The sequence below is a fragment of the Drosophila mauritiana genome, unplaced genomic scaffold (genome assembly GCF_004382145.1).
Source record: "Drosophila mauritiana strain mau12 unplaced genomic scaffold, ASM438214v1 Y_27, whole genome shotgun sequence".
Taxonomy (NCBI): Eukaryota; Metazoa; Arthropoda; class Insecta; order Diptera; family Drosophilidae; genus Drosophila; species Drosophila mauritiana.
In genome coordinates, this window is record NW_022881573.1 from 3,156 (window position 1) to 147,334 (window position 144,179).

At 40.5% G+C, this 144,179-nt stretch overlaps 3 protein-coding genes and 7 long non-coding RNA genes across 13 annotated transcripts; all 10 read right to left on the minus strand.

Moving 5' to 3' along the window:
* Nucleotides 1-35,986: 35,986 nt before the first annotated feature.
* LOC117150070 lies at nt 35,987-36,670 on the minus strand. Its single transcript, XR_004460656.1, has 3 exons — nt 36,544-36,670; nt 36,208-36,473; nt 35,987-36,147 (listed from the first exon to the last, which is right to left on the minus strand). It is a non-coding gene; the product is annotated as an uncharacterized LOC117150070 (long non-coding RNA).
* A 3,220-nt stretch (nt 36,671-39,890) lies between these two features.
* On the minus strand, nt 39,891-41,564 carry LOC117150064. 2 transcript variants are annotated; one of them, XR_004460649.1, is made up of 7 exons: nt 40,944-41,564; nt 40,857-40,882; nt 40,745-40,773; nt 40,608-40,691; nt 40,304-40,554; nt 40,116-40,194; nt 39,891-40,058 (listed from the first exon to the last, which is right to left on the minus strand). It is a non-coding gene; the product is annotated as an uncharacterized LOC117150064 (long non-coding RNA). The 2 variants fall into 2 exon arrangements; XR_004460650.1 differs by lacking the exon at nt 40,944-41,564 and having other exon boundaries at nt 40,761-40,773; nt 40,857-40,873.
* A 680-nt stretch (nt 41,565-42,244) lies between these two features.
* Nucleotides 42,245-43,217, minus strand: LOC117150063. The gene is made up of 3 exons (XM_033316919.1): nt 43,130-43,217; nt 42,721-42,900; nt 42,245-42,663 (listed from the first exon to the last, which is right to left on the minus strand). The coding sequence occupies exons 1-3, from the start codon at nt 43,186-43,188 to the stop codon at nt 42,591-42,593; spliced, it is 312 nt and encodes a 103-aa protein (XP_033172810.1). The 5' UTR covers nt 43,189-43,217; the 3' UTR covers nt 42,245-42,590.
* A 9,353-nt stretch (nt 43,218-52,570) lies between these two features.
* Nucleotides 52,571-54,058, minus strand: LOC117150065. 2 transcript variants are annotated; one of them, XR_004460651.1, is made up of 7 exons: nt 53,624-54,058; nt 53,537-53,562; nt 53,425-53,453; nt 53,288-53,371; nt 52,984-53,234; nt 52,796-52,874; nt 52,571-52,738 (listed from the first exon to the last, which is right to left on the minus strand). It is a non-coding gene; the product is annotated as an uncharacterized LOC117150065 (long non-coding RNA). The 2 variants fall into 2 exon arrangements; XR_004460652.1 differs by lacking the exon at nt 53,624-54,058 and having other exon boundaries at nt 53,441-53,453; nt 53,537-53,553.
* Nucleotides 54,059-54,397: 339 nt separating this feature from the next.
* LOC117150066 lies at nt 54,398-55,564 on the minus strand. The gene is made up of 3 exons (XR_004460653.1): nt 54,955-55,564; nt 54,619-54,884; nt 54,398-54,558 (listed from the first exon to the last, which is right to left on the minus strand). It is a non-coding gene; the product is annotated as an uncharacterized LOC117150066 (long non-coding RNA).
* A 2,361-nt stretch (nt 55,565-57,925) lies between these two features.
* LOC117150069 lies at nt 57,926-59,023 on the minus strand. Of its 2 annotated transcripts, XR_004460654.1 has the most exons (7): nt 58,979-59,023; nt 58,892-58,917; nt 58,780-58,808; nt 58,643-58,726; nt 58,339-58,589; nt 58,151-58,229; nt 57,926-58,093 (listed from the first exon to the last, which is right to left on the minus strand). It is a non-coding gene; the product is annotated as an uncharacterized LOC117150069 (long non-coding RNA). The 2 variants fall into 2 exon arrangements; XR_004460655.1 differs by lacking the exon at nt 58,979-59,023 and having other exon boundaries at nt 58,796-58,808; nt 58,892-58,908.
* A 33,540-nt stretch (nt 59,024-92,563) lies between these two features.
* LOC117150074 lies at nt 92,564-92,834 on the minus strand. Its single transcript, XR_004460660.1, has 2 exons — nt 92,789-92,834; nt 92,564-92,731 (listed from the first exon to the last, which is right to left on the minus strand). It is a non-coding gene; the product is annotated as an uncharacterized LOC117150074 (long non-coding RNA).
* A 1,120-nt stretch (nt 92,835-93,954) lies between these two features.
* On the minus strand, nt 93,955-94,272 carry LOC117150073. Its single transcript, XR_004460659.1, has 3 exons — nt 94,156-94,272; nt 94,069-94,094; nt 93,955-93,985 (listed from the first exon to the last, which is right to left on the minus strand). It is a non-coding gene; the product is annotated as an uncharacterized LOC117150073 (long non-coding RNA).
* A 10,148-nt stretch (nt 94,273-104,420) lies between these two features.
* On the minus strand, nt 104,421-105,633 carry LOC117150061 (SRSF protein kinase 1-like). Its single transcript, XM_033316918.1, is given in 3 exon segments — nt 104,421-104,967; nt 104,969-105,467; nt 105,570-105,633. Coding segments are annotated over 3 exon segments (1,077 nt in total). The 5' UTR covers nt 105,601-105,633.
* A 32,586-nt stretch (nt 105,634-138,219) lies between these two features.
* LOC117150072 (stellate orphon protein at 12D-like) lies at nt 138,220-138,615 on the minus strand (the record flags this gene model as incomplete). The annotated part of the gene is made up of 1 exon (XM_033316922.1): nt 138,220-138,615. A coding segment is annotated over one exon (396 nt), but the record flags the coding sequence as incomplete, so codon positions are not given.
* Between the last annotated feature and the right edge of the window lie 5,564 nt (nt 138,616-144,179).

The window sequence follows — 144,179 nt, forward strand, 5'->3', positions numbered from 1 at the left end:
TACACAATAAAATCTGAGCAACATATTTATAATCTGTTAAAAATGAACACACTCAATTACCAAGACAAAATAATTTTCAGTGTCAAAATTCCTATTTTTCTAAATCCTAACTACGAAATGGCAAGATTAATTCCACTCCCAATAAATTCCACACAATTTGTAATAGCACCTAAGTACTTAATATATAAAAACAAAAATAATAGTATGTTTTCAACTATGTATAAATGCCCTGTAATAGAAGAACAATTCGTCTGTGAAATCGATTCTATCAATTATCTTAAAAATAATACTTGCCTGGGACACCTTATCCATAATAAGACCAGCTACTGCGACATAAAGGAAACGGGACTCACGACCGATGTGTTCGAGCCGGAAAAAAGGGTTCATAGGAGTTACCGACCCATCGGTACAATACACCACCCCTCCCTCTAAACCACCACGCCTTCACAAGTGAAGACAACGAACCGGGAAGCGTTGCGATACAAAGTCGCAACATAAACATCAACGACGAGTCAGCCGCCGACATCCGCCAAAAAGCTGACACCGCATTCCCTTCGCACAGACAACGCAGCGCATACAATCCCATATACATACTTGTTAACATACTTTCTGCTGCGTCAGATACTTTATTTCTAAGAACTCCAACATTGTAATACACATATACATATTCACTGTTAGCTTATTTAAGACCAAAAAATAAAGACGACGGATAGTCGATATCTAGCAGCAAACACTTGTAGACGTATCCAATATTAAATCCGATCGAATTCCCTGACAGCCGTAGCTACTTTCAAGACCGGCTCCTCTCTTCTCTGCACCTGAATATCCCACGAAGCTCTCCGGAGTTCACTGTGGCTACCTTCTGGATCAGCTCCTCTCTTTTCTGCATTTGAATACCCCGCGAAGCTCCCCCGGAGGTAACTCGCGCCTTAGTTACAAGTATTAATTTATGATTAAAATTTGCGGAAGTCATTTTTGAATTACTTGGCGGAAGTTTTGCGCGCCATGGTTCGAGTGTGGAATTTAAATTTAAATATTACGTTACTTAGGAAATAGCTTATGGAATAGGAAAAAATAGTTTTGGTAATTTTAGAGTATAGTTAAGCGATGACGTGGTATCCAGCGATGAGACTATTATTGATGGCGGCGAGGATGAGCAGTTGCCATCGTCCGATGAGATGGATAACACCGATGCCCATCCTCCACTTTGGTTCACGTTCTGGCCGTCCATAAGTTGTTGTTGCTTCTGGCTTCACTTTTTGCTACTGTTGCGCGCGCGTCTCTGTCGGTTTTATAATCTCAACTGACTTGCAGCTTTGGGCTAGGCGGGCTTCTTCGATAGCTCAAAGGCACGGCGGATGATCGATATGCTAGCAATCGCATTTTCCCGCCAGCCTTTTTGGTGGGCTTATCGGCTAGTATCTTTTTTCTCCGCCAGCTGACTATCGGGCAAAAATACTAGAATTGTTCAAGTTAGTATTTTTGGGATTCTAGTATTTTTCCCGCCAGTTACTCGCGTTTGTCAGTGTCAATGGCATTTAGGGAAACTGGTCTCTCCTCTCCCAAGCGGAAACGAAGCAGAAAACTCGCGTGTTATTTCTTATTGTAATAATTGTGCTTACTGTTCCTGCGCATTGCTTATAGTTATCTTGTTTCTGCTTTCAGTGGTGCTGGTAACGTCGTTGCTGCGGAGATGCCACGCATCCTTCCCTTTTTGTGAAGGGAAGGAAAAACGTGCGCCGCAGTCCGCGTCGTCAATAGAAAATGCTTAGGTTTGTCTGCTAGCGTGAGTACAAGCTGACTGATATATAGGACAAACATTTCTGCTCTCCCTCGTGTGTAGTTAATTCAGATCATTCAGATCATTCATTGGGACTTGTTGACCGAGGATCCGATATTCTTGGGCGAGGACTCGGGCGATTCGAGCTTCATCAAGGCCGCCGCTGCGCGAAGAAGTTGTGCGAGAAGCTGGTCCCGAACATTGCTCCGTCCAGCCAAAGACACTAGAATAACAAGATGCGTAACGGCCATAAATTGGTTTGACAGCGTAGAAAAGCTACGCAGTGATAGCTAACAACTGTATGTGTGCACACGTTTGCTCATGCATTGTAAATTTGACAAAATATGCCCTTCACCATAGAAGTTCTTAGACTTTAAATCTATATTATTATTGATCAATTGGCACCATGTGAAAAATTCTTGTTTTGCATTGCCTTACATTGTTATTATTACATATAGATTAGAAATAGTAATAGCCGAATCATAATATCACAAAATAAATTTTAAAAATTACTTTATAGTAGAATAATAGTCATTAGAGTATTCAGCGTGGGGCGTGTGAAAAATTAATAAGGCAATGATTGTTGAGTGCTTGTGTCCGCACTTCGTGCCTCCAGATATGACTTTTGCAACAAACCTTTTTTCAAATTTTTATTTATTTTATATATTTTTATTACTTAAATTTTTAATACTTCGGAAAACTAAAAGTACAGTGCGAAATGACAATCTATGTGTCAGTTGGGCCGTAACCCTTAATCGGCCGAGTACTGAATGGCCTTTACAAAAATCTCAAACTCGTCAAAGCGGCAAGCACAGCGTTTTTATATTATTTTATAAATAGTATCCAAAGGAAAATGTTTAACATTAAATTCATTAATAAACTTATAACTCAGTTATATTAAATAAAATACAATTTATTTATTAATATTTTTTCAAATTTTTCTTAGTCTAGTAATGACAAAATATTAGATCTTTCATCAACTATACATAACATTCTGAATTTTTATCATTTCAAAAAATTCTGATCAAAATACCGATTATTTTTTTACAGAAAATGGTTTTTATTATATCATTCAAAAATCATTATCAATCAAATTAGTTAGGTCATGTCTCTGCTAAGAGTGCTAGCTAATCGTAGTTGGGCTGGTAACTCTCAAAAATTTCCACACCTCCGGGCCGGACTAAGGTGTCATTCGACTCATGCCGAAAGTCTGCCAGGCTGGGGGCCCGTGTAATAACTAGCCCAGTCGATGACGGAGAGTCCGGGCAAGTGGCGTCCGCCCGGTCTAGTTAGCCTTACCCGGGTACTACGGATCTCTGCCCGGGCGGACCTTTTATTTCTCTGCAACTCGTGGGTACTATGAGCAATAGACCAAATAATTTTAAAATACCGTGCAGAAAGTTGTAAAGTTGTAAATAAAAAGTTGTGAAATTTCGCAAGTTTGTTGGCGTCGGTCGGAAATTTCTAGAAGCGCGCGAATACGAAATTCGAAATACGAACTCTGGAGTCAGAGTTGGTAAGCACATATGAGCAACTTAAAAATGCCCTAATTGGCGAATTTAAGCTCGCGTCGAAATGTGCCGATGTACATGTACAAAGTTGACGCGCAGGAAGAAGAAGAGCGATGAAAGCATGCACGAATACATGCTAACAATAAAAAAATTGCAGCGCTTGGACAAATCGATGTTGAGTCTATTATCGCTTATATAGTTGACGGGCTGGATGTTAAAAGCGAGTTCAAATTTGCATTGTACGGCAGCAAATCAACTGTTGGAAAAATATGAGTTGTACGAGAGCAAGTGTGTTATCGAAAAACCGCAAAAGCAATACAGTGGCAGAAAAAATATAACCAATGCTACAACTGCGGCTCTAATGAACACATCAGAAAAGTCTGCAAGGCAGAAACAAAATGTTTTAAATGTGCAGGCAGCGGTCATATATCTTCAAAATGTCCCTTTACAAATGCGTCAGCGTAGCCGGAATGCGCTGAATCAAAAGAGCTAAGTATGTACAATATTGTTGAGACTGGTAGTAACATAGATGCTTCTCCACAGTACAAGCCGATGATGGAGTCAATGATAGCTGAGTACAAGCCAGCAGAAAACAACGCTGAATGCCCGGTGTCGATGAAGATCCTCCTCGCTAGAGGAGCGTACAAAACCATTTCGTCATCAACAAAACCGTCACTCAGCTATGGAATCCGAGTCGATTACAAAACAAGTTGACGCCTGGTTGCAGGATGGCATTGTGCGCAAATCTTCATCGAACTTTGCCAGTCGAGTCGTCGTGGTGAAAGAGCTGCAAGCGCAAGTCAAAGACGCGCTGCGAGACGCCGAGGAAGCAAAGGCCGCCATGGAGGAACTACTGGCGTTGAGCAAGGAGGCCGAGCGCAAGGTCAAGGCCCTGGAGGCAGAAGTATTACAGCTGACTGAAGATCTGGCCATCTCAGAGAGAGCGCTACGTGCTGCTGAAACGCAGCGTTACGCTTTAACTCTTCGCGTCGCCGACCTCACTGAACGTATCAGCAGCGCGGAAAAGGAACTGCAACAAGGTACTGACATCGATGATCGAGGAGATTAATGTGGAGAAAACCTCGCTCCGCACCGAGGCAATCAAGTGGCAGCAACCCAGAGGAGTTCAAGCGTCTGCAGGCTAAGCGAGAGCACCTGGCCAAGTTGCTGACCGCCGAGAGAGCTGAATTACGCAAGGAGGTAAAAACACATATTCAGCAGGCACAGCATAAGTATAAAGACGGCTATGATCGCAAACGCAAGGGCGAGCGTACATATAAAGAAGGGGATCTTGTGGCTATTAAACGAAATCAGTTTGTGACTGTCAAAAAACTAGCTAGCAGTTTTCTCGGGCCATATGAAGTAACTAAGGTAAAAAGAAACGGCCGATACGATGTACGGAAAGCAGCTCAGATGGAAGGCCCTACAATAACTGCAACATGTGTAGAAAATATGAAGCTATGGAAGTACGCGTCTACAAAGCAAGATCTATGGTCGTCTGGGTCAGACGACAGTGATCAGGATGGCCGAATGTAACAATAGTTATCGATAGGCGATGATCGAAAATCATCGCAAAGGGTAGCGTCGTGAGCGCAAGTAGATATAAGAAAATAGAAGAAGCATAGAGAGAGCCGAAGTAGAACAAAGCGAGTTGAAAGTGGTGTATTTAAAAGATCTTAAAGCCGAAAGTTGTCGTGTCCCAACCCATAAATTTTGTGTGCCTCTAGTCTTGATAATGTGCCAAATTTGGTGTGCCTGTGTCTTGAACATTTATCTATTTCATAAAGCTGCAATTATTTTGCGCTTGCGCTACTATTTAATGTTGAAAAATACGATTTTTTTGTGGCTGATGCTTTAATTATATTTATACGCTTATTAGTTCCGATTAGGGGTTAAGGATACTTTCACTTGTGGTTGTAACGTTATAGAAAAGCATTCGCTTTTCTATTTCAGGTTACGTTTTTAAGAGTTACTAATGCCATTTCAAATTGTTCATGTCGATCACTAAGCCGAGGATAAACTAATTAACTACGTTATCATTATTGTTATGTTCAGCTCAAGTTTCTGCATCCATGTACATATACATATGCTTATAAAAATCCAGACGCGTTGCCCTACTGCCCTATTCCATCGAATCGACGATGACGCGTGTGAGACACCCATCGATGGATCGACTCCATTTCATTTAACTACATACGCTTATAAATGTAGATTTGCCGATTCGCATCTCGGATAAATGTACATTGCTCATGCTCTACCATCGCACTCTTATGCGTCGCCTTAATTAAAATGAATAATGGTATCGAGAACTGTCGAGCCTATGTACAGGATTCGTGGGGACGTGTTTGTGTAGGCGGTAATACAATATTATAATTTCATATGTAGCAACAAAGATGGTCTAATTGTCGATCTAAAACACAGGAAATAAGTTAAGCGCTGGCATGTGTAAAACTAAATCGAATGGTAATTCAGTTAACTGGATCACGGAGATTAGCGACTGCTGGTTGGCTGGCTGGCTGCTGATGCTTTAGTGGTTGCTCAAGTAAAAGTTATTGTTGCGTATGTTGCCAGGGCTCGCCAGCGGATGCAGCGGATGCAGCGGATACAGCTGAGCAGGGCCACGCGGGCTGCACGCAGTGGATCTGGCCGTAGGCACAGCAGGCGCAGATGCGTCTTATCCAGGTTGCGACGACGACAGCGACGGGCGGGACAATGCCAGCGGGGCAAGTCCTGCCGGCGACGCCGTCACTTACGACGCTGGAAGACACGTCGCAGTGCCTTGCGCCAGAAAAAGCGATGCGATTTGTTCTTGGTGGGTGTCTGCGGGTCCTCTATTTGAGCAAGTGCCACACCCAAGTCCTCAACCAAGTGCAAATCGTTTTCGGGAGCGATGCGACGACGTGTAGGTGTGGCTGGCGATGTGCGGGCCGTGTTTGTCGAAATGGATACGTGGGGTTTTTACATCCATTTCCATGCCCATATCGTTGCGACGGCCCTCTGCAACAAATCTCGAACCGGCGGCCCCAAGCTGCCAATCCTGACGCTATGGCCACAAGACGCGGCGCACCTGGCTTCTCTCGGTGATAGACCGAGCTACAATCCTCACTGATGACTTCTCTGCCACGAGACGAACTCCACCACCATAATGCCACCAGCTCTATAAAAATGCAAAGACAGCTGCGTGGGACAACTCTTCGCAACTCCTCTTCCTGACGAACGGCAAATTGTATCTGCAATATAACCAATATCATCAAACAATTTCATAAAACTGCCACCGACGATACAACCGATCTTCACCAAATGACGGCGGCGAGGGATGCTGAAACCGAGAACAAATAACCTGCAACGCCGGCCGGACATACTTGTTGCAAGTGGCCCACTCCAAGAGGCCGCAACAGACCACAGCCAACATACAACAAAACTTACCTGTGATAACTCCTGAGGCTCTCAGCGACTCGGTGCTCCTGTCCTTCTGGCGGGGGTACCTGAAAAGAAGTAAATCAAACAATGTTAGTCTAAAATTTTAATGTTTATTGTAAAATAATTTCATTTTAAAAATGTTGAATTCGACCGCCGCAGTGTGAAGACGTTTTTTATCGAGCTCCGAACAAAATCGTTTGTTTTTGAGTGAAGTGAACGCCAAATAAAGTAAATTAAATAAAAAATCCGAAAGCGAAAGAGACGCTCTATGCGATGCAAGATCGCTTAAATATATATTGATTTGTTATCTTAAATTATAAAACTATGAGTCAGAACGACACTCGCGCTCAGCGACAGCGCGAGCAAGACGAACGCCGGCCCTCAATTCAACGCAACAACGCGTACTTCTCCTACGTCTCACCGACAATCCCAAACGCAGACATCGAGCGGTCAATAAACCTTCTTCTACCAACAAATCAAGAAAGAGCGCGCTCCTGCTCTCCCGCTCTCTTAGCTCCGACAGAAGCCCCGCTACCTCCAACAACAACAGCTGGAGATAGACCGAAAGCCCGCTCTACCTCGTCATCGGCTGCACCCGCTCACGCTCTGACTGAGTCAGCGAAAGCAAAACCGCAAGCAATAAACGGTACTGCTGCACTACCAGCAAAACAAAACGAAAACGTAAACAAAAAAGCTGGGTCGACCTGGCAGACTGGAATGGACCGCTACATTACAATAAAGCGAAAGCTCAGCCCGGAAAATTCAGATTTGGAAAACAAGCCGAAAAATACACGCGACAACTCTACCTTGATCAAAAATGTAGCCCCTGCAAATACCAACAGATTTGCCTTGCTGGTAGACACCGCTGAGGACGTGCCGCTGGGATCCGTTGATATCGAACCGAAGAAAACAAAACCTCCGCCAATATACATCCGCGAGAAGAGCACAAGCGGTTTTGTAAATACTTTGATTGGCCTTATTGGAAAAGATAGCTTTCATATAATTCCCCTCGTAAGAGGTACTATCAACGAAATCAAACTTCAGACGAAAACGGAGGACAACTACAGAAAAGTCACAAACTATTTTACCGCACAAAAAATAGGCTTCTACACCTACCAGCTTAAAAGCAGCAAGGGCCTGCAAGTAGTCCTGAAGGGCATTGAGTCTGATGTTACGCCCGAAGAGATAACTGAGGCGCTAAAGGAAAAGGGATTTTACGCCAAAAGCGTGTTCAATATCAAAAACAGAAACAGGCAGCCCCAACCACTCTTCAAGATTGAGCTTGAACCAGAAAACAAGCCTCCTAGAAAAAACGAGGTTCACCCAATTTACAAACTCCAGCTCCTTCTGCACCGTAGGATCACGGTAGAAGAGCCGCACAAACGTAACGCTCCTGTACAAACTGCCAAGAGTATGGCCACACGAGGTCGTATTGTACACTTCGCCCGGTATGCGGTATTCAATAACTGTAGGGGCAACCACACAGCAAACTACAGAGGCTGTCCAATCTACAAAGAGCTGAAAATCCGTCTTCACAAAAGAATGAACACGGCGCGGGCACACCAAGGAACAGCTACGCTGATACCATCAGAGACAAATCCTGAAGTAATTTTCTCGAAAGCAGCAAGTTTCGCTCCCTGGCCTACATCCAACACTAACAAGACAACATTTGCAAACGTTTTAAAATCAGGTATGACGCCTCCAACCCAAAATTCCCGAACTCCACATGAAGTGCACACAAACTTAGACACACAACAAAACTATAACCCAGCTGCGCAGCAGGAAACAAAAACTGAAGCTATGATGCAAGCCTTACAACAGAGCATGATGGAATTTATGACATTTATGAAGACCACCATTCAAGACATGATGCGTAATCAAAACCTTTTGATACAAATGCTTGTAGCCCAACAATCAAATAAATAATGGCTACCTTACGCATAGCTACGTGGAACGCCAATGGCGTCTCACAGCGCAAACTTGAGCTAGCTCAATTCCTACATGAGAAGCATATCGACGTAATGCTTCTTTCGGAGACTCATCTCACAAGCAAATACAATTTTCAAATAAGAGACTACCATTTCTACGGTACAAATCACCCCGACGGAAAAGCACACGGTGGCACCGCCATACTCATAAGGAACCGTATGAAGCACCACTTTTACAAAGAATTTGCGGAAAATCATCTTCAGGCCACATCCATCAGCATTCAGCTGGATGACAACACTCTCCTTACACTAGCGGCCGTATACTGCCCCCCCCCCCCGTTTCACAGTATTAGAAGCTCAATTCCTGGATTTCTTCCAAGCACTAGGGTCACACTTCATTGCAGCAGGCGACTACAACGCTAAACATACTCACTGGGGATCGCGACTTGTGAACCCAAAAGGAAAACAGCTTTATAAGACTATAATAAAAGCCACTAATAAACTTGACCATGTTTCCCCCGGGAGTCCTACATACTGGCCATCAGACCTCAATAAGCTGCCTGACCTGATCGACTTCGCAGTTACGAAAAATATTTCCCGCAGTTTGGTTAAAGCTGAATGTCTGCCGGATCTGTCATCTGATCACTCGCCTGTACTAATTCACCTCCGCCGGTACGCAGAAAACGTGAAACCACCATTCAGATTGACTTCTCACAAAACAAACTGGCTCAGGTATAAAAAATATATAAGTTCACATATGAGCTAAGCCCAAAACTCAATACTGAATCTGATATAGAGAGCTGCACGTGTACATTGCAATCCATCCTTACTGCAGCAGCTCTTACTGGAACACCCAAAATAACAAATAATACAATTAATTCAAAAAAGACCAACGTACAAATCGAGCAACTCGTCCACGTAAAACGACGCTTACGCAGAGAATGGCAATCTTCCAGATCCCCAACTGCAAAACAAAAGCTAAAAGTAGCCACACGGAAACTGGCCAACGCTCTGAAACAAGAAGAGGACGACGATCAGCGCCGATACATAGAGCAACTCACACCGACAGGCACAAAACAAAAGTCACTGTGGCGAGCCCACTCAACTCTTCGCCCACCGACTGAAACCGTTTTGCCGATAAGGAATTCCTCAGGTGGCTGGGCCCGTAGTGATGAAGACAGAGCCACCACATTTGCCGCTCACCTACAAAATGTGTTCACGCCAAACCAAGCTACTAGCACATTCGCGCTACCGTCCTATCCCGTAAACCGCCACCAGCAACACACCCCAATTGTGTTTCGTCCTAAAGAAGTAACTAAAATAATCAAAGACAATCTCAGCCCGAAAAAATCCCCCGGCTGCGACCTTATAACACCGGAAATGATCATCCAGCTGCCACATTCTACAGTTCGCTACATAACCAAGCTCTTTAATGCCATCACCAAACTTGGTTACTTTCCACAACGATGGAAGAGGTCGATTATCATAATGATTCCAAAGCCTGGTAAGAACCACACAGTCGCTTCATCATACAGACCAATAAGTCTACTCTCATGTATTTCGAAACTATTCGAAAAATGCCTGCTGATCCGACTTAATCAACATCTGATATACCACAATATAATCCCAGCCCACCAATTTGGATTTCGCGAAAGCCATGGAACCATTGAACAGGTGAATCGTATTACAACGGAAATAAGAACTGCATTTGAATATCGCGAATACTGTACAGCAGTATTTTTAGACGTATCCCAAGCATTCGACAGAGTCTGGCTCGACGGCCTAATGTTTAAAATTAAAACATCCCTACCCGAAAGCACACACAAACTTCTAAAGTCTTACCTCTATGACAGAAAGTTTGCAGTGCGGTGCAACACTGCCACTTCCACTGATCATACAATTGAGGCTGGAGTCCCCCAAGGCAGCGTTCTTGGGCCAACCTTATACCTCATCTATACAGCCGACATCCCTACAAATAGTCGCTTAACGGTATCCACATTTGCCGACGATACAGCTATCCTTAGCCGTTCAAGGTCCCCTATCCAAGCTACAGCACAGTTGGCACAGTTGCGAATAAAAGTAAACGAGCAAAAATGCAAGCACGTGACGTTTACGCTAAACAGACAAGACTGTCCTCCGCTCTTGTTGAACAACATACCACTCCCGAAAGCAGATGAGGTAGCGTACCTAGCAGTACACCTTGACAGAAGACTCACATGGCCAGGCACATTGAAGCCAAAAAAACCCAACTTAAACTCAAAGCCAACAACTTACACTGGCTCATCAACTCTGGTTCTCCGCTCAGCCTAGATCACAAGGTCTTGATCTACAATTCTATATTGAAACCTATCTGGACCTATGGCTCACAGTTATGGGGCAATGCCAGCAACAGCAATATTGACATCATACAGCGAGCACAATCAAAGATTCTGAGAACCATCACTGGGGCACCGTGGTACGTTCGGAGTGAAAACATCCAAAGAGACCTAAATATCCCATCAGTTACCAACGCAATCACGGAACTTAAGGAAAAATACCATAGCAAGCTTTACACGCACCCCAACCACCTAGCGCGAGGTCTAATCCAACTCAGCAGCCGTTCCCGTCTCCGGCGAAAGGACCTACCAACCCAGCGAATAAATTATTAGGGCCGTTTAATCATAGAACAGTTGGAAAAATAATACAACTGTTCAAAAAATACTTGTTATAGTTAAGATTTTTAAACTTATTAAAAAAAAAAAAAAAAAAAATTCTAAAAAAAAAAAAAACAAATGTTAACAAAACATGGAAGACGATAATGTTACCATTCCATGTCACTGTCTGTAATCTAAGCCTACAAAAAATACTAACTACATATTAATACTAACTATGTCCAAGCCCCAAACTCACCCCATGCAATGTTAAACTCTAAAATTCAAATAATTGTACCTACATATTGCATAAATTGTAATCAAAGGCAAAATAAAATAAAATAAAATAATTCTGTGCGGCACAGAATTCATTCTGTTTCCGTACCTCCACCAGCAACATACCTCCCTCGGTTTTATCCATCTCATCGGACTATGGTAACTGCCCATCCTCGCCGACATCAGCTACAGTCTCATCACTGGATACCAAGTCATCGCTCTACTATATTTTAAAATTACTTACCAAAACTATTTTCTCCTATTCTATAAGCTATTTCCTAAGTAACGTAATATCCAAATTTAAATTCCACAGTCGAACCATGGCGCGCAGTAAGTAATTTCAAAAATGTCTCCCGTAAATTGAAATCATAATTTAATTTATACTTGTAACTATGGCACGCATATCTGCAGCCAAAAAAAAAATGCGAAAATGTAATTTGCCACAAAGTGTCACTATATATTTTTAAGCAAAAATCAGAGGACAATAAAAGGTCATCGTCACTAGACGTTGAAAATATCTTAAAAAAAAACAAAAAAAGAAAGCAACAACAACAACTAATGGACGGCCGGAACGTGATCCAAATCGGAGAATGGGAATCGGTTTCATCCATCTCATCGGACGATAGTAACTGCTCATCCTCGCCGCCATCAGCTACAGTCTCATCACTGGATACCAAGTCATCGCTAAACTATATTTTAAAATTACTTACCAAAACTATTTTCTCCTATTCCATAAGCTATTTCCTCAGTAACGTAATATCTAAATTTAAATTCCAAACTCGAACCATGGCGCGCAAAACTGCCGCCAAGTAATTCAAAAATGTCTCCCGCAAATTTAAATCATAAATTAATACTTGTAATTATGGCACGCATATCTGCAGCCAAGAAATCCGAAAATGTAATTTGCCACAAATTGTCACTATATATTTTTAAGCAAAAATCAGAGGACAATAAAATGTCATCGTCACAAGACGTTGAAAATATCTTAAAAAACAAAAGCGCTCCCAACGGGCGCAACAGACCACAGTCAACATACAACAAACACCTCCTACTAGCGACTTGGTGCTTCCGTCCTTCCGGCGGGGGTACCTGAAAAGAATTAAAATAAACAATGTTAATTTTGATGTAAAATAATTTTATTTTAAAAATGTAAACAAAACATGCAAGACGATAATGTTACCAGTTCATGTCTCTGTCTTAGATGCCTACAAAAAAAATACTAACTACACATTAAATACTAACTATGTCCAAGCCCCAAACTCACCCCATGCAATGTTAAACTCTAAATTCAAATAATTGTACCTACATATAGCATAAATTGTAATCAAAGGCAAAGTAAATATGTGGATGCGGAACAGAATTCATTCTGTCTCAGTACCTCCACCAGCAAAGTTAAATTATTTGATTTTCTTTATACTGTAGTAGTAGTAGTAGTAGTAGCAGACTCCGAGCTGAGCTAGTACTTTTCCTTTGACCAGTAAACATAACTTGTTTTCGTCTTTATCACAAGTACCGTATGGTCGTCCATTTACCGCTTCATTCGAATATCAACCGCGGATGTCTCTTGTAATAATATTCTTTATTTGATCAATTTTTAGGAGCAGGGAAGGTTCCGAGCTTTTCTGATATGGACTTTGGACTTAAGGGATCTGATCAAGTGAAGAGAAAGAGCTTTGGAGTTGCTGACTTTAATAGTGTTTGGATTTCTCTTGGATTCAAGTGCATTCGCTCTTGGATACAAGTGCTTTTAGATTCTTATAGTTTTGTTTATTGAAATTTAATACTTTTGTTTTCGTGATTGCGAGTCCGAGCTTTGAACGTGGGGACATGACGATTGGGTGAGGGCTTAGGCAAGGAAAGTTTAAATTACGGGACGGATGTTTAGTCTACCAGTGGGTGACTTATTTGGAGTTGGGAATTTTCCAAGCAACCCAATCTTGAGGATCACATTATTCTTATCTGGAATCCATTAGGTACATCCGGAGTAGTGTAGGGTGTATTTGGGTGTGCTGTGTAGGCGTGTGCTTAAGTCTTAGGGACTTATGGATATGTCACTATATATATGCTTGGGCTTGACTGTATATGTACACATTGTAACGGAGTGCTACAATGTGCTTGTATGTTATGAATATACAGTACAGTGATTAACCGATATGTGTGCATATTTTTTATTTTATTGTAAAATAATTTCATTTTAAAAATGTTAACAAAACATGCAAGACGATAATGTTACCAGTCCATGTCACTGTCTGTAATCTAAGCCTACAAAAAATACTAACTACATATTAATACTAACTATGTCCAAGCCCCAAACTCACCCCATGCAATGTTAAATTCTAAAATTCAAATTATTGTACCTACATATTGCATATATTGTTATCAAAGGCAAAATAAATTGTGGATGGGAACAGAATTCATTCTGTCTTCGTACCTCCACCAGCAAAGTTAAAAAAAAGGGTCTCCTAATTAGTTACAAAACGTACCTAAAAAACAAAATAATAATGCAATCATAAAAACAATTATATTACTCACCACCAGATTAGCTCCCACCTAATGTACCTGAAAAACAAAAACAAAAATTAATGCAATAATTATAAAAACAAATAAATTATAAATATAATACTTACCTCCCACCATATGTCCCTGACAAAACACAAAATTACACAATCATAAAATCAAATAACAAATGTAATACTCACCCAATCTCTAATTTTACATCCATTTCCATGGCCCCAATCGTTGCGACGGCCCTCGGCAATTAATCACGTTCCTGATTTTACGTGGCGAAATGGCCACAAGACGCGGCGCACCTAGCTAGTCTCGATGAACGACCGAGCCGCAACCTTCACTGACGACTCCTCTGCCAAAACGAGACAGATCCCACCACAATAATGGCAGCAGCTCCAAAACAACGCGACGACCGCTGTGCGAGACCTTTCTTCAGGCTTCCTCTTTTCGACGACCGGCGAAGCTGACCTGCAATTTAACAAGCTAAATAAATAATTGCAAACATCTACCACTGAGGGTGGAAGAGAAAACCACCAAATGACAGCGGCGCGGGATAAACTTATCACCAATAAACTACCTGCAACGCTTTCCGGACATACATGTTGCAAGTGGCGCGCAGCCAGCGTCCGCAGAAAATTCCCTGCCAGAACACAACTAATACTCACGTCCAATGACTCTTGAGGCCTCCAGCGACTCGATGCTTCCGTCCTTCTGGCGGGGGTACCCGAAAAGAAATAAATTGTACAATGTTAGTTCTAAATTTCAATGTTTTTTGTAAAATCACTACAATTTATAAATGTAAACAAAACATGCAAGATGATAATGTTACCAGTCCATGTCTCTGTCTATAATCAAAGCCTAAAAAAAAAATACTAACTAAATATTAAATACTAACTATGTCCAAGCCCCAAACTCACCTCATGCAATGTTAAACTCTAAATTCAAATAATTGTACCTACATATTGCATAAAATGTAATCAAAGGCAAAATAAATTGTTGATGCGGAACAGAATTCTTTCTGTCTCCGAATCTCCACCTGCAAAGTAAAAAATCAAATCCTTAGATGCGATCGGCGAATCCGCTAACAGCACCTTCAAGCCAGTCACACTGGCTGAACTAAATGAGCTAATAAACTCACTGGAATTAAAAAAAGCCCCAGGAACTGACAATCTTAACAATAAAACCATAAAAAACCTACCCACAAAAGCCAGAATATAACTAATACTTATTTATAATAACATCCTGAAAACTGGACATTTCCCAAACAAATACCCGCAAGCATTTCCCAAACCAGGGAAATCACCATTTGCTCTAAACTCATACCGACCAATTAGCTTACTCTCTGGTCTTTCTAAACTACTCGAAAGAATACTACTGAAACGACTGTACGACATTGACTCCTTTGCCAAAGCAATCCCATCTCACCAATTCGGTTTCAGAAAGGACCACGGGACGGAAAATCAGCTAGCCAGGGTGACTCAATTTATCCTAAAAGCCTTTTAAGAGAAAGATGTCTGTTCTGTCACTTTCCTTGACATTACGGAAGCCTTTGACAGAGTATGGCACGATGGCCTACTATATAAATTATCCAGACTCATCCCCAGATACCTATTTGACCTACTCGAAAACTATTTATCTAATAGAACCTTCTCTGTCAGGATCGACGGTGAAACGACGTCTAGGATAGGAAAAATTAGAGCAGGAGTTCCCCAGGGCAGCATACAACCAAACAAAAAATATCTTAGCTACATATGCAGACGATACCATAATTCTTAGCCGGTCCAAATATTCCAACTTTGCGATCAACCTAAATCAAAATTATCTTAACGTTTTCTGTAGATGGTCAAAAAAATGGGACATAGCAATTAACGCAAAAAAACAACCGGACACATTCTCTTCTCCCTAAAAAGAGAAGAAACTAATGCATACACTCCTCCAACAATCAATGGACAAAGAGCCGCCAAATTAAACAAGCAACGCTACCTCGGACTTATGCTAGATAGAAAACTGACCGTTGGAGCACACATAACGCTGCTAAAAGGAAAGACTATAGCTGCGTACAAAAAACTAGAATGGCTAATAGGAAAAAATAGCCACCTACCTAAAAACGCAAAGATTCTCCTCTGGAAACAAATTGTCTCCCCAATCTGGCATTACGCCATAGCAATATGGGGCTCGCTGGTATCGAACACACAAGCTAAGAAAATTCAAACAATGGAAAACAAATATATCAGACGAATCATTAACGCTAGCAGATATACGAGACAAGCAACCATAAGGACAAATTACAACATTAAATCATTCGATGAAATTTTTGACAAAGCAAGCCAACGCTACGCCAACTCCCTTACTGACCATGAAAACCCTCTAATAAATGACCTCCTAATCAACGCCTACAAGCCTATCAGACTTGAACTAAGCAGAAGCAGATACGTCAAGCAATTATCAAAATATTTCCTGCCTCTTCAACAACACCGACCAAAACCACCTGCGGAACCCACCTACAGCTCAATACATGATTATACAAACAACAAGGAAGCTGAAATATATAAATATATAGTGACATATCCATAAGTCCCTAAGACTTAAGCATATGCCTACACACCACTACACATACAGTATGTACACCCAAATACACCCCCTATGTACCCAACAAATATCATATAAGAACAAATTGTCATAAGATCCTCAAAACCAAGGTTGAATGGAAAAAACCCCAAACCATAATGGACGGTCATAAGATCCTCAAAACCAAGGTTGAGTGGAAAAATCCCAACACCAATAATCACCCACAAGTAGACTAAACATCACGTCCCCACGTTCAAACTTCGGACTCGCAGTCTCGAAAACAAAAGTGTCAAATTATAAAGCCAAAGCCCTTGTATCCAAGAGCAAGTGTACTTGATCCAAGAGAAGCATAAAACAATTAAAGTCAGAAGCTTTCTCTCTTCACTTGATCATATCCCTTAAGTCCAAAGTCCATATTAGAAAAGCTCGATACCGAGGCTTGAACGTCAACCAAATCAGAATAAGCAGATGAGTTCAGTTTGAGACCTAATTGTAATCGGTCGGTGTTCTTCAACAAAAATTGTAATCATTCAGTGAAATAAAATTATATTTTTTTCACATATGAGTATTACGAGTATTTAATTGGCGCAGTCGGTAGGATCCAATAAATAAAAGAGTCCTTTTAGTACGGTACTAATCCATTAAAAAGATACGTTATATGACTAGCGAATTAAAAACAGTGATTCTAACATTATTTTGAGATCCGCAAAAGAATCTACGTGAAAGTAGAATTTAAACAAAAATCCCGTGCGGTCGGAACCAAAGTTAATTAAAAGACTTTCAATTCCGTAATCTAAAAACCCAAACACTTAAAAAATTTAAAAACTAAAACCGAAGAAAACAAATACATCATGTCGGTTCCACAACTATCAGAAATCCATCTAAGCCAACTATTGAACCAGATAAAAGAATTAAATCACTTCGATGGCACACCTGGAAAACTATCTGGATTTGTAAATCAAATAGAACAACTACTTAATTTATACCCAACACAAGACCCGAGACAAGCACATGTCGTATATGGAACAGTGAAGCGAGTATTAGTGGATGCAGCACTAGAAGTCGTAACCCAAGAAAGAGCGACAAAATGGATGGAAATGAAGGAAGCATTAGCAATGGCATTCAAGGATAACAGGCCATATACAACCATTATGAGACAACTAGAGGAAACACCATACCCAGGAAGCATCAGTAAGTTTATAGAGAGACTAGAGATACAATATTGGATTATATTTGATAAGTTAGAGTTAGAAAATGATCCCGTTGTTAAATCAAACTATACAGATATGTTGAACAGGACTGTTAAAACTGTAATAGATCGAAAACTGCCGGATAGAATTTACATGACATTAGCACGCAAAGATATTGATACTATTTACAAATTAAAACAAGCATCAATGGAGGTAGGACTTTATGATGCTAATCCAGAAAATTACCGTCCAAGTATATCAGAAGTGAACAAACATAGGAACAGGGGAAACAATAATCAAAATAATTACCAGAAATACTACAATAACAGAAATCAGAATTATTATCATTCTGGCATGAATCCGAATAATAATACCCAGCCACCTCAAAATTCAAACCAATTTATACCAAAACAAAATCAGTATTCACCCCGTCCTATACCAGATCATTTAAGAGGAAATTATCACGCATATAGAAGGGATTTGAATCAAGCCCAACAAAATAATCCTCTTAACTTCCAACCCTCGACTTCGAATAATTTTAATAATCAAAAACCAATAAAAAGACAACGCGAGAGTGAGAGTGACCAGTACAGAATGGATGTAAATTTTCATCAAGCTGCCTCGGACACTCAAGTGAAAGAGAAGGACACACCAGTCCCTATGTAGAGATATCCTATCATAATAAAACGTACAAAGGAATGATCGACACAGGATCATCAATAAATATTATAAAGGAAAATTTTGAAAACATAAAAGAAAACGAAGAAAATCTAACAGTATACACTATTAAAGGTCCAATTATACTAAAGAAAAGTATAATAATAAAACCCACTTCAGTCTGTCCGTCTGTTCAAAAATTCTATATCCATAAATTTTCCGACAATTATGATTTCCTGTTAGGTCGAAAATATTTAGAAGATACAAAAGCAAAAATAAACTACGATAATAATACAGTAATTTTAGGGTCAAAAACATTCAAGTTTTTGTATGATGAAAAGAAGGGCGAGACCGCATCCAAATGCCTCGACCAACAGCAAAAGATTGACTCTGCTCCTATGGAGAAAATCAATCCAAAGATGCAAAAGGCTAAGACCACATCTAACGGCTTTAAGCCAAAGCGTCAACAACAAAAGAAAGAGACCGCATCATCTAAATGCCTCATTTCAAATGTTGTTAATGACACAGTGGACAATGATGTAACACATCTCGATTCCATTGACGACAATATAGTCAACTTCGCGATTAACAATGAGTTACGCGAATGTAACGAGTATAGACTCGAACATTTAAATGTAGAGGAAGTTGAATGTTTAAAGAAGGTCCTATATGAATATAGAGACATTCAGTACAAAGAGGGCGAAAATTTGACCTTCACAAGTACAATTAAACATGTCATCCAAACTCAACATGAAGATCCAGTATACCGTAAACCCTACAAGTACCCCCAAAGCGTTGACCAAGAAGTCAACAAACAAATTAAAGAAATTATTGAACAAGGGATTATTCGCAAATCAAAATCTCCTTATTGTTCTCCTATCTGGGTGGTCCCCAAAAAGGCAGACGCCCCTGGGAAACAAAAATTCAGGTTAGTAGTCGATTACAGGAATCTAAATGAGATAACTGTTAATGACAAATTTCCCATTCCCCGAATGGACGAAATATTGGACAAATTGGGTAGATGCCAATATTTTACGACAATAGATCTAGCTAAAGGTTTTCACCAAATACAGATGGATGAAAATTCTATTGCAAAAACTGCTTTTTCCACAAAGCATGGGCATTATGAATATACTCGTATGCCCTATGGTTTAAAAAATGCTCCAGCTACTTTTCAGAGATGTATGAATAATCTTCTGGAAGATTTGATCTACAAAGATTGTTTAGTTTATTTAGACGATATTATTATTTATTCCACTTCATTGGAAGAACATATTATATCTCTAAAGAAAGTCTTTGCTAGATAAATGTGAATTCATGAAGAAAGAAACTGAATTCCTAGGACATATCGTCACAACAAATGGCATCAAACCTAACCCAAACAAAACCAAAGCGATCACAAACTTTCCATTACCTAAGACACCTATGGTAAACAAATAAAGTCATTTTTGGGATTATGTGGATTCTATCGCAAGTTTATTCCTAACTTTGCAAAAATAGTTAAACCCATGACCCTTAAGCTAAAGAAAGGTGCTGTAATAGATACGAAATGCAAAGACTACATCGAATCATTTGAAAGACTAAAGGTTTTGATAACATCAGATCCGATATTAATCTACCCTGATTTTTCAAAGCCCTTTTCTCTAACAACTGATGCAAGTAATGTAGCTATTGGTGCAGTATTATCACAGAATCATAAGCCCGTTTGTAATGCTAGCAGAACATTAAACGAACACGAAATTAACTATGCTACTATCGAAAAAGAATTGTTAGCTATAGTTTGGGCAACAAAATATTTTAGGTCATACTTATTTGGAAGGCCATTTGAAATAATGAGTGATCACAAGCCACTGGTATGGCTCAATAATATCAAAGAACCAAACATGAAACTACAAAGATGGAAAATCAAACTTAATGAATTTGATTATAAAATAAAATATCTTCCAGGCAAAGAAAATCATGTCGCGGATGCTCTTTCCCGCACAAAGATAGAAGAAGTCATGGTTGGCGAAGTCGCAAACAGCGCAAACGCAACTATACATAGTGCCAATGAAGATAATTTGAATTATATATCCATAACAGAAAGACCAATCAACTTCTTCTCTAGACAAATAGAGATAGAAAAACGCGACAATGAAACAACAAGTGTAACTCACTTCTTTCAAAAATTAAAGATTAAAATAATCTATAAAGAAATGACACTTGAATTCGCCAAAAACCTCATTAAGGAATATGTGTGCACCAAGAAAAGTGCAATTTACTTCCCTAATGATGAAGATTTTCTGATTTTTCAGAGGGCATTTACCGAAATCATAAGCTTTAACAATTTCACAAAATTATTGAGATGTACAACCAAGCTAATTGACAAACTAACTTATGCGGAATTTAAGGACTTAATCCTAAAGAAACATAAGGAACTTTTACATCCAGGTATTGAAAAAAACGTTAATTGGTTTAAAGAAGAATACTATTACCCTGATAGTCAAAAGCTAATCCAAAACATTATCAATGAATGTGAAATCTGTAATCTGGCAAAAACAGAACATCGAGACACAAAACTGACATACGAAACAACACCTGAAATATTTAACACAAGGGAAAAATACGTGATAGATTTTTATCTCACAGGAAACCAGATCTCTTGTATTGATATTTATTCGAAATTTGCCTCCCTAGTAGAAGTAAAAAGTAGAGATTGGCTAGAAGCAAAAAGAGCCATTACCAAAATATTCAATGACATGGGAAAGCCACAGGAAATTAAAGCGGACAAAGACTCAGCTTTTATGTGCATAGCTTTGCAAAACTGGTTAAGATCCGAAGGTGTTGAAATGTCTGTAACAACAAGTAAAAATGGGGTATCCGATATAGAAAGATTCCATAAAACCGTAAATGAAAAACTAAGAATCATTGGAAACGAACAAAACATTAAAGATAGGTGCACAAAATTCGAAACAATATTATACGTATACAAAGACAAAACTAAACATAATAGTACCAAACGATATCCAGCAGACATTTTTCTATATGCAGGTAGTCCAGACTTTAACGCACAACAAAACAAAATTGATAAGATAGAATACCTTAATAAGAATAGGCATAATTTTGAAGTTGACACAAAATATAGACAGGCTCCACTTGTAAAGAGTAAAATTACTAACCCATTTAATAAGACATTTTGAAGAGACAAATCGCGGTAAGAAAATCGTACATTATAAATCAAAGTTTAAGAAAAAGAAAAAATTCAATAAAAGTAAATACGATAATTCCAGAACAACCAATGAAGAGCAAAACACACAGCCCATTCCTAGTAATGCTTAGTTGCATCTTATCATTTATCACCATGGTTAAATGCAGCAATATCGAAGTAAACCCAATAAGCGCGAAAAATGGATATCTTATATTCCAAACTGGAACAATGGAAATTCCAACCAGCTACGAATACCACTATTTGAGTATAAACATAACAAAGACAATGCTAATTTTCGAAAACCTAGTTACTGAAGCAAAAGATTATCCCAATGTACCACAGATACAATATTTAGTCGATAAACTAAAACGGGAAATAAATGGTATAAGAATAATTCAGCGAAGTAAAAGAGGTCTTTTAAATGTAGTAGGAAAAGCTTATAAATACTTATTCGGTACATTAGATGAAGATGATAGGGAAGAGCTAGAGAACAAAATTAATAATATGTCAGAAGACTCCGTAAAAACCCACGATTTAAATATGATTGTCGACATAATCAACAGCGGAATTGACATAATTAATAGGCTCAAATTAGAAAAAGAACTAGGCCAACAAATTGCAATACTTATATTCAACCTTCAACAATTCACAGAATACATAGACGATATAGAATTAGGTATGTGTCGCAGATCATTTAAATGAGACGCAATTTCGTGTTTCTGCTTGGCACGCGCCATGCAGGCGTCTCTTTTTATTTTTCTGATGCGCGGCAGACAACCGTTAGAGTTTCTGCCGAACGTAGTCTGGTCGCGGGTAGGAGCGGGGGGAAGTAGATGTCTGTACGAAAACGAGAAGCATACAGAAAAATGCGGTGTGCATAAGTATTGGTGAATGCGGACTAGAACAACTGTTATAATTGTGTTGGTATTGCATGTAAAGTCAAGAACTACGCATAATTCTGATTTTGTGAAGAAGAGATCAGTCAGTCAGTTTTCGATCGTTGCGCATAACAGACATGCTTCGTTCAAGCGCCACAAAACGTCGCGCGAACCGTAACGAGAGTAGTGAAGAGGAAGAAGGGCATCCTGATGACTCTTCGACATCAGAAGTGGGATCGCCTATACCTACTTTGGACAATAAAAATAGTTTGCTGACAATTTTGGAGTCGCAAAATCGCCATTTTTCCGAACTTTTGAAACAAGTGCAACACTCGCAAAGAGAGTCAAGAGAATCGTTTGCTGTGGTATTGCCCAGGTTTAATCCTGAAAGTGCGGGATCAGATGCGCAATCCTGGTGTTCAACGGTGGACTACATCTTGTCCGAAAACCAACTGGAAGGCAGCGCTCTTGTGATGACCCTTAGCAAATCACTGGAAGGAAGCGCGTCTCATTGGCTTTCACAGACTTGCTTTCCTGGTATATCATGGCCACAGTTCCGAGAATTGTTTTTGCAACATTTTGCGGGAACAGAAACATTAGCGGCAGCAGTTATGAATCTGCTAAATGGACGCCCTGCAGAAGGCGAGTGCCTGTCGTTATACGGAAGTCGAATGGTTACTTCGCTTATGGCCAAATGGAAGACGCTGAGCGTGGAGCAAATCGCAGTCTCCGTTACACTGGCGCATGCAGCTGGAATTGACAGGCGTTTGCGGCGTTTAGTTTTCACTTCCGACATCAACACTCGGAACGAGCTGCACCAAGAACTAAAGGCCTATTCATTCGACGCTAGACCGAGCCACCTTCCAAACGATGGTACATCAGAGCCGCCAGGAAAACGAGCTAAGCCCTACTTCAAGTGTCACAACTGCGGAAAGCCTGGTCATAAAAAGGCGGATTGTCGATCAAAAACAGTGGCAGTGCACGTTCAGCAACCCGGCAGGCAACCATCAGGGAAAGACCGGTCTACTTTGACTTGTTTCAACTGCGGAAAAGCTGGACACATCTCTACCGTATGTCCTGATCGTCGGGAGCGTTCATCGTCTAGCAAAAATAACATTGTTAAAGATGTCAACATCTGTACCGTTTTTGAGCCCGTAGAAACGTTTTCGCAATCTGGTGAGTCGTTCCAATTTTGTTTTGATTCTGGAGCCGAGTGTTCACTCATCAAGGAGGCTACTTCGCAGAGACTATCTGGATCCAGAATGGGCAACGTAGTTATTTTAAGGGGTCTGGGTAGCAATACTATTTGTAGCACTTTGCAGGTATTGGCTAATGTTTTGATAAGTGAACGCTCATATGAAATATTGTTTCATGTAGTATTAGACAATTATATTAAGTATGACGCTCTGATTGGTCGAGATATTTTGAGCCAGGGAGTCGGTGTGACAATAACATCAAAATCTCTTACTATGTTTAACGAAAAATCTATATTGTCTGTTGAAGTTTCCGAAAAGAATCCCGATTTGGCTAATGTTGACACCGATTTGCGTGGACCTGATAGAGACCAATTGTTGTCAATACTACAAGAATATTCAGGGTCATTCATAAATGGAATTCCACTAAGCCGTGTGACTACGGGCCAGTTAGAAATTCGCTTGATTGATCAGAATAAGACGGTTCAAAGGCGCCCATATAGGTTGAGTGTAGAGGAGAAGGAAAAGTTCGGCATTTAATTCAACAGTTGTTAGAATCAAACATTATTAGACCCAGTTCCTCCCCCTTTGCGAGCCCAATGTTACTTGTCCGAAAAAAAAATGGTACTGACCGCCTCTGCGTGGATTATAGAGAGCTAAATGCAAATACCGTTTCAGACAGGTACCCTTTGCCGCTAATTTCTGATCAAATAGCCAGGCTGAGTGGTGCTAGGTTTTTCAGCTGTATAGACATGGCAAGCGGATTTCACCAGATCCCAATTCACCCGAATTCAGTCGAGCGAACGGCATTTGTTACCCCAGAAGGCCAGTACGAATACTTGACTATGCCATTCGGGCTTAAGAATGCACCTTCTGTATTCCAAAGAGCTATTAATCGTGCCTTAGGTGATCTTACCCATTCGTATGCCATTGTTTATATGGATGACGTAATGATAATTGGACGTACAAAAGAAGAAGCTTTTGATAGATTGCGAGTAGTACTGCAAGCACTTACGCATGCTGGATTTTCTTTTAATATTACAAAATGTTCCTTTCTCAAGTCTTGTGTTGAATATTTGGGTTTCGAGGTTAAGTCAGGTGAGATTCGGCCAAATCCCAGGAAAATTCGAGCCCTTTCGAATTTGCCACCTCCGCAGTCCGTCACTCAGTTGAGACAATTTATTGGGCTAGTCTCGTATTTTCGACAATTTGTACCCAAGTTTTCACAACTGATGAAACCTCTTTACGCCTTTACTTCAAAGAGCAGGTCATTTTTGTGGGAATTGGAGCATGAACAAATACGGCAAAAAGTAATATCTATTTTAACTAACGAACTTGTCCTTACTATATTCGACCCACAATTTTCTATCGAGCTCCACACAGACGCGAGTTCTGTCGGCTACGGCGCTATTTTGCTGCACCGGATTGAACAGAAGCCTCGAGTTATCGAATATTTTAGCAAGATGACATCTTCAGCAGAATCGCGTTACCATTCATATGAACTGGAGACACTTGCTGTCTACAATTCTATAAAACACTTTCGCCATTACTTGCATGGCCGTCATTTTGTTGTGTTTACTGATTGCAATTCGCTTAAAGCCTCTCGTACAAAGATAGAACTGACCCCTAGAGTTCATAGGTGGTGGTCGTACATGCAATCTTTCGAATTTGATATTCAGTATAGACCAGGTGAGCGTATGGCTCATGTTGACTTTCTGTCTCGGAATCCGGTTCCAAAAATTGTCAAAAATTCCATAGGCGTAGTCGAAAGGCATATCAATCTGACAGAAATATCCGACAACTGGTTATTGGCTGAACAGCAAAGGGACGAAGAAACTTCTTCCATTATCTCTAAATTGCGTAATAATGAATTGTCCGAGGATTTGGCCAAGACTTATGAACTACGGTCTGGAACTCTGTACCGAAAAATTCAAAGAAATGGAAAGACTCGATGTCTGCCCATAATCCCAAAGCAGTTTAGGTGGTCCGCTGTCAACAACGTACACGAGTCAGTTATGCATCTCGGGTGGGAGAAAACTCTTGAGAAAATGTACGAGTTCTATTGGTTCGATAAAATGTCTAAGTATGTTCGCCAATTTTTGCACAACTGTATCACTTGTAGATTATCAAAACCTCCGTCTGGCAAAATACAATCCGAATTCCATCCCATTCCTAAAATTGACATCCCGTGGCATACGGTTCATGTGGATATTACAGGTAAACTTAGCGGAAAAAGCGACCAGAAGGAGTATATAATTGTGATGATAGACGCATTTACCAAATTTGTCTATCTCTCTCATACTACGAAGCTAGACACCGATAGTTGCATTAAGGCAGTGAGGTCTGTTATATCATTATTCGGTGTCCCCTCCCGACTTATTGCTGATCAAGGTCGTAGTTTTGCTAGTTCAGCTTTCCGTGATTTCTGCTCAGCACAGAAAATGGATTTACATTTAATTGCCACAGGTGCTAGTCGTGCCAACGGCCAAGTGGAGCGAGTCATGAGTACTCTAAAGTCCATGCTGACTGCGGTTGAAACTGGCCCAGGATCGTGGCAGGATTCTTTATATGAGATTCAGCTGGCTCTTAATAGCACGCCCAATAGAGTTACTAAAGTCAGTCCATTAGAGATACTTATTGGCAGAGAAGCGGGGCCATTTGGGCTTACACCTGTTGTAAAAGAACAAAATATTGTCGATGTTGGCTTAGTTAGAGAAATAGCAAAACGCAACATGGAAAAGAATGCCAAAACTGATAAAGCTAGATTCGATAAAAACAAAGCCACTATTGTAAGACACAAGCTAGGAGACCATGTTTTACTTAAAAATGAAGAGCGTCACCAGACCAAATTAGATCCTAAGTTTAAAGGTCCATTTGTAGTGGCCGAAGTATTACCAGGAGATCGATATAAACTCAAAGCATTAAATAATAACCGAACTTATAAATATTCTCATGAATCTTTGCGATGTATGCCTGAGAAGAGGATTACCACAGTGTTTGAAGATGAAGGCACAGAAGATGCCAGTGATCAAGCCAGTGAGGGCTGTGATCTTGAGAATGACTAAAAATTTGTAGACCTCCGGACCTATTCCAAATGCGACTTTCTCTACCTCATGGGTGCCCGAGTTAAGTGGTTCGCCATTTTGTTGGAGTTAAGCTTAAATTTGGTAACGGTTGGTGGTGTGAGTTAGTTGGCCGGCTTATAGACTGCGTCATCTGGGTGCCACTTATGTTGGCCGGATTGTCGAGTTGTAAGCTGTGAGCTAGGCTAACAAAAGATGGACTGGCCGGTTTGAAAAACTGTGCGCTAGTAGAAAAATGTATTGAAAATCAAGAACGGTAACGATTTATGTTTGAAGAAGACAAAATTATGATTGTTTGATTGAAAGCTGATGGTAGTCCTCATGGTTCTCATGGCTTAAATGTAATAAATGAAATGTTCTAAATATTTGTATTGGTTTGATTTAAAGTAATAAAGAATGAAGAATAACTTTATATTTTGAAAGAAAAAAAAAAAGGCTTTGAAAGATTCTGTTTAATTATTGAGAGACCGTTAGCACACGAGGACGTGTGATAGGTCAGGAAGGCCGTGTCGCAGATCATTTAAATGAGACGCAATTTCGTGTTTCTGCTTGGCACGCGCCATGCAGGCGTCTCTTTATATTTTTCTGATGCGCGGCAGACAACCGTTAGAGTTTCTGCCGAACGTAGTCTGGTCGCGGGTAGGAGCGGGGGGAAGTAGATGTCTGTACGAAAACGAGAAGCATACAGAAAAATGCGGTGTGCATAAGTATTGGTGAATGCGGACTAGAACAACTGTTATAATTGTGTTGGTATTGCATGTAAAGTCAAGAACTACGCATAATTCTGATTTTGTGAAGAAGAGATCAGTCAGTCAGTTTTCGATCGTTGCGCATAACAGACATGCTTCGCTCAAGCGCCAGGAAACGTCGCGCGAACCGTAACGAGAGTAGTGAAGAGGAAGAAGGGCATCCTGATGACTCTTCGACATATGCAATTAACCAGACTAGGAATCTTCAACCCAAAATTATTAAAACACGATTATTTGAGACACGCAAATTCGGAGAAAATGCTAAAGATAAAAACATCAACTTGGCTCAAGACAGATACGAACGAAATTTTGATTATTTCCCACGTTCCTAACGAAGTCACTAAAGTTCCGATATTCCAAATAGTTCCGTACTCAGATGAAAATAACTATATTCTAACCGAGCAAATATTCGATAAGTTTTATATATTCGATAACCAAGTATTTCATAAGGATACAGATAAAATAATATTTGACAAATGTATCATTGGACTTATAAAACAAGAGCAGACTCAATGCAAATACACTAAAACCCATAGAAACTTTCAGATAAATTACATAGAACCAAATATACTTTTAACATGGAATATTCCTGAAACAATTGTCAACCAGGATTGTACAAATAACCAAATAATAATCTCAGGAAACAACATTGTTAAAATTAAAAATTGTACCATGCAAATAGATGAGTTTCTAATTTCAAACAACCTAGCAGATTTTACACAAACAATTTATATCACCAATAATGTTACACGTTTAGAACCAATAAATCATTTACAAACAAAAGAAATGATAAGAGCCCATGTAAAACACTATAACTTCTATCAAATTATATGCATTACAACATTTATCATCATGATAATTAGTTTGACTCTGTATTTAGCATATAAGTTTAAAAATATACCTAAGAAAATTATTGTCAAATACCGTAAACAAAAAGAAGAACATCCGCACCTAGAAACTAATGTCAATGAATATATTCAGCTAGGAAACAATATTATGATATACCCAAATCTAACGACCTGAGGACAGGCCAAATTCAAAGGTTGGGGGAGTGACATATCCATAAGTCCCTAATACTTAAGCATATGCCTACACACCACTACACATACAGTATGTACACCCAAATACACCCCCTATGTACCCAACAAATATCATATAAGAACAAATTGTCATAAGATCCTCAAAACCAAGGTTGAATGGAAAAAACCCCAAACCATAATGGACGGTCATAAGATCCTCAAAACCAAGGTTGAGTGGAAAAATCCCAACTCCAATAATCACCCACAAGTAGACTAAACATCACGTCCCCACGTTCAAACTTCGGACTCGCAGTCTTGAAAACAAAAGTGTCAAATTATAAAGCCAAAGCCCTTGTATCCAAGAGCAAGTGCACTTGATCCAAGAGAAGCATAAAACAATTAAAGTCAGAAGCTTTCTCTCTTCACTTGATCATATCCCTTAAGTCCAAAGTCCATATTAGAAAAGCTCGATACCGAGGCTTGAACGTCAACCAAATCAGAATAAGCAGATGAGTTCAGTTTGAGACCTAATTGTAATCGGTCGGTGTTCTTCAACAAAAATTGTAATCATTCAGTGAAATAAAATTATATTTTTTTCACATATGAGTATTACGAGTATTTAATTATATATATATATGAAACACTTTATTTATAAAAATTTGCAATATTACACAAGTGTGAGTGATTATGATACATGAGCATTAAGAGTACAGGCCTTTTTCAACCTTTTCTACTTAGAAATATGTTTTATACAGAAGATAAATTGGGATTAATCATTGATTATAATGAGGGGAAAATTTTAGTACAAAAATCCCCCATAAAGAAACATTAATATATAAACTTAAAACTAATAATTTCAAACTATCTTAAAAACTAGATTTATAACTTACAATAATATTAAACATTTTTAAGGTGTAAATAATTAGAATTAATGTTTCTATTTACAAAGTTGGTGAGTAATTTGTCCAATCTCTCTCATTTTTAATATTTTGATTTGTGCCACCTGGATTTTATAAATATGAACATTAGCAACATCGGCCCAAACCGGTGCCCCGTAAAAAATTGTTGACTGAAAAATAGATCTAAATAAGTACATTTTATTTTCTATGCTTAGTCGAGAATTTCTATTTATAAAAGGGTATAAAATGCGAACTAATATATTTGTTTTCTTTATAATATGTTGAATGTGATCTGAAAAATTAAGCTTTTTATCTAATATGACTCCTAAATATCGGACATTGTTTTCCCAATTTATGTCCATTTGGTTGAGAAATATACTGTTCGTTGGGATATAAATATTTTTCCGTTTTCTTGTATAAAATATAGCTTGAGTTTTTTCTGAATTTACAAGAATTTTCCATTTATTGAAATATGCCACAAGGGTATTAAAAGCTACTTGAAGAGAATTTGTAATTGCAAGGGTTCCAGTGCAAAGAATTGCAGTATCATCATGCAGTACATCCATTTAAGGCAGGGAAATCAGAGGTGATTATATTGTACAAAAGTGGGGAAAGACAAGATCCTTGCGGACAGCCTGCACTTAAGTTATATATTCGAGATTGATAATCACATATATATACAGCAAAGGAGCGGTTACTAAGGAAACTTCTTATTATTTTAATAATTTTAGGCGGAAAATGTAAAAGATTCAATTTGTAAACAAGACCTTCATGCCTAACAGAATCGAAGGCCTCTTTAATATCTAGTAAGACCATGCCTGTGGATTTGGATCTACTAAAGTTCGGCTTAACAATTTTTTTAATTCTATAAAGAGGGTGTGCAGTATTGTGTTCAGGACGAAAACCAAACTGCTGGGAAGGAAGTATATCATTGCTTTCAGTAAAGTCGAAAATCTTTTTTTTGATAACTTTCTCAAGAACTTTACTAATCGAAGAGAGCAGACTTATGGGTCTATAAGATGTGGGACACTCTGGGGGCTTGTTCGTTTTTAAAATGGGGATAACCTTGGAGTGTTTCCATTTCTGTGGAAAATAACCTAAGCGAAGGCAACCATTAATAATCAAGGTTAAATACTTTACCCCTTTTTTAGGGAGAGCTTTCAAACACATGTTGTCAATGTTGTCAAGACCAGGAGATTTTCTTAATTTAAGGCTATTAAGGACCGAATAAATTTCTTGATAGTCCGACAAGTACAACTCCTCATTTACAGACGACGAGTCAAATGATGTCATAAAGTTAGTGACCTCAGATATTGTTATAGGATCACTTAGATTGTTTGAATGGCAATGATTCAAGGCGAATATTGATGCCAATAGTTCGGCTTTTTGTTTAGCTGTTGCAAAATTTTGTTGGTTTTGTCTTAAAATTGGAATGCTGATATTTTTCTTCTTTATAACTTTTGATAGTTTCCAAAAGGAGGAAGAATTTTTTTCGAGCGAGGATAAAAGGTTATTCCAATGCTCATTTCTAAGTTTGGATAACTTGCAATTGATAAGTTGGCTGGGCCATCTAACTAGAACCAGATCAGCTCTGTTTCTGTACCTTAGCCAATTTCGACGGTGTCGATTTCTCCGCATAATTAGTGATAATATGTTGAGTGGAATAGCTTTTTGGGCAAATCGAATTTCTTTTTTCGGAATGGAGCGTTCTTTGCTGTAATGATGACTGAGTTGAAATGTGTTATTAACCTGTCTATGTCAGCTTGTGTTTGAATGGAAATGGATTCGCATTCTGGAATTAATTGGTTGATAACTCTACCAAAAAGAATCCAATTTGCGTTTGTAATATCAAAAAAATATTTTTTGATTCTGGTGAAGTTTGATTGAAGAGAAGTTTGGACTGGGAGGTGATCTGAGCCCAGATCATTGACTGCTATAGTATAGTTTAATGATTGGAAGCTATTTGTTATAAAAATATCAAGTGTAGAGGATTGACTTCTACTACTCGCTGGCAAATAGGAGTGTTGGTCAGGAAAATGGACTGACAAGCCATTAAACCATTAAAAACTCATTTAGTATTGAACCCCAAGCGTTGGCTCGGTTACAACCCCAAAGTCTATGCCTGCAATTAAAGTCGAATGTGTACACAATAGTCGAATATCATTTGAAAATATTTGCTTATTTGCAGAATCTGCTATCCCTCCGGGGAAATAACAGCAATAGATTGGAGTACTTATTCCATTATTATTAATAAAATTTATGCCAATTGATTCTATAGTTTTAGTGTTGGGAAGGGGTAGCAAGGTATGGCGGATAGATTTTTTAATGACTATAGCTACCCCTCCCCCTCTTCTACAATATTTGTCATACCTGTAGCAATAGTAATTATTGTGTTTGATTGAAATTGAACTATTTAGCCAAGTTTCGGTTAATAAACAAATATCTGTGTTTTTTCTTTTAAGAAAATCAAAAAGCTCATCTTTTTTGTTCTTAACGCCTTAACGTTCCAAGTTAATATTGAAAGATTGTTTAACATTATGTTAAAAAGTGTTTGGAAAATTTTTAGTATAGTCCAGCTGCGGAGGCTTAGAAATAAAGTTAGCCTTTGGTATTACTCGATTTGACTGGAATTGAGATCTTACATTAACATAACTTAACCTGCTAGGGCAGCCGTGGTCGTTAGATTTGTGCGGGCCATTACAAGTGGCACATTTGACAGCAGCTCCTTCCGGGCATTCAGTAGTTTTGTGGTTTCCTGCACAGATTGAACAGTATGATTTGACTGCGCATTGGCTTGATCCATGTCCAAACACCTGACAATTGTAGCATTGGGTGATTTGGTTGCTATTTCTCCTTTGATATTCCCATTTTAATTTAACATAATTTATGACGGAGTATGATTTTCTGAGCTCATTAAGCGAAACTGATTTTTTTGTGAAATAGATCACATAAAAGATTACAACTGACTTATTGGGTCGCGTTCGCTTTACGCGCTTAACATCGAGGCATTGCAGGCCTAAACCAATGATATCAGTTTTTAGAGAACTAGGGTCCATTTCATCAAGTCGAAAAAGTAGCACCTTGTAGGGTTTAACATTTTTATCAGCGTAGGAGAAGAATTCGAATTTCCCCTTTAATGAAGCACACGCGGATTCATAGTCTTTTATGTCCATACAGAAAAGTTTAATTCCAATAGACATTTTTTAATAAAGTATTTGGAGCAATTAATTGATTTGCAAAAGTTATGCAGTTGCTCCACTGAACATTTAAGCACAGTTATTGGAGGAATGTAAACTTTGTTTTTGGTGATGATTTGTTCACAGTCAATATCGTTCTTATCAGTGTTTTCATCTTCTTCTTTGCTCAACTGAGTTTGAAGCGGAGAATAATAGTTTGCATTGACATAGGACTGCTTCCCAGTGTCTTGTTTTTTCAACTTCTTTCTGACAGCTTTAGGTGACATAACGGTGTCAACAGATAACGATCTCTTTATTCTTGTAATTTTGATTTTTTTGTTTTGTTTTGCTTTGTCTTTATTTTTATTTTTATTTTTCGTTGCTTAGAATTTGATGCGTACGTGGGTGCCTTCAGGCTGAGAGCTTACACAAGACTGATAAATAAAATTTAATAAAAAGAATATATAAATTAAATAAACAGAACCTAAAATTCGGAATTTTTTTGAATTGTTTGAAATTTATTTTATCTGTATATTCCAGAATTTTGAATGTACTGATTACAGTGTGGATATTGATATTGGAGGTTAGTTTTTTGATGTGCTGGTTTGACACCATGGAGTATGGTGATTGGAAAACATATAGCAAGGAAGATCCGTGAGTCATCTTGCTTATGTAGTCGACTGGCTTCCCGAGGCTTCTAGTAGAAAATTTGCATCATCGTTGATGTTACATAGGGGAGCGCCTATTGTCGAATGGGTTCCTGCCCAGAGTTTCTCTATCTTGTCGACCATTATTACTTTATGGGAATTATTTTGATGGGATTGTTGTTAAAATTTTGTTGTCTCTGTATAAAGCGGCTATTATTGATATTGTTGCTGTTATCATACCGTGGTACGTGACGAGCGTTGTTGCCATTATTCTGTTGTTCTGTTATCGTGGTATGTAGAGACTGTTGTAGTCACTATTGGTTGGTTGTCCTTTCGCGTATGGGTGGTTCCTGTAAATTGGGATGTCGCGTCATCGGTTTTCTTGGTCTTTCTTCAGGCTTCTAGAGAAGTTTAATTCAATCTGTCCGTACTCGTATGCTTTCTCGATTGTCTCTGGCATTTGATTCCTAATGGCTGACCTAAGTGGGTCCTTAAATCCTGCCTAAATGACAGAATCTATCGTATTGGAAGCTGAAATAGTCGCCAAAATGAGAACCAAATACAGACAGACCCTTCCAACCCTCTTCCGGATAGCTGAACAAGAATTGGATATAGGACAATCTATAGCTGAGGAAAAGAGAGTGGAAAAGGAAAAAGCCGAAAGGAGAAAAGGGATATTATTCAGAAAAGGACTGAGGACGAGAGACGAAATTCTTGAATTAATGATCGGACACCCACCACTGTAATCAAAATAGTAATCCCAGACTACGAACCCGAAGCAGACCAAACTAAATAGTATTCACAAATTAATAAAAGCAATTAAAACCAAAAATACATGTATATTAATTAATTCCTAATTAATTAATATACAAACTACAAACTGTGACAGACGGAAAGACGCACGTCGACCTGCTTCTCTCTTGACAACAGTGATACATATCTTCTTCTCCATAGTTAGCATCCCTCCTTCATGCTAAACGTAAAATCCTAAGGAAAAACAAACCAATTAGACGGATGGCACAAAAACCTAAATAATACCATCTATTATCGGGCCATCGGGCCATCTAAGCTGCCTCCGCGTCGATCAGGATACTTTGCTGCTCTTACAAACTTCCAGCCTGACGAGCGCCAACAGTAATTTGATACTAAAACCAAAAAAAAAAAACAAACAATTTATTAACAACAAACCAAATACAAATAAATAAAACAAAACCAAATAAAGCACTTACCTCACTGACCGCAGCCAATTACTGACCCACATCCAACGCAACAGACAAGAGGAGACGGGCCCTTCAAACGTAAAACAAAATCGCGAACTTTCGCGTTAATAAGCACAAAATCTGACAAAACTACGATGCCATCTCCACTACCTGGTGCCACTGCCTTAATATGGATCACTGGCGCTGAGCCGACTCCACACCAAAAGGCTACAAAATTTGTCCTCAAAATGAATACTTTCAACGGATTTTCCACTAACCTGTAATAAAAGGAATATGAATAAGAATGTGATACAAAACTAACCAAGAACACATAGAAAACAGCAAACCGGACACGCAAAGCAACTGATACCAATATCACCACTCCATCCTGCTGAAAACACGCATGCATCCTTCTTCCAAGACTTCAAATACTGAAAGAGGGAATCACAAGCTATTCTGGGAAATATATGTGTAAACTTAATACTTATCTAATTGCCAACTTGAAGAACTCAAAACCACGGCATCCCAGCTACGACGGCCTTAATATTAGCTGCTACAAATGTATCTGAAAACAAAAACAAATATTAATGCAATTATAACAAACAATTATGCAAACATAATACTTACCTCCAAATATCGTCCAGCCTAGGCACCTGAAAAATACAAAAAAAATCTAGTGAAACCACAAAAACAATTAACAAATGTAATGCTTACCTAAAATTTAACTTTACATCCATTTCCATGGCCCCAATCGTTGCGACGGTCCTCGGCAACAATTCCGGACCCGGAACATCCTGAAATACCATGACCTCTCTCGTTGCGGCGGTCCTCGGCAACAATTCCTGATCTAGAGGCTCCTAGCTGCCAATCCCGACGCAGTGGCCACAAGACGCGGCGCTCCGTGCAACCTTCGATTCCACCACCATGTTGCCAGCAGCTCCAAGACATTTCAATGACGGCTGCGCGGGATCTAGCTTCTTCAAAACTCATGCAATTGCTTGCAACACCGGCCGGGACAAGCATGTTGCAAGCGGCGCTCTTCCAGCGGCCACAACAAATCACAGCGAACACACTACATGCGCTTACCCGTGATGACTCCTGAGGATTCCAACGACTCGGCGCTCCCGTCCTTCCTGCGGGGGTACCTGAAAAGAACTAAATCAAACAACAATGTTAGTCAAAATTGCAAAATCTATTGTAAAATAATACAATTGTTAAATGTAAACAAACCATGCAAATTTTTAATGTTACCAGTCCATGTTACTGTTGAAATCTAAACTAACAAAAATACTACATTAATACTAACTATGTCCAAGCCCCAAACTCACCCCATGCAATGTTAAACTCTAAATTCAAATAATTGTACCTACATATTACACACATTGTAATCAAAGGCAAAATAATTTGTGTATGCGGAACAGAATTCATTCTGTCTCCGTACCTCCACCTACAAAGTTAAAAAAAAAAAAACTGATAGTATCCCTTATCACCGATGCAATCTACTTGCAGTGCTGCGCTGCAATAGACGGGCCATATAAGCTGCCTACGCTTCGATCAGGGCACCTAGCGCGGAGCTGCAAAATCTATCCTTCCTGCTACTCTCATAATTTCCCAGATCGAAGAGCGCCTACATTAGTTGACGCTAAAACCTAAAAACAAAACAATTAACCATTAACAAATTAAACAAAACAATCAAATAATGCACTTACCTCCTTGAGCACAGCCAACTGCTGATCCACATCTAACGCAACCGACAAGAGGAGGCGAGCTCCGCAAAAATAAAACGAAATCGCCAACTTTTTCAATTTTAAACACAAAAAGTTGACAATTTTATGATGCCGTCTCCTTCTCCTGACGCCACTGATTAATAAGGATAATTAGCTCGGCGCTGATGCCACATTAATTAGCTGCAAAATTTGCCCTTAAAACGAATATTTCACCTCAGTATCGTATCTTCAACGAATTCTCCGCTAACCTGCAATTAAAGGAAAATAAATAAGAATTTGATACAAAAATTAATCAAGAGCATATAGACAATAACAAACCGGACAGACAAAGTAGCAGATGCTAATAGGCGCTCCATCCTGCTGATGACAAGCACGCAGATCCAGCTTCCAAGACTACAACTATTGAAACAAGGGAACACAAGCTGGGAAATATATATTTAAAATATAATACTTATCTAATTGCCAACTTGATGACTCTAAAACCGCGGCATCCCAGCATCCCAGCAATAGCACAATAACAAAGGTCCTCCAAATTATCTCTCACAAAACGTACCTGAAAAGCAAAAAATCAACGCAATTATAAAAGCAAACACAATACTCACCTGTAAACTGTAACCTGTACCTGTAAAAATATAATAAACGCAGTAATATAAAGTAATATACACAAGTATAATACTTACCTTAAATTAAATTCCACTCAATGTACCTGAAACAACAAAAATTACCAAATACTACTTTTACATCCATTTCCATGCCTATATCGTTTTGGCGGCCTCTGCAAAAAATCTCGAACCGGCGGCCCCAAGCTTCCAATCCTGACGCTATGGCCACAAGACGCGGCGCACCTGGCTTCTCTCGGTGATAGACCGAGCTACAATCCTCACTGATGACTTCTCTGCCACGAGACGAACTCCACCACCATAATGCCACCAGCTCTATAAAAATGCAATAACAGCTGCGTGGGACAACTCTTCGCAACTCCTCTTCCTGACGAACGGCAAATTGTATCTGCAATATAACCAATATCATCAAACAATTGCATAAAACTGCCACCGACGATACAACCGATCTTCACCAAATGACGGCGGCGAGGGATGCTGAAACCGAGAACAAATAACCTGCAACGCCGGCCGGACATACTTGTTGCAAGTGGCCCACTCCAAGAGGCCGCAACAGACCACAGTCAACATACAACAAACACCTCCTCCTAGCGACTTGGTGCTTCCGTCCTTCCGGCGGGGGTACCTGAAAAGAATTAAAATAAACAATGTTAGTCTGAAATTTTGATGTAAAATAATTTTATTTTAAAAATGTAAACAAAACATGCAAGACGATAATGTTACCAGTCCATGTCTCTGTCTTAGATGCCTACAAAAAAAAAAATACTAACTACACATTAAATACTAACTATGTCCAAGCCCCAAACTCACCCCATGCAATGTTAAACTCTAAATTCAAATAATTGTACCTACATATTGCATAAATTGTAATCAAAGGCAAAATAAATATGTGGATGCGGAACAGAATTCATTCTGTCTCAGTACCTCCACCAGCAAAGTTAAATTATTTGATTTTCTTTATACTGTAGTAGTAGTAGTAGTAGCAGACTCCGAGCTGAGCTAGTACTTTTCCTTTGACCAGTAAACGGTAACTTGTTTTCGTCTTTATCACAAGTACCGTATGGTCGTCCATTTACCGCTTCATTCGAATATCAACCGCGGATGTCTCTTGTAATAATATTCTTTATTTGATCAATTTTTAGGAGCAGGGAAGGTTCCGAGCTTTTCTGATATGGACTTTGGACTTAAGGGATCTGATCAAGTGAAGAGAAAGAGCTTTGGAGTTGCTGACTTTAATAGTGTTTGGATTTCTCTTGGATTCAAGTGCATTCGCTCTTGCTCCATTTTACTTTAACATAATTTATGACGGAGTATGATTTTCTGAGCTCATTAAGCGAAACTGATTTTTTTGTGAAATAGATCACATAAAATATTACAACTGAGTTCGCGTTCGCTTTACGCGCTTAACATCGAGGCATTGCAGGCCTAAACCAATGATATCAGTTTTTAGAGAACTAGGGTCCATTTCATCAAGTCGAAAAAGTAGCACCTTGTAGGGTTTAACATTTTTATCAGCGTAGGAGAAGAATTCGAATTTCCCCTTTAATGAAGCACACGCGGATTCATAGTCTTTTATGTCCATACAGAAAAGTTTAATTCCAATAGACATTTTTTAATAAAGTATTTGGAGCAATTAATTGATTTGCAAAAGTTATGCAGTTGCTCCACTGAACATTTAAGCACAGTTATTGGAGGAATGTAAACTTTGTTTTTGGTGATGATTTGTTCACAGTCAATATCGTTCTTATCAGTGTTTTCATCTTCTTCTTTGCTCAACTGAGTTTGAAGCGGAGAATAATAGTTTGCATTGACATAGGACTGCTTCCCAGTGTCTTGTTTTTTCAACTTCTTTCTGTCTGCTTTAGGTGACATAACGGTGTCAACAGATAACGATCTCTTTATTCTTGTAATTTTGATTTTTTTGTTTTGTTTTGCTTTGTCTTTATTTTTATTTTTCGTTGCTTAGAATTTGATGCGTACGTGGGTGCCTTCAGGCTGAGAGCTTACACAAGACTGATAAATAAAATTTAATAAAAAGAATATATAAATTAAATAAACAGAACCTAAAATTCGGAATTTTTTTGAATTGTTTGAAATTTATTTTATCTGTATATTCCAGAATTTTGAATGTACTGATTACAGTGTGGATATTGATATTGGAGGTTAGTTTTTTGATTTGCTGGTTTGACACCATGGAGTATGGTGATTAGAAAACATATAGCAAGGAAGATCCGTGAGTCATCTTGCTTATGTAGTCGACTGGCTTCCCGAGACTTCTAGTAGAAAATTTGCATCATCGTTGATGTTACATAGGGGAGCGCCTATTGTCGAATGGGTTCCTGCCCAGAGTTTCTCTATCTTGTCGACCATTATTACTTTATGGGAATTATTTTGATGGGATTGTTGTTAAAATTTTGTTGTCTCTGTATAAAGCGGCTATTATTGATATTGTTGCTGTTATCATACCGTGGTACGTGACGAGCGTTGTTGCCATTATTCTGTTGTTCTGTTATCGTGGTATGTAGAGACTGTTGTAGTCACTATTGGTTGGTTGTCCTTTCGCGTATGGGTGGTTCCTGTAAATTGGGCTGTCGCGTCATCGGTTTTCTTGGTCTTTCTTCAGGCTTCTAGAGAAGTTTAATTCAATCTGTCCGTACTCGTATGCTTTCTCGATTGTCTCTGGCATTTGATTCCTAATGGCTGACCTAAGTGGGTCCTTAAATCCTGCCTAAATGACAGAATCTATCGTATTGGAAGCTGAAATAGTCGCCAAAATGAGAACCAAATACAGACAGACCCTTCCAACCCTCTTCCGGATAGCTGAACAAGAATTGGATATAGGACAATCTATAGCTGAGGAAAAGAGAGTGGAAAAGGAAAAAGCCGAAAGGAGAAAAGGGATATTATTCAGAAAAGTACTGAGGACGAGAGACGAAATTCTTGAATTAATGATCGGACACCCACCACTGTAATCAAAATAGTAATCCCAGACTACGAACCCGAAGCAGACCAAACTAAATAGTATTCACAAATTAATAAAAGCAATTAAAACCAAAAATACATGTATATTAATTAATTCCTAATTAATTAATATACAAACTACAAACTGTGACAGACGGAAAGACGCACGTCGACCTGCTTCTCTCTTGACAACAGTGATACATATCTTCTTCTCCATAGTTAGCATCCCTCCTTCATGCTAAACGTAAAATCCTAAGGAAAAACAAACCAATTAGACGGATGGCACAAAAACCTAAATAATACCCTCACCTCAACGCATCCGGATTAAAAAGCCAACGACAATGCACTCCAGCTGACCCTGACGATGCGATGCGAATAAAATCAAATCCTTGACATAAGAGAGGAACCGGAGGATGGATACGAAAAGGATTAGTGCGGCAAAAACATGATGAATATAAGGCAACTCGCTGCAGCAATATATGCACAACGTCACCTACCTGAATTTTCTTGCCGCACAGTCCTTTGAATAATCCTTCAACACCGCTGCAATCTTCACACATCGCTGCACCGCAAAATACGGGCCATCTAAGCTGCCTCCGCGTCGATCAGGATACTTTGCTGCTCTTACAAACTTCCTTCCAGGGAAATATATGTGTAAACTTAATACTTATCTAATTGTCAACTTGAAGAACTCAAAACCACGGCATCCCAGCTACGACGGCCTTAATATTAGCTGCTACAAATGTATCTGAAAACAAAAACAAATATTAATGCAATTATAACAACAAACATAATACTTACCTCAAGATTAATCGCAAACTTGAAGAACCCAAAACCACGGCATCCCAGCTACGACGGCCTTAATATTAGCTGCTACAAATGTACCTGATAACAAAAAACAAAAATTTAATGCAATTTAAAACAAACATAATACCCACCTTCAGAATAGCCTACCTGAAAAACATATCTGAAAAACAATAATAAGTTGCATTTATTATAATATTATAATATATATTTATATAAATAAACAAATGCAAACATAATACTTACCTCCAAATATCGTCCAGCCTAGGCACCTGAAAAATACAAAAAAAATCTAGTGAAACCACAAAAACAATTAACAAATGTAATGCTTACCTAAAATTTAACTTTACATCCATTTCCATGGCCCCAATCGTTGCGACGGTCCTCGGCAACAATTCCGGACCCGGAACATCCTGAAATACCATGACCTCTCTCGTTGCGGCGGTCCTCGGCAACAATTCCTGATCTAGAGGCTCCTAGCTGCCAATCCCGACGCAGTGGCCACAAGACGCGGCGCTCCGTGCAACCTTCGATTCCACCACCATGTTGCCAGCAGCTCCAAGACATTTCAATGACGGCTGCGCGGGATCTAGCTTCTTCAAAACTCATGCAATTGCTTGCAACACCGGCCGGGACAAGCATGTTGCAAGCGGCGCTCTTCCAGCGGCCACAACAAATCACAGCGAACACACTACATGCGCTTACCCGTGATGACTCCTGAGGATTCCAACGACTCGGCGCTCCCGTCCTTCCTGCGGGGGTACCTGAAAAGAACTAAATCAAACAACAATGTTAGTCAAAATTGCAAAATCTATTGTAAAATAATACAATTGTTAAATGTAAACAAACCATGCAAATTTTTAATGTTACCAGTCCATGTTACTGTTGAAATCTAAACTAACAAAAATACTACATTAATACTAACTATGTCCAAGCCCCAAACTCACCCCATGCAATGTTAAACTCTAAATTCAAATAATTGTACCTACATATTACACACATTGTAATCAAAGGCAAAATAATTTGTGTATGCGGAACAGAATTCATTCTGTCTCCGTACCTCCACCTACAAAGTTAAAAAAAAAAAAACTGATAGTATCCCTTATCACCGATGCAATCTACTTGCAGTGCTGCGCTGCAATAGACGGGCCATATAAGCTGCCTACGCTTCGATCAGGGCACCTAGCGCGGAGCTGCAAAATCTATCCTTCCTGCTACTCTCATAATTTCCCAGATCGAAGAGCGCCTACATTAGTTGACGCTAAAACCTAAAAACAAAACAATTAACCATTAACAAATTAAACAAAACAATCAAATAATGCACTTACCTCCTTGAGCACAGCCAACTGCTGATCCACATCTAACGCAACCGACAAGAGGAGGCGAGCTCCGCAAAAATAAAACGAAATCGCCAACTTTTTCAATTTTAAACACAAAAAGTTGACAATTTTATGATGCCGTCTCCTTCTCCTGACGCCACTGATTAATAAGGATAATTAGCTCGGCGCTGATGCCACATTAATTAGCTGCAAAATTTGCCCTTAAAACGAATATTTCACCTCAGTATCGTATCTTCAACGAATTCTCCGCTAACCTGCAATTAAAGGAAAATAAATAAGAATTTGATACAAAAATTAATCAAGAGCATATAGACAATAACAAACCGGACAGACAAAGTAGCAGATGCTAATAGGCGCTCCATCCTGCTGATGACAAGCACGCAGATCCAGCTTCCAAGACTACAACTATTGAAACAAGGGAACACAAGCTGGGAAATATATATTTAAAATATAATACTTATCTAATTGCCAACTTGATGACTCTAAAAAATCTCGAACCGGCGGCCCCAAGCTGCCAATCCTGACGCTATGGCCACAAGACGCGGCGCACCTGGCTTCTCTCGGTGATAGACCGAGCTACAATCCTCACTGATGACTTCTCTGCCACGAGACGAACTCCACCACCATAATGCCACCAGCTCTATAAAAATGCAATAACAGCTGCGTGGGACAACTCTTCGCAACTCCTCTTCCTGACGAACGGCAAATTGTATCTGCAATATAACCAATATCATCAAACAATTGCATAAAACTGCCACCGACGATACAACCGATCTTCACCAAATGACGGCGGCGAGGTATGCTGAAACCGAGAACAAATAACCTGCAACGCCGGCCGGACATACTTGTTGCAAGTGGCCCACTCCAAGAGGCCGCAACAGACCACAGTCAACATACAACAAACACCTCCTCCTAGCGACTTGGTGCTTCCGTCCTTCCGGCGGGGGTACCTGAAAAGAATTAAAATAAACAATGTTAGTCTGAAATTTTGATGTAAAATAATTTTATTTTAAAAATGTAAACAAAACATGCAAGACGATAATGTTACCAGTCCATGTCTCTGTCTTAGATGCCTACAAAAAAAAAAAAATACTAACTACACATTAAATACTAACTATGTCCAAGCCCCAAACTCACCCCATGCAATGTTAAACTCTAAATTCAAATAATTGTACCTACATATTGCATAAATTGTAATCAAAGGCAAAATAAATATGTGGATGCGGAACAGAATTCATTCTGTCTCAGTACCTCCACCAGCAAAGTTAAATTATTTGATTTTCTTTATACTGTAGTAGTAGTAGTAGTAGCAGACTCCGAGCTGAGCTAGTACTTTTCCTTTGACCAGTAAACGGTAACTTGTTTTCGTCTTTATCACAAGTACCGTATGGTCGTCCATTTACCGCTTCATTCGAATATCAACCGCGGATGTCTCTTGTAATAATATTCTTTATTTGATCAATTTTTAGGAGCAGGGAAGGTTCCGAGCTTTTCTGATATGGACTTTGGACTTAAGGGATCTGATCAAGTGAAGAGAAAGAGCTTTGGAGTTGCTGACTTTAATAGTGTTTGGATTTCTCTTGGATTCAAGTGCATTCGCTCTTGCTCCATTTTACTTTAACATAATTTATGACGGAGTATGATTTTCTGAGCTCATTAAGCGAAACTGATTTTTTTGTGAAATAGATCACATAAAAGATTACAACTGAGTTCGCGTTCGCTTTACGCGCTTAACATCGAGGCATTGCAGGCCTAAACCAATGATATCAGTTTTTAGAGAACTAGGGTCCATTTCATCAAGTCGAAAAAGTAGCACCTTGTAGGGTTTAACATTTTTATCAGCGTAGGAGAAGAATTCGAATTTCCCCTTTAATGAAGCACACGCGGATTCATAGTCCAATAATTCCAATAGACATTTTTTAATAAAGTATTTGGAGCAATTAATTGATTTGCAAAAGTTATGCAGTTGCTCCACTGAACATTTAAGCACAGTTATTGGAGGAATGTAAACTTTGTTTTTGGTGATGATTTGTTCACAGTCAATATCGTTCTTATCAGTGTTTTCATCTTCTTCTTTGCTCAACTGAGTTTGAAGCGGAGAATAATAGTTTGCATTGACATAGGACTGCTTCCCAGTGTCTTGTTTTTTCAACTTCTTTCTGTCTGCTTTAGGTGACATAACGGTGTCAACAGATAACGATCTCTTTATTCTTGTAATTTTGATTTTTTTGTTTTGTTTTGCTTTGTCTTTATTTTTATTTTTCGTTGCTTAGAATTTGATGCGTTGTAGTTAATTAAAATTCCAATACTTCTGATGTAGTTAATTAAGTTTCAAAACGCAATCGGTCATTTTATCTTTATTTGGTTTTTATTCAGCAAGTGTACAATCCAGATCTATTCCTGACTTATGACTGATTTTAGTGTGGTCTACAGGCAGATCTCTTGTGACAGCCAAGTGCTGACACTAGCAAATTCTGCAATATGTATGTATGAAGTCCATACTCGATAACCAATGGGAGTCGAGTGCGACCCCTAAAGGCGTACATGCTGAATTCGCATATTTAGGATTAGGGTGTACGTAAAGATCTACTAGGGTGGTCCTAAGGAATTAGGGTGGTCCTAAGTTTACTTATTAGTCGACTTATTATTATGATTCATATTATAATTATTATTAATATTATTATTATTATTGTTATTATGTTCGTATATACTACATCTCCCTCCTTTTGAAAAATAACGTAATAATATGAAGTTATTTTCAAGTATATAAATTTTTTTTTTTTTTGTATATTAATATTTGAAATGAATGATTAAAGAGATATTAAAAAAAAAAAAATATATATATTTTCATTTTATTTTGCAAAGTAAAAGTTTTTTATTATAATGTTTTTATTAGTTTTTTATTTGTGGTTGGCCAACCAAACAAAATGTATTATGAATTAAAAATTTTTAACCTATCTTTATGGACTATCTGTTTTTTGTTTTTATTTCCTATAATTGTAATGTTGTCATTATCTCCTATTTCTGAAACTAAATATGGTCCTAAATAATTATTGTCAAGTTTATGACCCGTTTCGTTTTTAAGTAATATCTTATCTCCTATCTTTAATTCAAAGTTACTAATATTTCTATCATATTTTATCTTTCTATCGGCTTTTGCCTTGTCTAACATATTTTTAGCTCTTCTATATGCTATTTCTAATCGTAGCTTAACTTCTTTTGAATAGTCATCCATGTTGTAAATAGGATCTATTCTGTCTATCCTGTTAAAATCTATGAACTGTCTGGGTAATCTTCCAAATACTAATTCATATGGACAATATTCATGAACTACCGATGGTGTTGTATTGAAACAATAAGTAAAATATTGTATCCATATATCCCAATCGGTTTTGTCAACAGATATATATGAGCGAACATACTCATTGAAAGTTCTGTGACTTCGTTCTATTGTTCCTAATGTCTGGTGATGGTGTGCTGTTGAAGTAATGTTTTTTATCTTCATATATTTGCACAGGTCGTCTATAATTTGGTTTTTATATTCCGTTCCCATGTCCGTTATGATTGTTTTCATTGGACCGTACTTTAGAATAAAATTTTCGAATATAGCCTTAGCAACTGATTTTGCACTTTTATTTGGAATAGGTACCGTTACCAAATATTTTGTTAAATCGCAAATGATAGTAACAGCATACTCATTTCCGTTTTCTGATCTTGGCAGTGGACCAATGGTATCTATCAAAACTATATCAAATGCTGTTGCTGGCGTTTCTGTTATTGTCAACGGTGTTTTAGTATGTTTGGTTGTCTTTGCTTGTTGGCATTTTAAACATGTTTTAACATATTTACTTATTGCCTTTGTCATTTGTGGCCAATAATAATAGTTTTTTATTTTCCTCAGGGTTCTAGAAATTCCTGAATGGCCTCCTTCTGATGGATCATCATGATATTTAGACAGTATTGCTTTTATTTGAACCTTATCATTTTTATCTATCTTAGTCACCTTGTTTAATAGCGCTATTTTTAAGTTTTTTAGTATTTTATTGCCCTTTTCTTTAAAATTCTTTATAGTGACAAATTCGAAGATTTGTTCACTTGGTGACAATTGTGTTTGAATGATACTATTTATTCTTGCTTCTTCATTAAGCCTTTGAAAGAATTGATCTAAATCGATTATTTCATTAGAATAAAAATTAGTCATATCAAAACGTGTTATAATGTGTTTTCCTCTTTTCAACAAACACTTATGCTTGTCTATTTTGAGTATAACATATTTTTTGGCATCAATGTTATTGATTACCTGATAGATATTGGGCATTTTTATATTTTCTTTCTCATTTGGTTCATGCAATTTTTCACCTGCGCAGGTATTTTTCTGTCTTGTTGTTGATCTTGTTGTTACCTTTAGTATCTGTCTATTTATTGCTTTAAGTTCTCCGATAGTTATTCGGGACAATGCGTCTGCAACATGATTATCTTTCCCCTTGAGATATTCTACTGTGAATTCAAACTCCTCCAAGTCTAGTCTCATTCTGGTTAATTTTGAACTGGGGTTTCTCATTGAAAAAAGATATGATAGTGGCCTATGGTCACTTTGTACTAAGAAATGTCTACCATATACGTATGGTCTGAAGTGATTTATTGCCCAGTGAATAGCTGCTAGCTCCTGCTCTGTAGTGGACTTATTACTTTCGCCTTTTGTAAAGCTTCTTGAAGCGTATGCCACTGGTAGCTGTTGACCGTTATGGTCTTGAGATAGTACCGCTCCACATGCTTGTTTACTAGCATCTGTGGTTATGCAAAATTGTTTGCTGAAATCTGGATACTGAAGGAGTGTTGGTTTCATTAATTCCCTTTTGAGATATTCGAATGCATCATTGCATTCGCTTGTCCATTCAAATGGAACATTCTTTTTACAAAGCCTCGTTAAGTGGCGTGATTTCTCAGAAAAGTTCTTAATAAATCTTCTGTAATAATTGCAAAATGCCACGAAGCGTCTAGCTTCGTCTGAGTTTACTGGTTTGGGGTAATTCTTTATTACCTCATATTTAGAGTCATCTGGCAATATACCTTTGTCAGTACACTTGTGACCTAAATAAGTAACCTCTTTCATAAAGAAAGTGCATTTTTCTGGATGTAATTTTAAATTATGTTGCCTACATAATTTGAAAACGTCGGTTAGATTTTTAAGCATGTGCTTTTCAGAACAGCCTATGACTACTAAATCATCCATATACAGAAATGCTTGCGAAGGCGTTAAGCCTGAAAATGCAAGGGTCATCATTCTTTGGAAAGAATTTGGGGCTATTTTTAAACCAAATGGTAATCGCGTGTAGCGGTATGCTCCCGTTGAAGTTGAGAATGATGTTATATTTCGTGACCTTTCGTCTAATTCTATTTGATGAAATCCTGACATCAGGTCTAGGCACGAGAAATATTTTGCTCGACCTAATTGATCAAGAATATCTTCTATTCTTGGAAGTGGGAATTTATCTGCTAGCAGTTTCTTGTTGATTTGGCGATAATCGACTACTAATCGCCATCTCTTTTCCGCCGAGTTAGGCAGTGATTTCTTGGGTACCAAGAGAAGAGGGCTATTATATTCTGAAATAGATGGTTCGACAATGCCATCTTTTATTAATTTGTCAACTTGCCTTTGAATTTCTGGTTTTTGACTTTCTGGCATTCTATAGTTTTTGATATAGACTGGAGTTTTGTCATTTAATCTCAATTTTTGCTTATAAAAATTATTAGCTGATATGGTTTCTGTTTCAAGACCAAAAATATCGCTATATTCGGTGCATAATTTTGTTAAATCGCTTTTGAATAACGATGGAAATTTAAGAAGTTTTAATACTTCTGAAGTTCTTTGTGCACTATTTTCTATATTTGCATTGTATACATCATAATCATCCAATGATTCGCTTTTTATATTTGCGCTACTAACTATAGCGTCTTTTTCAGTTGTATTAATAATTCGAATCAAGACGTTCTGAGTGTTTACGAGTGCACTTGCTATTATTATGCCAGGTTGCAATTCCTGGTTGGGGATGAGGACATGTGTGTCAGTAGATGTTAGTTGAATCTTTCGAATCACTTCTGATCTAGCTGGCAAAATTATTTCGTTATCTAGTGAATGTATAATAGGAATGTTTATGTTCCTGAAATTTTTGGGCCTCAAAGTGAACCAATCTTCTTGGTCGTGGAATTCCAAAATACAATTGTATTTCTTAATGAAATCCAAGCCAATTATACCATCCCCTGGTATAGGAAAATTGTCAGGTACGATATGGAATTCATATGGTATTGCTGCATTAGCAATACACATTTCTAAATGTAGTGTACCTAGAGACTGAATTGTCCCTTGCCCTATTCCTGATATATTTGTTGTATTTTTTGGATTTAAATCGTTAAGATTATTGTTTCTGCATTTAAGCAGGGAAATTTCTGCACCTGTATCTATTAAAAGAGTTACCCATGAACTGGTACTCATATTCTTCAATCGTATAAAAATGCTTAAATTGAGATTAATTTTGTATAATTTTACTGTAGATTGTCGCTCAAGGGGGCATGTTCGTTTTCCGATTGTATGTTACGGACATTGTGGGTATGACTTGTTTTATAGTTATGGTTTTGGTTACCTCTTGAGTAACCTCCACCTCTATTATAATTTTGGTTACCACCTCGTCCTCTGTTTCCACTATGGTAACCACCTCGGCCTCTATAATTGTTATTGTAGGAGTTATAATTTCCTCGGCCATTACCTCTGTTTTGGTAATTTCCTCGGTAATTATTACCTCGATAGTGTCCTCTATTATTATAGAATAATACACTATTTGAATTGCCGGTCATTTCTGTACTGCAGTGTATGTATTTTTCAATCACGCTATTCATCGTGTTGAAATTTCCAGCTTCCAATATGGTTTTGAGCTTATCGTGCCCACAATTCTTGGTCATTGCAGAAATGGCTTCCTTTGTAGCGAATTTGTCTGCATTGTTTGAATCTAAACCATCATCTATATAGGCTGCTTCGAGCACCCCACGTAGGTTTTCCATCTCTGTGGTATATTGCGCTGCAGTTTTGCCGCGCTGTTGTGTACTAAGCATTTTTGCTTTGATGACATCGGGCGATTCGCCTTTAACTGATGCTTTTAATAGATTTATTATACCGATAATGGTCTTTTCATTTTCAACTTTGTGTGATAATGGACCAAGTATCTTTGTCTTGATTACCTCTACCGCTAGCATCTCCTGATTTCCTTTTGTCAGATCTGTTAGCCGGAGGGCCGTGAGGAATCTATTTAAGTTTAACTTTTTGCCGTCGAACTCAGGTATTGTGGACGAAATTTGTCGCACATATTCCCTTGATGTTGCGGCAGAGTCTGTCATTTTGTCTGTTTCCTGTATTCTTGAAGTATTTGAATCTGAAAGATCTTCTTCAAGTAATTCGGGTAATGTTATTACCGCTGGAATTGCAAGATCGTGGAGATCCTCTTCTTTTATTTCTATTTCTGATTCTCCTACACTTTCGATATCCTCACCGATCTCAGCCACTATAGGTGTGCTTAAAATAGTTGGGATTGTAATATTTAAGTTATGTCTGTACTTGACGTTTAACAAATTCTCACGGAACCTGTTTAGAAATTTTACTGCTTGGGATAAATGATTTTTTGTTAATCTTTTCCTTTCTCTGTAAATTAATTGGCGTGCTTCATTAAAGCATCTTACCAATATCTGCGCATGCTTGTTGAGAGTGTCTTGTTGCACTTCTCTATTTGGTGTCATGCATTTATAAGACTTGTCAAAAGTTGTTTTAATTTCTTTAAGCTCGTTTTTTATTTCTTGCCAGTCCATTTAAGGAATAATATAGATTTATTTGTGCAATCGAACTTTATAAATTGTGGCTTCTCCTAAAAAAGGTTTCTTCAATAATCTTTTTTTTTTTCATTCTAGTTTTCTGATATTAAAAATAAAAATTTTAGATCATCTTAATTCAAAATACATTTTGGGTGTGTTTTTTTTTTTTATTTTAAATTTTATCCAAACTATTCTCTGTTTTGCCCATATAACGCTTCTTTATTATTTTGTTATGCTTAACATATAGCGTTAACATAAACTGAGCGACTGTTACGATCGTCATGATCAAAAGGAGTAACCACAGTGACTGAATGTCTTCTGTATGGTCGACTATTTTTAAGTTATTGACCACATTGGCCGTATTATCTTTTGACTGACTATCGTCAGATCCAAACCAACCCATTTTGTATATTTTTTTTTTTATTTTTGGGTTTTGGTTTATTTTACTTTAAAAATATGTTGTTTTGATTTTTTTTTTTTCAATATAGTTACATTTTCCTACCTAATTGGTGTATGGCTTTACGGGCCATTCTTCTCATCGGGCAGAAAAAGTTCCGCTCAATGTTACAATATTTTGTGTAATATTAATATGCAGCGCAGTGCATCGAGGGTGGTGTGCCACGCAGGGCAACAAAAAAAAAAAAAATATATTTTATTTTTCAGCTCCTATTTGCTTCACTCTGACCCTCCTTGCGTCAGCTGGACGTCGCCGGGGTTGGCACGCTGACACTCCTTCGATGACGTAGTGAGCGGGCTGCTCACCACGTTGATGATTATTTCCTCATTTAGGGGTTATGTGCTGGGGCTGCAATGTCTGCACGTATATTCACAATGTGGTGTGAACAGTGGTCCCTCGCAGTCGTTCGGGCATCTTTTTTTAAAAACAGGCAGGCTTTTCGGATTGGGAGTTGGAGTTTTGTTAATTGTTAACGATTTTATTTGTTTTTCTGAGTGAGCGGGTGTGGTGGGGATTTTTTTCTTAAGATATTCGACACAGTGGTCTAGCTCAGCTTGTAGTTTTTGAGCTTTCGACCATTGGGGTGGTGGAGTGTTCGTATATAATAGCCACTTTATGTGCGCTATTCTCTTTTTTACATTATTTCGAACTCCGCCCCTGTTTTTTCCCATCACACTAACGCTCTACTCACTCAGATCGCTTTTTTTCTTCACAATTGCCGCCGTCTTGGTGGATAAGCATCGAATTCCGGGCATGCTGATCCTCTCACGTTCAGTGCTTGTTGATGGAAGTTGAAAATTATCACAAGCGGTTTCCTTTAGCTTCTGCTACAACTTATAACGATCCTTTGTCACGGTCGCCATGTAGTTAATTAAAATTCCAATACTTCTGATGTAGTTAATTAAGTTTCAAAACGCAATCGGTCATTTTATCTTTATTTGGTTTTTATTCAGCAAGTGTACAATCCAGATCTATTCCTGACTTATGACTGATCTTAGTGTGGTCTACAGGCAGATCTCTTGTGACAGCCAAGTGCTGACACTAGCAAATTCTGCAATATGTATGTATGAAGTCCATACTCGATAACCAATGGGAGTCGAGTGCGACCCCTAAAGGCGTACATGCTGAATTCGCATATTTAGGATTAGGGTGTACGTAAAGATCTACTAGGGTGGTCCTAAGGAATTAGGGTGGTCCTAAGTTTACTTATTAGTCGACTTATTATTATGATTCATATTATAATTATTATTAATATTATTATTATTATTGTTATTATGTTCGTATATACTACAGCGTACGTGGGTGCCTTCAGGCTGAGAGCTTACACAAGACTGATAAATAAAATTTAATAAAAAGAATATATAAATTAAATAAACAGAACCTAAAATTCGGAATTTTTTTGAATTGTTTGAAATTTATTTTATCTGTATATTCCAGAATTTTGAATGTACTGATTACAGTGTGGATATTGATATTGGAGGTTAGTTTTTTGATGTGCTGGTTTGACACCATGGAGTATGGTGATTAGAAAACATATAGCAAAAAAAATTTGCATCATCGTTGATGTTACATAGGGGAGCGCCTATTGTCGAATGGGTTCCTGCCCAGAGTTTCTCTATCTTGTCGACCATTATTACTTTATGGGAATTATTTTGATGGGATTGTTGTTAAAATTTTGTTGTCTCTGTATAAAGCGGCTATTATTGATATTGTTGCTGTTATCATACCGTGGTACGTGACGAGCGTTGTTGCCATTATTCTGTTGTTCTGTTGTCGTGGTATGTAGAGACTGTTGTAGTCACTATTGGTTGGTTGTCCTTTCGCGTATGGGTGGTTCCTGTAAATTGGGCTGTCGCGTCATCGGTTTTCTTGGTCTTTCTTCAGGCTTCTAGAGAAGTTTAATTCAATCTGTCCGTACTCGTATGCTTTCTCGATTGTCTCTGGCATTTGATTCCTAATGGCTGACCTAAGTGGGTCCTTAAATCCTGCCTAAATGACAGAACCTATCGTATTGGAAGCTGAAATAGTCGCCAAAATGAGAACCAAATACAGACAGACCCTTCCAACCCTCTTCCGGATAGCTGAACAAGAATTAGAAATAGGACAATCTATAGCTGAGGAAAAGAGAGTGGAAAAGGAAAAAGCCGAAAGGAGAAAAGGGATATTATTCAGAAAAGGACTGAGGACCAGAGACGAAATTCTTGAATTAATGATCGGACACCCACCACTGTAATCAAAATAGTAATCCCAGACTACGAACCCGAAGCAGACCAAACTAAATAGTATTCACAAATTAATAAAAGCAATTAAAACCAAAAATACATGTATATTAATTAATTCCTAATTAATTAATATACAAACTACAAACTGTGACAGACGGAAAGACGCACGTCGACCTGCTTCTCTCTTGACAACAGTGATACATATCTTCTTCTCCATAGTTAGCATCCCTCCTTCATGCTAAACGTAAAATCCTAAGGAAAAACAAACCAATTAGACGGATGGCACAAAAACCTAAATAATACCCTCACCTCAACGCATCCGGATTAAAAAGCCAACGACAATGCACTCCAGCTGACCCTGACGATGCGATGCGAATAAAATCAAATCCTTGACATAAGAGAGGAACCGGAGGATGGGTACGAAAAGGATTAGTGCGGCAAAAACATGATGAATATAAGGCAACTCGCTGCAGCAATATATGCACAACGTCACCTACCTGAATTTTCTTGCCGCACAGTCCTTTGAATAATCCTTCAACACCGCTGCAATCTTCACACATCGCTGCACCGCAAAATACGGGCCATCTAAGCTGCCTCCGCGTCGATCAGGATACTTTGCTGCTCTTACAAACTTCCTTCCAGGGAAATATATGTGTAAACTTAATACTTATCTAATTGTCAACTTGAAGAACTCAAAACCACGGCATCCCAGCTACGACGGCCTTAATATTAGCTGCTACAAATGTATCTGAAAACAAAAACAAATATTAATGCAATTATAACAACAAACATAATACTTACCTCAAGATTAATCGCAAACTTGAAGAACCCAAAACCACGGCATCCCAGCTACGACGGCCTTAATATTAGCTGCTACAAATGTACCTGATAACAAAAAACAAAAATTTAATGCAATTTAAAACAAACATAATACCCACCTTCAGAATAGCCTACCTGAAAAACATATCTGAAAAACAATAATAAGTTGCATTTATTATAATATTATAATATATATTTATATAAATAAACAAATGCAAACATAATACTTACCTCCAAATATCGTCCAGCCTAGGCACCTGAAAAATACAAAAAAAATCTAGTGAAACCACAAAAACAATTAACAAATGTAATGCTTACCTAAAATTTAACTTTACATCCATTTCCATGGCCCCAATCGTTGCGACGGTCCTAAGCAACAATTCCGGACCCGGAACATCCTGAAATACCATGACCTCTCTCGTTGCGGCGGTCCTCGGCAACAATTCCTGATCTAGAGGCTCCTGGCTGCCAATCCCGACGCAGTGGCCACAAGACGCGGCGCTCCGTGCAACCTTCGATTACACCACCATGTTGCCAGCAGCTCCAAGACATTTCAATGACGGCTGCGCGGGATCTAGCTTCTTCAAAACTCATGCAATTGCTTGCAACACCGGCCGGGACAAGCATGTTGCAAGCGGCGCTCTTCCAGCGGCCACAACAAATCACAGCGAACACACTACATGCGCTTACCCGTGATGACTCCTGAGGATTCCAACGACTCGGCGCTCCCGTCCTTCTGGCGGGGGTACCTGAAAAGAACTAAATCAAACAACAATGTTAGTCAAAATTGCAAAATCTATTGTAAAATAATACAATTGTTAAATGTAAACAAACCATGCAAATTTTTAATGTTACCAGTCCATGTTACTGTTGAAATCTAAACTAACAAAAATACTACATTAATACTAACTATGTCCAAGCCCCAAACTCACCCCATGCAATGTTAAACTCTAAATTCAAATAATTGTACCTACATATTACACACATTGTAATCAAAGGCAAAATAATTTGTGTATGCGGAACAGAATTCATTCTGTCTCCGTACCTCCACCTACAAAGTTAAAAAAAAAAAAACTGATAGTATCCCTTATCACCGATGCAATCTACTTGCAGTGCTGCGCTGCAATAGACGGGCCATATAAGCTGCCTACGCTTCGATCAGGGCACCTAGCGCGGAGCTGCAAAATCTATCCTTCCTGCTACTCTCATAATTTCCCAGATCGAAGAGCGCCTACATTAGTTGACGCTAAAACCTAAAAACAAAACAATTAACCATTAACAAATTAAACAAAACAATCAAATAATGCACTTACCTCCTTGAGCACAGCCAACTGCTGATCCACATCTAACGCAACCGACAAGAGGAGGCGAGCTCCGCAAAAATAAAACGAAATCGCCAACTTTTTCAATTTTAAACACAAAAAGTTGACAATTTTATGATGCCGTCTCCTTCTCCTGACGCCACTGATTAATAAGGATAATTAGCTCGGCGCTGATGCCACATTAATTAGCTGCAAAATTTGCCCTTAAAACGAATATTTCACCTCAGTATCGTATCTTCAACGAATTCTCCGCTAACCTGCAATTAAAGGAAAATAAATAAGAATTTGATACAAAAATTAATCAAGAGCATATAGACAATAACAAACCGGACAGACAAAGTAGCAGATGCTAATAGGCGCTCCATCCTGCTGATGACAAGCACGCAGATCCAGCTTCCAAGACTACAACTATTGAAACAAGGGAACACAAGCTGGGAAATATATATTTAAAATATAATACTTATCTAATTGCCAACTTGATGACTCTAAAAAATCTCGAACCGGCGGCCCCAAGCTGCCAATCCTGACGCTATGGCCACAAGACGCGGCGCACCTGGCTTCTCTCGGTGATAGACCGAGCTACAATCCTCACTGATGACTTCTCTGCCACGAGACGAACTCCACCACCATAATGCCACCAGCTCTATAAAAATGCAATAACAGCTGCGTGGGACAACTCTTCGCAACTCCTCTTCCTGACGAACGGCAAATTGTATCTGCAATATAACCAATATCATCAAACAATTGCATAAAACTGCCACCGACGATACAACCGATCTTCACCAAATGACGGCGGCGAGGTATGCTGAAACCGAGAACAAATAACCTGCAACGCCGGCCGGACATACTTGTTGCAAGTGGCCCACTCCAAGAGGCCGCAACAGACCACAGTCAACATACAACAAACACCTCCTCCTAGCGACTTGGTGCTTCCGTCCTTCCGGCGGGGGTACCTGAAAAGAATTAAAATAAACAATGTTAGTCTGAAATTTTGATGTAAAATAATTTTATTTTAAAAATGTAAACAAAACATGCAAGACGATAATGTTACCAGTCCATGTCTCTGTCTTAGATGCCTACAAAAAAAAAAAAATACTAACTAGACATTAAATACTAACTATGTCCAAGCCCCAAACTCACCCCATGCAATGTTAAACTCTAAATTCAAATAATTGTACCTACATATTGCATAAATTGTAATCAAAGGCAAAATAAATATGTGGATGCGGAACAGAATTCATTCTGTCTCAGTACCTCCACCAGCAAAGTTAAATTATTTGATTTTCTTTATACTGTAGTAGTAGTAGTAGTAGCAGACTCCGAGCTGAGCTAGTACTTTTCCTTTGACCAGTAAACGGTAACTTGTTTTCGTCTTTATCACAAGTACCGTATGGTCGTCCATTTACCGCTTCATTCGAATATCAACCGCGGATGTCTCTTGTAATAATATTCTTTATTTGATCAATTTTTAGGAGCAGGGAAGGTTCCGAGCTTTTCTGATATGGACTTTGGACTTAAGGGATCTGATCAAGTGAAGAGAAAGAGCTTTGGAGTTGCTGACTTTAATAGTGTTTGGATTTCTCTTGGATTCAAGTGCATTCGCTCTTGCTCCATTTTACTTTAACATAATTTATGACGGAGTATGATTTTCTGAGCTCATTAAGCGAAACTGATTTTTTTGTGAAATAGATCACATAAAAGATTACAACTGAGTTCGCGTTCGCTTTACGCGCTTAACATCGAGGCATTGCAGGCCTAAACCAATGATATCAGTTTTTAGAGAACTAGGGTCCATTTCATCAAGTCGAAAAAGTAGCACCTTGTAGGGTTTAACATTTTTATCAGCGTAGGAGAAGAATTCGAATTTCCCCTTTAATGAAGCACACGCGGATTCATAGTCCAATAATTCCAATAGACATTTTTTAATAAAGTATTTGGAGCAATTAATTGATTTGCAAAAGTTATGCAGTTGCTCCACTGAACATTTAAGCACAGTTATTGGAGGAATGTAAACTTTGTTTTTGGTGATGATTTGTTCACAGTCAATATCGTTCTTATCAGTGTTTTCATCTTCTTCTTTGCTCAACTGAGTTTGAAGCGGAGAATAATAGTTTGCATTGACATAGGACTGCTTCCCAGTGTCTTGTTTTTTCAACTTCTTTCTGTCTGCTTTAGGTGACATAACGGTGTCAACAGATAACGATCTCTTTATTCTTGTAATTTTGATTTTTTTGTTTTGTTTTGCTTTGTCTTTATTTTTATTTTTCGTTGCTTAGAATTTGATGCGTACGTGGGTGCCTTCAGGCTGAGAGCTTACACAAGACTGATAAATAAAATTTAATAAAAAGAATATATAAATTAAATAAACAGAACCTAAAATTCGGAATTTTTTTGAATTGTTTGAAATTTATTTTATCTGTATATTCCAGAATTTTGAATGTACTGATTACAGTGTGGATATTGATATTGGAGGTTAGTTTTTTGATGTGCTGGTTTTACACCATGGAGTATGGTGATTAGAAAACATATAGCAAAAAAAATTTGCATCATCGTTGATGTTACATAGGGGAGCGCCTATTGTCGAATGGGTTCCTGCCCAGAGTTTCTCTATCTTGTCGACCATTATTACTTTATGGGAATTATTTTGATGGGATTGTTGTTAAAATTTTGTTGTCTCTGTATAAAGCGGCTATTATTGATATTGTTGCTGTTATCATACCGTGGTACGTGACGAGCGTTGTTGCCATTATTCTGTTGTTCTGTTGTCGTGGTATGTAGAGACTGTTGTAGTCACTATTGGTTGGTTGTCCTTTCGCGTATGGGTGGTTCCTGTAAATTGGGCTGTCGCGTCATCGGTTTTCTTGGTCTTTCTTCAGGCTTCTAGAGAAGTTTAATTCAATCTGTCCGTACTCGTATGCTTTCTCGATTGTCTCTGGCATTTGATTCCTAATGGCTGACCTAAGTGGGTCCTTAAATCCTGCCTAAATGACAGAACCTATCGTATTGGAAGCTGAAATAGTCGCCAAAATGAGAACCAAATACAGACAGACCCTTCCAACCCTCTTCCGGATAGCTGAACAAGAATTAGAAATAGGACAATCTATAGCTGAGGAAAAGAGAGTGGAAAAGGAAAAAGCCGAAAGGAGAAAAGGGATATTATTCAGAAAAGGACTGAGGACCAGAGACGAAATTCTTGAATTAATGATCGGACACCCACCACTGTAATCAAAATAGTAATCCCAGACTACGAACCCGAAGCAGACCAAACTAAATAGTATTCACAAATTAATAAAAGCAATTAAAACCAAAAATACATGTATATTAATTAATTCCTAATTAATTAATATACAAACTACAAACTGTGACAGACGGAAAGACGCACGTCGACCTGCTTCTCTCTTGACAACAGTGATACATATCTTCTTCTCCATAGTTAGCATCCCTCCTTCATGCTAAACGTAAAATCCTAAGGAAAAACAAACCAATTAGACGGATGGCACAAAAACCTAAATAATACCCTCACCTCAACGCATCCGGATTAAAAAGCCAACGACAATGCACTCCAGCTGACCCTGACGATGCGATGCGAATAAAATCAAATCCTTGACATAAGAGAGGAACCGGAGGATGGGTACGAAAAGGATTAGTGCGGCAAAAACATGATGAATATAAGGCAACTCGCTGCAGCAATATATGCACAACGTCACCTACCTGAATTTTCTTGCCGCACAGTCCTTTGAATAATCCTTCAACACCGCTGCAATCTTCACACATCGCTGCACCGCAAAATACGGGCCATCTAAGCTGCCTCCGCGTCGATCAGGATACTTTGCTGCTCTTACAAACTTCCTTCCAGGGAAATATATGTGTAAACTTAATACTTATCTAATTGTCAACTTGAAGAACTCAAAACCACGGCATCCCAGCTACGACGGCCTTAATATTAGCTGCTACAAATGTATCTGAAAACAAAAACAAATATTAATGCAATTATAACAACAAACATAATACTTACCTCAAGATTAATCGCAAACTTGAAGAACCCAAAACCACGGCATCCCAGCTACGACGGCCTTAATATTAGCTGCTACAAATGTACCTGATAACAAAAAACAAAAATTTAATGCAATTTAAAACAAACATAATACCCACCTTCAGAATAGCCTACCTGAAAAACATATCTGAAAAACAATAATAAGTTGCATTTATTATAATATTATAATATATATTTATATAAATAAACAAATGCAAACATAATACTTACCTCCAAATATCGTCCAGCCTAGGCACCTGAAAAATACAAAAAAAATCTAGTGAAACCACAAAAACAATTAACAAATGTAATGCTTACCTAAAATTTAACTTTACATCCATTTCCATGGCCCCAATCGTTGCGACGGTCCTAAGCAACAATTCCGGACCCGGAACATCCTGAAATACCATGACCTCTCTCGTTGCGGCGGTCCTCGGCAACAATTCCTGATCTAGAGGCTCCTGGCTGCCAATCCCGACGCAGTGGCCACAAGACGCGGCGCTCCGTGCAACCTTCGATTACACCACCATGTTGCCAGCAGCTCCAAGACATTTCAATGACGGCTGCGCGGGATCTAGCTTCTTCAAAACTCATGCAATTGCTTGCAACACCGGCCGGGACAAGCATGTTGCAAGCGGCGCTCTTCCAGCGGCCACAACAAATCACAGCGAACACACTACATGCGCTTACCCGTGATGACTCCTGAGGATTCCAACGACTCGGCGCTCCCGTCCTTCTGGCGGGGGTACCTGAAAAGAACTAAATCAAACAACAATGTTAGTCAAAATTGCAAAATCTATTGTAAAATAATACAATTGTTAAATGTAAACAAACCATGCAAATTTTTAATGTTACCAGTCCATGTTACTGTTGAAATCTAAACTAACAAAAATACTACATTAATACTAACTATGTCCAAGCCCCAAACTCACCCCATGCAATGTTAAACTCTAAATTCAAATAATTGTACCTACATATTACACACATTGTAATCAAAGGCAAAATAATTTGTGTATGCGGAACAGAATTCATTCTGTCTCCGTACCTCCACCTACAAAGTTAAAAAAAAAAAAAACTGATAGTATCCCTTATCACCGATGCAATCTACTTGCAGTGCTGCGCTGCAATAGACGGGCCATATAAGCTGCCTACGCTTCGATCAGGGCACCTAGCGCGGAGCTGCAAAATCTATCCTTCCTGCTACTCTCATAATTTCCCAGATCGAAGAGCGCCTACATTAGTTGACGCTAAAACCTAAAAACAAAACAATTAACCATTAACAAATTAAACAAAACAATCAAATAATGCACTTACCTCCTTGAGCACAGCCAACTGCTGATCCACATCTAACGCAACCGACAAGAGGAGGCGAGCTCCGCAAAAATAAAACGAAATCGCCAACTTTTTCAATTTTAAACACAAAAAGTTGACAATTTTATGATGCCGTCTCCTTCTCCTGACGCCACTGATTAATAAGGATAATTAGCGCGGCGCTGATGACACATTAATTAGCTGCAAAATTTGCCCTTAAAACGAATATTTCACCTCAGTATCGTATCTTCAACGAATTCTCCGCTAACCTGCAATTAAAGGAAAATAAATAAGAATTTGATACAAAAATTAATCAAGAGCATATAGACAATAACAAACCGGACAGACAAAGTAGCAGATGCTAATAGGCGCTCCATCCTGCTGATGACAAGCACGCAGATCCAGCTTCCAAGACTACAACTATTGAAACAAGGGAACACAAGCTGGGAAATATATATTTAAAATATAATACTTATCTAATTGCCAACTTGATGACTCTAAAACCGCGGCATCCCAGCAATAGCACAATAACAAAGGTCCTCCAAATTATCTCTCCCAAAACGTACCTGAAAAGCAAAAAATCAACGCAATTATAAAAGCAAACACAATACTCACCTGTAAACTGTAACCTGTACCTGTAAAACAATAATAAACGCAACTATATAAACTAATATACACAAGTATAATACTTACCTTAAATTAAATTCCACTCAATGTACCTGAAACAACAAAAATTACCAAATACTACTTTTACATCCATTTCCATGCCTATATCGTTTTGGCGGCCTCTGCAAAAAATCTCGAACCGGCGGCCCCAAGCTGCCAATCCTGACGCTATGGCCACAAGACGCGGCGCACCTGGCTTCTCTCGGTGATAGACCGAGCTACAATCCTCACTGACGACTTCTCTGCCACGAGACGAACTCCACCACCATAATGCCACCAGCTCTATAAAAATGCAATAACAGCTGCGTGGGACAAATCTTCGCAACTCCTCTTCCTGACGAACGGCAAATTGTATCTGCAATATAACCAATATCATCAAACAATTGCATAAAACTGCCACCGACGATACAACCGATCTTCACCAAATGACGGCGGCGAGGGATGCTGAAACCGAGAACAAATAACCTGCAACGCCGGCCGGACATACTTGTTGCAAGTGGCCCACTCCAAGAGGCCGCAACAGACCACAGTCAACATACAACAAACACCTCCTCCTAGCGACTTGGTGCTTCCGTCCTTCCGGCGGGGGTACCTGAAAAGAATTAAAATAAACAATGTTAGTCTGAAATTTTGATGTAAAATAATTTTATTTTAAAAATGTAAACAAAACATGCAAGACGATAATGTTACCAGTCCATGTCTCTGTCTTAGATGCCTACAAAAAAAAATACTAACTACACATTAAATACTAACTATGTCCAAGCCCCAAACTCACCCCATGCAATGTTAAACTCTAAATTCAAATAATTGTACCTACATATTGCATAAATTGTAATCAAAGGCAAAATAAATTTGTGGATGCGGAACAGAATTCATTCTGTCTCAGTACCTCCACCAGCAAAGTTAAATTATTTGATTTTCTTTATACTGTAGTAGTAGTAGCAGACTCCGAGCTGAGCTAGTACTTTTCCTTTGACCAGTAAACGTAACTTGTTTTCGTCTTTATCACAAGTACCGTATGGTCGTCCATTTACCGCTTCATTCGAATATCAACCGCGGATGTCTCTTGTAATAATATTCTTTATTTGATCAATTTTTAGGAGCAGGGAAGGTTCCGAGCTTTTCTGATATGGACTTTGGACTTAAGGGATCTGATCAAGTGAAGAGAAAGAGCTTTGGAGTTGCTGACTTTAATAGTGTTTGGATTTCTCTTGGATTCAAGTGCATTCGCTCTTGGATACAAGTGCTTTTAGATTCTTATAGTTTTGTTTATTGAAATCTAATACTTTTGTTTTCGTGATTGCGAGTCCGAGCTTTGAACGTGGGGACATGACGATTGGGTGAGGGCTTAGGCAAGGAAAGTTTAAATTACGGGACGGATGTTTAGTCTACCAGTGGGTGACTTATTTGGAGTTGGGAATTTTCCACTCAACCCAATCTTGAGGATCACATTATTCTTATCTGGAATCCATTAGGTACATCCGGAGTAGTGTAGGGTGTATTTGGGTGTGCTGTGTAGGCGTGTGCCTAAGTCTTAGGGACTTATGGATATGTCACTATATATATGCACGTGGGTGCTTTTTATTAAGCATACACTTGGGATTGACCGTATATGTACACATTGTAACGCAGTGCTACAATGTGCTTGTATGTTATGAATATACAGTACAGTGATTAACCGATATGTGTGCATATTTTTTATTTAATTGTAAAATAATTTCATTTTAAAAATGTTAACAAAACATGCAAGACGATAATGTTACCAGTCCATGTCTCTGTCTTAGATGCCTACAAAAAAAAAAATACTAACTACACATTAAATACTAACTATGTCCAAGCCCCAAACTCACCCCATGCAATGTTAAACTCGAAATTCAAATAATTGTACCTACATATTGCATAAATTGTAATCAAAGGTAAAATAAATATGTGGATGCGGAACAGAATTCATTCTGTCTCAGTACCTCCACCAGCAAAGTTAAATTATTTGATTTTCTTTATACTGTAGTAGTAGTAGTAGCAGACTCCGAGCTGAGCTAGTACTTTTCCTTTGACCAGTAAACGTAACTTGTTTTCGTCTTTATCACAAGTACCGTATGGTCGTCCATTTACCGCTTCATTCGAATATCAACCGCGGATGTCTCTTGTAATAATATTCTTTATTTGATCAATTTTTAGGAGCAGGGAAGGTTCCGAGCTTTTCTGATATGGACTTTGGACTTAAGGGATCTGATCAAGTGAAGAGAAAGAGCTTTGGAGTTGCTGACTTTAATAGTGTTTGGATTTCTCTTGGATTCAAGTGCATTCGCTCTTGGATACAAGTGCTTTTAGATTCTTATAGTTTTGTTTATTGAAATCTAATACTTTTGTTTTCGTGATTGCGAGTCCGAGCTTTGAACGTGGGGACATGACGATTGGGTGAGGGCTTAGGCAAGGAAAGTTTAAATTACGGGACGGATGTTTAGTCTACCAGTGGGTGACTTATTTGGAGTTGGGAATTTTCCACTCAACCCAATCTTGAGGATCACATTATTCTTATCTGGAATCCATTAGGTACATCCGGAGTAGTGTAGGGTGTATTTGGGTGTGCTGTGTAGGCGTGTGCCTAAGTCTTAGGGACTTATGGATATGTCACTATATATATGCACGTGGGTGCTTTTTATTAAGCATACACTTGGGCTTGACCGTATATGTACACATTGTAACGCAATGCTACAATGTGCTTGTATGTTATGAATATACAGTACAGTGATTAACCGATATGTGTGCATATTTTTTATTTTATTGTAAAATAATTTCATTTTAAAAATGTTAACAAAACATGCAAGACGATAATGTTACCAGTCCATGTCTCTGTCTTAGATGCCTACAAAAAAAAAAAATACTAACTACAAATTAAATACTAACTATGTCCAAGCCCCAAACTCACCCCATGCAATGTTAAACTCTAAATTCAAATAATTGTACCTACATATTGCATAAATTGTAATCAAAGGTAAAATAAATTTGTGGATGCGGAACAGAATTCATTCTGTCTCAGTACCTCCACCAGCAAAGTTAAATTATTTGATTTTCTTTATACTGTAGTAGTAGTAGTAGTAGTAGCAGACTCCGAGCTGAGCTAGTACTTTTCCTTTGACCAGTAAACGTAACTTGTTTTCGTCTTTATCACAAGTACCGTATGGTCGTCCATTTACCGCTTCATTCGAATATCAACCGCGGATGTCTCTTGTAATAATATTCTTTATTTGATCAATTTTTAGGAGCAGGGAAGGTTCCGAGCTTTTCTGATATGGACTTTGGACTTAAGGGATCTGATCAAGTGAAGAGAAAGAGCTTTGGAGTTGCTGACTTTAATAGTGTTTGGATTTCTCTTGGATTCAAGTGCATTCGCTCTTGGATACAAGTGCTTTTAGATTCTTATAGTTTTGTTTATTGAAATCTAATACTTTTGTTTTCGTGATTGCGAGTCCGAGCTTTGAACGTGGGGACATGACGATTGGGTGAGGGCTTAGGCAAGGAAAGTTTAAATTACGGGACGGATGTTTAGTCTACCAGTGGGTGACTTATTTGGAGTTGGGAATTTTCCACTCAACCCAATCTTGAGGATCACATTATTCTTATCTGGAATCCATTAGGTACATCCGGAGTAGTGTAGGGTGTATTTGGGTGTGCTGTGTAGGCGTGTGCCTAAGTCTTAGGGACTTATGGATATGTCACTATATATATGCACGTGGGTGCTTTTTATTAAGCATACACTTGGGCTTGACCGTATATGTACACATTGTAACGCAATGCTACAATGTGCTTGTATGTTATGAATATACAGTACAGTGATTAACCGATATGTGTGCATATTTTTTATTTTATTGTAAAATAATTTCATTTTAAAAATGTTAACAAAACATGCAAGACGATAATGTTACCAGTCCATGTCTCTGTCTTAGATGCCTACAAAAAAAAAAATACTAACTACAAATTAAATACTAACTATGTCCAAGCCCCAAACTCACCCCATGCAATGTTAAACTCTAAATTCAAATAATTGTACCTACATATTGCATAAATTGTAATCAAAGGTAAAATAAATTTGTGGATGCGGAACAGAATTCATTCTGTCTCAGTACCTCCACCAGCAAAGTTAAATTATTTGATTTTCTTTATACTGTAGTAGTAGTAGTAGTAGTAGTAGCAGACTCCGAGCTGAGCTAGTACTTTTCCTTTGACCAGTAAACGTAACTTGTTTTCGTCTTTATCACAAGTACCGTATGGTCGTCCATTTACCGCTTCATTCGAATATCAACCGCGGATGTCTCTTGTAATAATATTCTTTATTTGATCAATTTTTAGGAGCAGGGAAGGTTCCGAGCTTTTCTGATATGGACTTTGGACTTAAGGGATCTGATCAAGTGAAGAGAAAGAGCTTTGGAGTTGCTGACTTTAGTAGTGTTTGGATTTCTCTTGGATTCAAGTGCATTCGCTCTTGGATACAAGTGCTTTTAGATTCTTATAGTTTTGTTTATTGAAATCTAATACTTTTGTTTTCGTGATTGCGAGTCCGAGCTTTGAACGTGGGGACATGACGATTGGGTGAGGGCTTAGGCAAGGAAAGTTTAAATTACGGGACGGATGTTTAGTCTACCAGTGGGTGACTTATTTGGAGTTGGGAATTTTCCACTCAACCCAATCTTGAGGATCACATTATTCTTATCTGGAATCCATTAGGTACATCCGGAGTAGAGTAGGGTGTATTTGGGTGTGCTGTGTAGGCGTGTGCCTAAGTCTTAGGGACTTATGGATATGTCACTATATATATGCACGTGGGTGCTTTTTATTAAGCATACACTTGGGCTTGACCGAATATGTACACACTGTAACGCAGTGCTACAATGTGCTTGTATGTTATGAATATACAGTACAGTGATTAACCGATATGTGTGCATATTTTTTATTTTATTGTAAAATAATTTCATTTTAAAAATGTTAACAAAACATGCAAGACGATAATGTTACCAGTCCATGACACTGTCTGTAATCTAAGCCTACAAAAATACTAACTACATATTAATACTAACTAACTATGTCCAAGCCTCAAACTCACCTCATGCAATGTTAAACTCTAAAATTCAAATTATTGTACCTACATATTGCATATATTGTTATCAAAGGCAAAATAAATTGTGGATGGGAACAGAATTCATTCTGTCTTCGTACCTCCACCAGCAAAGTTAAAAAAAGGGTCTCCTAATTAGTTACAAAACGTACCTAAAAAACAAAATATTAATGCAATCATAAAAACAATTATAATACTCACCACCAGATTTCCTCCCACCTAATGTACCTCAAAAATAAAAACAAAAATTAATGCAATAATTATAAAAACAAATAAATTATAAATATAATACTTACCTCCCACCATATGTACCTGAAAAAACACAAAATTACACAATCATAAAATCAAATAACAAATGTAATACTCACCCAATCTCTAATTTTACATCCATTTCCATGGCCCCAATCGTTGCGACGGCCCTCGGCAACTAATCACGTTCCAGATTTCACGTGGCGAAATGGCCACAAGACGCGGCGCACCTAGCTAGTCTCGATGAACGACCGAGCCGCAACCTTCACTGACGACTCCTCTGCCAAAACGAGACAGATCCCACCACAATAATGGCAGCAGCTCCAAAACAACGCGACGACCGCTGTGCGAGACCTTTCTTCAGGCTTCCTCTTTTCGACGACCGGCGAAGCTGACCTGCAATTTAACAAGCTAAATAAATAATTGCAAACATCTACCACTGAGGGTGGAAAAGAAAACCACCAAATGACAGCGGCGCTGGATAAACTTACCACCAATAAACTACCTGCAACGCTTTCCGGACATACTTGTTGCAAGTGGCGCGCAGCCAGCGTCCGCAGCAAATTCCCTGCCAGAACACAACTAATACTCACGTCCAATGACTCTTGAGGCCTCCAGCGACTCGATGCTTCCGTCCTTCTGGCGGGGGTACCCGAAAAGAAATAAATTGTACAATGTTAGTTCTAAATTTCAATGTTTTTTGTAAAATCACTAAAATTTATAAATGTAAACAAAACATGCAAGATGATAATGTTACCAGGGCATGTCTCTGTCTATAATCAAAGCCTACAAAAAAAATACTAACTAAAAGCCAGAATATACCTAATACTTATTTATAACAACATCCTGAAAACTGGACATTTCCCAAACAAATGGAAGTACGAAAGCATTTCCCAAACCAGGGAAATCACCATTTGCTCTAAACTCATACCGACCAATTAGCTTACTCTCGTGTCTTTCTAAACTACTCGAAAGAATACTACTGAAACGACTGTACGACATTGAATCTTTTGCCAAAGCAATCCCATCTCACCAATTCGGTTTCAGAAAGGACCACGGAACGGAAAATCAGCTAGCCAATTTATCCTAAAAGCCTTTTAAGAGAAAGATGTCTGTTCTGTCACTTTCCTTGACATTACGGAAGCCTTTGACAGAGTAAGGCACGATGGCCTACTATATAAATTATCCAGACTCATCCCCAGATACCTATTTGACCTACTCGAAAACTATTTATCTAATAGAACCTTCTCTGTCAGGATCGACGGTGAAACGACGTCTAGGATAGGAAAAATTAGAGCAGGAGTTCCCCAGGGCAGCATAATGGGTCCGGTCCTCTACTCAATATACTCATCTGATATGCCCTACCCAATCGTAAAAGACTACAAGCGTAACATATCGTTCCCTGAATACAACCAAACAAAAAATATCTTAGCTACATATGCAGACGATACCATAATTCTTAGCCGGTCCAAATATTCCAACTTTGCGATCAACCTAAATCAAAATTATCTTAACGTTTTCTGTAGATGGTCAAAAAAATGGGACATAGCAATTAACGCAAAAAAACAACCGGACACATTCTCTTCTCCCTAAAAAGAGAAGAAACTAATGCATACACTCCTCCAACAATCAATGGACAAAGAGCCGCCAAATTAAACAAGCAACGCTACCTCGGACTTATGCTAGATAGAAAACTGACCGTTGGAGCACACATGACGCTGCTAAAAGGAAAGACTATAGCTGCGTACAAAAAACTAGAATGGCTAATAGGAAAAAATAGCCACCTACCTAAAAACGCAAAGATTCTCTTCTGGAAACAAATTATCTCCCCCATCTGTCATTACGCCATAGCAATATGGGGCTCGCTGGTATCGGACACACAAGCTAAGAAAATTCAAACAATGGAAAACAAATATATCAGACGAATCATTAACGCTAGCAGATATACGAGACAAGCAACCATAAGGACAAATTACAACATTAAATCATTCGATGAAATTTTTGACAAAGCAAGCCAACGCTACGCCATCTCCCTTACTGACCATGAAAACCCTCTAATATATGACCTCCTAATCAACGCCTACAAGCCTATCAGACTGGAACTAAGCAGAAGCAGATACGTCAAGCAATTATCAAAATATTTCCTGCCTCTTCAACAACACCGACCAAAACCACCTGCGGAACCCACCTACAGCTTCATACATGATTATACAAACAACAAGGAAGCTGAAATATATATATATATATATATATATATATATGGAACACTTTATTTATAAAAATTTGCAATATTACACAAGTGTGAGTGATTATGATTTTTTTTTTTTTTTTTTTTTTGTCTCTAATTCTATTTATTATGGTTTCAAAAGGAATCGTTCAGTAATTCCTCTGAACTTAACCTAATGTGTGATAAAGATAAATGAGACCAAGTGGTATCTTAATTATAAAGTACAAAAGAAAATGTAATATGTTATGTTATCCTCCGGTTAAGGAGATCGCTGGGGTGTACCCTCTTCAGTCTTCGGAGGGAGATGGGATCAGCTAGGATAGTTGCTAGTCGGTTCGGGTGGGCCATAAGCCTGTCGGCATAACGGCTGCTGTGGAAATTAATCTGATCCCCAAGAAGGGTAACTTTCAGATCTCTTTCGATGACTATGGTATGTTCGTCACGTACCAGGGGAGCCCAGATGCGTGACGTGCAGCTCTCGACTGGACCACACGGAGCCTATTAAGCTGGGATTTGGCGGCAGTTCCCCACACCTGGATGGCATAACTCCACGTTGGAGCGAGAATGGCTTTGATTAAAAGAGCCTTAGAGCTCATTTGAAGTTTGCTGGAGTGGAAGAGCCAGTCGAGCTTTTTTAGCTTCGCCAGTGACTTAGATTTGACCGACGTGATGTGGGCCCCCCAGGTCAGTCTCCGATCTAGATGAACTCCTAGGTAGCAGTGCGATCTAGCATTGGTGATAGGGCTTCCATTGAAGGTCAGATCTGTGCAGGTTCCGGGTCGCAGGGAAAAAGTTACACAGGCTGACTTTGAGGAGTTAATGGCCACATTCCATTTGGCAGTCCATTTTTCGATTGCGTGCAGCCGTTCCTGGACTGCCTTGGAGGCAGTTTGCAGTGAAGGATGACTGCATGGCAGTGTCATCGGCGTAAGTGGCCAGGAGCAGCTGAGCCGGGGGGACTTCGGCGTTGTTTGCGGGAGATGGCATGTCAGCAGTGTACAGGGTGTATAGGAAGGGCCCAAGAACACTTCCCTGTGGAACTCCTGCATGAATCTCCTCCAGGCTGGATCGAGCATCACGCACTGCAACGTCGAACGTCCGATTAGAGATGAACGATCTCAGGATGGCATAGTAGGGAGCAGGAAGGAGAGCTTTCATCTTGTATAGAAGGCCCTCATGCCACACCTTGTCAAACGCTTGCTTCACGTCTAGAAAGACGCCGACCGTGTAGAGTTTGTGCTCGAAGCCATGCGTCACCTGGTAAACCAGTCGATGTATTTGTTCAGGGCAGCCGTGGGACTTCCTGAAACCAAATTGGTGTGGAGGTATGTGGTTCACTACTTACGGCAGTTCCATCAGGCGGGCTAAGAGTATTCTCTCAAAAATCTTAGAGAATGTTGATAGCAGGCTGATTGGGCGATATGCATCGATCTGCGTTGGCGGCTTTCCGGCTTTAGGTATCATGATGATACGTGCTCGCTTCCATTGCCTTGGAAAGTGCCCTAGCCTTAGCATGGCATTAAAAATTTTTACTAAGGCTAGGACTCCTTTGCGTGGCAGAGACTTCGCAGCACGGTTGTCGATGCTATCGTAACCAGGGGTTTTCTTGATGTGTAGCGCCTTCAGCTGCATCATGACTTCCTGCGGAGTGGTATGCCTAATGGGGCGAGCCGGTACAGTCGGAGCGTCCAGAAAATTATTGATTATGATACATGAGCATTAAGAGTACAGGCCTTTTTCAACCTTTTCTACTTAGAAATATGTTTTATACAGAAGATAAATTGGGATTAATCATTGATTATAATGAGGGGAAAATTTTAGTACAAAAAACCCCCATAAAGAATCATTAATATATAAACTTAAAACTAATAATTTCAAACTATCTTAAAAACTAGATTTATAACTTACAATAATATTAAACATTTTTAAGGTGTAAATAATTAGAATTAATGTTTCTATTTACAAAGTTGGTGAGTAATTTGTCCAATCTCTCTGAGGCCAGTTCAATCCCAGCTAAGTTGTGCAACTCCACAGTAGAGTAATGCCACGGAAGATTAAATATCATTTTTAATATTTTGTTTTGTGCCACCTGGATTTTATAAATATGAACATTAGCAACATCGGCCCAAACCGGTGCCCCGTATAAAATTTTTGACTGAAAAATAGATCTAAATAAGTACATTTTATTTTCTATGCTTAGTCGAGAATTTCTATTTATAAAAGGGTATAAAATGCGAACTAATATATTTGTTTTCTTTATAATATGTTGAATGTGATCTGAAAAATTAAGCTTTTTATCTAATATGACTCCTAAATATCGGACATTGTTTTCCCAATTTATGTCCACTTGGTTGAGAAATATACTGTTCGTTGGGATATAAATATTTTTCCGTTTTCTTGTATAAAATATAGCTTGAGTTTTTTCTGAATTTACAAGAATTTTCCATTTATTGAAATATGCCACAAGGGTATTAAAAGCTACTTGAAGAGAATTTGTAATATTTCTTGCAAGGGTTCTAGTGCAAAGAATTGCAGTATCATCTGCAAAAATTGATGCAGTACATCCATTTAAGGCAGGGAAATCAGAGGTGATTATATTGTACAAAAGTGGGGAAAGACAAGATCCTTGCGGACAGCCTGCACTTAAGTTATATATTCGAGATTGATAATCACATATATATACAGCAAAGGAGCGGTTACTAAGGAAACTTCTTATTATTTTAATAATTTTAGGCGAAAAATGTAAAAGATTCAATTTGTAAACAAGACCTTCATGCCTAACAGAATCGAAGGCCTCTTTAATATCTAGTAAGACCATGCCTGTGGATTTGGATCTACTAAAGTTCGACTTAACAATTTTTTTAATTCTATAAAGAGGGTGTGCAGTATTGTGTTCAGGACGAAAACCAAACTGCTGGGAAGGAAGTATATCATTGCTTTCAGTAAAGTCGAAAATCCTTTTTTTGATAACTTTCTCAAGAACTTTACTAACCGAAGAGAGCAGACTTATGGGTCTATAAGATGTGGGACACTCTGGGGGCTTGTTCGTTTTTAAAATGGGGATAACCTTGGAGTGTTTCCATTTCTGTGGAAAATAACCTAAGCGAAGGCAACCATTAATAATCAAGGTTAAATACTTTACCCCTTTTTTAGGGAGAGCTTTCAAACACATGTTGTCAATGTTGTCAAGACCAGGAGATTTTCTTAATTTAAGGCTATTAAGGACCGAATAAATTTCTTGATAGTCCGACAAGTACAACTCCTCATTTACAGACGACGAGTCAAATGATGTCATAAAGTTAGTGACCTCAGATATTGTTATAGGATCACTTAGATTGTTTGAATGGCAATGATTCAAGGCGAATATTGATGCCAATAGTTCGGCTTTTTGTTTAGCTGTTGCAAAATTTTGTTGGTTTTGTCTTAAAATTGGAATGCTGATATTTTTCTTCTTTATAACTTTTGATAGTTTCCAAAAGGAGGAAGAATTTTTTTCGAGCGAGGATAAAAGGTTATTCCAATGCTCATTTCTAAGTTTGGATAACTTGCAATTGATAAGTTGGCTGGGCCATCTAACTAGAACCAGATCAGCTCTGTTTCTGTACCTTAGCCAATTTCGACGGTGTCGATTTCTCCGCATAATTAGTGATAATATGTTGAGTGGAATAGCTTTTTGGGCAAATCGAATTTCTTTTTTCGGAATGGAGCGTTCTTTGCTGTAAGGATGACTGAGTTGAAATGTGTTATTAACCTGTCTATGTCAGCTTGTGTTTGAATGGAAATGGATTCGCATTCTGGAATTAATTGGTTGATAACTCTACCAAAAACAATCCAATTTGCGTTTGTAATATCAAAAAAATATTTTTTGATTCTGGTGAAGTTTGATTGAAGAGAAGTTTGGACTGGGAGGTGATCTGAGCCCAGATCATTGACTGCTATAGTATAGTTTAATGATTGGAAGCTATTTGTTATAAAAATATCAAGTGTAGAGGATTGACTTCTACTACTCGCTGGCAAATAGGAGTGTTGGTCAGGAAAATGGACTGACAAGCCATTAAACCATTAAAAACTCATTTAGTATTGAACCCCAAGCGTTGGCTCGGTTACAACCCCAAAGTCTATGCCTGCAATTAAAGTCGAATGTGTACACAATAGTCGAATATCATTTGAAAATATTTGCTTATTTGCAGAATCTGCTATCCCTCCGGGGAAATAACAGCAATAGATTGGAGTACTTATTCCATTATTATTAATAAAATGTATGCCAATTGATTCTATAGTTTTAGTGTTGGGAAGGGGTAGCAAGGTATGGCGGATAGATTTTTTAATGACTATAGCTACCCCTCCCCCTCTTCTACAATATTTGTCATACCTGTAGCAATAGTAATTATTGTGTTTGATTGAAATTGAACTATTTAGCCAAGTTTCGGTTAATAAACAAATATCTGTGTTTTTTCTTTTAAGAAAATCAAAAAGCTCATCTTTTTTGTTCTTAACGCCTTAACGTTCCAAGTTAATATTGAAAGATTGTTTAACATTATGTTAAAAAGTGTTTGGAAAATTTTTAGTATAGTCCAGCTGCGGAGGCTTAGAAATAAAGTTAGCCTTTGGTCTTACTCGATTTGACTGGAATTGAGATCTTACATTAACATAACTTAACCTGCTAGGGCAGCCGTGGTCGTTAGATTTGTGCGGGCCATTACAAGTGGCACATTTGACAGCAGCTCCTTCCGGGCATTCAGTAGTTTTGTGGTTTCCTGCACAGATTGAACAGTATGATTTGACTGCGCATTGGCTTGATCCATGTCCAAACATCTGACAATTGTAGCATTGGTTGATTTGGTTGCTATTTCTCCTTTGATATTCCCATTTTACTTTAACATAATTTATGACATAGTATGATTTTCTGAGCTCATTAAGCGAAACTGATTTTTTTGTGAAATAGATTACATAAGAGATTACAACTGACTTATTGGGTCGCGTTCGCTTTACGCGCTTAACATCGAGGCATTGTAGACCTAAACCAATGATATCAGTTTTTAGAGAACTAGGGTCCATTTCATCAAGTCGAAAAAGTAGCACCTTGTAGGGTTTAACATTTTTATCAGCGTAGGAGAAGAATTCGAATTTCCCCTTTAATGAAGCACACGCGGATTCATAGTTTTTTATGTCCATACAGAAAAGTTTAAATCCAATAGACATTTTTTTAATAAAGTATTTGGAGCAATTAATTGATTTGCAAAAGTTATGCAGTTGCTCCACTGAGCATTTAAGCACAGTTATTGGAGGAATGTAAACTTTGTTTTTGGTGATGATTTGTTCACAGTCAATATCGTTCTTATCAGTGTTTTCATCTTCTTCTTTGCTCAACTGAGTTTGAAGCGGAGAATAATAGTTTGCATTGACATAGGACTGCTGCCCAGTGTCTTGTTTTTTCAACTTCTTTCTGACTGCTTTAGGTGACATAACGGTGTCAACAGATAACGATCTCTTTATTCTTGTAATTTTGATTTTTTTGTATTTATTTTTCGTTGCTTAGAATTTGATACGTACGTGGGTGACTTCAGGCTGAGAGCTTACACAAGACTGATAAATAAAATTTAATAAAAAGAATATATAAATTAAATAAACAGAACCTAAAATTCGGAATTTTTTTGAATTGTTTCAAATTTATTTTATCTGTATATTCCAGAATTTTAAATGTACTGATTACAGTGTGGATATTGATATTGGAGGTTAGTTTTTTGATGTGCTGGTTTGACACCATGGAGTATGGTGATTAGAAAACATATAGCAAGGAAGATCCGTGAGTCATCTTGCTTATGTAGTCGGCTTCTGGCTTCCCGAGGGTTCTAGTAGAAAATTTGCATCATCGTTGATGTTACATAGGGGAGCGCCTATTGTCGAATGGGTTCCTGCCCAGAGTTTCTCTATCTTGTCGACCATTATTACTTTATGGGAATTATTTTGATGGGATTGTTGTTAAAATTTTGTTGTCTCTGTATAAAGCGGCTATTATTGATATTGTTGCTGTTATCATACCGTGGTACGTGACGAGCGTTGTTGCCATTATTCTGTTGTTCTGTTGTCGTGGTTTGTAGAGACTGTTGTAGTCACTATTGGTTGGTTGTCCTTTCGCGTATGGGTGGTTCCTGTAAATTGGGCTGTCGCGTCATCGGTTTTCTTGGTCTTTCTTCAGGCTTCTAGAGAAGTTTAATTCAATCTGTCCGTACTCGTATGCTTTCTCGATTGTCTCTGGCATTTGATTCCTAATGGCTGACCTAAGTGGGTCCTTTAATCCTGCCTAAATGACAGAATCTATCGTATTGGAAGCTGAAATAGTCGCCAAAATGAGAACCAAATACAGACAGACCCTTCCAACCCTCTTCCGGATAGCTGACCAAGAATTGGAAATAGGGCAATCTATAGCTGAGGAAAAGAGAGTGGAAAAGGAAAAAGCCGAAAGGAGAAAAGGGATATTATTCAGAAAAGGACTGAGGACCAGAGACGAAATTCTTGAATTAATGCTCGGACACCCACCACTGTAATCAAAATAGTAATCCCAGACTACGAACCCGAAGCAGACCAAACTAAATAGTATTCACAAATTAATAAAAGCAATTAAAACCAAAAATACATGTATATTAATTAATTCCTAATTAATTAATATACAAACTACAAACTGTGACAGACGGAAAGACGCACGTCGACCTGCTTCTCTCTTGACAACAGTGATACATATCTTCTTCTCCATAGTTAGCATCCCTCCTTCATGCTAAACGTAAAATCCTAAGGAAAAACAAACCAATTAGACGGATGGCACAAAAACCTAAATAATACCCTCACCTCACCACGCATCCGGATTAAAAAGCCAACGACAATGCACTCCAGCTGACCCTGACAATGCGATGCGAATAAAATCAAATCCTTGACATAAGAGAGGAACCGGAGGATGGATACGAAAAGGATTAGTGCGGCAAAAACATGATGAATATAAGGCAACTCGCTGCAGCAATATATGCACAACGTCACCTACCTGAATTTTCTTGCCGCACAGTCCTTTGAATAATCCTTCAACACCGCTGCAATCTTGACACATCGCTGCACCGCAAAATACGGGCCATTTAACCTGCCTCCGCGTCGATCAGGATACTTTGCTGCTCTTACAAACTTCCAGCCTGACGAGAGCCAACAGTAATTTGATACTAAAACCAAAAAAAAAAAAAAACAAACAATTTATTAACAACAAACCAAACACAAATAAATAAAACAAAACCAAATAAAGCACTTACCTCACTGACCGCAGCCAATTACTGACCCACATCCAACGCAACAGACAAGAGGAGACGGGCCCTTCAAACGCAAAACAAAATCGCGAACTTTCGCGTTAATAAGCACAAAATCTGACAAAACTACGATGCCATCTCCACTACCTGGTGCCACTGCCTTAATATGGATCACTGGCGCTGAGCCGACTCCACACCAAAAGGCTACAAAATTTGTCCTCAAAATGAATACTTTCAACGGATTTTCCACTAACCTGTAATAAAAGGAATATGAATAAGAATGTGATACAAAACTAACCAAGAACACATAGAAAACAGCAAACCGGACACGCAAAGCAACTGATACCAATATCTCCACTCCATCCTGCTGAAAACACGCATATATCCTTCTTCCAAGACTTCAAATACTGAAAGAGAGAATCACAAGCTATTCTGGGAAATATATGTGTAAACTTAATACTTATCTAATTGCCAACTTGAAGAACTCAAAACCACAGCATCCCAGCTACGACGGCCTTAATATTAGCTGCTACAAATGTATCTGAAAACAAAAACAAATATTAATGCAATTATAACAACAAACATAATACTTACCTCAAGATTAATCGCAAACTTGAAGAACCCAAAACCACGGCATCCCAGCTACGACGGCCTTAATATTAGCTGCTACAAATGTACCTGATAACAAAAAACAAAAATTTAATGCAATTTAAAACAAACATAATACCCACCTTCAGAATAGCCTACCTGAAAAACATATCTGAAAAACAATAATAAGTTGCATTTATTATAATATTATAATATATATTTATATAAATAAACAAATGCAAACATAATACTTACCTCCAAATATCGTCCAGCCTAGGCACCTGAAAAATACAAAAAAAATCTAGTGAAACCACAAAACCAATTAACAAATGTAATGCTTACCTAAAATTTAACTTTACATCCATTTCCATGGCCCCAATCGTTGCGACGGTCCTCGGCAACAATTCCGGACCCGGAACATCCTGAAATACCATGACCTCTCTCGTTGCGGCGGTCCTCGGCAACAATTCCTGATATAGAGGCTCCTAGCTGCCAACCCCGACGCAGTGGCTCCGTGCAACCTTCGATTCCACCACCATGTTGCCAGCAGCTCCAAGACATTTCAATGACGGCTGCGCGGGATCTAGCTTCTTAAAAACTCATGCAATTGCTTGCAACACCGGCCGGGACGAGCATGTTGCAAGCGGCGCTCTTCCAGCGGCCACAACAAATCACAGCGAACACACTACATGCCCTTACCCGTGATGACTCCTGAGGATTCAAACGACTCGGCGCTCCCGTCCTTCTGGCGGGGGTACCTGAAAAGAACTAAATCAAACAACAATGTTAGTCAAAATTGCAAAATCTATTGTAAAATAATCCAATTGTTAAATGTAAACAAACCATGCAAATTTTTAAACCAGTCCATGTTACTGTTGAAATCTAAACTAACAAAAATACTACATTAATACTAACTATGTCCAAGCCACAAACTCACCCCATGCAATGTTAAACTTTAAAATTCAAATAATTGTACCTACATATTACACACATTGTAATCAAAGGCAAAATAAATTGTGGATGCGGAACAGAATTCATTCTGTCTCCGTACCTCCACCTACAAAGTTAAAAAAAAAACACTGATAGTATCCCTTATCACCGATGCAATCTACTTGCATTGCTGCGCTGCAATAGACGGGCCATATAAGCTGCCTACGCTTCGATCAGGGCACCTAGCGCGGAGCTGCAAAATCTATCCTTCCTGCTACTCTCATAATTTCCCAGATCGACGAGCGCCTACATTAGTTGACGCTAAAACCTTTTTTTTTTTTTTTTTTTTTTTTCTCTAATTCTAAATATTATGGTTTCAAAAGGAATCGTTCAGTAATTCCTCTGAACTTAACCTAATGTGTGATAAAGATAAATGAGACCAAGTGGTATCTTAATTATAAAGTACAAAAGAAAATGTAATATGTTATGTTATCCTCCGGGTAAGGAGATCGCTGGGGTGTACCCTCTTCAGTCTTCGGAGGGAGATGGGATCAGCTAGGATAGTTGCTAGTCGGTTCGGGTGGGCCATAAGCCTGTCGGCATAACGGCTGCTGTGGAAATTAATCTGATCCCCAAGAAGGGTAATTTTCAGATCTCTTTCGATGACTATGTTCGTCACGTACCAGGGGAGCCCAGATGCGTGACGTGCAGCTCTCGACTGGACCACACGGAGCCTATTAAGCTGGGATTTGGCGGCAGTTCCCCACACCTGGATGGCATAACTCCACGTTGGAGCGAGAATGGCTTTGATTAAAAGAGCCTTAGAGCTCATTTGAAGTTTGCTGGAGTGGAAGAGCCAGTCGAGCTTTTTTAGCTTCGCCAGTGACTTAGATTTGACCGACGTGATGTGGGCCCCCCAGGTCAGTCTCCGATCTAGATGAACTCCTAGGTAGCAGTGCGATCTAGCATTGGTGATAGGGCTTCCATTGAAGGTCAGATCTGTGCAGGTTCCGGGTCGCAGGAAAAAAGTTACACAGGCTGACTTTGAGGAGTTAATGGCCACATTCCATTTGGCAGTCCATTTTTCGATTGCGTGCAGCCGTTCCTGGACTGCCTTGGAGGCAGTTTGCAGTGAAGGATGAGACGCCAGCATGGCAGTGTCATCGGCGTAAGTGGCCAGGAGCAGCTGAGCCGGGGGGACTTCGGCGTTGTTTGCGGGAGATGGCATGTCAGCAGTGTACAGGGTGTATAGGAAGGGCCCAAGAACACTTCCCTGTGGAACTCCTGCATGAATCTCCTCCAGGCTGGATCGAGCATCACGCACTGCAACGTCGAACGTCCGATTAGAGATGAACGATCTCAGGATGGCATAGTAGGGAGCAGGAAGGAGAGCTTTCATCTTGTATAGAAGGCCCTCATGCCACACCTTGTCAAACGCTTGCTTCACGTCTAGAAAGACGCCGACCGTGTAGAGTTTGTGCTCGAAGCCATGCGTCACCTGGTAAACCAGTCGATGTATTTGTTCAGGGACTTCCTGAAACCAAATTGGTGTGGAGGTATGTGGTTCACTACTTGCGGCAGTTCCATCAGGCGGGCTAAGAGTATTCTCTCAAAAATCTTAGAGAATGTTGATAGCAGGCTGATTGGGCGAAATGCATCGATCTGCGTTGGCGGCTTTCCGGCTTTAGGTATCATGATGATACGTGCTCGCTTCCATTGCCTTGGAAAGTGCCCTAGCCTTAGCATGGCATTAAAAATTTTTACTAAGGCTAGGACTCCTTTGCGTGGCAGAGACTTCGCAGCACGGTTGTCGATGCTATCGTAACCAGGGGTTTTCTTGATGTGTAGCGCCTTCAGCTGCATCATGACTTCCTGCGGAGTGGTATGCCTTATGGGGCGAGCCGGTACAGTCGGAGCGTCCAGAAAATTATTGATTTCTACGCGGTTTGAGTCGTCTGTTAGGTTGAAGGGCAAGAAGGTGGAGGTCAGGTGCAAAGCAAATGCCCTCGCTTTTTCATCGTCCGTCTTGAGCCAGAGGCCACTTTGACTCAGGATGGGAGATTGAAACATCGGCTGCCTCTTGATATTTCTTGTGAGCCTCCATAACGAGAAGTTGCTGTTGTTATCTGGGCCAATACCCTCAAGCAGGGTATCCAGATTATCTCGTCGGGTCCTGGCTAGCAAACGATGCAGTCTGTTTGTGGTACTAGAGTATAGCTGCTTGATGCTCGGATCTCCTGTGGCGATATACCGTCTCCTGAGGCGCCTTTTGTGGGAGAGCAGCTCCCTAGCCTCCAAGCTCAAGATGGGAGCCCTCCTTGCGGTCGTGTGACGAGCTTCATGTGGGGGAGGTGTGGCCCTCCGTGCTGCTTCCGCGATTGTAGCTATGAGGTAATCTACATAAGCTTCCAGACTATTGCATGTGTCAATGGGGATGTTGAGATCAACTGTGGCCTCGATGTGCTCCTTGAAGGCCACAGTATTTGCAGTAGGTGACAGCATTTTAGTGACACCTTTGAAAAGCTGAGCGTCTTCATCCAGCACAAACAGCAGGGGGAGATGGTCAGACGACAGTTCTGTCAGGGTTTGCACGTTGATTTCTTGCTGTCTGAATCCTTTGGAGATCCCGAAATCAATGGCACTTGGAGTGACACTTGTTCGAAAGGGATAGCAAGTAGCTTCTCCAGTTGCAACAATGTCGATACCTTTGCCCGCCAGAGCGGAGAGCAGCACCCTGCCTCTAGTGCACATCCTGTAGTTTCCCCACCATCTGTGCTTTGCGTTCCAATCACCTGCCGCTAGAAACTTTGTGCCAAATTGAGAGAAGATAAGCTCAACGTCAGCCTCCGTCCACCTGAGGTTAGGAGGGCAGTATACTGAGGCAATGTTAAAAGTACCCCTGCTTGCCGTCAGCTGGATAACTGCTGCCTGGATGTGATTTTCCGACAGGGTGGAGAAGAGTTGATGGGAGATGAGTGATCTAATAAGGATCGCCGCACCTCCGCGACGGCTTTCATTCGGGTGGTTGGCAGTGTGGAGGGTAAAGCCTGGAACTCTGAAAGTGGACCGGGAAACGAAGTGGGTTTCCGACAGCAGGAGCATGTCGATTTCGTGAAGCTCGATGAAGGCAAGAATCTCATTGGTCTTCGAGGAGGCCCCATTGGCATTCCAAGCTGCTATCTTAAGAGGACCCATTTTGAGCAGCAGGAGGGAAGGTGCGATTTTGCAGGAGCAGTTGCATTAGTGTTTCAACAAGTGACATCATCCTGTCAAGCCTAGAAAACAGCTGTTCCAGCTTGGACTCAAGGTTGGCGCTTGCAGGGGGGACAGTAACGGCAGGCTTGGCGACGGGCTGACTTCCTCTGACTATACTAGCAAAGGAAGGCTTTCCAGACATGTGGACTGGTGGACTGGGTTGGTGTACTCCTCTTGCAGGACCAGAAACAGAGGGTTCATTGACCTTCCGTTGATATTTGCGGTTAGAAGCCTCTAGTAGGTATTTTTTGCAACCTTTAAAGTTGGCTGCATGGGGGCCGCCACAGTGAAAACAGAATCTGGCCTCGTCCTGTTCCAGCTTGCACTCTGCAGTGGGGTGATTTTCTCCGCATTCTCTGAATATATAGTGCCGAGAACAATATGCCTTGGTATGACCATAGCCTTGGCACCTGTGGCATTGAATCGGTTCCGATTGCTTACGGGGTTTCTCCCAAGTTATCCTGTGCCTGCAGACAACCGGTATGCCCTTTACTTGGTTGTTGTTCTCAGCTTTTTTGAGGTCAATGAACCTCATATTAAGAGGAAGAGAGGTAGCCTTGTTGCGCGGAGTATAAATCCGTACAACGTTATGTAAAACCTAAAAACAAAACAATTAACCATTAACAAATTAAACAAAACAATCAAATAATGTACTTACCTCCTTGACCACAGCCAACTGCTGATCCACATCTAACGCAACCGACAAGAGGGGGCGAGCTCCGCAAAAACAAAACGAAATCGCCAACTTTTTCGATTTTAAACACAAAAAGTTGACAATTTTATGATGCCGTCTCCTTCTCCTGACGCCACTTATTAATAAGGATAATTAGCGCGGCGCTGATGCCACATTAATTAGCTGCAAAATTTGTCCTTAAAACGAATATTTCACCTCAGTATCGTATCTTCAACGAATTCTCCGCTAACCTGCAATTAAAGGAAAATAAATAAGAATTTGATACAAAAATTAATCAAGAGCATATAGACAATAACAAACCGGACAGACAAAGTAGCAGATGCTAATAGGCGCTCCATCCTGCTGATGACAAGCACGCAGATCCAGCTTCCAAGACTACAACTATTGAAATAAGGGAACACAAGCTGGGAAATATATATTTAAAATATAATACTTATCTAATTGCCAACTTGATGACTCTAAAACCGCGGCATCCCAGCATCCCAGCAATAGCACAATAACAAAGGTCCTCCAAATTATCTCTCACAAAACGTACCTGAAAAGCAAAAAATCAACGCAATTATAAAAGCAAACACAATACTCACCTGTAAACTGTAACCTGTACCTGTAAAACAATAATAAACGCAACTATATAAACTAATATACACAAGTATAATACTTACCTTAAATTAAATTCCACTCAATGTACCTGAAACAACAAAAATTACCAAATACTACTTTTACATCCATTTCCATGCCTATATCGTTTTGGCGGCCTCTGCAAAAAATCTCGAACCGGCGGCCCCAAGCTGCCAATCCTGACGCTATGGCCACAAGACGCGGCGCACCTGGCTTCTCTCGGTGATAGACCGAGCTACAATCCTCACTGACGACTTCTCTGCCACGAGACGAACTCCACCACCATAATGCCACCAGCTCTATAAAAATGCAATAACAGCTGCGTGGGACAACTCTTCGCAACTCCTCTTCCTGACGAACGGCAAATTGTATCTGCAATATAACCAATATCATCAAACAATTGCATAAAACTGCCACCGACGATACAACCGATCTTCACCAAATGACGGCGGCGAGGGATGCTGAAACCGAGAACAAATAACCTGCAACGCCGGCCGGACATACTTGTTGCAAGTGGCCCACTCCAAGAGGCCGCAACAGACCACAGTCAACATACAACAAACACCTCCTCCTAGCGACTTGGTGCTTCCGTCCTTCCGGCGGGGGTACCTGAAAAGAATTAAAATAAACAATGTTAGTCTGAAATTTTGATGTAAAATAATTTTATTTTAAAAATGTAAACAAAACATGCAAGACGATAATGTTACCAGTCCATGTCTCTGTCTTAGATGCCTACAAAAAAAAATACTAACTACACATTAAATACTAACTATGTCCAAGCCCCAAACTCACCCCATGCAATGTTAAACTCTAAATTCAAATAATTGTACCTACATATTGCATAAATTGTAATCAAAGGCAAAATAAATTTGTGGATGCGGAACAGAATTCATTCTGTCTCAGTACCTCCACCAGCAAAGTTAAATTATTTGATTTTCTTTATACTGTAGTAGTAGTAGTAGTAGTAGCAGACTCCGAGCTGAGCTAGTACTTTTCCTTTGACCAGTAAACGTAACTTGTTTTCGTCTTTATCACAAGTACCGTATGGTCGTCCATTTACCGCTTCATTCGAATATCAACCGCGGATGTCTCTTGTAATAATATTCTTTATTTGATCAATTTTTAGGAGCAGGGAAGGTTCCGAGCTTTTCTGATATGGACTTTGGACTTAAGGGATCTGATCAAGTGAAGAGAAAGAGCTTTGGAGTTGCTGACTTTAATAGTGTTTGGATTTCTCTTGGATTCAAGTGCATTCGCTCTTGGATACAAGTGCTTTTAGATTCTTATAGTTTTGTTTATTGAAATCTAATACTTTTGTTTTCGTGATTGCGAGTCCGAGCTTTGAACGTGGGGACATGACGATTGGGTGAGGGCTTAGGCAAGGAAAGTTTAAATTACGGGACGGATGTTTAGTCTACCAGTGGGTGACTTATTTGGAGTTGGGAATTTTCCACTCAACCCAATCTTGAGGATCACATTATTCTTATCTGGAATCCATTAGGTACATCCGGAGTAGTGTAGGGTGTATTTGGGTGTGCTGTGTAGGCGTGTGCCTAAGTCTTAGGGACTTATGGATATGTCACTATATATATGCACGTGGGTGCTTTTTATTAAGCATACACTTGGGCTTGACCGTATATGTACACATTGTAACGCAGTGCTACAATGTGCTTGTATGTTATGAATATACAGTACAGTGATTAACCGATATGTGTGCATATTTTTTATTTTATTGTAAAATAATTTCATTTTAAAAATGTTAACAAAACATGCAAGACGATAATGTTACCAGTCCATGACACTGTCTGTAATCTAAGCCTACAAAAATACTAACTACATATTAATACTAACTAACTATGTCCAAGCCTCAAACTCACCTCATGCAATGTTAAACTCTAAAATTCAAATTATTGTACCTACATATTGCATATATTGTTATCAAAGGCAAAATAAATTGTGGATGGGAACAGAATTCATTCTGTCTTCGTACCTCCACCAGCAAAGTTAAAAAAAGGGTCTCCTAATTAGTTACAAAACGTACCTAAAAAACAAAATATTAATGCAATCATAAAAACAATTATAATACTCACCACCAGATTTCCTCCCACCTAATGTACCTCAAAAATAAAAACAAAAATTAATGCAATAATTATAAAAACAAATAAATTATAAATATAATACTTACCTCCCACCATATGTACCTGAAAAAACACAAAATTACACAATCATAAAATCAAATAACAAATGTAATACTCACCCAATCTCTAATTTTACATCCATTTCCATGGCCCCAATCGTTGCGACGGCCCTCGGCAACTAATCACGTTCCAGATTTCACGTGGCGAAATGGCCACAAGACGCGGCGCACCTAGCTAGTCTCGATGAACGACCGAGCCGCAACCTTCACTGACGACTCCTCTGCCAAAACGAGACAGATCCCACCACAATAATGGCAGCAGCTCCAAAACAACGCGACGACCGCTGTGCGAGACCTTTCTTCAGGCTTCCTCTTTTCGACGACCGGCGAAGCTGACCTGCAATTTAACAAGCTAAATAAATAATTGCAAACATCTACCACTGAGGGTGGAAAAGAAAACCACCAAATGACAGCGGCGCTGGATAAACTTACCACCAATAAACTACCTGCAACGCTTTCCGGACATACTTGTTGCAAGTGGCGCGCAGCCAGCGTCCGCAGCAAATTCCCTGCCAGAACACAACTAATACTCACGTCCAATGACTCTTGAGGCCTCCAGCGACTCGATGCTTCCGTCCTTCTGGCGGGGGTACCCGAAAAGAAATAAATTGTACAATGTTAGTTCTAAATTTCAATGTTTTTTGTAAAATCACTAAAATTTATAAATGTAAACAAAACATGCAAGATGATAATGTTACCAGGGCATGTCTCTGTCTATAATCAAAGCCTACAAAAAAAATACTAACTAAAAGCCAGAATATACCTAATACTTATTTATAACAACATCCTGAAAACTGGACATTTCCCAAACAAATGGAAGTACGAAAGCATTTCCCAAACCAGGGAAATCACCATTTGCTCTAAACTCATACCGACCAATTAGCTTACTCTCGTGTCTTTCTAAACTACTCGAAAGAATACTACTGAAACGACTGTACGACATTGAATCTTTTGCCAAAGCAATCCCATCTCACCAATTCGGTTTCAGAAAGGACCACGGAACGGAAAATCAGCTAGCCAATTTATCCTAAAAGCCTTTTAAGAGAAAGATGTCTGTTCTGTCACTTTCCTTGACATTACGGAAGCCTTTGACAGAGTAAGGCACGATGGCCTACTATATAAATTATCCAGACTCATCCCCAGATACCTATTTGACCTACTCGAAAACTATTTATCTAATAGAACCTTCTCTGTCAGGATCGACGGTGAAACGACGTCTAGGATAGGAAAAATTAGAGCAGGAGTTCCCCAGGGCAGCATAATGGGTCCGGTCCTCTACTCAATATACTCATCTGATATGCCCTACCCAATCGTAAAAGACTACAAGCGTAACATATCGTTCCCTGAATACAACCAAACAAAAAATATCTTAGCTACATATGCAAACGATACCATAATTCTTAGCCGGTCCTAATATTCCAACTTTGCGATCAACCTAAATCAAAATTATCTTAACGTTTTCTGTAGATGGTCAAAAAAATGGGACATAGCAATTAACGCAAAAAAACAACCGGACACATTCTCTTCTCCCTAAAAAGAGAAGAAACTAATGCATACACTCCTCCAACAATCAATGGACAAAGAGCCGCCAAATTAAACAAGCAACGCTACCTCGGACTTATGCTAGATAGAAAACTGACCGTTGGAGCACACATGACGCTGCTAAAAGGAAAGACTATAGCTGCGTACAAAAAACTAGAATGGCTAATAGGAAAAAATAGCCACCTACCTAAAAACGCAAAGATTCTCCTCTGGAAACAAATTATCTCCCCCATCTGTCATTACGCCATAGCAATATGGGGCTCGCTGGTATCGGACACACAAGCTAAGAAAATTCAAACAATGGAAAACAAATATATCAGACGAATCATTAACGCTAGCAGATATACGAGACAAGCAACCATAAGGACAAATTACAACATTAAATCATTCAATGAAATTTTTGACAAAGCAAGCCAACGCTACGCCATCTCCCTTACTGACCATGAAAACCCTCTAATATATGACCTCCTAATCAACGCCTACAAGCCTATCAGACTGGAACTAAGCAGAAGCAGATACGTCAAGCAATTATCAAAATATTTCCTGCCTCTTCAACAACACCGACCAAAACCACATGCGGAACCCACCTACAGCTTCATACATGATTATACAAACAACAAGGAAGCTGAAATATATATATATATATATATATGGAACACTTTATTTATAAAAATTTGCAATATTACACAAGTGTGAGTGATTATGATTTTTTTTTTTTTTTTTTTTTGTCTCTAATTCTATTTATTATGGTTTCAAAAGGAATCGTTCAGTAATTCCTCTGAACTTAACCTAATGTGTGATAAAGATAAATGAGACCAAGTGGTATCTTAATTATAAAGTACAAAAGAAAATGTAATATGTTATGTTATCCTCCGGGTAAGGAGATCGCTGGGGTGTACCCTCTTCAGTCTTCGGAGGGAGATGGGATCAGCTAGGATAGTTGCTAGTCGGTTCGGGTGGGCCATAAGCCTGTCGGCATAACGGCTGCTGTGGAAATTAATCTGATCCCCAAGAAGGGTAACTTTCAGATCTCTTTCGATGACTATGTTCGTCACGTACCAGGGGAGCCCAGATGCGTGACGTGCAGCTCTCGACTGGACCACACGGAGCCTATTAAGCTGGGATTTGGCGGCAGTTCCCCACACCTGGATGGCATAACTCCACGTTGGAGCGAGAATGGCTTTGATTAAAAGAGCCTTAGAGCTCATTTAAAGTTTGCTGGAGTGGAAGAGCCAGTCGAGCTTTTTTAGCTTCGCCAGTGACTTAGATTTGACCGACGTGATGTGGGCCCCCCAGGTCAGTCTCCGATCTAGATGAACTCCTAGGTAGCAGTGCGATCTAGCATTGGTGATAGGGCTTCCATTGAAGGTCAGATCTGTGCAGGTTCCGGGTCGCAGGGAAAAAGTTACACAGGCTGACTTTGAGGAGTTAATGGCCACATTCCATTTGGCAGTCCATTTTTCGATTGCGTGCAGCCGTTCCTGGACTGCCTTGGAGGCAGTTTGCAGTGAAGGATGAGACGCCAGCATGGCAGTGTCATCGGCGTAAGTGGCCAGGAGCAGCTGAGCCGGGGGGACTTCGGCGTTGTTTGCGGGAGATGGCATGTCAGCAGTGTACAGGGTGTATAGGAAGGGCCCAAGAACACTTCCCTGTGGAACTCCTGCATGAATCTCCTCCATGCTGGATCGAGCATCATACACTGCAACGTCGAACGTCCGATTAGAGATGAACGATCTCAGGATGGCATAGTACGGAGCAGGAAGGAGAGCTTTCATCTTGTATAGAAGGCCCTCATGCCACACCTTGTCAAACGCTTGCTTCACGTCTAGAAAGACGCCGACCGTGTAGAGTTTGTGCTCGAAGCCATGCGTCACCTGGTAAACCAGTCGATGTATTTGTTCAGGGCAGCCGTGGGACTTCCTGAAACCAAATTGGTGTGGAGGTATGTGGTTCACTACTTACGGCAGTTCCATCAGGCGGGCTAAGAGTATTCTCTCAAAAATCTTAGAGAATGTTGATAGCAGGCTGATTGGGCGATATGCATCGATCTGCGTTGGCGGCTTTCCGGCTTTAGGTATCATGATGATACGTGCTCGCTTCCATTGCCTTGGAAAGTGCCCTAGCCTTAGCATGGCATTAAAAATTTTTACTAAGGCTAGGACTCCTTTGCGTGGCAGAGACTTCGCAGCACGGTTGTCGATGCTATCGTAACCAGGGGTTTTCTTGATGTGTAGCGCCTTCAGCTGCATCATGACTTCCTGCGGAGTGGTATGCCTAATGGGGCGAGCCGGTACAGTCGGAGCGTCCAGAAAATTATTGATTATGATACATGAGCATTAAGAGTACAGGCCTTTTTCAACCTTTTCTACTTAGAAATATGTTTTATACAGAAGATAAATTGGGATTAATCATTGATTATAATGAGGGGAAAATTTTAGTACAAAAAACCCCCATAAAGAATCATTAATATATAAACTTAAAACTAATAATTTCAAACTATCTTAAAAACTAGATTTATAACTTACAATAATATTAAACATTTTTAAGGTGTAAATAATTAGAATTAATGTTTCTATTTACAAAGTTGGTGAGTAATTTGTCCAATCTCTCTGAGGCCAGTTCAATCCCAGCTAAGTTGTGCAACTCCACAGTAGAGTAATGCCACGGAAGATTAAATATCATTTTTAATATTTTGTTTTGTGCCACCTGGATTTTATAAATATGAACATTAGCAACATCGGCCCAAACCGGTGCCCCGTATAAAATTGTTGACTGAAAAATAGATCTAAATAAGTACATTTTATTTTCTATGCTTAGTCGAGAATTTCTATTTATAAAAGGGTATAAAATGCGAACTAATATATTTGTTTTCTTTATAATATGTTGAATGTGATCTGAAAAATTAAGCTTTTTATCTAATATGACTCATAAATATCGGACATTGTTTTCCCAATTTATGTCCACTTGGTTGAGAAATATACTGTTCGTTGGGATATAAATATTTTTCCGTTTTCTTGTATAAAATATAGCTTGAGTTTTTTCTGAATTTACAAGAATTTTCCATTTATTGAAATCTGCCACAAGGGTATTAAAAGCTACTTGAAGAGAATTTGTAATATTTCTTGCAAGGGTTCTAGTGCAAAGAATTGCAGTATCATCTGCAAAAATTGATGCAGTACATCCATTTAAGGCAGGGAAATCAGAGGTGATTATATTGTACAAAAGTGGGGAAAGACAAGATCCTTGCGGACAGCCTGCACTTAAGTTATATATTCGAGATTGATAATCACATATATATACAGCAAAGGAGCGGTTACTAAGGAAACTTCTTATTATTTTAATAATTTTAGGCGGAAAATGTAAAAGATTCAATTTGTAAACAAGACCTTCATGCCTAACAGAATCGAAGGCCTCTTTAATATCTAGTAAGACCATGCCTGTAGATTTGGATCTACTAAAGTTCGACTTAACAATTTTTTTAATTCTATAAAGAGGGTGTGCAGTATTGTGTTCAGGACGAAAACCAAACTGCTGGGAAGGAAGTATATCATTGCTTTCAGTAAAGTCGAAAATCTTTTTTTTGATAACTTTCTCAAGAACTTTACTAATCGAAGAGAGCAGACTTATGGGTCTATAAGATGTGGGACACTCTGGGGGCTTGTTCGTTTTTAAAATGGGGATAACCTTGGAGTGTTTCCATTTCTGTGGAAAATAACCTAAGCGAAGGCAACCATTAATAATCAAGGTTAAATACTTTACCCCTTTTTTAGGGAGAGCTTTCAAACACATGTTGTCAATGTTGTCAAGACCAGGAGATTTTCTTAATTTAAGGCTATTAAGGACCGAATAAATTTCTTGATAGTCCGACAAGTACAACTCCTCATTTACAGACGACGAGTCAAATGATGTCATAAAGTTAGTGACCTCAGATATTGTTATAGGATCACTTAGATTGTTTGAATGGCAATGATTCAAGGCGAATATTGATGCCAATAGTTCGGCTTTTTGTTTAGCTGTTGCAAAATTTTGTTGGTTTTGTCTTAAAATTGGAATGCTGATATTTTTCTTCTTTATAACTTTTGATAGTTTCCAAAAGGAGGAAGAATTTTTTTCGAGCGAGGATAAAAGGTTATTACAATGCTCATTTCTAAGTTTGGATAACTTGCAATTGATAAGTTGGCTGGGCCATCTAACTAGAACCAGATCAGCTCTGTTTCTGTACCTTAGCCAATTTCGACGGTGTCGATTTCTCCGCATAATTAGTGATAATATGTTGAGTGGAATAGCTTTTTGGGCAAATCGAATTTCTTTTTTCGGAATGGAGCGTTCTTTGCTGTAAGGATGACTGAGTTGAAATGTGTTATTAACCTGTCTATGTCAGCTTGTGTTTGAATGGAAATGGATTCGCATTCTGGAATTAATTGGTTGATAACTCTACCAAAAACAATCCAATTTGCGTTTGTAATATCAAAAAAATATTTTTTGATTCTGGTGAAGTTTGATTGAAGAGAAGTTTGGACTGGGAGGTGATCTGAGCCCAGATCATTGACTGCTATAGTATAGTTTAATGATTGGAAGCTATTTGTTATAAAAATATCAAGTGTAGAGGATTGACTTCTTCTACTCGCTGGCAAATAGGAGTGTTGGTCAGGAAAATGGACTGACAAGCCATTAAACCATTAAAAACTCATTTAGTATTGAACCCCAAGCGTTGGCTCGGTTACAACCCCAAAGTCTATGCCTGCAATTAAAGTCGAATGTGTACACAATAGTCGAATATCATTTGAAAATATTTGCTTATTTGCAGAATCTGCTATCCCTCCGGGGAAATAACAGCAATAGATTGGAGTACTTATTCCATTATTATTAATAAAATGTATGCCAATTGATTCTATAGTTTTAGTGTTGGGAAGGGGTAGCAAGGTATGGCGGATAGATTTTTTAATGACTATAGCTACCCCTCCCCCTCTTCTACAATATTTGTCATACCTGTAGCAATAGTAATTATTGTGTTTGATTGAAATTGAACTATTTAGCCAAGTTTCGGTTAATAAACAAATATCTGTGTTTTTTCTTTTAAGAAAATCAAAAAGCTCATCTTTTTTGTTCTTAACGCCTTAACGTTCCAAGTTAATATTGAAAGATTGTTTAACATTATGTTAAAAAGTGTTTGGAAAATTTTTAGTATAGTCCAGCTGCGGAGGCTTAGAAATAAAGTTAGCCTTTGGTATTACTCGATTTGACTGGAATTGAGATCTTACATTAACATAACTTAACCTGCTAGGGCAGCCGTGGTCGTTAGATTTGTGCGGGCCATTACAAGTGGCACATTTGACAGCAGCTCCTTCCGGGCATTCAGTAGTTTTGTGGTTTCCTGCACAGATTGAACAGTATGATTTGACTGCGCATTGGCTTGATCCATGTCCAAACACCTGACAATTGTAGCATTGGGTGATTTGGTTGCTATTTCTCCTTTGATATTCCCATTTTACTTTAACATAATTTATGACGGAGTATGATTTTCTGAGCTCATTAAGCGAAACTGATTTTTTTGTGAAATAGATCACATAAAAGATTACAACTGAGTTCGCGTTCGCTTTACGCGCTTAACATCGAGGCATTGCAGGCCTAAACCAATGATATCAGTTTTTAGAGAACTAGGGTCCATTTCATCAAGTCGAAAAAGTAGCACCTTGTAGGGTTTAACATTTTTATCAGCGTAGGAGAAGAATTCGAATTTCCCCTTTAATGAAGCACACGCGGATTCATAGTTTTTTATGTCCATACAGAAAAGTTTAAATCCAATAGACATTTTTTTAATAAAGTATTTGGAGCAATTAATTGATTTGCAAAAGTTATGCAGTTGCTCCACTGAGCATTTAAGCACAGTTATTGGAGGAATGTAAACTTTGTTTTTGGTGATGATTTGTTCACAGTCAATATCGTTCTTATCAGTGTTTTCATCTTCTTCTTTGCTCAACTGAGTTTGAAGCGGAGAATAATAGTTTGCATTGACATAGGACTGCTGCCCAGTGTCTTGTTTTTTCAACTTCTTTCTGACTGCTTTAGGTGACATAACGGTGTCATCAGATAACGATCTCTTTATTCTTGTAATTTTGATTTTTTTGTATTTATTTTTCGTTGCTTAGAATTTGATGCGTACGTGGGTGCCTTCAGGCTGAGAGCTTACACAAGACTGATAAATAAAATTTAATAAAAAGAATATATAAATTAAATAAACAGAACCTAAAATTCGGAATTTTTTTGAATTGTTTGAAATTTATTTTATCTGTATATTCCAGAATTTTGAATGTTCTGATTACAGTGTGGATATTGATATTGGAGGTTAGTTTTTTGATGTGCTGGTTTGACACCATGGAGTATGGTGATTAGAAAACATATAGCAAGGAAGATCCGTGAGTCATCTTGCTTATGTAGTCGGCTTCTGGCTTCCCGAGGCTTCTAGTAGAAAATTTGCAGCATCGTTGATGTTACATAGGGGATTATTGTCGAATGGGTTCCTGCCCAGAGTTTCTCTATCTTGTCGACCATTATTACTTTATGGGAATTATTTTGATGGGATTGTTGTTAAAATTTTGTTGTCTCTGTATAAAGCGGCTATTATTGATATTGTTGCTGTTATCATACCGTGGTACGTGACGAGCGTTGTTGCCATTATTCTGTTGTTCTGTTGTCGTGGTTTGTAGAGACTGTTGTAGTCACTATTGGTTGGTTGTCCTTTCGCGTATGGGTGGTTCCTGTAAATTGGGCTGTCGCGTCATCGGTTTTCTTGGTCTTTCTTCAGGCTTCTAGAGAAGTTTAATTCAATCTGTCCGTACTCGTATGCTTTCTCGATTGTCTCTGGCATTTGATTCCTAATGGCTGACCTAAGTGGGTCCTTTAATCCTGCCTAAATGACAGAATCTATCGTATTGGAAGCTGAAATAGTCGCCAAAATGAGAACCAAATACAGACAGACCCTTCCAACCCTCTTCCGGATAGCTGACCAAGAATTGGAAATAGGGCAATCTATAGCTGAGGAAAAGAGAGTGGAAAAGGAAAAAGCCGAAAGGAGAAAAGGGATATTATTCAGAAAAGGACTGAGGACCAGAGACGAAATTCTTGAATTAATGCTCGGACACCCACCACTGTAATCAAAATAGTAATCCCAGACTACGAACCCGAAGCAGACCAAACTAAATAGTATTCACAAATTAATAAAAGCAATTAAAACCAAAAATACATGTATATTAATTAATTCCTAATTAATTAATATACAAACTACAAACTGTGACAGACGGAAAGACGCACGTCGACCTGCTTCTCTCTTGACAACAGTGATACATATCTTCTTCTCCATAGTTAGCATCCCTCCTTCATGCTAAACGTAAAATCCTAAGGAAAAACCAACCAATTAGACGGATGGCACAAAAACCTAAATAATACCCTCACCTCAACGCATCCGGATTAAAAAGCCAACGACAATGCACTCCAGCTGACCCTGACAATGCGATGCGAATAAAATCAAATCCTTGACATAAGAGAGGAACCGGAGGATGGATACGAAAAGGATTAGTGCGGCAAAAACATGATGAATATAAGGCAACTCGCTGCAGCAATATATGCACAACGTCACCTACCTGAATTTTCTTGCCGCACAGTCCTTTGAATAATCCTTCAACACCGCTGCAATCTTGACACATCGCTGCACCGCAAAATACGGGCCATCTAACCTGCCTCCGCGTCGATCAGGATACTTTGCTGCTCTTACAAACTTCCAGCCTGACGAGAGCCAACAGTAATTTGATACTAAAACCAAAAAAAAAAAAAACAAACAATTTATTAACAACAAACCAAACACAAATAAATAAAACAAAACCAAATAAAGCACTTACCTCACTGACCGCAGCCAATTACTGACCCACATCCAACGCAACAGACAAGAGGAGACGGGCCCTTCAAACGTAAAACAAAATCGCGAACTTTCGCGTTAATAAGCACAAAATCTGACAAAACTACGATGCCATCTCCACTACCTGGTGCCACTGCCTTAATATGGATCACTGGCGCTGAGCCGACTCCACACCAAAAGGCTACAAAATTTGTCCTCAAAATGAATACTTTCAACGGATTTTCCACTAACCTGTAATAAAAGGAATATGAATAAGAATGTGATACAAAACTAACCAAGAACACATAGAAAACAGCAAACCGGACACGCAAAGCAACTGATACCAATATCTCCACTCCATCCTGCTGAAAACACGCATACATCCTTCTTCCAAGACTTCAAATACTGAAAGAGAGAATCACAAGCTATTCTGGGAAATATATGTGTAAACATAATACTTATCTAATTGCCAACTTGAAGAACTCAAAACCACAGCATCCCAGCTACGACGGCCTTAATATTAGCTGCTACAAATGTATCTGAAAACAAAAACAAATATTAATGCAATTATAACAATAAACATAATACTTACCTCAAGATTATTCGCAAACTTGAAGAACCCAAAACCACGGCATCCCAGCTACGACGGCCTTAATATAAGCTGCTACAAATGAACCTGATAACAAAAAACAAAAATTTAATGCAATTTAAAACAAACATAATACCCACCTTCAGAATAGCCTACCTGAAAAACATATCTGAAAAACAATAATAAGTTGCATTTATTATAATATTATAATATATATTTATATAAATAAACAAATGCAAACATAATACTTACCTCCAAATATCGTCCAGCCTAGGCACCTGAAAAATACAAAAAAAATCTAGTGAAACAACAAAACCAATTAACAAATGTAATGCTTACCTAAAATTTAACTTTACATCCATTTCCATGGCCCCAATCGTTGCGACGGTCCTCGGCAACAATTCCGGACCCGGAACATCCTGAAATACCATGACCTCTCTCGTTGCGGCGGTCCTCGGCAACAATTCCTGATATAGAGGCTCCTAGCTGCCAACCCCGATGCAGTGGCTCCGTGCAACCTTCGATTCCACCACCATGTTGCCAGCAGCTCCAAGACATTTCAATGACGGCTGCGCGGGATCTAGCTTCTTAAAAACTCATGCAATTGCTTGCAACACCGGCCGGGACGAGCATGTTGCAAGCGGCGCTCTTCCAGCGGCCACAACAAATCACAGCGAACACACTACATGCCCTTACCCGTGATGACTCCTGAGGATTCAAACGACTCGGCGCTCCCGTCCTTCTGGCGGGGGTACCTGAAAAGAACTAAATCAAACAACAATGTTAGTCAAAATTGCAAAATCTATTGTAAAATAATCCAATTGTTAAATGTAAACAAACCATGCAAATTTTTAATGTTACCAGTCCATGTTACTGTTGAAATCTAAACTAACAAAAATACTACATTAATACTAACTATGTCCAAGCCACAAACTCACCCCATGCAATGTTAAACTTTAAAATTCAAATAATTGTACCTACATATTACACACATTGTAATCAAAGGCAAAATAAATTGTGGATGCGGAACAGAATTCATTCTGTCTCCGTACCTCCACCTACAAAGTTAAAAAAAAAAAACTGATAGTATCCCTTATCACCGATGCAATCTACTTGCATTGCTGCGCTGCAATAGACGGGCCATATAAGCTGCCTACGCTTCGATCAGGGCACCTAGCGCGGAGCTGCAAAATCTATCCTTCCTGCTACTCTCATAATTTCCCAGATCGACGAGCGCCTACATTAGTTGACGCGAAAACCTTTTTTTTTTTTTTTTTTTTTTTTTTTTTTTTCTCTAATTCTATTTATTATGGTTTCAAAAGGAATCGTTCAGTAATTCCTCTGAACTTAACCTAATGTGTGATAAAGATAAATGAGACCAAGTGGTATCTTAATTATAAAGTACAAAAGAAAATGTAATATGTTATGTTATCCTCCGGGTAAGGAGATCGCTGGGGTGTACCCTCTTCAGTCTTCGGAGGGAGATGGGATCAGCTAGGATAGTTGCTAGTCGGTTCGGGTGGGCCATAAGCCTGTCGGCATAACGGCTGCTGTGGAAATTAATCTGATCCCCAAGAAGGGTAATTTTCAGATCTCTTTCGATGATTATGTTCGTCACGTACCAGGGGAGCCCAGATGCGTGACGTGCAGCTCTCGACTGGACCACACGGAGCCTATTAAGCTGGGATTTGGCGGCAGTTCCCCACACCTGGATGGCATAACTCCACGTTGGAGCGAGAATGGCTTTGATTAAAAGAGCCTTAGAGCTCATTTGAAGTTTGCTGGAGTGGAAGAGCCAGTCGAGCTTTTTTAGCTTCGCCAGTGATTCTTCGCCAGATTTGACCGACGTGATGTGGGCCCCCCAGGTCAGTCTCCGATCTAGATGAACTCCTAGGTAGCAGTGCGATCTAGCATTGGTGATAGGGCTTCCATTGAAGGTCAGATCTGTGCAGGTTCCGGGTCGCAGGAAAAAAGTTACACAGGCTGACTTTGAGGAGTTAATGGCCACATTCCATTTGGCAGTCCATTTTTCGATTGCGTGCAGCCGTTCCTGGACTGCCTTGGAGGCAGTTTGCAGTGAAGGATGAGACGCCAGCATGGCAGTGTCATCGGCGTAAGTGGCCAGGAGCAGCTGAGCCGGGGGGACTTCGGCGTTGTTTGCGGGAGATGGCATGACAGCAGTGTACAGGGTGTATAGGAAGGGCCCAAGAACACTTCCCTGTGGAACTCCTGCATGAATCTCCTCCAGGCTGGATCGAGCATCACGCACTGCAACGTCGAACGTCCGATTAGAGATGAACGATCTCAGGATGGCATAGTAGGGAGCAGGAAGGAGAGCTTCCATCTTGTATAGAAGGCCCTCATGCCACACCTTGTCAAACGCTTGCTTCACGTCTAGAAAGACGCCGACCGTGTAGAGTTTGTGCTCGAAGCCATGCGTCACCTGGTAAACCAGTCGATGTATTTGTTCAGGGACTTCCTGAAACCAAATTGGTGTGGAGGTATGTGGTTCACTACTTGCGGCAGTTCCATCAGGCGGGCTAAGAGTATTCTCTCAAAAATCTTAGAGAATGTTGATAGCAGGCTGATTGGGCGAAACGCATCGATCTGCGTTGGCGGCTTTCCGGCTTTAGGTATCATGATGATACGTGCTCGCTTCCATTGCCTTGGAAAGTGCCCTAGCCTTAGCATGGCATTAAAAATTTTTACTAAGGCTAGGACTCCTTTGCGTGGCAGAGACTTCGCAGCACGGTTGTCGATGCTATCGTAACCAGGGGTTTTCTTGATGTGTAGCGCCTTCAGCTGCATCATGACTTCCTGCGGAGTGGTATGCCTTATGGGGCGAGCCGGTACAGTCGGAGTGTCCAGAAAATTATTGATTTCTACGCGGTTTGAGTCGTCTGTTAGGTTGAAGGGCAAGAAGGTGGAGGTCAGGTGCAAAGCAAATGCCCTCGCTTTTTCATCGTCCGTCTTGAGCCAGAGGCCACTTTGACTCAGGATGGGAGATTGAAACATCGGCTGCCTCTTGATATTTCTTGTGAGCCTCCATAACGAGAAGTTGCTGTTGTTATCTGGGCCAATACCCTCAAGCAGGGTATCCAGATTATCTCGTCGGGTCCTGGCTAGCAAACGATGCAGTCTGTTTGTGGTACTAGAGTATAGCTGCTTGATGCTCGGATCTCCTGTGGCGATATACCGTCTCCTGAGGCGCCTTTTGTGGGAGAGCAGCTCCCTAGCCTCCAAGCTCAAGATGGGAGCCCTCCTTGCGGTCGTGTGACGAGCTTCATGTGGGGGAGGTGTGGCCCTCCGTGCTGCTTCCGCGATTGTAGCTATGAGGTAATCTACATAAGCTTCCGGACTATTGCATGTGTCAATGGGGATGTTGAGATCAACTGTGGCCTCGATGTGCTCCTTGAAGGCCACAGTATTTGCAGTAGGTGACAGCATTTTAGTGACACCTTTGAAAAGCTGAGCGTCTTCATCCAGCACAAACAGCAGGGGGAGATGGTCAGACGACAGTTCTGTCAGGGTTTGCACGTTGATTTCTTGCTGTCTGAATCCTTTGGAGATCCCGAAATCAATGGCACTTGGAGTGACACTTGTTCGAAAGGGATAGCAAGTAGCTTCTCCAGTTGCAACAATGTCGATACCTTTGCCCGCCAGAGCGGAGAGCAGCACCCTGCCTCTAGTGCACATCCTGTAGTTTCCCCACCATCTGTGCTTTGCGTTCCAATCACCTGCCGCTAGAAACTTTGTGCCAAATTGAGAGATGATAAGCTCAACGTCAGCCTCCGTCCACCTGAGGTTAGGAGGGCAGTATACTGAGGCAATGTTAAAAGTACCCCTGCTTGCCGTCAGCTGGATAACTGCTGCCTGGATGTGATTTTCCGACAGGGTGGAGAAGAGTTGATGGGAGATGAGTGATCTAATAAGGATCGCCGCACCTCCGCGACGGCTTTCATCCGGGTGGTTGGCAGTGTGGAGGGTAAAGCCTGGAACTCTGAAAGTGGACCGGGAAACGAAGTGGGTTTCCGACAGCAGGAGGATGTCGATTTCGTGAAGCTCGATGAAGGCAAGAAGCTGCTATTCCAAGCTGCTATCTTAAGAGGACCCATTTTGAGCAGCAGGAGGGAAGGTGCGATTTTGCAGGAGCAGTTGCATTAGTGTTTCAACAAGTGACATCATCCTGTCAAGCCTAGAAAACAGCTGTTCCAGCTTGGACTCAAGGTTGGCGCTTGCAGGGGGGACAGTAACGGCAGGCTTGGCGACGGGCTGACTTCCTCTGACTATACTAGCAAAGGAAGGCTTTCCAGACATGTGGACTGGTGGACTGGGTTGGTGTACTCCTCTTGCAGGACCAGAAACAGAGGGTTCATTGACCTTCCGTTGATATTTGCGGTTAGAAGCCTCTAGTAGGTATTTTTTGCAACCTTTAAAGTTGGCTGCATGGGGGCCGCCACAGTGAAAACAGAATCTGGCCTCGTCCTGTTCCAGCTTGCACTCTGCAGTGGGGTGATTTTCTCCGCATTCTCTGCATATATAGTGCCGAGAACAATATGCCTTGGTATGACCATAGCCTTGGCACCTGTGGCATTGAATCGGTTCCGATTGCTTACGGGGTTTCTCCCAAGTTATCCTGTGCCTGCAGACAACCGGTATGCCCTTTAATTGGTTGTTGTTCTCAGCTTTTTTGAGGTCAATGAACCTCATATTAAGAGGAAGAGAGGTAGCCTTGTTGCGCGGAGTATAAATCCGTACAACGTTATGTAAAACCTAAAAACAAAACAATTAACCATTAACAAATTAAACAAAACAATCAAATAATGTACTTACCTCCTTGACCACAGCCAACTGCTGATCCACATCTAACGCAACCGACAAGAGGGGGCGAGCTCCGCAAAAACAAAACGAAATCGCCAACTTTTGCGATTTTAAACACAAAAAGTTGACAATTTTATGATGCCGTCTCCTTCTCCTGACGCCACTTATTAATAAGGATAATTAGCGCGGCGCTGATGCCACATTAATTAGCTGCAAAATTTGTCCTTAAAACGAATATTTCACCTCAGTATCGTATCTTCAACGAATTCTCCGCTAACCTGCAATTAAAGGAAAATAAATAAGAATTTGATACAAAAATTAATCAAGAGCATATAGACAATAACAAACCGGACAGACAAAGTAGCAGTTATTAATAGACGGCTCCATCCTGCTGATGACAAGCACGCAGATCCAGCTTCCAAGACTACAACTATTGAAACAAGGGAACACAAGCTATTACTGGGAAATATATATTTAAAATATAATACTTATCTAATTGCCAACTTGATGACTCTAAAACCGCGGCATCCCAGCTGCAATAGCACAATAACAAAGGTCCTCCAAATTATCTCTCACAAAACGTACCTGAAAAGCAAAAAATCAACGCAATTATAAAAGCAAACACAATACTCACCTGTAAACTGTAACCTGTACCTGTAAAACAATAATAAACGCAACTACATAAACTAAAATACACAAATATAATACCTTAAATTAAATTCCACTCAATGTACCTGAAACAACAAAAATTACCAAATACTACTTTTACATCCATTTCCATGCCTATATCGTTTTGGCGGCCTCTGCAAAAAAACTCGAACCGGCGGCCCCAAGCTGCCAATCCTGACGCTATGGCCACAAGACGCGGCGCACCTGGCTTCTCTCGGTGATAGACCGAGCTACAATCCTCACTGACGACTTCTCTGCCACGAGACGAACTCCACCACCATAATGCCAGCAGCTCTATAAAAATGCAATGACAGCTGCGCGGGACAACTCTTCGCAACTCATTTTCCTGACGAACGGCAAATTGTATCTGCAATATAACCAATCTCATCAAACAATTGCATAAAACTGCCACTGACGATACAATCGATCTTCACCAAATGACGGCGGCGCGGGATGCTGCAACCGAGAACAAATCACCTCCAACGCCGGCCGGACATACTTGTTGCAAGTGGCCCACTCCCAGCGGCCGCAACAGACCACAGCCAACATACAACAAAAACTTACCTGTGATGACTCCTGAGGCTTCTCAGCGACTTGGTGCTTCTGTCCTTCTGGCAGGGGTACCTAAAAGAAGTAGATCAAACAATGTTATTCTAAAATTTTAATGTTTATTGTAAAATAATTTCATTTTTAACAAAACATGCAAGACGATAATGATACCAGTCCATGTCACTGTCTGTAATCCAAGCCTACAAAAATACTAAGTACAAATTAATACTAATTATGTCCAAGCCCCAAACTCACCCCATGCTATGTTAAGCTCTAAAATTCAAATTATTGTACCTACATATTGCATAAATTGTAATCAAAGGCAAAATAAATTGTGGATGCGGAACAGAATTCATTCTGTCTCCGTACCTCCACCAGCAAAGTTTAAAACAAAATAAATTGTGGATGCGGAACAGAATTCATTCTGTCTCCGTACCTCCACCTGCAAATAAAAAAAAGACTTCTCAGCGCCTGGGTGCTTCCGTCCTTCCGGCGGGGGTACCTGAAAATAATTAAACCAAACAATGTAAGTCTGAAATTTTAATGTTTTTGGTAAAATATTCTCATTTTATAAATGTAAACAAAACATTCTAGACGATAATGTTACCAGTCCATGTCACTGTCTGTAATCTAAGCCTGCAAAAAATACTAACTAAATATTAATACTAACTATGTCCAAGCCCCAAACTTCCCCCATGCTATGTTAATCTCTAAATTCAAATAATTGTACCTACAAATTGCATAAAATGTAATCAAAGGCAAAATAAATTGTGGACGCGGAACAGAATTCATTCTGTCTCCGTACCTCCACCTACAAAGTTAAAATGTCGCCGAAACACTAATAAGATACCCAAAAAGGGTAGGATAACTTCAAAAAACAATGCAAAGCGAAGATTGGTATCCAAGACAAGCAACCCAGCGCAAAGACATCTGGAAAACTACCAGGACATGCTCCGAAAACGAAGGAGTGAAGAAAATGACCAGGAACCTGAAAAAGGTACTTCAAATCCCACGCGGCCCTCCGACCACCAGCAGAGCTGCCAGAGCTAGCTTCAAGCCAAGATTTATTGATGAAGCCACGCCATCGCCAAGAAACTCCAATCCTTACTTACAAAAAGGCTTCTCGGACGACCCCACAACAAACTTAGCAAATAGAGTCGACAACTTAGAGAAGAAAATTGACATTTTAATGGCCTTAATCATACAAGGAAGAAATATCAATCTTGACATGGATACATCCAATTAAATATACGTCTACTTATATATATTTAAACGACATCTTTATCCGATGGAAAAGCGCACGTCTGTCCTTTCCCCAACTCCTTCACTGTCATCACCTTCCTCGACGCAGCCTAATTCACCTGGAATAATATATCAATTAATGGATGGCACAAAAACAATGAACAATACTCTCACCTCAACGCACCCGGATGAACAAGCCTAAGACAACGCACTCCAGCTGATCCTGGCGTAACGATACGAAGAAAATCAAACAGGACATAAAAGATTAATCGGTAGATCGGTATGAAAAGGATTAGTGTGGAAGAAACATGAGGAATAAGAGGCGACTCGCTGCAGCAATTTATGCACAATGTCACTTACCTGAACTTTCTCGCCACACGGTCCCTGATAGTACCCCTTATCACCAATTCAATCTACTTGCATTGCTGCGCTGCAATAGACGGGCCATATAAGCTCCCACGCTTCGATCAGGGCACCTAGCGCCGAGCTGCAAAATCCATCCTTCCTGCTAATCTCAAAATTCAACAAGAGTAGGCGGGCTCTGCAAAAGAAAAACAAAATCGCCATCTCTCGCGATTATAAACTTAAAAAATTGACAATCTTACGACACCGTCTCCACCTCCTGATGCCACTGCATTAACTAGGAACACTAGCGCGGAGCTGACATCACATTAAAAAGCTTCAAAATCTGTCCCCAAATTCAATTATCTTCCGATAACCTGTAAGGAAAGGAAAATTAATAAGAATATAATACAAAATTAATCAAGGACACACAGAAAAATTAAAATCTTGCCAGGCAAACTAGCAGATACAAAAATGCGACTTCATCCTGCTGAAGACACGCACGTAAATCCTTCAACGCAATCGACAACAGGAGACGGGCTCCGCAAAAGAAAAACAAAATCGCCAACTTTTGCGATTTTAAACACAAAAAGCTGACAATTTTATGATGCCGTCTCCTTCTCCTGACGCCACTGCATTAATAAGGATAATTAGCGCTGCGCTGATGCCACATTAATAAGCTGCAAAATTTGTCTGTTTAGCTATTGAGCTTTTTCAATAGCTGTTGCGAAAAATAAAGAAAACCAAAGAAAGTTTGTTTATATTGTTTATTTTGCGAATTGTTTAAGGCAGCTAAGGCCTAAGCTAAGTCTTTTCCGAAACACGACGAATTGGCAATCAGCAGCGCGGAAAAGGAACTGTTCTCGCTGCAGTGCAGCAACAAGGTACTGACATCGATGATCGAGGAGATTAATGTGGAGAACACCTCGCTCCGCACCGAGGCATTCAAGTGGCAGCAACCCAAAGGAGTTCAAGCGTCTGCAGGCTGAGCGAGAGCACCTGGCCAAGTTGCTGAACGTCGAAAGAGCTGAATTACGCAAGGAGGTAAAAACACATATTCAGCAGGCACAGCATAAGTATAAAGACGGCTATGATCGCAAACGCAAGGGCGAGCGTACATATAAAGAAGGAGATCTTGTGGCTATTAAACGAAATCAGTTTGTGACTGGCAAAAAACTAGCTACCAGTTTTCTCTGGCCATATGAAGTAACTAAGGTAAAAAGAAACGGCCGATACGATGTACGGAAAGCAGCTCAGATGGAAGGCCCTACAATAACTGCAACATGTGTAGAAAATATGAACCTATGGAAGTACGCGTCTACAAAGGAAGATCTATGGTCGTCTGAGTCAGACGACAGTGATCAAGATGGCCGAATGTAACAATAGTTATTGATAGGCGATGATCGAAAATCATCGCAAAGGGTAGCGTCGTGAGCGCAAGTAGATAGAAGAAAATAGGACAAGCATAGAGAGAGTCGTAGTAGAACAAAGCGAGTTGAAAGTGGTGTATTTAAAAGATCTTAGAGCCGAAAGTTGTCGTGTCCCAACCCTTAAATTTTGTGTGGCTCTAGTCTTGATAATGTGCCAAATTTGGTGTGCCTGTGTCTAGAACATTAATCTATTTGATAAAGCTGCAATTATTTTGCGCTCGCACTACTGTTTAAAGTAGAAAAATACGATTTTTTTGTGGCGGATGATTTAATTATATTTATACGCTTATTAGTTCCGATTAGGGGTTAAGGATACTTTCACTTGTGGTTGTTACGTTATAGAAAAGCATTGGCTTTTCTATTTCAGGTTACGTTTTTAAGAGTTACTAATGCCATTTCAAATTGTTCATGTCGATCACTAAGCCGAGGATAAACTAATTAACTACGTTATCATTATTGTTATGTTCAGCTCAAGTTTCTGCATCCATGTACATATACATATGCTTATAAAAATCCAGACGCGTTGCCCTACTGCCCTATTCCATCGAATCGACGATGACGCGTGTGAGACACCCGTCGATGGATCGTCTCCATTTCATTTAACTACGAACGCTTATAAATGTAGATTTGCCGATTCGCATCTCGGATAAATGTACACTAACACATATATGGTTTGTATGCGGCAATTGCTCATGCTCTACCATCGCACTCTTATGCGTCGCTTTAATTAAAATTAATAATGGTATCGAGTACTGTCGAGCCTATGTACAGGATTCGTGGGGACGTGTTCGTGTAGGCGGTAATACCATATTATAATTTCATATGTAGCAACAAAGATGGTCTAATTGTCGATCTAAAACACAGGAAATAAGTTAAGCGCTGGCATGTGTAAAACTAAATCGAATGGTAATAGAGTTAACTGGAGATTAGCGACTGCTGGTTGGCTGGCTGGCTGCTGATGCTTTAGTGTTTGCTGAAGTAAAAGTTGTTGTTGCGTATGTTGCCAGGGCTCGCCAGCGGATGCAGCTGAGCAGGGCCACGCCGGCTGTGTGGCCAGTGGATCTGGCCGTAGGCACAGCAGGCGCAGATGCGTCTCATCCAGGTTGCAACGACGACAGCGACGGGCGGGACGATGCCAGCGGAGCAAGTCCAGCCGGCGACGTTTTCGGGAGCGATGCGACGACGTGTAGGTGTAGCTGGCGATGTGCGGGCCGTGTTTGTCGAAATGGATGCGTGGGGTTGTGGAGTGGGTGGTGCTGAGGTTGTGGTTAGAAAGGGTGCAACCAAATAAGGTCGGGCCTTCAGTGCCGCAATTGCTGCAGCCGATGTGGAAGCAATTGATGAGATGAAAGCCAAAGTAGCCACCGATGCCGAAGATTCTATATAGCCCCTGCCAACTTCTCCGTCTGCTGTTACTGCCGGTGATCCACCTTTTAGTGCTGTTGCTCTTGCTCTTGTTCCTTTTCCTGTTCCGGTTCCTGCTAGAGCTCCCCCTCCATCTGCTGTTGCTGGCTGTATGGCACGCAGCCAACAACCAGGTTGCATCGTATCTTATCTAAACCACGGATGCTGCAGACACTCCGCAGCGGTGGCACGCTTGTTCGGATCGAGCTCGAGCATGGGCTTAAGGAACGAAGCGAATGACGCCGCATCCTTTTGCGACCACTCGTACTTCTCCAGAAGAACGTCCATTAGGCCCCAGGGCTTAAGGCCCGATATATTTCGTAGCTCGCAGGAACGGGTAAACGACTTCGCCGCATAGGTGCCGTTTAACAAAATGTTCCGCGGTATTGGACCCAGCAGCTCGATGATGTGGGCCAAATGGTCCTCGTTGCGGGTATACGATTCGCCGGAGTGTGGCTCAAAAAGGTAGTCACCGGTGGCCAGTTCGAATACCATGCATGCAGTGCTCCAGATATCCGCCGAGGTGTTATAGCCCGCACCGATAATAACTTCTAGTGACCGATATTGGCGCGTTTGAATGGCCTCGGTCAAGTGATGATCAACCCAACAAGCGTTGCCCAGATCGGCGATCTTTACGTTGACTTTGCATTCCTCTAACGCCGGATCCTGTATAGCCTTGTGCTTTGCTTGCGGCAGGTGTTGGCAACGTTGGATTCGAATGCGGTCCATTCGTAGCCGAAGATGTATTCTCCACGGAGCGTGAGCGCACATGAGGCTCGTCCACGCACAGGAGGACATTCTCGGGCTTTATGTCCGTGTGGATGATCTGGCAGCACGTGTGAAGATAGTCAAGACCCTCCAGCACCTGGCGGGTAATAGCTTTGACGTTGGCCAGTGGAATACCGCGTAAGTTGGACTTCTGTATGAGTTTTAGGAGATTGTCACCAAGCACCTCGAACACAATACAAATATGGGTGCCATTAACGCCGGTGATCTTGAAGTCGTCCAGCATCTGGACGGTTTTGCGACGGCGTGGATTCGATGGATCGGTCTCGCGCACCGTTTTGAGTATATTTATCTCGTCCGTCTCGGCAAAGTGCGGTGCCGACTTGAGAATTTTAATTGCCACATATCTCATTGCCTGCAAGTCCCAGCACAGCCAAACAGTAGAGAAGTGGCCCCACTTTTTTCGATCTGCCGAAAAAAATTGCATTAATCTGCTGCTCTTCTCGAAAAGGAACAAAGTTCAACGGTTTGGGAAGAGTAGCGCACTACCACTTAGGGAAATTAAAGTACCAATGATCTTTTCGGATGGCTCATAATCCATTATAGTTGCAACACTGTCACCTCACGACTGACCAAGCGCGACTATACGAACGCGAGAGCTGCTCTCCGCTTAAATTCAATTAAAATACGCGTTTTCACGGGGCAACTTCTATATTATAAAGGCCTGAAAGGTATGGTATGATGCTAGAATCAGTATATTGGCATTTGGAAGATCCAAATATTCTACTGACAATGTATATGAACTTGACGTTTATTACAAGGCCTGTTTTATATTTTGTAAACTCTAGCAGCTCCTATCAAATATAAAGTTTTTTTTTTGTAAATTTTGTTAATTATTACTGCTACCTATGTGGCAGCTTTACCAGGTTTTACATAAAATTCTACAGCATAGGCATACCAATATATAATTAAATGTTTGCAATACTCATATGTGAAAAAAATATAATTTTATTTCACTGAATGATTACAATTTTTTATTTTTGTTGAAGAACACCGACCGATTACAATTAGGTCTCAAACTGAACTCCTCTAATTATTCTGATTTGATTGACGTTCAAGCCTCGGTATCGAGCTTTTCTGATATGGACTTTGGACTTAAGGGATCTGATCAAGTGAAGAGAAAGAGCTTTGGAGTTGCTGACTTTAATTGTCTTTGGATTTCTCTTGGATACAAGTGCTCTTAGATTCTTATAGTTTTGTTTATTGAAATCTAATTCTTTTGTTTTCGGGATTGCGAGTCCGAGCTTTGAACGTGGGAACATGACGATGGGGTGAGGGCTTAGGCAAGTAATGTTTAAATAACGGTACGGATGTTTAGTCTACCAGTGGGTGACATATTTGGAGTTGGGAATTTTCCAACTGACATATTTTCCACTCAACACAGTCGTGAGGATCATATTATTCTTATCTGGAATCCATTAGGTACATCCGGAGTAGTGTAGGGTGTATTTGGGTGTGCTGTGTAGTCATGTGCTTAAGTCTTAGGGACTTATGGATATTTCACTATATATATATGTAAAGGGTAGCTAATTCGAGCGGCGATCTTAACATTCGAATTTAAAAAACTTTAAAATTATAATAGTCAGGGCGTGAATTATTAATTTTAATTTTGTTCATCATATTGCCAAAACTCCAAATATGTAAATTCGTTTCTTCGATCAGAATTGATTTCGGCCCGAAAATCGTCTTTCATCACAAGTACGTCTATTGTTTTTACTCACACAAGCAAGCAAATTTTATTTTTAGATTTCTTACGCTCTCAGCGTAAGCGAGCGAACAGAGAGCAATTTTGGCCGTCACTCTTTTAGCTTGTCGACTTCTGAATGGCCGTGTCATGGGAGGAGAAACGTGGTCATCCTGGCGAGCTGGCGAGCTCCACCGATTGACCTGCTCAGGATTGCTGAGCTGTACGGCTGACGAAGGGTATTATTGCGTGGAGGGGGGCCTTGTCGTCTATAAATGTTATTTGTTGCGTCTTTAATTGTCCGTATTTTGTTTATGTCAATGTTGCTTGCCGCCAGAAACCGCCTTGTACGCACTAATATGCTCTCCAGAGCAGTTGACGCAAGTGGCAGGGGTGGATTTAGCTTGGTGCAGCAGGATGACAGATGATCGCCAGTGCATTTCATGCATCTTGGCGGCCCCATGCATTCATTTTTGGCATGCCTGAAGCCCTGGCATCTGTAGCACTGGACCGGCTCCCGTGTCCTTTCAATATCCATCCTTTGCCCACCGTTTGTTTGAGTGAGATAATTTTGTCATGACTGCCGTCCGTGGCCATGACGATCTCCACTGCACACATTCGCATGGGGCATCCTGTAGCCGGATTCGTCATATTTCTGACGAAGCGCGCATGGAATCCGAGCTTCAGCAGCTCCTGGACTATCCACGAGCATGGAGTGGGAGTGGTGGAGATGTCTGATAACTACTCGAAAACCCCTCTCGGAAAGTTAGCTGTCAGGACTTCTTTAATTTTGAGTAAGGGGGTCATAGCTCTGTATCTGAATTTTGACGGGGTGGGGTAGAAGCATTGATGCTGTAGGTTAACGGCTGGCGGGGGGGTCCATTCCTGGCTTTGGATTCCTCGTAAACAGATTGTCGAGAAATGTCGAGCATAATCTTTTGTTTTTTTTTTTTTTTATATATTTTTGACGTCTAATGACGCTGTTCCATGTCCTCCGATTTTTGCTTAACAAAATATAGTGACAATTTGTGGCATATTACATTTTCGGAATTCTTGGCGGCAGATATGCGCGAGTTACCGACCCATCGGAACAATACACCACCCCTCCCTCTAAACCACCACGCCTTCACAAGTGAAGACATCGAACCGGGAAGCGTTGCGATACAAAGTCGCAACATAAACATCAACGACGGGTTAGCCGCCGACATCCGCCAAAAAGCTGACACCGCATTCCCTTCGCACAGACAACGCAGTGCATACAATCCCATATACATACTTGTTAACATACTTTCTGCTGCGTCAGATATTTTATTTCTAAGAACTCCAACATTGTAATACACATATACATATTCACTGTTAGCTTATTTACCATAAGACCAAAAAATAAAGACGACGGGTAGTCGAGATCTAGCAGCAAACACTTGTAGACGTATCCAATATTCAATCCGATCGAATTCCCTGACAGCCGTAGCTACTTTCAAGACCGGCTCCTCTCTTCTCTGCACCTGAATATCCCACGAAGCTCTCCGGAGATCACTGTGGCTACCTTCTGGATCAGCTCCTCTCTTTTCTGCATTTGAATACCCCGCGAAGCTCCCCCGGAGGTAACTGGCGCAGCCGAAAACTGGAATGGAAAATATTCAATTAAACCTTCTATTAGTTCTATTGTAAGTAGTTGTAGAAAAAGAGTGAGAATGAAGTGCAGTAATGTCTAAAAGTGATTACAACAAAAGTCCTACTACAATACATTAACCGCCTTAATTAACATATAAAACACTCATATAAAATTTTTTTTAAAAAATGCCGTAATCGCAAAAATGAAAATGAAAAATGTACTTGTGTGAAATCAATCGCTGATAATCACTGCCGAAGCTTAGTAAGGCCAAGTACCACATCAGTACTCTCATGTGCACATATATATATGCAAACCACCAAAACAAATACATACACACATACAACATTCCAAATACGAATTTATATGAACGGTGAAGTGTATGATTTCTAAGACTGGGTACAGAACCACATATAAACTGCACACCTTAATAAAATGAATCTTTGAAACATGCACCCATATTCTCACTCTTTCAACACAAATTAAGTATTCAAATATTACATACACACACTAATACCACTATATTACAGAAATTAACGCACAAAAAACACACACCATTCAACAATAAATAAATAATTAAGAATCACTAAGTACATTATAAATTGTATATTCCCTTTTTCTCTTAAATGTCAAAGAAATTAACACAAACTATAAAACAAAGAACTCGTTCCGTATTAGGATCACACACTCTTCCAAAAAGAGTCACACGTTGAGTTACTAAAACAAACACCCTCCCCGTAATTAGAGAAAATACCCTCTCACCGCCCTTCAACCTATAAATATGGATTCAGGCAACGCCTCCGTAGGTAATTCTGCCCCCTTAACACCTACCGTCAGTGGCTTTAGCAGTATTGCTACGGCACTTAGTGCCACCGATATTTTAGCCTTCGTTAAAGAACTTCCGACTTTCGATGGTACTCCAGGCCAACTCGACAAATATATAACTAGCGTTGAAGAAATAATCATGCTCATTAGGGGTACCGACCAAACACCGTACGGACTTCTAACACTTAGGGCAATTAGGAACAAAATAGTTGGAAGAGCAGATGAAGCCCTAAACCTAGCTAACACCAAATTTATATGGGACGATATCAAAAGCAACCTACTACGTTTATATTTTAGCAAGAAAAGCGAAGCTATCCTCCTAGGCGAGCTCCGATCTCTCCCTGATAACCTAACCCTAGGGCAATTGTTCTTCGGCTTATCGAGGATTAGGAGCCAACTTATATCCACTACTTCCAATAGTGGACAGTCGGCCACAATCATCGAAGCCAAGAAAACACTATATGACGAAGTCTGTCTAAATGCCTTCATTTCAAGAATCAGAGAACCACTTAAAACAGTCATCAGATTGAAAGACCCCAAGACTATCGAAACAGCTTACGAGCTATGTCAAAGAGAAAGATCTCGTTACCAGAACAGAAACCCATACCCCCCAACACCAAACAATACCGAACGACGAACTAACAATTACAATAACAGCAACAATCACAGAGACAACAACAACCGCAACAACCGTAACTCATCTTACTCCCAAAACCACTCATACCATTATTCAAACCCCAACTCCCAATATCGTCAATCAAACAATGGCAACAGAAATAGTAACCCGTTTAAAGACAATAAAACACCAAATTATGGGCTAAACAACATAGAAGAAGAAAAACTCACCCAACACTGCCCTACCGACCTAAATTTTCAGGCACCCGCCTTAGGAACCCGACAGGATACATAAATCCCACCTCTAACTCTAAACCTACAACAAAAATTCCCCTTGTCATTTCTTATCGATACAGGATCCAATAACTCCTTCATTGACCCAGAATCTGCAAACCTACTAGAGTGCACAACTCTACCAACATCCACTTCAATTACAACAGCATTAAATAGTTTCAAAATTGAGGAAAAGGCAATATTCCCAATGCCACCCGAGTTCAAAACCAAAGGTCAAATTACCCTACTTAAATTCAAATTTCACTCTTATTTTAACGGCCTCATAGGAATGGAATAGACCTAGTAAACTTACAACTAGTAACCTCAAAGTCTACACTCCCAATATTCTTGTACACTATCCAGGCTTCAAAAATTTTTAACATCCCCGCCTACAGTAAAGTTATCTTACCACTACCGGTAAAGACTAATCATGGCGAATTCTATTGTTGCGCTACACAGCTAAATAATGAGTTAACCTTGTCAGAAGGACTATGATATATAAAGCAAACAATAATATTGCCAATGTCGAAATCTCTAACAAATTCAACTCAGATAAACTACTATACCTAGAATACACCCTAGAAACCATCCCCTACAACAAAGACGATCATATCGAATTCTTTAACATATCAGCTACACCTCTTAATAACGATACCCTCCAAGTCCCATTACAAATCCCAACAGAACATCTCAATCCAGAAGAAAAAGCAGCTTTAATAACCCTATGTAAACAATTTCGCGACATATTCTACAACCCAGAAACACCATTAACTTTCACCAACAAAATCACACACTCCATCCCCACCATAGACAACACTCCTATCCACGCAAAATCCTACAGATACCCTTTTGTCCATAAAACAGAAGTCAAAAAACAAATCGATTACATGTTAGATCAACAAATTATTAGATCTAGCCTCTCCCCTTTGAGCTCCCCGGTATGGGTGGTCCCAAAAAAACTAGACGGTACAGGGAACAGGAAATGGCGACTTGACTATAGACTACCGGAAACTCAACGATAAAACCATTTCGGACAGATACCCCATCCCAAACATAAACGACATATTAGATAGCATAGGCAAAGAAAAATATTTTTCAACGCTCGACCTAACTAGCGGTTTCCATCAAATTGAGATGGAACCAAAAGATATCGCCAAAACAGCTTTTACAGTCGAAGGGGGCCATTACGAATTCATACGGATGCCCTTCGGCTTAAAAAACGCACCGGCTACCTTTCAACGGGTTATGGACAGCGTCCTCGGCGACCTTAACGGCACCATTTGCTTAGTCTATCTCGACGATATTATAATTTTCTCGCCTTCCTTAGAAAAACACCTATTGGACATAAAAATGGTATTCGAAAAACTTAGAGCGGAAAACTGTAAACTACAACCCTCGAAATCAGAAATCCTGAGGAAAGAGATAGAATTCCTAGGCCACATAGTCACACAAGACGGAATAAAACCAAACCCGAACAAGATAAGTGCGATCAAAAAATTTCCTTGCCCCACCAACAGAAAAGCTATCAAATCTTTTCTCGGTTTACTGGGGTATTATAGGAAGTTTATAAGAGACTTCGCTCGAATAACGAAACCCATGACTAAACAGCTGAAAGGAAAAAGACAAGTTACTACAGAGATAAGATTTTGTAGACGCATTCGAACAGTGCAAAACTCTTCTTTCCAATGACCCGATACTCATACACCCAGACTTCAAAAAACCATTCATTCTTACTACGGATGCTAGTAACTTCGCGTTAGGAGCCGTACTATCCCAAGGCTCCTTACAGAACGATAGACCTGTATGCTTTGCCAGCAGGACCCTCTCTGACACCGAAGTCAACTATTCAACCATAGAAAAAGAAATGTTGGCAATAATATGGGCAGTAAAATACTTCAGACCATATATTTATGGCGTAAAATTTACTATTGTTACAGATCACAAGCCACTAATATGGCTTATGAATTTTAAAGAACCCAATTCGAAAATAATTCGTTGGAGACTCCAACTCATGGAATACAATTTCAAAATAATTCACAAGAAAGGTTCACAAAATGTAATCGCAGACGCCTTAAGTAGAGCAGACCCAAATTTAAACCACAGCGAAACACTGACTGTTAAGCCTTGTCCCGCATCCGAAAAACCTATTAACGAATTTAACACGCAACTCATACTAGAAATAGATACAAATACGTCTTGCCAAACTGCAACACCATTCAAACAAAAGCTTAGAAAAAAATATTCACAGCCCTCTTTCGATTTCGATAATATTGCTAAAATCTTGAAAGGAACCCTAAAACCTAACAGGATTTGCGCATTCTTGGCAGACGATAATAATTCCGCATTAATCGAAAAAGCATTCTTAACGTACTTTGAACACAAAAAACACTTTAAAATTATCAGATGCAAATCACTTCTCCACGAAATTGTAGGAAACCCCGAACAAAACAAATTCATTCAGGAATATCACACTAATAACAATCACAGAGTCATCGATGAAACATTCCTTCACCTCAAACGAGAAACCTACTTCCCCAATATGAAAAGCAAAATCTCTGAACTAATTAGGAATTGGGAAACCTGTCTAAAACTCAAATTCGACAGACAACCACAAAACATTGTATTTGAAATCCCAGAAACCCCAACGAAACCCCTCGATATAATACACATAGACATCTACACCATTAACAATAATTTTAACCTGACAATCATAGACAAGTTCTCAAAATTCGCAGCTGTCTACCCCATTCCAAATAGAAACGGTATCAATTGCACCAAAGCAATCAAAAACTTTTTCAGCAAATTCGGACTACCCAAAAAACTGATACACGACCAAGGGGTAGAATTCTGCAACGACATATTCCGCAAGTTTTGCTCTCAATATAATATACTTCTCCATGTCACATCCTTCCAGCAATCTTCAAGTAATTCTCCAGTAGAACGCTTACACTCCTCTTTTACAGAGATTTACAGAATAATACTAGACACACGAAAAAAACACAAACTACCTACAGACCACGAAGAAATAATGTCAGAAACTGTAATAACCTATAATAACGCAATCCACTCCACCACTAAACACACCCCTTTTGAACTTTTTAATGGTAGAACCCATTTATTTGACAAAACAATAATACCCAATAATGAGCATGACTATTTAAATAAACTAAATATGTTCCAAGATAAACTCTACTTCGAAATAAAGGAAAAATTGTCCACAAACGCCCAACAAAGAACAGGAAAGCTAAACACAAGCAGAGTAGAACCAACAACACTACAACCTAACTGCACAATTTTCAGAAAAGAAAACAGGAGAAATAAACTAACACCACGGTTCTCCTTACACAGAACAGCAAAAGACAAAGGAAAAACCTTAGTAACCACAAAAATCCAAAAATCCAAAATCAAAAGTTAGGAAAACATTCAAACCTCCAAATGACTTAAGCCTTTCCACCTGCATTCCAGATCTTGCCATGGGGCATACCAATCTATCTTCATCCACAACTCCAATAGCACCAACCTCTTAGCAAAAGTGCCTCTAGGGAAAACACTCGTGATAGGAAAATTAGGCACATAATCGTCTGTCCGAATACACTAACTGTATTGAAAAATTATACCACACCATCGATACCCTAAGACACGATGAAACACTCACCGACTCTATATCAATACTAAATGCTTAACTTGCCCGAACTCAAAGTAAAATAGACGCACTAACACCCTTTTCACGCCACAAAAGATATCTTATTAACGGGTTAGGTAGTTTAGTCAAAGTCGTCACTGGCAACATGGACGCCAATGATGCAAAGAATATAGAAACAGAAATTAACCACCTAAAAAGCCAAGTCACCACCATCTCAGATAACTTCGAAATACAGAACACGCTCAATGATGAAATTCAACTACGGTTCAAAAACTTAACAAGACACATTAACAATGAACAAGATTTGATTAAAAACTTCTTCGAAAACACTCAAAATACAATCTACAAAAAAAATATATAACTACGAAGAGGAACTAAAGAAACTACAAAATATAAATAGGCTTAACTATAATATAGACTTATTACTTAGTCACCTAAGTGACATTATAGAAAGTACACTGCTTGCCAAAATTAATGTTATCCCAAAACTCATTTTAGATAAGACAGAAATAAACAAAATCCAACAAATTTTTGAAGCCCAAAACTACACTGTCGCGGATCGAATATTGTTATCGATAGGCTAGTTAGTAGTTGAGAGCTAGTTTTTGAGAAGTCCGAATGTGGAAGGATTTGTAAGCCCATATGTGTCTGCGCACATTGTTTTTCGCCATTGTAAATTGCCGGAAAATTTAGGTTTTCATTGTCGTGTAAGAGTTGGAGGACACACTGCGGTGAGCTAATAAGTTAAGTTAGTTGCAATTGTGAAACATTGAATTCTTCCAGAATAAAACGTGTTCTACTACCACGGATTAGTCTGCCCTTTCTTTCGGGAACCAATGCGTGGGGTAGCCGTTTAAGGCAACTCCATGTGACGGCCGACGACAACCTTTTATTCGCAGTCCTAGGGCGACTGCAGGGGACACTTGCGCTGGAATGACGGTTTAGACGGCCAGCTAGAGAGTTGCCGGAGCTGGAGTGACGGTTTAGACGGCCAGCCAGGATTTGTGTGAGCGCAGCCAGCGCTATGTACCGGCAGAGGAGTCGCAGCCAGCGACAGTGGCGTCGCAGTCAGCGACATAGAGGGACGCAGCCAGCGTCGAACGCCGGTACGAACGAGTCGCAGCCAGCGACAAGGAGACGCAAGAAGCGTCATTTTTGGAGACCGCAGCCAGCGGTCAGAAGGCGCAAGGAGCGCCAAGCATCCGTGGCCGCAGCCAGCGGCACGAGGCGTCAGAGACGCCATTTTGGACGCGCAGAGGCGCCGCCATTTTGGAGCTGGGGAAGATGCAGCATTCCCCCAGGAAGAGTGCCCGGCTGAACGGAGGGGAAGCCACCCCTATAACAACAGTGAGTCAACAGCCAGCCAGTAGTGGAGCAGGAACTCGGACGCGGGTGAACATCACGGCGGCGTCGATTCCTTGCCCGGCCACTACGGTGACTACAGTAGCTTCCCAACCTAGAAGTACTGCTGTCACAGCTGCGAGTTCAGGACCGGAGGTGAACCAGCCCCTCGTGTTGGAACTCATGGAGATGATCGCAGCGTTGGAGAGGGAGCTGGAGAAGGCTAGATCCCTGGAAAGTGTGAGCACCGCCAATTGCGCGCCAATCGCAGTTGGCCCAAGCGCAGTTGGCGCCAACAGTGGAGCGTCGGGGCGGCCGCCATTTTGGAGCAGCCAGCCAATACCCACATGTAACGGAGAGGCCTTACATAACGGGGTCGGGTCGGTGCCATACAACGGTGACGGTGCGAGCGGTGCGGCCTGCACGCTGCCGCCATCTTCGAGTGGACCGCCATTGCTAACAACTAGCAACTATTTTGTGGAGCCACTGTGTGCAACAGGCACTGCGCAGCCAGTGCATGGACTCGTGCTACCGGGCGTGAGCATCCACAATGCGGCAACAGCATCGCCACTTGTCGGATCCTACGCCGCGACTACGCCGAGTGGAATCCAGGGAGCATATGGGCCAAGGAAGCTTCCGGACTTGCCTATATTTGGAGGGCAGCCCGAGGAGTGGCCGATCTTCAGCTGTGCGTTCGTGGAGACGACCCGAGCGTACAACTGCACGGACCTGGAGAACAACCAGAGGTTGCTGAAGGCGCTGAAGGATGAAGCGCGCGAGGCAGTGAAGGCGCTATTGATTCATACAGGGAATGTCAGCGACGTGATGGAGCAGCTTATACGCAGCCAGCTCAACAACGTGCGAGAGGTGCAGCCTATTTCGGAGCACAATTTGGCGAAGATCATTCCCTTAGCAACCCGAGTGGGAACCAAACCCTCATGGAGGAGCTTGTGGCCAAGCTGCCAACGAGCAAGCGAGTGGACTGGGCCAGGCATGCTGCAACTGTAGTCCACTTCAGCGCGTGGCTACAGGAGTACGCAAACGTGGTGTGCACGGTTTTGGACGTCGAGGGAAAGGAGCCGAGGCGTCGACTTCTACATGCAAGCGTCGACCATAAAGAATGCGATCAACAGGATGATCGGCATGGAGGTTGTCCCATCTGTGGAGGACAGCATGGAATATTGAACTGCATAAAATTTATTGGAGCTTCGCCACAGGAAAGGTGGAGCAATGGGAAGAGGCATCGGGTCTGCTTCAATTGCCTGCGAAGCGGGCACACGGCTAGATCCTGCTATACGCAAGGTGAGTGCCAAATTAATGGATGCCGAAGGGAGCATCACCGTCTGCTACATGGTGCGGACGAGGAGCGAAGGCCGCTGCAGCGAGGTGGCTTCAGACGCCACGAAGGGAACCAGCAACCAGCAGTTTCCAGACGCAGCCCGGCCAGGAGGTCTTCGCTACGAGATGGTCACAGGGACCAGGAGAGGAACCGGCAGCCAGCCGTTCCCAGCAACAGCCTGGAGAGAGGAGCTCCGCGTGAAGCGGGAGCGCCCATGCAGAGGAATTTGAGCTGCGTTGACGCCGAAGGAGGCCATCTACTGTTCCGTGTACTGCCGGTTACGCTGTACGGAGCGGGGCGAAAGGTGGATACGTATGCGCTCCTAGATGAGGGATCCTCCGTCACGATGATCGATGACGAACTACGAAGGGATCTTGGAGTGCAAGGAGAGCGTCAACAGCTAAATATCCAATGGTTTGGAGGTAAGGCAACCAGAGAGCCTACCAACATGGTGATTCTGAAGATAAGTGGAGTTGGAAAGCCCACTCGCCATGTATTGAGAAACGTTTATGCCGTTTCGAGTTTGCCAGTTTTCATCCAGCTCACCCACCGTGGAGACGGCTTTAGGACCTGGTCGAGTCAAGAGCGTCGGATGGGGTGAGGCTGAAGAGAAGATCCTCGAAATGCGTTGGCAAGTAGTAACAGATGACTTCAGATTCAACGTAGAGTATCATCGAGTGCCAAGCAGCGTCCTGAGTGGAGATCGAGTCCCTACGAAGAGGGAATATTTGAGCCTGGTGATGTCAACGTTTGATCCGCTGGGATTCCTGTGCTGCCTCATAGTTACAGCGAAGCTGCTGCTGCGAGAGATTTGGAGGCAGAAGATCCAGTGGGACGAACCACTACCGGAGGAGTTCAGCAAAGCCTTTGCGATTTGGCGCAAAGAGATGGACGCCGTGGGACAGTTCTGATGTCCGCGCCATTATTTTGGGCGTGGAGCAGTCCGGGCCGTAGAGTTGCACGTCTTCGTGGATGCTAGTCAGGCAGCATTCGCGGCGGTGGCCTATTGGAGGGTCACATATGAGGACGACGACGTGCAGGTGAGCTTCGTGAGTGCGAAGACGAAGTGTGCCCCAATGAGAACGATGACGATCCCACGGCTGGAGCTACAGGCAGCAGTTCTTGGAACCAGGCTGATGAACACTGTCAAGGAGGAGCACAGTGTGGTCATCACGGACCTGGTGTTATGGACGGACTTTAAGACGGTGCTGAGATGGATCGGCAGCACCCACCGCCGGTATAAGCAGTTTGTTGGCAACCGAGTGGCGGAGATTTTGGAGTCGTCGAAGGTTTCCCAATGGAGATGGGTGCCTACAGCCGACAATGCGGCTGATGATGCGACGCGGTCGCAGAAAGGAGTCGACCTTAGCCAGGAATCAAGGTGGCTAAGATGACCTGCATTTTTGAGGCAGCCAGCAGCCAGCTGGCCGGGGCCTGAACAAGGAACTGAGCGTGTTCCAGATGCCCCTGATGAAGAAGAGATGCCCAGTGAGTTTGCATTAGTTGCGGCAGACGATTTTGTTATTCCGTTTCAGAGATTCTCGAGCTTCAGTCGCCTGGTGAGGACCACAGCATGGGTCCTACGGTTTGCGCGCTGGTGCCGCAAACAGCGAAACGAGCTCGAGGAATACGGCCTTACTGCAGCAGAATGTAAGGCCGCGGAGAACCTGTTGGTCAGACAGGCACAATTGGAGTCGTTCCCCGACGAGATGAGGTCGGCGGAAACTGGACAGGACGTCGGTAGATCGAGCGACATTCGAGGGTTGGTGCCCTACCTAGACGAGGACGGGATTCTGCGAGCTTACGGCAGAATTGATGCCGCACTGTGCATGCCGTACAGTGCGACGAGGCCCGTATTACTGTCACACAGGCACAGACTGACAGAGCTGATTGGGAGAGACTTCCACGCCAGGATGAAGCATCAAAATGTGGATGCTACGATTGCGGAGATCCGGACAAAGTTCTGGGTCACAAAGATGAGGCGTGTGATGCGGAGAGTCATCTCATCGTGCAACGAGTGCAAGTTGCAGCGAGCGCGGCCGATGCCGCCGATAATGGGACCCCATCCGGAAGACAGACTGGATGCGGGTGGATTGCCATTCAAATACACAGGACTGGACTACTTTGGGCCACTGCTGGTGACTGTGTCCCGTCACAAGGAGAAGCGTTGGGTCGCCTTGTTTACGTGTTTGACGACAAGGGCGATTCACCTGGAGCTGGCTCATGACTGCATGACTATAGACTGCGCAGCGATAACGGCAAGAACTTCGTGGGAGCTGACAGGGAAGCCAGGCGCTTTGGTGACGTATTCGAGATGGAGAAGCTTCAGAGTGAGTTGTCAAGCAGAAGCATTGAATGGGTTTTTAATTGTCCAGCGAACCCGCCTGAGGGCGGAGTTTGGGAGCGCATGGTGCAGTGCGTCAAGAGAGTACTGCGTCATACCCTGAAGGAAGTTGCGCCGAGGGACCATGTATTGGAGAGTTTCCTGATTGAGGCGGAGAATATTGTAAACTCGCGTCAGCTCACCCACTTGCCTGTGGATGCGGACCAGGAGGCGCCGTTGACGCCAAACGATCTACTCAAGGGAGTAGCCAATCTGCCGGATACGCCTGGATTGGATGCGGAGCTGCCCAAGGAGGGTTCTACGCGGAAGCAGTGGAGGATTGCTCGCCTGCTACGAGACCGTTTCTGGAGGAAGTGGGTCATAGAGTACCTGCCTCCACCAGGGTGATATTGTCTTCGTCTGCGATCCTGCCTTGGCCCGACGAGTGTGGCGCAAGGGCATCGTGGAGGAGATCTACAGCGGAGCTGATGGAGTCGTCAGACGCGCTAAGGTGCGCGTGAACGACAACGGCCTATCTAGGACAATGATGCGACCCGACTCTAAACTTGCAGTTTTGGATTTGAGTGAAGCGGTTCTTCACGGGGTTGGGGATGTCGCGGATCGAATATTGTTATCGATAGGCTAGTTAGTATTTTTGAGAAGTCCGAATGTGGAAGGATTTGTAAGCCCATATGTGTCTGGGCACATTGTTTTTCGCCATTGTAAATTGCCGGGAAAATTTAGCTTTTCATTGTCGTGTAAGAGTTGTGTTCTCCAACTCACTGCGGTGAGCTAATAAGTTAAGTTAGTTGCAATTGTGAAACATTGAATTCTCCCAGAATAAAACGTGTTCTACTACCACGGATTAGTCTGCCCTTTCTTTCGGGAACCAATGCGTGGGTTAGCCGTTTAAGGCAACTCTATGTGACGCACGACGACATACACAATAAAATCTGAGCAACATATTTATAATCTGTTAAAAATGAACACACTCAATTACCAAGACAAAATAATATTCAGTGTCAAAATTCCTATTTTTCTAAATCCTAACTACGAAATGGCAAGATTAATTCCACTCCCAATAAATTCCACACAATTTGTAATAGCACCTAAGTACTTAATATATAATAACAAAAATAATAGTATGTTTTCAACTATGTATAAATGCCCTGTAATAGAAGAACAATTCGTATGTGAAATCGATTCTATCAATTATCTTAAAAATAATACATGCCTGGGACACCTTATCCAGAATAAGACCAGCTACTGCGACATAAAGGAAACGGGACTCACGACCGATGTGTTCGAGTCGGAAAAAAGGGTTCATAGTACCGACCCATCGGTACAATACACCACCCCTCCCTCTAAACCACCACGCCTTCACAAGTGAAGACATCGAACCGGGAAGCGTTGCGATACAAAGTCGCAACATAAACATCAACGACGAGTCAGCCGCCGACATCCGCCAAAAAGGTGACACCGCATTCCCTTCGCACAGACAACGCAGCGCATACAATCCCATATACATACTTGTTAACATACTTTCTGCTGCGTCAGATACTTTATTTCTAAGAACTCCAACATTGTAATACACATATACATATTCACTGTTAGCTTATTAAAGACCAAAAAATAAAGACGACGGGTAGTCGAGATCTAGCAGCAAACACTTGTAGACGTATCCAATATTCAATCCGATCGAATTCCCTGACAGCAGTAGCTACTTTCAAGACCGGCTCCTCTCTTCTCTGCACCTGAATATCCCACGAAGCTCTCCGGAGATCACTGTGGCTACCTTCTGGATCAGCTCCTCTCTTTTCTGCATTTGAATACCCCGCGAAGCTCCCCCGGAGGTAACTCGCGCCTTAGTTACAAGTATTAATTTATGATTTAAATTTGCGGAAGTCATTTTTGAATTACTTGGCGGCAGTTTTGGGAGCCATGGTTCGAGTGTGGAATTTAAATTTAAATATTACGTTACTTAGGAAATAGCTTATGGAATAGGAAAAAATAGTTTTGGTAATTTTAGAGTATAGTTAAGCGATGACGTGGTATCCAGCGATGAGACTATTATTGATGGCGGCGAGGATGAGCAGTTACCATCGTCCGATGAGATGGATAACACCGATGCCCATCCTCCACTTTGGTTCACGTTCTGGCCGTCCATAAGTTGTTGTTGTTGCTGGCTTCACTTTTTGCTACTGTTGCGCGCGCGCCTCTGTCGGTTTTATAATCTCAACTGACTTGCAGCTTTGGGCTAGGCACGTAGGCGGGCTTCTTCGATAGCTCAAAGGCACGGCGGAAGATCGATATGCTAGCAATCGCATTTTCCCGCCAGCCTTTTTGGCGGGCTTATCGGCTAGTATCTTTTTTCTCCGCCAGCTGACTATCGGGAAAAAATACTAGAATTGTTCAAGTTAGTATTTTTGGGATTCTAGTATTTTTCCCGCCAGTTACTCGCGTTTGTCAGTGTCAATGGCATTTAGGGAAACTGGTCTCTCCTCTCCCAAGCGGAAACGAAGCAGAAAACTCGCGTGTTATTTCTTATTGTAATAATTGTGCTTACTGTTCCTGCGCATTGCTTAAAGTAATCTTGTTTCTGCTTTCAGTGGTGCTGGTAACGTCGTTGCTGCGGAGATGCCCGTATGCAGCAAGCATTGGCCAGCCTGGCATGTCAACTTTGGTGCACGCATAACCTTTTTGTGAAGGGAAGGAAAAACGTGCGCCGCAGTCCGCGTCGTCAATAGAAAATGCTTCGGTTTGTCTGTTGGCGTGAGTACAAGCTGACTGATATATAGGACAAACATTTCTGCTCTCCCTCGTGTGGAGTTAAACATTTAGATCATTCATTGGGACTTGTTGACCGAGGATCCGATATTCTTGGGCGAGGACTCGGGCGATTCGAGCTTCATCAAGGCCGTCTCGTAAAAACCGGAAGCCAAATAGACTGCAAATGCAAGCGCTTTGTGTAGAAAAGAACAAGGACTAAATTCGGAGAATTACTTACTGGGGGACGTACAGGGGCGGCTGGGGTCTCAAGTTCGGCCGCTGCGCGAAGAAGTTGTGCGAGAAGCTGGTCCCGAACATTGCTCCGTCAAAACAAGATGCGTAACGGCCATATGGTAAATTGGTTTGACAGCGCTTTTCTACGCAGTGATAGCTAACAACTGTATGTGTGCACACGTATGCTCATGCATTGTAAATTCGACAAAATATGCCCTTCACCTTAGAAGTTCTTAGACTTTAAATCTATATTATTATTGATCAATTGGCACCATGTGAAAAATTCTTGTTTTGCATTGCCTTACATTGTTATTATTACATATAGATTAGAAATGGTAATAGCCGAATCATAATATCACAAAATAAATTTTAAAAATGACTTTATAGTAGAATTATAGTCATTAGAGTATTCAGCGTGGGGCGTGTGAAAAATTAATAAGGCAATGATTGTTGAGTGCTTGTGTCCGCACTTCGTGCCTCCAGATATGACTTTTGCAACAAACCTTTTTTCAAATTTTTATTTATTTTATATATTTTTATTACTTAAATTTTTAATACTTCGGAAAACTAAAGGTACCTTCTGATCTTTTTTTAATATTTGTAAAATACACATTAAAGATTTTGAAATATTTTTAAAAATAATAAAAAACAAATGTGCATAAAAATGTTTATTGTTGAGCATCAAGTGCACAAATAAAAGTAGTATATATATTACACGTTGTTCACGCCAGAAGGGCGCAAACAGTTGAGCGGCAGTGTAAGCGGCCAATGCTTGTACTCGAAGCTCCTCCACGGCTCGCAAGCACCGCTGCTCGCGCTCTCCTTCTCTTCTCTCGCTCTCCTCCCTTCCCGCAAGGTATTCACCTGTAGTATGTGCCTATGCAATATTAAGAACAATTAAATAAAATAGCTTATTAACTTATGGCAGCACTTTGTTGCTATGTTTATGTTTATGTTTATGCACGCAGTTAGGCCAGGGCGGATGTAACATGATCACCCACTCGAAGGCCACAAAGTATAAGTGCATTGCCCACTCGAAGGCAAAAAGTATAAGTGCATGGTCAGCATTCACACGCCGACCAAATACATATTACATACGTACATACATATCTCGCTCTCCCGATAAGCCCAGATATATAAGATATACATAAGAACGCCGCTCCGCCGCTGGCGTACCCGGCAGCGCAGCTACGCGAATTAGCCTAAGTCCAAATATATTGAATACTGTAAGATCAGACACTCTTTAGACATTGAGCTGGCAGAACCATTTCTGCCTACTCTAAAATATAAGAAGAAAATCAAATCAATAAAAAGTCAGCCTGACGGCTGCACTCAACCACCAAACGGACTTGTGTTCTTATTTGGAGTTCATCATTACATGGCGACCGTGACAGTCGTCCAACGCTGGACGAATTGACCAAAGCTGGTGAAGACAAAGGAATACTGGACTGGAAGAAGACCCATCACCAAGGAATAATTAAATGGAATTGCCAAAACCAAGGAAAAATCTGAGTGAGTAGAGTTCTATTGAGTATGGGAAAACACCGTGGCGGTTTGAAAACTAAGCTGAATAAACGTATAGCCCACGTAAGGTGGCTAATATACGGTCAGCAAACGCCACCGGTTTGGTCGACAGCTCTAAAGCTACAAGCAGAGCTAGACCACTTGCTGCAATATCAGCAAGAATTAAGGACCCATAAACTCGAGAAAACTCACTCAGATAACATTAAAAATATACCCGAAATTAATGAAATTCCAAAACACCAGGAATGTCCAGCACCAGCACCAGCATTAACAAAGCCAAAGAAGTCCTGCCCCCCTGGCTGCGAAGGAATCTGGAGTCCCCACTGCCTGGGGACTTGTGAGCGACCATCGACGTCTTCAGCGGCGAAGAAATAGACAGCAGCGAGGGAGTGTCAGCGTGCCACCCCCGGCGACGCCCAGCTGACACCCAACAAATAGACAGCAGCGAGGGAGTGTCAGCGTGCCACCCCCGGCGACGCCCAGCTGACACCTGATGAGCATCATCAACAGCAGAATATAATTATAAATATATATAAATATATAGTAAATATAAAATATATAGATAAGAAAAATTGTAAGAAATATTGTAAAACGGAGCATATACTATTATGCCCTGTTAACCCAATATGGCCCGTGAAGCCATAGCTAGAATCAGGCAGGCAACAATGTAAAATACAATTTTTTTTTTTTTTTTTGTACTCTTGCGAACATTGAAAGATTTTATAAATAGATAATTCCAAACATAAATGTCTATAGAGACAAATGAAATAAGTAAAACTGAAAATAAAAGTATATACAAAGAAAATTTTCTATTCTATTCTCCAAAATATAAAATTAGTATACCCAAAATGGGTCTAATAGACACTAAAACTGTGGATTCTACAGCCAATGTAATAAATAAAGTAGAAGTCCAAAATGCAGACTTGTTCTGGATAACCATAATACTAATTGTAATTGCATTAATTATGGTATCCAATGCATTAATAAAAATATACAAACTGCATAACAAGTGTCTTAAGAAACGATACCGTAGCACTGCTAACGGTATAGATAATATTTAAGGAAGATCTTTAATAAAGTCAATTATGAATGAAAATACGAGAAAAATTATATGAAGGAAAAAAAATAATAAATAAAAAAATATAAAACGTAATATTGAATTTATCTAGATTAAAACTAAAAAAAAAAATATACAAATGCATAAATTTGAAGTTATGAGTATACCACAGCATGGACTGGGAAAAGCTTGTTGATCAGATAAAAGATCCAAACGAAAATTTCAGAAAATCCTATAAGTGCTTAACGCAAAACAGATCAACACAAGCTGTAACAATTAATAGGAATGCCCAAGTCTTGGTAAATAGTTATAACGAAATCAGAGAGTTGATCCAACAAAATAGAAAGAATTTGGAACGCAAGCAGTGTGCTAAGGCTTTGGAACTACTGGTGACATTAAGAGAAAAATTAATACTTATAAAAAATAAATTCAGTCTCCAGATAGAAATTCCAACCATAGTAAACACCCCACTAAGAATAAATTTGAGTGAAGACAGCACTAACTCTGACGAGGAAGATAGGACTATAGTCAAGGAAGACATTAAAGAGGAAGATCTTCACGATCTAACTATACCAGCAAAATTAATGCTGAAGAACGACGATAAAACAAATAACGCAGCCGACTTTGAAAATAACTTAACCATGGCAGAAGAAGCAGCTGCCATTAGGTCTTACATTAGGGAAGTCGCCTGCACAGTGCCAGAATTTGATGGGCAAAAGATCCATTTACAAAGATTCATTAAGGCAATCAAATTGGTAGACCTAGCTAAGGGACCATTTGAAGACATTGCAGTTGAGGTCATTAAGTCAAAAATAGTTGGCACAATTTTGAACTCAGTTGACAATGAAACGACAATTCCAGCAATTATAAACAAATTGCAGAAAGTAGTTGTCGGTGAGACATCCAGTAATGTCAAAGCAAAGCTAGCAACAGTTCAGCAGAGAGGTAAAACTGCAACGCAATTTACCGCTGAAGTTGATAGCCTGAGAAAACTTTTAGAAGCTTCCTATATCGATGAGGGTATACCTCTAGAACATGCCACTGGTCTAAGCACCAAAGAGGCAATTGAAACCATGATACATCGTGCTGAGCACGAAAGTATCAAAACAGTACTGGAAGCAGGGACTTGCACCACTATGGATGCAGCGATAAGCGCATACATAAGAACGAGTACAAGAGTTACCGGTGACATCAATAAAGTGATGTACTTTAGAGGTAACAGACCCAATAGAGGATACGGAAATGCCAATAGAGGTAGTAACCGCGGTAGAGGCTTTAATAACAATAGTATTAGAGGCAACTACCATAACGGTTAGCAAAATAACGGTTACCAAAATAACGGTTACCAGAATAACGGTTATCAAAACCGCTATAATGGAAATAATAACCGTTATAATGGCTATAACAGAGGCCGTTATAATGGAAACAGAGGCCGTAACAACAGTCAGAATAACTACAACAGAAACAATGCCAATGTACGAGTAATCCAAGAACAGGGAAACTCGCAACAGCCTTTAGGTACTCAGTAGAAGAAGATCGTAGAGTATACACCATCAATTATAATCTCAACATATTTTCTACATTCATTCATGCCAAAACAGGCGTAAAACTAGTTTTTCTACTTGATACAGGTGCAGATATCTCTATTCTCAAAGAGAACTCTGACAAATTTTCTAATATTCAAATAACCAATAAAATAAACATTCAAGGCATAAGCCAACAGAAAATTCAGTCTCGAGGACAGACTTTTATTGAGATACAGACAGGTAAATACGTTATCCCACACGATTTTCATTTAGTAGATAAAAACTTTCCAATACCGTGTGATGGAATAATCGGAATAGATTTTATAAAAAAATATAATTGCCAAATCGATTTAAACCAAGAAGAAGATTGGTTTATAATTAGACCAAACAATTTGAAATTTCCAATATATATTCCCATAGCATACAGCTCTGGTATTAACACAACGTTATTACCAGCAAGATCCCAAGTTGTCCGAAGATTAATAATATCATCAAAAGATGATAACATTTTAATTCCAAACCAGGAAATTCAAACTGGTATTTATGTTGCAAATACAATCGCAACATCAAGTAATACATTTGTCCGAATTTTAAATACAACCGATTCCGACCAATTAGTCAATATGGACACTCTAAAATATGAGCCACTTTCGAACTACAATGTAGTTCAGGCAAATAGTGAACACAGAAATAAAACTGTCTTATCTCAATTAAAGAAAAATTTCCCCGAATTGTTTAAATCACAATTAGAAAATATATGCAGCGAATATATAGATATATTTGCATTAGAATCAGAACCTATAACAGTTAATAATTTTTATAAACAACAGTTGAGATTAAAAGATGATGAGCCAGTATACACGAAAAATTATAGAAGTCCTCATAGTCAAGTGGAAGAAATACAAGCCCAAGTTCAGAAATTAATAAAAGATAAAATAGTTGAACCATCAGTTTCACAGTACAATAGCCCTTTGCTATTAGTACCCAAAAAGTCAAGCCCGAATTCTGATAAAAAGAAATGGAGATTAGTAATAGACTATCGCCAAATTAATAAGAAACTTTTAGCTGACAAATTTCCACTACCGAGAATAGATGATATTTTGGACCAACTTGGTCGAGCAAAATATTTCTCCTGCCTTGATTTAATGTCAGGTTTTCATCAAATCGAACTGGATGAAGGCTCGAGAGATATAACATCTTTCTCAACCAGCAATGGCTCATATCGTTTCACGCGATTGCCATTTGGCTTAAAAATAGCGCCTAATTCATTCCAAAGAATGATGACTATAGCATTCTCCGGAATAGAACCGTCTCAAGCATTCCTTTATATGGATGACTTAATAGTCATAGGTTGTTCCGAAAAACATATGCTTAAAAACCTCACTGAAGTTTTTGGTAAATGCAGGGAATACAACCTAAAGTTACATCCTGAAAAATGTTCATTTTTCATGCATGAAGTCACATTTTTGGGACACAAATGCACAGACAAAGGAATTTTGCCGGATGACAAAAAATATGATGTCATTCAGAACTACCCAGTTCCACATGATGCGGACAGCGCTAGACGTTTTGTAGCATTTTGCAATTACTACAGACGTTTTATCAAAAATTTCGCCGACTATTCGCGGCACATAACAAGATTATGTAAAAAGAATGTTCCATTCGAGTGGACAGATGAATGTCAAAAAGCATTCATACATTTAAAATCTCAGCTAATTAACCCAACACTCTTGCAGTACCCAGACTTCAGCAAAGAATTTTGCATAACAACAGATGCAAGCAAGCAAGCGTGTGGCGCAGTTTTAACTCAAAACCATAATGGCCACCAACTCCCAGTTGCTTATGCATCCAGAGCTTTTACGAAAGGTGAAAGCAATAAGAGTACAACAGAACAAGAGTTAGCAGCAATTCATTGGGCAATAATACATTTCAGACCATACATTTACGGAAAACATTTCACTGTGAAAACAGACCATAGACCATTGACATATTTATTCTCGATGGTGAACCCCAGCTCTAAATTAACTAGAATAAGGCTTGAACTAGAGGAATATAATTTTACAGTAGAGTATCTAAAGGGCAAGGACAATCATGTAGCAGATGCGTTATCAAGAATAACCATCAAAGAGCTAAAAGATATAACTGGAAATATATTAAAAGTCACTACAAGATTTCAAAGTAGACAAAAATCCTGCGCAGGAAAAGAACAATTGGATTTGCAAAAGCAAACCAAAGAAATAGCTTCAGAGCCCAACGTATACGAAGTCATAACAAATGACGAGGTACGAAAAGTAGTGACATTGCAATTGAATGACTCGATATGTTTATTTAAACATGGAAAGAAAATCATTGCAAGATATGATGTTGGTGATCTTTATACTAATGGAATTCTTGATTTAGATCAATTTCTCCAAAGGCTTGAATTGCAGGCCGGTATATATGATATCAGCCAAATCAAAATGGCACCGTGGAAAAAAATCTTTGAACACGTTTCAATAGATAAATTTAAAAATATGGGCAATAAAATATTAAAGAATTTAAAAGTAGCGCTACTTATCCCGGTGACCCAAATAAATAATGAAAAAGAAAAAGAAGCTATATTGTCTACATTACATGATGATCCAATACAAGGAGGGCATACAGGCATTACAAAAACCTTGGCCAAGGTCAAAAGACATTATTACTGGAAAAATATGAGTAAATACATAAAAGAGTACGTAAGAAAATGTCAAAAATGCCAAAAAGCAAAAACAACAAAGCACACAAAGACTCCAATGACTATAACTGAAACACCAGAACATGCTTTCGATAGAGTTGTTGTGGACACAATTGGTCCACTACCCAAGTCAGAAAATGGTAACGAGTACGCAGTCACTCTCATATGTGATTTAACCAAGTACTTAGTTGCCATACCAATAGCAAATAAAAGCGCAAAAACAGTCGCAAAAGCTATATTTGAATCTTTTATTCTAAAGTACGGTCCAATGAAGACGTTCATAACGGACATGGGAACAGAGTATAAGAATTCAATAATTACTGACCTGTGTAAATATTTGAAAATAAAAAATATAACATCAACAGCTCATCACCACCAGACAGTTGGAGTAGTAGAAAGAAGTCATAGAACTTTAAACGAGTATATACGATCCTACATATCGACGGACAAAACCGATTGGGACGTATGGCTTCAATATTTCGTATACTGCTTCAACACGACCCCATCTATGGTACATAATTATTGTCCATATGAATTAGTTTTCGGTAGAACAAGTAATTTACCAAAACATTTTAATAAACTACATAGCATAGAACCAATATATAACATAGATGATTACGCTAAGGAGAGTAAATATAGGTTAGAGGTAGCATATGCTCGAGCAAGAAAACTTCTTGAAGCACACAAAGAAAAAAATAAAGATAATTATGACTTAAAAGTAAAAGACATAGAATTAGAAGTAGGAGATAAAGTTTTACTAAGAAATGAGGTAGGTCATAAATTAGACTTTAAATATACGGGGCCCTATAAGATAGAAAGCATAGGAGATAATAACAATATTACGCTACTTACTAATAAAAACAAAAAACAAATAGTTCATAAAGATAGATTAAAGAAATTGCATTCATGATTGAATTTAAACTTAATCATTTATACAAATTTTCCATACACTACGTATATTTTTATCTTTGCATTATAAAATCAACTATTGTTGTTCAAACAAAAACACAAACAAAATAAAAATAAAAATAAAATAATTTGCATTTAATAATCAAAATAACTTCACTAGGTTACGTTATTTTTCAAAAGGAGGGAGATGTAGTATGTGCCTATGCAATATTAAGAACAATTAAATAAAATAGCTTATTAACTTATGGCAGCACTTTGTTGCTATGTTTATGTTTATGTTTATGCACGCAGTTAGGCCAGGGCGGATGTAACATGATCACCCACTCGAAGGCCACAAAGTATAAGTGCATTGCCCACTCGAAGGCAAAAAGTATAAGTGCATGGTCAGCATTCACACGCCGACCAAATACATATTACATACGTACATACATATCTCGCTCTCCCGATAAGCCCAGATATATAAGATATACATAAGAACGCCGCTCCGCCGCTGGCGTACCCGGCAGCGCAGCTACGCGAATTAGCCTAAGTCCAAATATATTGAATACTGTAAGATCAGACACTCTTTAGACATTGAGCTGGCAGAACCATTTCTGCCTACTCTAAAATATAAGAAGAAAATCAAATCAATAAAAAGTCAGCCTGACGGCTGCACTCAACCACCAAACGGACTTGTGTTCTTATTTGGAGTTCATCATTACACACCACTCCGCGGTCCCGCGGTATTTCTACTGTTAGTGTTAAAGTAGTCTTAAGTTACAAGTGCGCGAATAAAGTACGGAATTTTCGTGAAGTCGATCCCGAGTGTTTCATTTCAGGGAGAATCAGCAGCAGCCGCAGCAACTACAACCACGGCAATTTTCCGCCCACTCCATTTCATGGTCCTTCGAGCCGGATGAGCTCTGATCCTGCCAGCGTTCCTTGCGGAAAATTCAAGTACGGCTTTAAATCCTATTCCGTCCGTGGTCGCCATTTTCGTTTTTCCAACGGCGTTTATTCTTTCCGTCCATCCGTATCAAGTGAAAAGTGAAAATATATAAGTACATGCGCCCAGCCACCGTGATTACTTTTTTTTTAAGTGCATAAACAAGCACTTTTCCAATACCGGCCCCCTAATTCGTCTCACGGTTCTCCGCTGATATCCAAGCGCATGTACATATATATATATATACACTGTCCAAAATTCACTGTTATCGTCCGCTGCTAAACTGCTGTTTTTTTTTTTGTGCCTCAATAAAATATACAACCCAATACAAATACAACAATACAATACAATATACAAATTTAATTAAATTCAATTAAATATACACATACATATAATCACCAAAAATTTCACATACACACAAATATACATAGCCATATACATACATTACGACATATCCATTGTCATACATAGATTCCAACGATATTCACATACACACAGTCGCGACTTACACAGACTTGCCAAGTGCAAGTTCTTTCGTCTCCTCTTTGTTCGTTATTGCCCTGACAAAAAAACCAGCGCATAGCGACGAGAGAATACCCTATTGTCGAGACATAAAATAAAATAAATAAGTCCGACGTTAAAATTTAAAAATAAATAATTTAATAAAAAAAAAAAAAAGGAAAGAAACGATTGTTTTAATTATTATTATTATTGATTAAATAATAATTTGATAATAATAATTGAAAAAATAATAATAATAATTATTTAACCCAAATAATAATTTTTTTTACAAGCTATTTCTGGCTCCCATTTCTGGTTCCTAAATTAAAATAATAAAATTGTGGTCCTAAATCCGGTAGCTATTTTTATAAATTTAAACTTGAATTTTCTAGCTATTTTCCATATATTAGCTATTGTTTTTCGGGATTTCTAGTCGATAGCGATTTTTTATAAATCCTTGGCTATTTTCCAGACTTCAGCCGGTAGCTATTTTTTTTATAAATTTAAACTTGAATTTTCTAGCTATATCTAGCTATTTTATAGCTGTTTTCTAGCTATTTTCTATATATTAGCTATTTTTTATTTGCTTTTCGGGATTTTCAGTCGGTAGCGATTTTTTATAAATCCTTGGCTATTATCCAGACTCCAGCTGGTAGCTATTTTTTTTAAGCTATTTTTCCAGAAGTTGCAATTCATAGTTTTTTTTATATAAATTTGAGCTATTGTTTTTCTAGACCACCAATATAGCTATATCTTCTTGTGGACTTCACTCTAGCTGTTGGTTTTCTTTTGTGAATCCTCCTAGCTATTTTTTTCACACTGAATTTTAGCTATATTGTGCTTCATTTAAGCTTTTTTCCAGTTGATTGAAGATCTATTGGGCCTTATTTCACAAAGACTGCGATTTTTTTTTCTTTCGTGCTCCAATCTCCAGATCCCAATTGCAACTTTCTCCCGAATTCCGACGGGATCCTTTGTCCATCCAGACTTTGGTGCCCTCTGTGTCTGGTTCTTTTTCTTTTTTTTTTTCTTCAATTCCCCACTTTTTTTTGTTTGCGGCGTGCAGGCCTACTTGACTTCCTTCTCTTAGGGCATAGCTGAGCATGCCCCTAGAGGGAGACAAGAAAAAGACCACCGCACCTGGAAAAGAACAAAAGTTCAACCCGCAATCTCCGCTATCCACTCGCGGTAAGCCAGCACCCAAGTCCGTTAGTCCTAGGGTCAAACCCGCGACTCCCACTCCGAAAGCAAAGGTTTTGCCATCGACCAGTTCGAAGACAACTAGGTTGGTCATTTCCCGACCAGTGACGCGAGCGTCTAGTGAGTCTTCTCTATCGAGAAAATCCGAGAGTCCCTCCGCTGTCGGGACTGATTTCCTCCGCGTCACACGCTCTAACACAAAGAAAATGGCATCCTCTGAGCAGCCAACGCCCGCAAACGCAGCGTTGCATAAATTCATCGCCGTCAGCGATCGCGTAAGCCTTTTCGAAGCGAAGATCAACACTCCTGATCAAGCCTCTCCGTCCCTACACACGTTACAAGTCCGTCTGCAACAGGTGCGAGCCTTATGGGACAAAGTGGAAAGAGAGTACGAAACATGCTCTGACCTAATGGCCCAAGAAGGATCCCTCGACACAGTGCCTATTCTCCAGGCCAAATATGACTACTGCTACTCAGTATACGAGTCATGTGCAGCACAAATTGGCGAAACAATCGACAGAGCAACGCCTCAAGTCGCGCAAGCACCCTCTCAGCAGCTAATTGCGTCCGGCTGCCGCTTACCTCCATGCGACACGGAAGTCTTCGATGGCGACTACCTCCGATGGCCCATCTCCTCTCACGAATGATGGTTTTGCTTCGGCTTGGGAGGCGCTTCGAGATCGGTTCCAAAATAAGCGACTTTTAGTCAACAGCCAGCTCAAGCTTCTTTTTAACTTGAGCTCAATTTCGCAAGAATCTGGTCATGCTCTAAAAGAGCTACAATCCACGATTCAGGGGTGTTTAACAGCACTAGAGCATTCCCAGGTATCCACAGAAAACTGGGATTGTATCTTGGTTTTCCTTTGCGCGAGCAAACTGCCCAAGCAGACCCTGTCCTTATGGGAACAGTCGCTAACTGCCAAATCCGAGATCCCAGCTTGGGAAGAAATGAATGCCTTCCTGAGCGAAAGGTATCGGACATTGGAAGCCATCGAAGATATGAAACCGACTCAGGCAGTTCCAAAAAGGCTTCAATCCTTCGAGACAAAGGTCAGCACCAAACAGAAAGGGTGTGACTTATGTTCTAAGGAGAACCATCCGGTAAGATTGTGCCCGCGTTTTCTTCAAATGTCTGTTGACTCGCGCTCCGGGTATATCAAAAAGAAGCAGCTATGTCTGAATTGTTTTGCCAGAGGTCATCAGCTACGTGACTGCACAAGCACGCACAGCTGCTTTACATGTAAGGGCAGGCACCATACGCTGCTGCATCGCAGCCCCCCAAATTCCGAAAATGCGAGTTCCTCAACCTCGCCCCCTACAAAGCAACTTCCGAGACCCTCTAGCAGAAATGCATCGGCAAGCACCTCAACGGTGCAAACTTTTTTCGCGTCCGGCACTTCAGCCGTCCTACTGAGCACAGCGATGATTGACGTGTGCCATTTGGGGACGAGCTACCGAGCCCGAGCCTTAATCGACTCGGGATCCGAGGCGACGTTCATTTCAGAACGCCTGTTCAACCTCATCAAGTTGCCATTCCGCAACACCCAGACCCAAGTCTCCGGGTTAAATCATTCAGTCTCCGCGAAATCCTCGAAGCTGTGTCACTTCGGGATTCGCTCTCCTACTAAGCCAGGTCTACAGTTAGACACTGAAGCGTACGTCCTTCCGGAGCTCTCAGGCAAACTGCCCTCCTATCCGATCCCTCGGAATTCTTTGAAGGACCTGCCCGCACTCCGCTGGGCAGATCCTACCTTTTTTTCTTCATGCTGGTCCAGTCCTACAATCCGATCTAACGATCCAGGTCCTGAAATGGCGTTATTTTCAATACGTCTTCAGTGCAGACATTACGAAAATGTATCGTCAGATCTGGGTCGATCCAAAACATACCCCGTTTCAAAGAATTCTGTTCCGAAACAAGGAAGGAGATATCCGAGACTTCGAATTAAAAACAGTTACCTTCGGGGTCAACTGCGCCCCCTTCCTCGCCATTCGAGTCTTGCAACAGCTGGCAGAGGATATCCAAGTGCCATTTCCAAATGCCTGCCGCATCATCCAGCAGCACATGTACGTCGACGACGTTCTGGCAGGGGCGAATTCCGTAATCGAAGCCCAAAGTTCAATTCGAGAGTTGCAAGCAGCCCTAAGTGCCTCCGGGTTTCCGCTAAGAAAGTGGACCTCGAACAACAAAAGCGTCCTTAAAGACGTCCCGGCCGAACACCTCCTTCATAGCGAGTTCCTCGACATCGATGCCGAAAGCACGACCAAGACGCTCGGTATTCGGTGGAGGGCAAAGTCCGACGAATTCTATTTCGTTCCTCCAGACATAGTTGTGGAACCCTCCTATACAAAGCGAGAAGTTTTGTCCCAAATCGCTAGGTTGTTCGATCCTGCCGGGTGGCTCGCGCCGTTCATAATCCGTTCAAAAATGTTCGTGCAGGAGATTTGGTTGCAAAACTTAGGCTGGGACGATAAGCTTCCCACTGAAATGTGTCAGCGGTGGCAATCGTTTTTAGACGAGTACTCCGACCTCAACCAGATCCGCGTTCCGAGATGGATCTGGTACCAGCCTGAGGTAATCATAGAGCACCACGGGTTCTGTGACGCGTCTCAGAGAGCCTATGGAGCGGCTATATACATCCGCGTCGAGATGGGGCAAAAGATCCTGACTCGCCTGCTTACAGCCAAAACACGAGTGGCCCCGGTAAAAACCGTCTCCCTTCCTCGGCTAGAGCTCACGCAGGCGACGCCAGTCGACTGTTGGGCACACGTTCGCTCAGAACAAAACTCCGCCGATCTAGCCAGTCGAGGCGTATCCCTACATGAATTGGCAGGAAACCATCTCTGGTGGCACGGACCAGAGTGGCTGCAAGGGCCAAAAGAGCTATGGCCAGCACAAAGCGACTCTCTTCCAGTGACAGAGCTAGAGCAGCGCGCGGTCAAAGTGCATTTTGTCAAGGCCCCGTCCATCGACTTTCTCGAACGTTTCTCCAAATTGGACAAGGCCCTGCGAGTTCTGGTCTATGTTCAACGCTTCCTTAAACGCTGCCGCAAAGGTTCGTTCTTGCCCAATTCACGCCCTACAAGTGAAGAGATCCGAGGGGCAGAACGAACTCTGACCTCCATTGCGCAGCGCAGAGCATATGGCCAAGAGTTTCAGCATCTGACCGAGAAAAGGCCTCTTCCAGTGTCAAGTCCTTTGGTGAATTTGTTCCCGTTCATTGACCAAGACGGCCTTTTAAGGGCGTGCGGCCGTCTCACTGCCTCCAAAACCCTGCAATATGATGAACGTCATCCGATTATTCTCCCCTATAACTGTAGACTGTCGCGCCTCGTCGTCCAATTTACTCACCAGATTACTCTTCATGGCGGTAGTCAATTGATCGTACGCCTGATCCGATCGATGTATTGGATTCCTAAAATCAAGAATCTGGGGAAGGCTGTGGTCAATCCTTGTAAGATTTGCACGATTTACAAGAAGAGACTCCAAACACAGCTGATGGGCGATTTCCCGACAGATAGAGTCTCCTTCTCTAGGGCGTTCACCTACACGGGTATCGACTATGCCGGCCCTTTCGAAATAAAAAACTATACAGGGAGAGCGTGTCTCATAACGAAGGGATATGTTTGTGTGTTTGTGTTCTTTTCCACGAAGGCTATCCATTTGGAACCCACTTCCGATCTAACAACCGAGAAATTTCTAGCGGCCTTTGCTCGTTTCGTAGCGAGGCGCGGTTGTCCTCAACGGGTCCATTCGGATAATGGTAAGACCTTTGTGGGGGCGGCAACTTTGATTTCCCGGGAATTTCTCCAAGCCATCAAAGAGACCGTGACTGATGCATATAGCCATCAGGGACTCGTATGGCGATTCATCCCACCAGGGGCTCCACATATGGGGGGTTTGTGGGAAGCAGGGGTGAAAAGCTTCAAAACCCTGTTCCTTAAATCGACGTCAGCCCGCAAATATACATTTGAGGAGCTGGCGACGCTTCTCGCTAAGATTGAGGCTTGCCTCAACTCTAGACCCCTCTCCCCTATGTCCGAAGATCCCTCAGATTTGCTGGCCCTCACACCAGGCCATTTCCTTATTGGAGGGCCGTTGCTTTCCACGGCGGAACCCGAGATAAAGGGCGAAGCCAAGTCGATAATAAATCGATGGCAACACCTCAAGGCACAACATCAGCAGTTTAGTGCACGGTGGAAAGAGGAGTATCTTAAGGAACTCCATAAACGAAGCAAATGGCAATTTCCGACCAGGAATCTCCAAGCCGACGATATGGTAGTTGTCAAGGAGGACAATCTACCACCGAACGAATGGCGGCTCGGCAGAATCGTTTCTGCCTTTCCAGGAGCCGACGAGCGCATTCGAGTCGTCGAGATCCGTACGTCTCGCGGCACCATAAAACGCCCTATCCACAAAGTTATTCTGCTACCGATGGAGGACAAAGAGTCCTCCGTTCCTAGGGATTAGGGCACTTCCCCCATTCCGGGGCCAAAATAGTAGTCGGCTCATACTAAGCTTCTTCATTTCTTTTATTGGCAGACTTACTCACTTCCTCCAATAATGGCTCCTCGACCTCGTGCCACCCAGTCGTTGGAAAGCAGACGTACTCGAGGTATTAAATCCTACCGCTGCCGAGTCTGCTCTGGAATCCATCCTCTTCGGAAGTGCAAGAGGTTCCACAAACTGAGCGCTGAAAAGCGCCTTCGGGCGGTACTTATTAATAAGTACTGCTCGAACTGCCTCGCCCATCAGCACTCAGGAGGAGACTGCCGAAGCCAAGAGGGATGCAAGAAGTGTGGAGGAGACCACCACACTCTACTCCACATGCACGAGGTCCTTCCCGCTCCGTCCCCGGCAGCGCTACCAGCTCCGACGCGCAGAGAGCGCCATCCCGCTGCACCTCGTCCGGTCCGGATTTCCCGCATTCCGCCACCAGCCCCAGTCGCCAACAATCGTCCGCGTCCGAAGGTCTCCGTCGCGTCTCCGGCGGTGGCAACGGGGCAGCAGAAGGCTGTTCCCATTCTGCCTACAGCCATCGTCGTGCTGGACACGGGCTCGAAGACCTTCGAGACCGGGGCCATGATCGACCCATGCATGCCGGTGAGCAGCATCGACCGGTCGTTGGCGGCTGCCAGGGCCAAGTTTGACGGTGTTCGTCTCGCGGACGAGCGCTTCCACAACACAAACAGTTGAGCGGCAGTGTAAGCGGCCAATGCTTGTACTCGAAGCTCCTCCACGGCTCGCAAGCACCGCTGCTCGCGCTCTCCTTCTCTTCTCTCGCTCTCCTCCCTTCCCGCAAGGTATTCACCACTCCGCGGTCCCGCGGTATTTCTACTGTTAGTGTTAAAGTAGTCTTAAGTTACAAGTGCGCGAATAAAGTACGGAATTTTCGTGAAGTCGATCCCGAGTGTTTCATTTCAGGGAGAATCAGCAGCAGCCGCAGCAACTACAACCACGGCAATTTTCCGCCCACTCCATTTCACACGTAATTAATTATCAACATAAATATAAATATGTAGAGGGTAGCTAATTCGATAATAATTAATTATTATTATATTTCATCATATTGCTACGAAATACTCCAAATATGTAAATTCGTTTCTTCGATCGGAATTGATTTCGTCCCGAAAATCGTCTTCTAGCACAACACGCACACATATACGCGTTCTAGCCTCTTGTTTTTACTCACACAAGCAAGCAAATTCTATTTTTAGATTTCTTACGCTCCCAGCGTAAGCGAGCGGAAAGAGAGCAAATTTGGCCTTCACCAAAAAAGTGGCTGCATTGTGCCATAGATTCGGCTATTACAATTTCTAAAATTTATTTAAATAATAATAACGTTAAGGCAATGCAAAACAAGAATTTTTCAAATGGTGCCAATTGATAAAAAAATAATATAGATATAAAGTCAACGAACTTCTAAGGTGAAGGGCATATTTTGTAAAATTTACAATGCATGAGCATACGTGTGCACACATACAGTCGTCTGCTGTCACTGTATGCGAAGAAAAGAGCTGTTTGCTGTAGCGCTCTCCGTTATTTCTCTCTCGAACAAAAACTCGAGAGAGCCTGGAGCCACCTCTAGAGCCACGTCCAAAAAATCGCGTGCCAAAAAATCGTATGGCGTTACGCATCTTATTATTCTAGTGTCTTTGGTGCGGCTGTGTATCGTTACAGCGAGGGCAAAAGATCTTCACGTTGGACTTGACCCACACGTCTCTGGGGCCCACAGGCAGGGCTTTCTGCCTACAGGAGAGCTTTGGACACACTTCGAAGTCCCCTCTCTCATACTTTTGGTGCATATTATCCACCCCTCGCTCCGACATGATGTATCGGGCGTGGATCATGCCGTACCACTTCTCCTCATCGCCGAAGACCCAGTCCAAGGAACTGTCGAACCCCGGATTCAGTATCACTTGCAGTGTCTCGGTGAAGAACTCCAGGCCCATCTGGTTGAACGTCTCCTGAATGTAGTCGATGGGCACGCGGCAGAGGTACTCGTTGCCCTTGATCCCGAGGAACCAACTGATCCAGCTGCTGTTGTTCTGGCTACAAGATTTTACTGTGATTTGCTATTTTTTCCATAGGAAAAATCTTGTTACTCACGTTCTCGACATGTTGCCAATTCACTCGTATGAAAAATAATAAAAAGTACAGTGCGAAATGACAATCTATGTGTCACTTGGGCCGTAACCCTTAATCGGCCGAGTACTGAATGGCCTTTACAAAAATCTCAAACTCGTCAAAGCGGCAAGCACAGCGTTTTTATATTATTTTATAAATAGTATCCAAAGGAAAATGTTTAACATTAAATTCATTAATAAACTTATAACCTCAGTTATATTAAATAAAATACAATTTATTTATTAATATTTTTTCAAATTTTTCTTAGTCTAGTAATGACAAAATATTAGATCTTTCATCAACTATACATAACATTCTGAATTTTTATCATTTCAAAAAATTCTGATCAAAATACCGATTATTTTTTTACAGAAAATAGTTTTTATTATATCATTCAAAAATCATTATCAATCAAATTAGTTAGGTGATGTCTCTGCTAAGAGTGCTAGCTAATCGTAGTTGGGGTAATTCTCAAAAATTTCCACACCTCCGGGCCGGACTAAGGTGTCATTCGACCCGTGCCGAAAGTCTGCCAGGCTGGGGGCCCGTGTAATAACTAGCTCAGTCGATGACGGAGAGTCCGGGCAAGTGGCGTCTGCCCGGTCTAGTTAGCCTTACCCGGGTACTGCGGATCTCTGCCCGGGCGGACCTTTTATTTCTCTGCAACTCGTGGGTACTATGAGCAATAGACCAAATAATTTTAAATTACCGTGCAGAAAGTTGTAAAGTTGTAAATAAAATGTTGTGAAATTTCGCAAGTTTGTTGGCTTCGGTCGGAAATTTTTAGAAGCGCGCGAATACGAAATTCGAAATACGAACTCTGGAGTCAGAGTTGGTGAGCACATATGAGAAACTTAAAAATGCCCTTATTGGCGAATTTAAGCGCGCGTCGAAATGTGCCGATGTACATGTACAAAGTTGACGCACAGGAAGAAGAAGAGCGACGAAAGCATGCACGAATACATGCTAACAATGAAAAAAATTTCAGCGCTTGGACAAGTCGATGTTGAGTCTATTATCGCTTATATAGTTGACGGGCTGGATATTAAAAGCGAGTTCAAATTTGCATTGTACGGCAGCAAATCAACTGTTGGAAAAATATGAGTTGTACGAGAGCAAGTGTGTTATCGAAAAACCGCAAAAGCAATACAGTGGTGGCAGAAAAAATATAACCAATGCTACAACTCTAATGAACACATGAGAAAAGACTGCAAGGCAGAAACAAAATGTTTTAAATGTGCAGGCAGCGGTCATATATCTTCAAAATGTCCCTTTACAAATGCGTCAGCGCGGCCGGAATGCGCTGAATCAAAAGAGCTAAGTATGTACAATATTGTTGAGACTGGTAGTAACATAGATGCTTCTCCACAGTACAAGCCGATGATCGAGTCAATGATAGCTGAGTACAAGCCAGCAGAGGAGCGTACAAAACCATTTCGTCATCAACAAAACCATCACTCAGCTATGGAATCCGAGTCGATTACAAAACAAGTTGACACCTGGTTGCAGGATGGCATTGTGCGCAAATCTTCATCGAACTTTGCCAGTCGAGTCGTCGTAGTGAAAAAGCTTCAAGCGCAAGTCAAGGACGCGCTGCGAGACGCCGAGGAAGCAAAGGCAGACAAGGAGGAACTACAGGCGTTGAGCAAGGAGGCCGAGCGCAAGGTCAAGGCCCTGGAGGCAGAAATATTACAGCTGACTGAAGATCTGGCCAGCTCAGAGAGGGCGCGACGTGCTGCTGAAACGCAGCGTTACGCTTTAACTCTTCGCGTCGCCTAACTCACTGAACGTATCAGCAGCGCGGAAAAGGAACTGTTCCCGCTGCAGTGCAGCAACAAGGTACTGACATCGATGATTGAGGAGATTAACGTGGAGAACACCTCGCTCCGCACCGAGGCAATCAATTGGCAGCAACCCAGAGGAGGTCAAGCGTCTGCAGGCTGAGCGAGAGCACCTGGCCAAGTTGCTGACCGCCGAGAGAGCTGAATTACGCAAGGAGGTAAAAACACATATTCAGCAGGCCCAGCATAAGTATAAAGACGGCTATGATCGCAAACTCAAGGGCGAGCGTACATATAAAGAAGGAGATCTTGTGGCTATTAAACGAAATCAGGTTGTGACTGGCAAAAAACTAGCTAGCTGTTTTCTCGGGCCATATGAAGTAACTAAGGTAAAAAGAAACGGCCGATACGATGTACGAAAAGCAGCTCAGATGGAAGGCCCTACAATAACTGCAACATGTCTAGAAAATATGAAGCTATGGAAGTACGCGTCTACAAAGGAAGATCTATGGTCGTCTGGGTCAGACGACAGTGATCAGGATGGCCGAATGTAACAATAGTTATCGATAGGCGGTGATCGAAAATCATCGCAAAGGGTAGCGTCGTGAGCGCAAGTACATATAAGAAAATAGGAGAAGCATAGAGAGAGTCGAAGTAGAACAAAGCGAGTTGAAAGTGGTGTATTTAAGAGGCCTTAAAGCCAAAAGTTGTCGTGTGCCAACCCATAAATTTTGTGTGGCTCTAGTCTTGATAATGTGCCAAATTTGGTGTGCCTCTGTCTTGAACATTTATCTATTTGATAAAGCTGCAATTATTTTGCGCTTGTGCTACTATTTAATGTTGAAAAATACGATTTTTTTGTGGCTGATGCTTTAATTATATTTATACGCTTATTAGTTCCGATTAGGGGTTAAGGATACTTTCACTTGTGGTTGTTACGTTATAGAAAAGCATTCGCTTTTCTATTTCAGGTTACGTTTTTAAGAGTTACTAATGCCATTTCAAATATTTCAGGATACTTTCACTTGAGGTTGTTACGTTATAGAAAAGCATTCGCTTTTCTATTTCAGGTTACGTTTTTAAGAGTTACTAATGCCATTTGATAAATGGTATATGCCGATGATAAACTAATTAACTACGTTATCATTATTGTTATGTTCAGCTCAAGTTTCTGCATCCATGTACATAAACATATGCTTATAAAAATCCAGACGCGTTGCCCTACTGCCCTATTTCATCGAATCGACGATGACGCGTGTGAGACACCCATCGATGGATCGACTCCATTTCATTTAACTACGTACGCTTATAAATGTAGATTTGCCGATTCGCATCTCGGATAAATGTACATTGCTCATGCTCTACCATCGCACTCTTATGCGTCGCTTTAATTAAAATTAATAATGGTATCGAGAACTGTCGAGCCTATGTACAGGATTCGTGGGGACGTGTTCGTGTAGGCGGTAATACAATATTATAATTTCATATGTAGCAACAAAGACGGTCTAATTGTCGATCTAAAACACAGGAAATAAGTTAAGCGCTGGCATGTGTAAAACTAAATCGAATGGTAATTGAGTTAACTGGAGATTAGCGACTGCTGGTTGGCTGGCTGGCTGCTGATGCTTTAGTGTTTGCTGAAGTAAAAGTTGTTGTTGCGTATGTTGCCAGGGCTCGCCAGCGGATGCAGCTGAGCAGGGCCACGCCGGCTGCACGCAGTGGATCTGGCCGTAGGCACAGCAGGCGCAGATGCGTCTCATCCAGGTTGCGACGACGACAGCGACGGGCGGGACGATGCCAGCGGGGCAAGTCCAGCCGGCGACGCCGTCACTTACGACGCTGGAAGACACGTCGCAGTGCCTTGCGCCAGAACTAGTTTTTTAGTTCGTGAAAATGTAATTTGCCACAAATTGTCACTATATATTTTTAAGCAAAAATCAGAGGACAATAAAATGTCATCGTCACTAGACGTTGAAAATATCTTAAAAAAAAAAAACGCTCCCAACGGTCGCAACAGACCACAGTCAACATACCACAAACACCTCCTCCTAGCGACTTGGTGCTTCCGTCCTTCCGGCGGGGGTACATGAAAAGAATTAAAATAAACAATGTTAGTCTGAAATTTTGATGTTTATTGTAAAATAATTTTATTTTAAAAATGTAAACAAAACATGCAAGACGATAATGTTACCAGTCCATGTCATCTTAGATGCCTACAAAAAAATACTAACTACACATTAAATACTAACTATGTCCAAGCCCCAAACTCACCCCATGCAATGTTAAACTCTAAATTCAAATAATTGTACCTACATATTGCATAAATTGTAATCAAAGGCAAAATAAATATGTGGATGCGGAACAGAATTCATTCTGTCTCAGTACCTCCACCAGCAAAGTTAAATTATTTGATTTTCTTTATACTGTAGTAGTAGTAGTAGCAGACTCCGAGCTGAGCTAGTACTTTTCCTTTGACCAGTAAACGGTAACTTGTTTTCGTCTTTATCACAAGTACCGTATGGTCGTCCATTTACCGCTTCATTCGAATATCAACCGCGCATGTCTCTTGTAATAATATTCTTTATTTGATCAATTTTTAGGAGCAGGGAAGGTTCCGAGCTTTTCTGATATGGACTTTGAACTTAAGGGATCTGATCAAGTGAAGAGAAAGAGCTTTGGAGTTGCTGACTTTAATAGTGTTTGGATTTCTCTTGGATTCAAGTGCATTCGCTCTTGGATACAAGTGCTCTTAGATTCTTATAGTTTTGTTTATTGAAAGCTAATACTTTTGTTTTCGTGATTGCGAGTCCGAGCTTTGAACGTGGGGACATGACGATTGGGTGAGGGCTTAGGCAAGGAAAGTTTAAATTACGGGACGGATGTTTAGTCTACCAGTGGGTGACTTATTTGGAGTTGGGAATTTTCCACTCAACCCAATCTTGAGGATCACATTATTCTTATCTGGAATCCATTAGGTACATCCGGAGTAGAGTAGGGTGTATTTGGGTCTGCTGTGTAGGCGTGTGCCTAAGTCTTAGGGACTTATGGATATGTCACTATATATATGCACGTGGGTGCTTTTTATTACGCATACACTTGGGCTTGACTGTATATGTACACATTGTAACGGAGTGCTACAATGTGCTTGTATGTTATGAATATACAGTACATTGATTAACCGATATGTGTGCATATTTTTTATTTTATTGTAAAATAATTTCATTTTAAAAATGTTAACAAAACATGCAAGGCGATAATGTTACCAGTCCATGTCACTGTCTGTAATCTAAGCCTACAAAAAATACTAACTACATATTAATACTAACTATGTCCAAGCCCCAAACTCACCCCATGCAATGTTAAACTCTAAAATTCAAATTATTGTACCTACATATTGCATATATTGTTATCAAAGGCAAAATAAAATGTGGATGGGAACAGAATTCATTCTGTCTTCGTACCTCCACCAGCAAAGTTAAAAAAAAGGGTCTCCTAATTAGTTACAAAACGTACCTAAAAAACAAAATATTAATGCAATCATAAAAGCAATTATAATACTCACCACCAGATTAGCTCCCACCTAATGTACCTGAAAATTAAAAACAAAAATTAATGCAATAATTATAAAAACAAATAAATTATAAATATAGTACTTACCTCCCACCATATGTACCTGAAAAAACACAAAATTACACAAT

Coding starts and splice junctions, on each gene's coding strand:
- LOC117150063 (XM_033316919.1), bottom strand. CDS start 43,188: ATGAATTCTGTTCCGCATCCACATATTTATTTTGCCTTTGATTACAAT. Junction 42,901..43,129: donor GATTACAATTTATGCAATAT/GTAGGTACAATT, acceptor AATTCTTTTCAG/GTACCCCCGCCGGAAGGACG. Junction 42,664..42,720: donor CCGTCATTTGGTGAAGATCG/GTTGTATCGTCG, acceptor GTTATATTGCAG/ATACAATTTGCCGTTCGTCA.